This window comes from Indicator indicator, chromosome 6 (assembly GCF_027791375.1).
Source record: "Indicator indicator isolate 239-I01 chromosome 6, UM_Iind_1.1, whole genome shotgun sequence".
Classification (NCBI taxonomy): Eukaryota; Metazoa; Chordata; class Aves; order Piciformes; family Indicatoridae; genus Indicator; species Indicator indicator.
The window spans coordinates 9,139,905-9,284,083 of record NC_072015.1 but is presented as its reverse complement, the minus strand read 5'-3'; the positions used below and the strand labels follow the sequence as shown (position 1 = coordinate 9,284,083).

Genomic DNA, 144,179 nt, shown 5'->3' with positions numbered 1-144,179 from the left:
CTGTTGTTATTTCTCCCCAGAAATAACACACACACATATATATAAAAATTCCTCCAAGCCTCATTTGCCTAACAGCACAGAAGCTGCCAGCATTTTAAGAACTGCTATCAGATAACTTGAAATGACATTAGACAGACCATGCACAGCAAGCAGGCTCTGGTGATTACATTCTTGAATCTGATGCTATGAGGTGCAACATGGGTTTAATACATGTGGACTTTAAGACAGTGAGACACGACCTGAGTCCCTAAACTTTTGTGGTAAGAGAAGTTACGCAGCATATTGCAAAGATGGAGCTCTGAGAAATTTAATGTGACAAGGACTGATTTGACAGTCAAATTTATACCCTTGCCACTACAGGGGGTTGTTTTTCCCTGCTTCCATCATCTTGTGCTTCGTTTTCAGTTCTCAATCAGCTAGATGAGAAAGCTGTTGTGTAATACCTGGATTTCACTTGTAGGCTTGGTCTGCTGACACTTCCAAGGTCTCAGTAGCACAGAGAAACCCTAAGTCAGAACTCCCTGTGCTGCACGCTAATGCAAAGCAGTTAGAGAGAGAGACAGGCAGTATGGATCTGAACCACAGAGATACTCTGAAAGATTGAAAACCTTTATGCACAAACTGAACTCATTATCAGGAACTTCATGATTTCCAAGGGGCATTCTCAGAGGTTTCAGAAGATGCCTGCTAGACAGCACAGACAAAATTATTGAAAACTACCAAAACTTAAACAGGATCCTTTTAGATAATAGGGAAGAGAACAGAACAAACCCCCCAGAACAAACTCTGTACTTCTACCCCACAACCATGCATCCTTTCACAAAGATTTCCTTCCCTTAAACAAGATTTTCCCCCCATCCTCCTGCATATAACATCAAATTTAAATAATTCTTCTTACTTACTGATATTTCACATGAATTTCTAATCTGATTGCACTTAGCTTCTCTACTTTTTTTTCCCCAAGCTAACTGTCTCCCACTCCCATTTTAATAAAACTTGATTAACATGCTTGAGAGTCAAACATGAACAAAAATCTCCTATTCCCTCCAAAGTATGGCATTCATGAAGCTATCATGAATAAATAAACATTCTCCAGTGTTCTGTTTCTTTTGTCTAGCTCGTTGGTGTTGAGAAACCATCTTCTTCATTTATTTATGTTGGTATTTTATTTCCTTACTGAGTTTCAAAGATGAAGAGAGAAAAATAAATACCAAGGAAATAGCTGATAGGCTGAAATGACTGAGAGTTTTCCCAGGGAGGTTAAAAGTATTATGCTTTAATAAAATGGTGGTGTTTTTTTCCTCCTTACTTCATTTAATACACACTGCTTTCAATATGGAATGCCTGGCAGTCTGAGTATGACAGTAGCTGGCAACCCAGTGTGGCAAAATCCTGTTTATCAGCATGCAGGAATCCATTTTCTTCTCATCGTTCTGATTTAATGCTATTGCATTCTAGGCCCCTAAATTACTACTGTACTTTGAAGTGAAGCAACCCTGCCTAGTCCAGGCTTATTTAAATGGCAGAACATGTACAGATCAGACAGCAAGTCAGTTCTGCACAGACCTCACCAAGGTCCCAGACACACTGCAGCAGATCCAGTATTTCTTACTGTATTCCAAATTCCCTAGGGAGATAGTGCACTGCAAGGCACTTCCAGCTCCCAGTGGGAAGGTAATGTGCAAGATATAGGTCAGCAAATAGACTAATTCTTGCTTACCTGACCTTGCTAAACCCCTTAAGAGATCTTTGTAAAATGATCCAATGCCAGAAAAATTATTGCTCAGACTCTACTTGTAAAAAGCAATAGTTGGTAAAAACTTCAGTGAAAATTAATAGACTTTGGTAAATGCTAAAAGGGTAGGCAGGATCCACATATTAGGACTGAAGGGACTAGCTACATTTTGCATCTTAGAAAAACCAATTGCTATACCTAAGCCTTATATAAAATTAACACAAAATTTTATTTCACATTGACTGGATCCATTTTGCAAAGCCATGAGGGTTCTTCATAGAATTAAATTGGATTTTATGCCTGTATGTGGCTATCCAAAGGGCAATGTGATACCTTTTCAGCAGCACTAACTGCTAATATGCTCACAGCTGTAGTGTCTTACCAAAGGTCCTTTCCAGAGGTGAAAATGGAGGCATTAGAGCATGACACGTTTTCTGTGTCCCACTTCATAACCTCACACCTCAGATGAACTGTGAAACTTAAGACTAAGGGACAAATATCACAAACCAGCAACCAGTACTATTTTTATTCTCATTAGAAAGTCAAAAGGAGTTTTTCACTTCTTTGTATCGTGTCTTTTCCAACAGAGAATGCTTAAAGCCCTCACACTACCTTACTGGGTCGCAGCAATGTGTGCATAGATATTGCACTGATGAAACTCCCACTGCTCCAGTAGCAACATGCTCAAATTTCCACTTGCACTACAAAACAAACAAACAAAAACTCTACAGCCTGCTGCCTTGTTTTAATGCTATAGCCCCCAGGTTAGAAGGAATTTTTAACTGAATTTGACTTTCAAATTCATAGGATAGAAAGAGAAAGCAATGGTGATTCATCACAGGCAAAGCTCCTCCCTTCTGAATCACTTCTGTTTAGATATCACAGGAAGATGGAAGAAGTGCTGTACAGCTGCAGGTGTCACCTTACTAAGAGAACACATTACAGAGATCATGACCTTTTGGAGAGGCGTGAAGGAAGCCTCCATGATCTTTCTCAGCTGGAAGTTTGTTTCACTTTAGTGTTCAGGCCAAATTTTAACCTAGTTCTTCTACCTCCAAAAAAAAAAAAAAAAGAGGAAAATATCCCAGCCAGAAAAAAAAAAATCTCTCACAGAAAAGATAATCTGCTCCGACACTCCTTGAAGAAGAGGAAAGTTGTTTGACAGTAGAGGGCTAGCTGTAGCACAGCAGCAGGTGGTGAGATTCAGTACAGGCTAGTAAATCTCTCCAAGAACTTTCTGGAATGAAGGCACCAAAATACTGTCACCTGTTGCCTTTTTTTAACAAATCACACCTAATCCAAAAAATGGAATCACCTTAAAAGCTATTGTTGTCTTAGAGCTATTTTTAGTTGAGGAAACCAAGGCTGCAAAGTAAACTGGATATAAAGAAGCTCAGACTAAAAATACTTGACAGCAACAGCTGATATCTTTAGATAAGAAAACATGACTGAACTATAAACAAGCTACACACTCCTACAACACAACTCACCAGCACATTAAGGGTGACACTGGCAATATACTATCCTGAAAGAGAACAGCATGTAAATGATATGACCTCTGGCTAAGGTCCGTCTTCCCTCCAAAATGCTCTCTTCAGCACTTGCAAAGGAAGCCTCAAACTTTAGTCTGAGTGTCTGAGTCACAACATGAAGAACTCCTCCACAGCCCTAGCAAAGGATGCCGGGTGAAGGAGACAGAGCACAAACTTAATCCATCCTCTCTTCCTCTACATGCCTTCGTGTCCCAGACTCCTTCAAGGGAAAGGAGAGGACAGTTCTGTGGAGCAATTCTCCCTCTACCCCCCTTTCTTCACTATGAAGCATGGTGAGACACTGGAGCAGGCTGCCCAGAAAAGTTACTGATACCCCATCCCTGGAATTGTCCAAGGCTAGGTTGGATGGGGCTTTGAGCAATATGGTCTAGTGGAAGATGCCCTGCTCACTGCAGGGAGGTTAAAACTAGATGGATTTTTAAGGTCCCTTCCAACCCAAACTATTCTATGATTCCATGATGCTATGATTCTCTGCTCATGCTGGGATTAACAGACACATCCCTGGGTGAGGACTGAGGAACACTGAACTCTCCCTTTTTCTCTGAATGAAAAGTAGGCAAGGGAATCTTTTGGACTTTCTTTTAATTGCCTCAGCATTTAGCAGAAAGCCAAGCTGTTCACAAACTCATTTTCTGCAGTGTAAGCAATGCAAGAAGAACTAAGTCCTTTAAAAAAAAAAAAAAAAGCTTTGGGTTGAACTAGGCAAATGAATCAGCCATAAATCAGAACCTTTCAGCCTTCTGACAGCAAAATGCAGGTCACTCCTCTGGAAAGCTGAGAGGCCACAGAGAATGCAATTCCTGAATACAGAGCTGCAGTGCTAGGATATTCATGTGACAGGTAATTAGCTGCTCACTAAAGACTTTCCCCAGTAGTAGTAGCAGTCCTCCAACGTGGCTTAAGAACTGGAGGGCTGATGTGTCTTTGAATGAGTTCCCTGCATTTTTATCCACTTACCCATGTCTTACTTCTTTTCTACTAACCTAATTCTGCTAACAGATGTGCACTGTTCTATGAGGCTGATGTCTAGCGTGCAGCTTGTCAACTGTCAGCTTAATCTCTCGTAATAATAACAGAGTAGGTTTTAGTGGCTTTGTCTTTCACCAACATCTACATATTTTAGTTTCTCTTCTTCCTGCTCATATTTACTGAAGGCCAGATGTAACCTGATGTAATTTGGTTTGGTTTCTTTGCTTTTAGCAGTGATCCACCAATTTAGACAGGCTGAGAATTTCTTCTCAACAATATTCTTTGTACCAGGACTTCTTTTGCATACAAAATACAAGCAAGCAATGAATGATGTGGAATTATGTATAGCAGTCCAGCATATGGCTCAGCAGCATATGGTTCAGCAGGCTCAGCTCAGTATACGGTTAAGCACTAGTTTTCCCATCAGGTATCACAATAGGGGTGGGGATGCAACACTTTAAAGATGCACAGGAAGTGTGCTTAGCATAAAGTCTTCCACCTGTTACACCACACAAGTCAACATCAATGGGATTTTGCAGATTTGTTAGATGTGTGTCTTTTAGTTGTCTGTGACCAGCAGAGGTAAGTATGAGAGCCTGGTGTTTCACACTCCAATTTCTAAGTTTTAGATAATCTGCAAATCCATGTTCATTCCTACCCCTGCACGACTGCCTTGCTTGTTGTCGACATTAAGAATCACTGTTCTCCTGATTCTCAGTGTGTCACATGGTGGGTGTGGGAGCTTTGTGATTTTGCAGGTTCAGATTCTGGTGTCAGCACTCCCTCCATTAAAGCATCATAGGACAACTTTGGACAACTAGCTTCGTTCTACCTTCTGACCTGTTCCAGCACTGGGAAGCACTATTCAATATAGCACTCATGATTTGGTATTCATAAACCCTTTTCCTTTGTATTTTTTTCTACCACTCCTTTACATGTGTTTCCCCCACCAACATCATGTGTTCACTGTAACCTTTATGAATGCATTCAACCTTCTGGGTACACTTGTCATTCACCCTTGCTTCACCTGACATGCCAATTACTTTCCTATATATAGGCACTGTGTCTTGCATCTGCGATTTCACAAGCTTTGAATTTTGTTTGCTGAATCACTCAAAATCTGTGTCACCTCTTCCACTGTCCTTTAAAGGGAAGAATATTCTTATCATATAGAAACTAACTTTGATGGTCTACATATGGTGAAATTGGGAATAAAGAGGTTACAACAGTGGAAGATCATAAGGATTAATGCTCAGATACCACAGCAAAAAGGACTTTGGAACAATAAGATTAACAGATTTTAGGGGAAAAAAATCCTATGATGAAATCTCTTCTAATGGGGGGACACTACTAGCAGATAGGCAGTAGAAGCTTCTCCAAATAGGAAATTTTTAGCAGAAATTGGCAATTCAGGAGCTAACCATAGATAAAGATTGTATGTAAACAAGAGCAGTGAGAAGAGGATGAGGTTTCTGAGTTTCTCACATTGTGGTATGTTTAAGAATGTGAGTGTACTACATACTGCGCTACTTTATGCAACTATTGCCCATGTAACACACACTGAGCAGAGCAGAGGTTGGACATTCTGCTCCTCTCTATACTAGGATATACTTGGTGGAGGTGAACAGATTACCACACAAATCTGTGCCTAATGTTATCAGCTTAATGCTTTCAGGGAGCTATGGCATGATATAACTGTGGCAGAAATATAAAGTTCACTGGCCAAACTGATGGTCTTACCAGGTTAACAGAAAAAATTACTTTCTTTTCAGCCCTGCCTAAAAACCATGGAGTTTTAGGCCCTAGGCATTTTAATGATGGTGTCAGCAAATAAAATGTATGTATATAGAAAAATTCCAACTGCGTTTAATTGATGCTGCACTGAACGTTCCAAAGACCACTGATATTTACTGAAATGAAGCAGTAGCAATAATGAACGCTGTGCAACGTAATCAGGGGGCTTTGTTGTTTTCAGAAAGCTGATGAATGAACACATAACATCCACTGGTTCCCAACAGGACAGGCATATGGTGCTCATAAATAAATAAAAAGCATGATATTACAGTCATGCTGATACCGGTGAGTGGTAACATTTGGTAAGCTGGCAAGTTGTCTGGTCTATCTTACTTTGACAGCAAAAAAACCCCAAAATTTCTGAGTAAAACAAATTAACTGTCACTGGTAGCTTTTGGGGCTTCATCCTGTTAAGTCATGTTACTAGGTTCCAGAAGAATTAGATCACTTCTTAATATATAGCTTCAGTTGTATTTTTAAGACCCATTAAAACTACATAGAAGGTAATTGTCAACTGCAGCAGCCTTCAGCAATAGCGTCCACATACCTGGGAGAGACTCACCATGATAACAAAGAGTGCACAGAACTTAGATGCCTGCATTCTACTTTGATTCAAAACTGAGAACTTGAAAATGTCAAAATAGAATCACAGAATCATAGAACATTAAAGTTTGAAAGGGACCTCCAAAGATTATTGAGTCCAACTCCCCCGCCAAAGCAGGATCACCTAGGGTACTCCGCACAGGAATGCATCCAGATTGGTTTTCAAAGCCTCCAGAGGAGACTCCACAGCCTCTCTGGGCAGTCCACTCCAGTGCTCTGTCACCCTCGCTGTAAAGAAGTTTTTCCTCATGTTGAGGTGAAACAGCTGCTTATGGGACCAGTGTTTTCTGCACATTTTACAGTGGTCTGCTGCTTGTGGTACTTACCAGAATGTGGTGACCTAGGCTCAATTTCCAAATCTTTCTCTGGGTTGAGGAGCCCCAGTTTCACTTCTCTCCCAGGAATGTCCTGCATACCCACCCCTCCTTCTACATGTTCTCTCCGCTTGCCTGAACTGGTTTCACCAGTAACATAACTACTGCAAAATTTGCAGGATACAGCAATCAATTTCTTTCTAGCACGCTTGCATCCCTAAGCCCCACAACCAGACCCCAGGGAGTAAGCCATCCTGCTGACCCATCCCCAAACACAAAATATGTATTATCTCAAGCAACTGGGACACTGACACTGGTGAAATTGCCCACGACCTCACTGCAGCACAACAGATGCATGTCTTTAAATCTTCAAATCTATTAGTCTGACTCCAAACTTAGTCATGACTCCAACACAGCCAGGTAAACACATTCAACCAGCAACTAACTCTAGCCTCATCTCAGAATTCATCCAGTTTCCTGTAATACCTACAGGTTCCACAGATGAACCCTGCTCTTCAAGCGGCACTGCACCCTACCCCTAGAACAAAGACCCAATCGCAAATCAAGGCTAGAACACATCCAAAATGGATGTTACCCGAAAGAACTACCCTCCCAGGCTGTTTGTGGTCACCTCCTCTGGGTTAAGACTAGCCTGAAATTTAGAGCTAACATACAGCTTAAGAGAGAAGCATACAATGAACACTAAAGTCTTCAAATGGCCTTTAATTAATTTCCATGTGATAGAGGTCACTTCTCTTTGAGTAAACCTAGAGTTAAAGTGATTAAGACTGGGAAAGTATTTTTATTTCTGAAGGCTGCTGAGGCTATATATAGAAAGGTGCTGGTAGCACCGAATCAGCCCAAATTTGATAGGAAAGATTATCCATCCAACAGTGAGTGGGAGGCCTGTGTTTATTTTTCAGTGGGTATGCCATGCAAATGGCATGGATTGAACGGCCTAAAGTTAGCTGCAGAATGGCAAAGGGATCTGGGATCTAGGTTAAGATTGCTGGGAAATCCTCAGGCTGGAAAATTGTATCCTAGACTCTGTCAGGACCACTAAAATGGAAAGAGGTCTGATGCTGGAAGGGATGAAAGGTAAAACTGAGTTTTGAGAGGTTACCCTTCAGCATCATGGATTCTCTTCCTGTGATAATCTCAGTGATACAATTGGGTTAGGGGGAAGAACAGGGTGGGGAACTGTATTTATTCTTGAATTTTATTGAGATCACCATCTTAAATTGAAGATGCTAATCCAGTAGTATAATGGTTGTAGCATAGTGTGCAGGATGTATTTTGATCTGTTAATGGCCAGGGTTGCTTCTGGCTTTAGAAAAGAGGATGTGTTAGCCTTCCAGAGTAGTCTAGAAACTGTCCTGTCCGTACTTTAGCTCATAGAAGAAACAATTCTTGCATTAAGGCTCAGTTAGTGTTTAAATTCGGGACAGATCTCAGGTCTGAGAGAGAACTAGAGGAGAATTGTGTCATCATCTTAATGTTCTAGGGAATATCAGACAAGGGGCACAGTACTAGTGAGATTGCACAGGATACTCACAGACAGCAGTGTCACCTCTTTTAGATAGAAGATTCTGATATGGTGTGAGAGAAATGAGATGAGAGAATTGTGGATCCAGGATGATCGAGTTTTGCAATGGCTGTGGTACCGACAACAGTTAAGGGTTCAGCCGAAGGTTAGGAAAAGAAAGGCAAGGAATGCTAACGGTAGATGTCAGATGTGAATCCTGTAGGTGCAGCTGAGATAGGATGAGGTTTGTCCCACAGAAAGATCTAATGGACAACCATTTGGGATGCAGATCTGTTTTCAGTTCTTGTAGGATATGTAGGCCTGTAACATGAAGGTAGTGTTGTAGTGTAAGTTAAGTTTGTTGCTGTGGGCACTGCCTTTAAGGCTACATTTTCTTGGAATCAGGTTTGTGCCTTAAAAGAGAAGGACCAGATAGGGCTTGTTCATTACAGGAACCTGTAAAGGCTGCAAAAAATAGTAAGCAGATTAAGGACCTCTGAGGGAAATAAATTGTGAGACTTTCTTATTAAGAAATACACCCTGGACCTCAAGTTAATGATGGTACTGTGGTTGTGTTTGGATTTGTGACAGAAGGACTCAGACTAGAGCAAGGGCTGCCTGATGAGCTCTACCTAAACACAAGAAGTTTGTCCTTTGTTGGAACACAGATGTGTAAAGTTAAGTTTTGTTTCTGGATCCTGGAAGACCCACTGTTGCTGTTAGACCAAAAAGGTTAGGTTTTAGGTTTGCCACAGTCATCAATCTTAGACTTGGACTGAAAGAGGAAAAATCTTAAGTACATCTGCAATTAGTTCTGGGATAGCCAAGTGTTGCTTTTCTGGCAAGAAATTTTTTAATACAGGAGCTTGTGTAATGACTGCAAAATTAGGCTAATTCACCGTTCCTGCAGTTTCCACAAGACACACAGGAATGCTGGGCACAGCAGAGGAAAGGAAATGGGATGGGCTGTTTGGTTTTAGGTGAAGTTCTTCTCTTAGGCCCACAAGCGGCTAAGAAGTTAAATCTAATCCTAAGTAGTTTGTGTGCTGCAGTGCTTTACTGAACACCAAGACCTTTTTTGGGGTTAGTATTTCAGTTCAGGTCATTAGACCACAGTCTAAGGTTAAGATTAGGCCTTGCAGTAGAAGCAGATGGAGTGGCAGGTTTAACACAATAATCCAGATCAACACAAGAGCCATGCTGGGAGAAATTTTGAGGCAGGGTTAGCTGGCCAAACTGGATTCAGGCCAAGGTTAAGAGCTTGTCATAGCTTGAGCTGAAAAGCTACATTTATATCTGGGTTCTACCAGGGTTGCTAGGCTTCAATCTGAGTTACTCCTAACATATTAAGCCAAATTATTTAAGTCTGAAGAATCAGGTAGGGTTTAGTTACAGCATGGCCTAGTATTGTACAGACCATTAGAACTAGGTCAACAAGTGTTGAAAAACTAAATGGGGCAAGGATAGATATGGACCAGGCAGGGCCTAAGTTTAGGGATAAGTGTTGTTATTATGGCTAACATTTGGTGCTGGAGGGGTTGAAATGCTTTGAGAAAATCCCTCCTGCAACTGATGCATTGCTTTTTCTTCTAAGGGAAAAAAGGACTTCCCAGGAAAAAGTCTAACAGACAGAAGAAAGTAGGAAAAAGAGGAAAGAGAGACAGTAGTACATATAAAGACTTTGGGACCACAAGGGAACAGTTCAGAAGTCTATGCACATGTGTACATCTGGTTTCCCCAATCTTTAACCTTTCTCCCATCCTTCCTGTCTCTGTGAGTCTCCCTTCCCCCCAACTCCCACAGTCCTCTGCCTCTCCATGTCACACAGACGTTCCATTTTGTTCCTCTTCATCCTTCCCATTCCCAGCACTGGGCACAGGCAGCAAGAGAAAAAAACAAGGGAAGCAGCTTCACAATTTTTTTTTCATCCCCTGTCCAAACCAATAACAAGAACCACAACCACCATCACCACTACAATAATAATAATGAAAGTGCTGTGGCACGACAGCTTTCCTAGACCGGGAAGAGAGGTATGTGAGGGTGGCTGAGGTTTCACCACAAGCCTTCGGGGAGGGATTGAAGCATTTGAGGACCGCCAGCTCCCCGTCAGCTCTCTCTCTGCCCACGCCGTGGTGATCCCACAAGACCCTTAGCCTCCCAGCACTTTCTATGTGCACAAACCCGGGTCAAATCTGCGTCGGAGGGCACCGAGCTCCCCGCAAGACTCTTCTGGTAAAGCCCCTTTGCCTGGCGGCTCCAAGGACCAGCTCCCGTCGCACTGGGGAAGGGGGCATCCAGCTGTTGCGAACAGCTGCGTGCCAGCCCCGGCGGTGCCGCGGCCGAGCATGGGGTCCGCCCCACCGCCGTCCCCGCCCCTGTGAGGAGGAGGAGGAGGAACCGCGAGTGCCCGACCCGGTGGCTTTTAGCGGGGGGGAGGCCACTCAGTTGTTAGCGCCCAGGCCCAGCGCTTCTCTTCCAGCTGCTGCATCTGCTCGTTTTTGGCGCTGCGGCCGCCAGGCTGGCTGCTGCCCGGCCTCCCCTCCGCCTTTTGCCGGTACCTACCTCAAAACCTCCCGAGGCTGCGGGGCTCCGCTCTTGAAGGAGGAAACTGGGTTTGCAAAGGCAAAAGGGAATTGCATTGTAACTGGGTGGCGGGGAGGGGGGGAATCTAGGGGGGTGCAGAGAGGAGGGGGAAAAAACTACATAAAAAAGAGCGAGCGAGCAGGGCTGACTCTGGCAGCGGGTCTCGCCGCGCAGGACCCGCACGCCCCAGCGGCCACGCGTGGGTGCAGAGCGCGGCGCGGCGCGCAGGGCCGGGCGGAAGATGCACACGACGCAGAAGGACACGACGTACACCAAGATCTTCGTCGGGGGCTTGCCCTACCACACCACCGACTCCAGCCTGCGCAAGTACTTCGAGGTCTTCGGGGACATCGAGGAGGCGGTGGTCATCACCGATCGGCAGACGGGCAAGTCCCGGGGATACGGCTTTGTAAGTGCCGGGGCGCGGCGGGGGGATGGGGATGTCCGGGACAGGTGGCCTGCGGCGTGGATAGTGCCGAGAAACTTATGCGGAGGTCACTGTGAGGAGCGAGGCAGCCCCGTGGGACAGGAGGTGGTGTCGGACACTTCGGCTTCTTGCTTTTCTCCCTTATAATTTTTTTTCCTCTCCGTTTGGAAAGAGGCGGGAGGGGTGGGGGATGATGACGGTGGGAGGTGGTGGAATTACTGAAAAAGGAGATCGAGGGCGAATTGCTGAATTTCTCGCCGCGCTGCCGGCGCGCCTGTTGCTCCCTGATACGGCCGCGCCGGGGGTTATCTGCCGGCGGTGGAGCTTGCCCCGTGCCCTCCGCCCTCCCCGCTCCCCGGCGCGGCCGCTCCGCTCGGCCCGGCGGGAGGTTGGGGGGTCGGAGCGGAGGCCTCTCACCACCCAGGCTGCACCGTCCGCCAGTGCTGCACGCGTGGTCAGCTTGGGTGGCTGCAGTGGGCGAGAGGCTTCTTCTTCCCCGCGGAAAGGGATCTAACACTCAGCATCGCCCGTTAAGGTCACCATGGCTGACAGAGCTGCTGCTGAAAGGGCTTGTAAGGACCCCAACCCCATCATCGATGGCAGGAAAGCCAACGTGAACCTGGCGTACTTGGGGGCCAAGCCACGGATAATGCAGCCAGGTGAGGAGTGGCCCTGTACGGCTTTTCTCTCTCTGTAAGCTGAACTTTCTGAAGAGAGTAAAACTTTGAAACAGGTAGTGCTGCCCTGCACTTCTCTTGAGTACGCTTACTGTTTGGATATGTTTTCGGTTTGGGTGCTAACTGCATCATGTAGTAACTTTTCTGGCTGTTTTGTACACGTGCCCTACTTAAAAGCCAAAAGGTACAGTATCCGTCGTTCCCCAGAAGACCTCCACAGCTCAGACGCTTCATTGGTTATTCCTGCTGCTGGGAATGTGGTGGCGCTGACCATTTACAGTATCATTGCAAGGAAAGATTGGCCTAGGAATGAATCTCTTCCAGTGTGTGCGGTCTCATTAATACAAACAGTATCTTAATGCAAACGCCTCGGACAGATGGGAGCTATTATGCAGACTTGAAACGGCTCTTCCTAAGACCACATCTGAACCCATCTGATGTCCTAGCCACTTTGCAAACTGCTTCTTGGCAGTAAGACAATAGGAGCACAGTGTGCATGCTTGTGCTCTAAAGGAGGCTGCTCTGAATTCCTTCTTGTTTAACCTGAGGAACACTTGTGCCAGTAATTGTGCCCACCGAGGAAAGAATGGATTTATGCTTGGGTGCTTGAAGAACAGAAGGGAAGTTAGGATTTTGCTTCCTAGCTGTCATTATGAGTAGAAATGGCTTGAATGACTGGAGAAAGTACATGGTTGCACTGATGAGTGGAACGTACCTTCCAATGAGCCCTTCAGAGACTAAAGTTAGGGACCAGAATGGAGCATGAAATAAAACATGAATGAAAACCTTGTATTTGTTGTTTGAAGAAAGTAATTCTTCTAAATATCTCTAGGGAAGCATGTGTTGTACTTTCTCTGTGCACATATATGTGTGTATTGAATATGGATTGATACATTTTGCTTTCTAGTTTTTGTTTCTACAGCCTGTCAGGTATCATCACTGGAGGCTGTTAGTGAGGGTTGTCACTCTGTGTGTGTGCCTGTGTGTATATAGCATAAATAAGCGGCCAAAAGAACACCCATACAGAGCATGCAATGTGTTTCTGTTGTTAGGTTTTGCCTTTGGTGTCCAGCAGCTTCATCCAGCTCTCATACAGAGGCCTTTTGGGTAAGTGTTCAGTGGGACCTCAAACAGGGGAGGAAAAACCTATATATGGTGTTGCTTTTTTGTTTTGGTGTTTTGTTTTTTTTTTTTTTTTTCAAAAAAGGAAAGAAAAATTATGATCTTTGAAGGCCTCTTGCGGTAGCAGCCTTATAAACCTTGCAGCAATGCTGAAGTCATCAGACTTGTAAATATCTACCTGTAAATGCGCTCACCTTGTCGGTCATGTTCTAAATGCCGCAGTTGAGTCAAGTTGTGTGGGACATGTTCTGGCCTCCTAAGCGGTCGAGTCCCGTATGACCCTGTAATAAAACCAGGAGGTATGAGTTGATGCAAAATTGCTGTGCCCCATTTCTCTTTTTTTTTTTTTCAGCTTGACTCAATGTTATTTATCTCTTTCTAATCTGACAGGGATCGTTTACAGTTAAGATAACTGATCAGAAGGATATGATGATAAGAGGTGGAATAGTTCTGTTTGGAATTAAACTCTGTAACCAGTAGACTCAAACACAAACAAGCTAAAATGGTGATTAACGATGCATGTATGTTTTTTTCATATAGTAAATAGACCTCCGTGTGCTTTTCTTTATTTATTGATTTATTACAGTAATGAAGTGGTGTTGATAGCTAAACTGTGTGCTTTTATTTAATTGAAAGAGCTGTAGTGAAAGTTGGTTTTGGGGGTTTTTTTTTGTTTGTTTGGTTTGTTTTTGGTTTTTTTTTTTTTTGGGGGGGGGTGTCTTTTTAATTGTGGTTTTGTTACTGAGGAGTGACTTTGCCATGGGGAGCAAAGGGACTTTTTTTTCCTTGCTTTCAAGCTGTAGCCTGTGACTTTTTTAACCATATTTTGTAGTGAGTGCTAAATTGTGTGACTTCTTGATTTTTAAGTGAATCAACGTATTGCTTGCATGTTCAGTTTTTTGAGGGGAGTGGGATTTGTTCTTGGGAGGGGTGTGGAGCTCCTTATTAACAATGTGCGTCCATTTGGGCTTTCTAATTTGAGATACTTTTTATTTCTTCAGCCTGTCATTAATACGTAGCACATCTTTCCCTTCCTTGAGGACACTGTTCTTAAGAGGATCTAACTCTTGCTTCTTCTAGGTGTATAATCAGGAGGTGAAGTCTGCTTAAACTTTCCATACAGTGTCACTTCACTAATGCACACTGACTGAGAAACTCATTGCAACATAATGCATTTTGCCAATTAAGTTGCATTTTGCTAATGAGTAAGTTAATAAGACAGGGAGAATGTGTCACAAAGGTATTTGGTTTATTTGGCTAGAATAGCTTCATAGTATTGTACCTATCTGTAAGAAGTAACAGCTTCTTGGTAGTTTGATTTACCAAAGTGGAAGGAAACAGTTCCTGCCCTCAAAACTGTAGGATAAAAGCTTTCCTAGAAACTTCATGTACTTTTAAAAGCAAATGCTGATTCTTCAGAGAGTTGTGGGGAGGTTGTGGAAAACTTTTTGTCCTTTTTTCTTCTTATGATTATCCTCTAGTGTATTTTGTTTGACTCCTTTGAAGTGTGAGGAGACGACAGTGTATATGCAGCAGTCAGTATAGGATGCCTGCACTAAGGTAGGCGGGAGGTGGAGCATGTTGTCTGCAGAGCTGTTAAAGCACTCGTTGCAAAGAGGAACCAGTGGACCACCACGGGATCAGCCATGGAGAGACTTAACTTGCTGAGCACCACAGAAAAGGAAAACCTGCAGCAATATGTTGCTAAAAGGGAGGGGTATTTCTTGCTTTCCTTACCCGGAGGCAACAACAGATGATGTAAATTGCGTTCAGGTCAGGGAAATCCTTGCAGCAGGCAGAATAAGGTTTTATTTCTAATGCAATGTACATAAATCCTAAGAAAAGAAATATCAGTCACAGGGTTAGTTATATATGAAATTGGTCATTTTTAATCCTTGGCTGTTGCCTTTCTTTTACTGTGTGACAACAAAGGAGATTACTAATCCTGCTTCCTCCCCAAAATTTCCAATGAGCTGTATCTTTTCTAAAGAACCTGGTTCATATTGAGAAGAACAGCATTTATTGGGATGAATGAATATCCTCACATCCTATATTGCTTGAGAGTAAGAAGAATTGTTTCAGTGCTTATTTGAATTTACTTTTACTGAAGAGTACACTCTCAGAGGATGTTACATGAATTGTGCTGACCTACATGGTCACCTTAAGGCCTCCTGGGCAGTAACACTTTCTAAAAGTGCATTTCTCTGACACGCTGTGTAAAATGGACCATGGTGGTGATTCACTGCAAACACTGCTGAATCATACACCAAGGCTCCAAGATGTGTTGTGTTTTTTCTTTTTTTTCCTACCAGAGTGCAAATTAGTGAGGTGCTGCCATGTTCGGATATGATCAGCAGTGTTTAGATATGGATCCCCACATATCAAACAAGAAACTGAAAATAATTGGATTACATTCCATTACTTTTACTGTGAAGATGCAGAAGGACCATATTCTGAGTTGAGTACAACATTGAGCTGATGTGGGGACTATTTTATAAGGGCAGGTAGCCCTAGGACAGGGAGGAAATGTTTTAAACTAGAGAAGGGTAGATTTAGATTGGACGTTTAGGAAGAAGTGATTTTTTATGAGGGTATGGAACACTGGAAGAGGTTGCCCAGGGTGGTGATGGAGGCCCTGTTCCCGGAGATGTTCAAGGTCAGGCTTGATGGGGCTTTAAGCAACCTGATCGATTTGGGGATGTCCCCTGCTTATGCAGGGGAGTTGGACTAGCTGACCTCTAGAGGTCCCTTCCAACTCCGTGCATTCTATGAGTCTATGATTATTGTGGTGGAGGAAGCCAGAAACTAGATCAGCTTCAATGCATGAAGCAAGTAAAATGCTGGGAATTCTTCTTTATTCAGTGCTACAGAGATCAATTCATCCTCCAAATAACATTCCTCCATGCTCTTTACATTTAGCATCCGACTGTTCGTGTGTTTCATAGAAAGCTGTTGGATCACAGGCCTGGTTATTTATACGTGCTTTCAGGATTGTTTATTAAAATATTATCTCTGAATTCAATAGGAATTTATGGAGGGGGAAGATGACTTTGCCTCCTAAGATAGCTTTTCTCATTTTGAGTATGCAAATTTTACTTTAATGCTGATGTGAAGATACAGGGTTATATAGAGGTACTGGTGTAGGATGTGACTTGTTCTGTTGGGAGAGATTTTTTCCCCTTTATTTTCTGTCTAAAGCTGGTACCCTGATCAAAATGAGAATATTCCCACTGCTTTTATTAAGACCAGAATTAAAATCAAAGGTCATTATCAGTTGCATCTAATGATCTTAAAGGTCTCTTCCAACCAAAACAATTCTATGGTTATCACATAGTTGATAATTCCCTGCTCAGTTTTACCTTCCCAGAGTGAAGCAATTCTGCCTTTCTTAGGAGAGAAGGGAAAGCCCTATGTTGAGTTTACGATCAAAAGACCTGTATAATAACTCCAGACTATGGATAATCTGGAGAGAGGGAATGAAGCTGGAAATTAACCTGCAGAATGCCACATGTCCTCTCAGTGGTGTCAGGCACAGGGAGCATATTAAGGGTCTTGTGTATCTTGATGTTTTCATAACCAATTTCTGCTATGAGGAAGGCTCTACATTGGTGAATACCTACTCTTTAATTGTGCTTACACAACGAGATGATGCTATGCAAAACCTTTTGTTCAAAGTTAAATACCTGCTTTCACAAGAATTGAATGTCAATGACATGCTACTGCTGCTGAATTTCTGCATGATGCAACTCTCTGCATTAGTCTAGAAAATCTTTCCTTTGAGACAATTAGCTTTCACTTTATTACTGCTTACAGGATTATTTTTGAGGTCTTAGTTAAACACAGATCTTCTTTTATAAGAGCAATTAAGGCCTTAAGGCACATGGCAGGAGTGTATTTCATTCAATTTTGAATGTCCCAAAGCTATAGTTGCTGAAGTTAAATGTTAAAGTGTGAAACAGTAAATACAGGTTCCAAAATAAAAACCACTGCCAGAAAGAAAGCTTAAGCATGTATAATTCTCACACTCTTACTCTCAAAAGTGAAGCAGTAGCTTTTGTTTAAAATTAAGGATACTAAGGATATCCAGCGTAACTAGGAATTGCTTTTTCAGCTTTTGACCCGGCAGAGCATTAAAAGCAGTTGGGTTCTGAATGGCTGAGATCTACATGTGCTGGCCTCAGCAGTAGGTAGAAATTTACTTTGGCCATATAAAGCCATTTTACTCGACTCAAAACAGTTGTAGCATGACAGATGATCAAAAATAGCCTTGCTGCAGCTTATGCCGTCAATCATCATGTGTGAAATGGTATGGTGGTGAGGAGCCTGCACAGGGTTTGTGTTTATTGTAGGGTAAGATGTGGCAAACAGATAATGTTTCATAACTTCACCACCTGTTAGTTTCTTGGCTTAAATAAAACAAGTCACAAGAGTTTAAATGGGAGCACATGTATCTTTCTGTCTCGTTTGAGGATATGGCAGTGTCCCCTAGTATCTTCAGAAAATCTTAGTAAAATCAATCCAAGTGAAGTGACATCAGTTCAGGTCAACACTAGTACCTAGACAACCTTGCTTACTGTATCTTCTGTTAGAATTAATTTTTTTCATAAATAGTGCATGTTAAAGATTTCTCTGATGTGATGTTAAACAGACAGGATGCTGAAGAGGCCCTCGGTGACTTCCAATTTGGATTTATACCTCTTTCCTTAGTACTTACAAAAGGTGGTGTTTATATTTACTAGGATGGTATTTGACTGGTGACCCACACAAACTGCTTGTTGATGCTCATCCATTTTGTGTGGAGAGCTCAGGTAATAATGTGTATTTAAATGCACAGAGCCAGCTTAAGTATGCTTCAAATGCACTTCTGGCTAATCACTTCATAAATTCGGTGAGTGTTAAAAACCCAACTGATGGTTTTGGTTTATGTTTTCTTTACCTTCCCAATCCTTACTTGTCATTTCCCCCCCCTCCTCCCTTCACACAGTAGGAAATCAATTTCATTGATATGTTGGGTTTTTGTGATTGTGGTGTTCACATCTTAAACACAGCAGCTGAACATTTTTCTCTGCTAATATTCCTGTTCAAGCAACTGAATTCTCTTTTTCTTACAAACTAGGCTGTCCTAAAGCCTGCCTGTCACTTACTTTAATCTGTTTTGCTGTGAATCTAGTTGACAGTGGCCTTTCTGATTGAAATGTTTCCTTATTGACCACTTAAGTCAATTTGGAAGTTATTTTAAAAATTAAACAAAACAACCCTTTCCATTAAATCCTGAATTCAGAGAAATGAGGACACTTTTTACTGCTGCAATTCATATTCTTGCTCACAGTATGCTAAAAGGTTGGTGCAGTCTTTAGAGCTATCTGGAAAAGTAAAGTTCAGTATGAAATAGTAAATCTGCAGAAGCAGTTTTTCATGGATTTATAACAATTCACTGACTGGAAAGGCATTGAATGTATGAAGGACTTCTCTGAGGAAATCCAGAGGCAAGACAGGGTTACGAATTTAAATGAAAATTATACTAAGTATATTATTTTTTAAAATCATATTATAAGATAAAATACAACTTTGATATGAACTTGTACATACACTTCTGTGCTAAGACAATGATATAATCAACTTGCAAAGCTGATGGGCTAAGTAAACAAGCCAAGGAAGCACATTTTGTGAATTGGAGACAATGGGAAAATGTGTGCACTGATCTGTTTAGAATGGTTATTTCTTAAGCTGTAAATTTGTTTTTTTTGCTTTTGTTAAGCACCAAATCTGTTTAGACTTAATCCTATCCCCACCTCCCAAAAACTCCATGCTGTATGTCTTGCATAGAAATAAACAAGCTGGCACAAAACAGGACATCAGTGGCCTGATAATCAAACAGGTTTGACCCTTGTGTCCTTACAAAGTTTTACAAAAGTGTGATGCACATGTACTTAGGAGTCACTGTTATGGATTTTAATAGCATCTATGTAGCTTCCCCTCAATGGCCTCTTGTGACAGAGTGAGCTGCACTATCGTTCGTTTGGAAAGTGTGATTCTTGCTGTGTTTACCACACTTGTGAACTTTATTTAAACTCCTTTGTCGCCTGTGTTGTTGGTTTTTTTTTCTTATTTTTAATAAGGGTGACTGAGGTTGCAGAGAAATTAATGTGTGCTGAGTCTGCATAGCAACTTGAGTAGGGTTGCCACAATACACTCTGCCCCCACTCCCTGAGAAGACTTTACATAAAGTCAAAGTTCAACTCTTTTGTTGTCTTACTGGCTATTATCAAGCTCCTTATAGTGATGCTGTCAAACTGTTAAGTTACTAATAATAGAAGTATTGCAGGAAATAATTTTACTAAGAGTTGAGTGGTTAAGTGAGAAGCAGGGTAATAAAAATACAGGTGATTTGAGAAATAAATACCACAATTTTCTAGATGGAATAATCAAGCTTACTCTTTCAGAGTTGTCTTAAAACGCACATCAGCAATCCTGGTCCTTCTAAAGATTTTAACAGTATTAAACCTTAAATGCTCCTATTTAACTCAGCTATAATGCTGTGCTTTGGAGCGATGCCTCTCTTCAGGCCAGTGAACTGATAATTGGTCCATTAAGTCTAGTTATTGTGGCAACCCTATGCACATAACAACAACTAAATTGAGTTTGTTTTAGTTCGGAGTCTGGATGTGACACTTTGGTGCTGACTTGCGTACTGACTCTAACTGCCTCTCCCATCTTTCAACAGGATACCTGCTCACTATGTCTATCCACAGGCTTTTGTGCAGCCGGGAGTGGTAATCCCCCACGTCCAGCCCGCGGCAGCCGCCGCTTCCACTACACCCTACATCGATTACACCGGAGCTGCCTACGCCCAGTACTCGGCTGCTGCTGCTGCTGCTGCCGCGGCAGCCTATGAGCAGTACCCATACGCAGCCTCGCCGGCCACTGCTGCCGGGTACGTGGCGGCGGGGGGCTATGGCTATGCGGTGCAGCAGCCCCTCACCGCAGCGGCGCCTGGGACGGCCGCTGCAGCCGCTGCTGCTTTTGGCCAGTACCAGCCCCAACAGCTGCAGACAGACCGTATGCAATAGCAGATGGACTCCTGAGGGAAGCTCGCTCTTTCTCTTCCTCTTTCAGCCTTCCAGTATAAGTAGTTAATCAGAGACAATTGATATTAACTGAGGAGCTTTAAGGAAAGCGAGGCTATGGCAAAACTAAGGATTTTTATTCCACAGTCTTCATACATATGCATCCAAATCATGTTGTTAGAGGGGAGGGGTAGTGCAGCATGTCTAGTTTCAAGTATCAAACCAGAAGAAAATGCGGGAGGAAAAAATACTGTACTGTCATGAAAGAGTGGCAGGAGTAGCAATGGGACTTCATATTTTCAAACAAACAAGAACCAAAAAAAAAGCAAAGATGTACTTTCTACAGTATCAGGGAAGCAAAAACTGCCTTTTACAACTAAGAAAAGGGTATTTGAAAAGTTTGAACCAGGGAAAAGAACTGAGTCAGCAATATGTAACCTTTATCCATTTTAAGAGGAAACAAGCTTAAAGCACTGATTGTTCTTTCTAGCTTTCAGAAGTTGTCTTCGTGAGATAGTACCTTCTCACTGTCTCACTAATGGGCATCGAACAACCCAAGGAAGATGGCCACCTAGTAAGATGGCGGACAGGCACCAAAGTTATTTTCTTCTCTGTCCTCTGGATGAGTGGAACTATGGAGCAAGTGATGTGGAAGTAAGGGGTGCAACAGCTGTAGAGACAATCAATAACACAGACAGTTCTGGACAGAATACATCACTCGTGCTCATGTGATGAGCTTGTCACATCCTAATCCCTCGCCCCATCCTGTTTCACTTTTGGGAAACTTTAACTGCTGGTGTCAGCTATTCTGATTCTAAAATAGGATCAGCCCTTTACTACAACAGCCTTCTCTTTCTATTTATTGCATCTATTCCTAACTTGTGAATAAAGGCAGGAACAAGCTTAATGAACTAAAACCTTTAAGAACTGTTTTAAGGGAATTTTCTTTTCCGAAACCATTTGTACAATTTTAATACCTATTTCAGGATGATATTTAAAATATTTATTAGCCAACATACAGTACACAAGGCGACTTTTGTTACCAAAACTGCAGTTCTTGAAGGGTTAATGGTATGTGATCTATACTGTGCCTTAATTGTTATGCTATTTAAAAAGAAATATTTATTTTGAAAGTTTTACTATGCTGCGCTCTAAAGAAAGCGACTTTAGATGTGACACTGTAAAATTATGTATTCATCTCATGGCATAAATTATTTAGTAGGCTTAGATGTAGCATATTAAATATTAACCTAATTAACTAAGGATGTTGACTTGGATTTATTTAAATTCAGTATGTGCACTGTATGAGGGTATTCTTAAATTAACACTTTTTAGGTTTTTACATAAAATATTGCTAGTTCATTCTGTTTCCTTCTCCTAGGTTTTCATATAGACCTCTCAAATATGTTAGTGCCGTTTTCTCACTCATTTGTATGTAGACTGACTATTTTTCCCTTTGCTAGGAAATGCTGCTTTACATTGTCCTGTGAAACTACAATACTTGCAATTTCTATTCTTGACTGAAATGGAATTTAATATTTTACACTGTATTGGATTTTTTTATACTTGAACAATTTCATACAAGGGAAGACAGGATAGCATTTTTATGGATTTTATCCACTATCACTGGATTTATTTTAACTATTCTGAATACTAGCCAGTGTTACAATGTAGACATGACTCTCCTGTGCATATTATTTATTCAGTATGTATACTGCTTTATGAAATTTCAGATCTCTTCATCTATTCACTCGTATTAAAACAATAAAAAAATGTTGTTGCATTCCGTCTAGTGCTGTTCTTGCTCAAATTGTCTTAGATCTTGTTTAGTTACAACCAGGAGGGCAACCTTCTATGGAATTTTCCTGGTCTGTGGGATGAATAGCAGCATATGCACTGACTTTAAATACATAGACTGATATGACCTGTATTACTTGGAGGAACCCCACAGAGAAGATGCATCCTGAGAGTTGTTATTCAGAGTGGAAGGGACTTTGGGAGGTCCCAGGTTGCTTACAGCTTTGTCAAGTCAGGTCTTAAAATCCTCCATGTGGAGACTGCACAAGCCCTCTGGGTAATCTATTCCACTACTTGATTGTCCCCATGGTGTCAATTTTTTTCCTTTCTATCTAGCCAGAAACTCCCCTGTTAGTTTATGCCCTTCGTCTCATTCTTTGGCAGAAAGCCCAGCCCTATCATCTTGGTTATCTCTTCCTAGGAACTGGAAAGCTGCTGTTCTCTTGTATAGGCTGAACAAACCCCAGTGCCTCAACCTCTCATGCTACAAACTTCAGCCATACTGTTGGCCTTTCAATGGAGTCATTCAAGTTTCATGTACTGGGAGACACAGGCCTGGACCCACTAGTCTAATGAGTCTAATAATTCCCTGGATCTGCCGTCTGTGCTTCTGTTGACTTTTGATGCACTTTCACTGCTGCCAGAGTTTACCCCTCACTCTTGTTCAGCCTGTCCCAAGCCTCCCATGTGCTTTTCAACAGAGCTTCTGCCAAGTCTGTTAGGTCCTGGGGTATGTAGAGAGTTAGTGTGACTGAGATGAAGGACTCTATAGTTGTCCCCAGTGAATTTCATGAGATTCCTGTTGGCTTAGTCCTACTCAAGTGTAAATCCCTCTGAATGGCAGACCTGATCTTGGGCGTATCAACTATACCCTCCATCCAGTGTCATCAGTCCACCGACCTGACAGTGCTCTAACCTGTCTCTTTCTCTAGGTCAGTGATAAAGATATAAGACAGGACAGAACCCCAAGGAACTTCACTGTAACCAGCATGGGCCATTTTGACCAATGATCCAGTCAACTTTTTGCTTAACTAGACTGGACCATGTGAAATTGGATACAAAGATTCTGTGGAAGACTACATGGAAAGCCTTGCTAAACTCAAAGTAGACAACATCTGCTTTCTTGTCATTGATAAATGAAGTCATCTCACCACAGGAGGCAATTAGGTTGGTCTGATATGATTTATCCTTGTAAATCCATGCTGGCAATTCCCAATCACCACCACTTCCTTCACATGTTCAGAAATTACTTCGAGATTGCTCACTCCATGATTGTTCTGTAGTTCCTGGATTGTCCTTTTAGCCCTTTTCAAACATAGGTGCATCCTCTGCCTTTCTGCACTCACAGAAGACCTTCTCAACCTCTGTGACCTTACTAGATGATAGGGAGAAGCCTCACAGTGATAATAGGCAGCTTTCTTGGTACCCTTTGGTGCAGTCCACCTGGTCCTATGGACTTAAATTGAGATTCCTCAAGAGGTCCCTGAATCAATCCCCTTCAATACCTGACAGCTTCGTTTGTCCTTGAATCCTAAAAACCTGAAGGCTAGGCGCCTTTTCATGTATAGTACTTGAACTGAGAAACACAGAACTTGCTGCTGGGATCCAGTTGTTGATGGATTTGTAATCTTTAGGAATACTCAACATTTCAGTATCAGTCTAAGCCACTAATGACCAAAAGCAGTCACTACCTGATGCCTGAAAGAAGCCTGTGTGAAACGTATGACAGTTTTTGACAGTTTTTTGGGGCATAGTGGGGCTGTTCATATAATCTTCATACTGAAATTCATTACTGCAACTGTCACACTTACAGAGACTTCAGCAGAAACCCAGGTTTGACTGCAGAATTTGAGCTATTCTATCCACAGAAGTAGATCTGTGACAGAGCATAGAAGTGAAATTGAAGTACAGAAAATACTTTTCCTGGTCTTCAAGTCCAGAAGTGGTAGACTTGGTAACACCCTGGTGCTGTTGTGTTCTCTTCTCAAGGAGTGCTTTTAACCTGGCTGCTAAGCATTGCAAAACTGCCTTTTTCAACCTGACCTTAACATCTGTGTCCTTGCAGACACAATTTAGCGTTCTTTTTGCTAAGAAGCCTGTAAAAAAACCATCAGGGAAGTGAGGAAGAAACACTTAATAAATTCCACTTTCTACTCTATTCTTCCTGTACTTCTACTCCTACAAGACAGTTTCCAGCAGGAATTACACCCAAAAGTCACTCTGAGTGGAAGGCAGGGGATAGTGCTGGCTCAGGAGACTGCACGGCATGGTAACATATTTGATACAAGAAGAAGAAAACATCTTTGCCCTACTTATGTACACCCCCGAAAATGTCCTCGGGCCTTTCCCTGACTCCATCTGCAGGTGACAGACACGCCAGGGTGAGTCATAAAGGGGGAATGCTTGCCACCTTGGAGGGAGACTGTGTTGCAGTAAGTGACAACAGGAACAGAATAGAAGTTTATGGTTTGGTTTATAAAGGTCAGTTGCATGCTGGCTCTCTAACTTGACGGATTAAATAACCTCTGTAAAAATATAGATGTGCAGGTTCCACTAGCAAACCTAGCTTTTGGCATACGACATGAAAAGTAACTTGGCTTTGGCTAAATGAGTAGCTGAACAAACCTTTGTACATGAAAGACACCTCAGTAACACCTCACATACTCAAAATGCCAATAGTTCATATTACCAGAACCACAATATAATACCTGAGAAATAGCAGCACTTCATTGTGAAATACATGAATACTCAGCAAAATTGTTAGCACTTTGAGAAATGGCATGTATGTGAGCAGTAAGAAATTGCAGACAATACAATTTCCAGATGTTTTTTCCAAAAACTTCCAAAGAGATTTTACACTGAAAAGTGGCCAGTGCTGAGTTCCTTCCAGAGGAAGAGGAGAAGGGAAAAGTTGAAATAGTAACTACTGCTAAGGAATGAGTAGATTGAAAAAGGTTAATACCCTGAGAGGTTATATTGGTTCACAGATTCATAGAATACCAGGTTGGAAGGGACCTCAAGGATCATCTAGTCCAATCGTTCAGGGTAAGAGTACAGTCTAGAGTACAGTACAAGAGATGGCCCAGCACCCTGTCTAGCTGGACCTTGAAACTGTTTAATGTAGGGGAATCTGATGACCTGGCTGCTGGAACAGTTTGTTTTCCTAATACTTGTATTTTGCTATTAACTAGTGAACATAACTTGGCATTACTAGAGTTCATTGTATCTAATTTTAACCGGATTTTTCAAATGCATGAATGGTCTGTATTAGGATTAAAATAATGCTGCAACCATTCAAAGAACCTGTTAGCCTCGTTCATCAGATGTAGAGCCATTCCAAATTGATCCATCCCCTATTATGCTGAAAAAATTGTGAGAAAAAGCATTTGATTCTGAATCTATGTTTCAGTCCCAAAGAGGATGCACCTATGATTTCAATTGTCTTCAGCTCAATTTATTTTCCGTGGTTTCAGTACAAATAAGCATGTAAGCATTGTATTCAGATGGCAAAGTATGTACGTTTTGGTTTGGGATTTCCTGTGTGCTTGAACTTCAAACTATTAGGTTATACTTCCTCAAACTAGCAATAAAATAGGCTATAGGCAAAGTCTAACTGTAAAAATCTTAGGCCTTCAGGAAATTTTCTTCGAAGAATTTATAAGCAAGTAAAAGCTGAGGATTATGATGGAATTTGGCCTTGTAACTATCACCTGAATGCATAATGCTGTGAATGGGATACAGTAGGAAGAATGGGAAAATGGGATAAGGGAAACCATTCAGCTTTACACTACATTTAATATTACCATGTACTGGCTAGCAAGACTATCTCAAAAGATACGTGCTAGACCTTCGCATCCAGTTGTTCTCTGCAGATCCCTGAAAACAATGAGGAAATGCTCTTTTAAGGTCATTTACTACATTCATGCCACCACACTACCGGGCATAAAGATCCCAAGGGGAAGGCTCATTATATAGTTACATGCTGCATTTAGTAAAACCAAGGAAACACCTTACAGTAGCAGCAATTAAAGATTTGTAAGGACTTTGAAAATAGGAGGTTTCTGTCTGAATTTACAGAATGCTTTCTATGACCAATGACTGGGCTTTGGGGATTTATTTCCCAATTTGTTTTTGCCTCCAAAGCCTTGTTTAAAATTATGAGAAAAAATAAACTTGACATAGTGTCAAAGAATAAGGAGCAAACTACATCTATGCCTGTGTTCAAACATGTAGATCTGAACAAAGAACAACTATCAACTTTTCTCAACATAAATCAAATTAGCTCTGGAACTTTTCCCAATTCCAACTTTGCTAAGATCAGCCATGAATGTGGGCTAGATTACACTCTCATTATTTTTTGACCTAAACATTCTGGGACTAGGGAGGAACCCACCAAATTCTGCTTCATCACCAAGCATCTGAAAGTCTAAAGATGCTATCCAAATTAATTGGTAGGAAGTATCTGAGACAAATATAGTCCTTAGCTCGGGACCAGACTTCACTGTGCCTACTGCTTCTTCTTTCCAGATGCAGCTATTGTGGACAACGTGCTCACCAATTCTACACAGAGGCAAGGGCTCTTGTAGGAGACCACCCACTTCCTACTTAAGACTTAAACTGGGTAAAATGTTTCCCTTACATTAAGAAAACCTCACAGCCTTTCACCTCAAACTTTATGAAATCTGGAAATATCTTTACAAGAAAGCTCTTCCTGTCCACAGTTTACTTGCTTCTGAAGTCACTGATCCTATCTGAACCAGAGCAAAAGATGTCAAAATACCCAAACTGATAGAGGCAGATCATAAGCAAAGCTCAGTGAATCCATCATCTGTTGTTCAGCTGCTTTTTGTCACTGAACTTGCAAAGGACATGAATCAACCTTTACCACACACTTGAAGGATAGAACACATATTCATCCAGCACTGCAGGTAAGGGATTTTCGCACCCTGTGAAAACTTCCATAATTTTGTTGGGGGGGGTTTGTTTGTTTGTTTGGGGTTTTTTGGGTGTTGGTTTGGTTTTTGGTTGGTTGGGGTTGTGGGTGGGTTTTTTTGTTTCTTTGTTGGTTTTGTTTGTGGTTTTGTTTGTTTCTTTTTCCTGGATTTGTAATGACAAAAATAAGATGAAGTTAAAAACCCTGCAGTAAAGAAAATTCCTTCCTTCAAGATCAGGCAATTTTAAAGCATTTGTTATTGTTGTTTTCAAACAAAAGTATTAAAAAAGAAATCATAAATTTTTTAAAACAAAAATATTCCTGCACTGAGAAAGTATCAGAGTAGAATGTTCTGATTTTTTTCCTGACAAGAACCACTACAATGGAATCATTTTCAACAGAAGCACATCAGTATCTTCTCCAGCTGTTCCAAATGGAGAACTATTACTTGCTTAAGGCTGTGAATGCCATTCTGTTGCCAAAAATTTGGATTCCCTGGGTCTTTGTTCAAATCACTGGAATTTATCTCCTAATTTGCTCACTAGTAATATTTCTGAATTAAGATAGAAATAATGAAAGTTTAGAGGCAATTCACTGAGGATAATCGGACAGTTTGGGAATTCATTATGCAGGCAAGAAAACATAGGCAAGAGGAAAAACCCAAGCATAGCCAAGCTGAAGCACAAGCCTTTTTTTTCAAGCTATACCCAAAGCTTTTTGAAATGGGGATCAGTCTCAATTGTAATGTAATTTCTTCATCACACTAGCAATGAAGGACCTTAAAAGAGGACTGCTGTCTTTGTCTAGTGTGCTCTCCTCCTAGCCTTTTAAGATGGTAAGTAGCACGTTAGTGCCATAACGGATGTCCACAATTTAATTTTTGGTATCTGCCTATGCAGTAGTCTGCATTCCTTGGCATGGATATATGTTATGAACACTGCTTAAGGAAAATGTGGTCTTCAGAATACAATCCTTAATCACAGCCTTCAAGTTAATGCATTATTCTTTCCTAATTTTCATCAATATTGTATCTTTTCCACTGAAGAACTACTTAACAAGTAAACTTTCTCATTTACTGTGAAGTGCATCCTTTCACTAACCTGAGTGCCATCATAATTCATACTGTTTTTCATGTAAGAGAGACTACAAAGATCTCCAGGCTTTATTCTTCTATAAATGTCACCAGTTCCATGTACGCTACAGTACCTTGAGACTGGTTTTCCTCTGACCTTATCAAGAACAGCAATTTTCCTGTATACTTTAACAGCACCTGGGATCTTGCCAAAAGAAATCAAAATCTAATGCAAGCCTTTGAGAGCAATGGCTGAGTGTGAAAACACAAATGTGCCCATCAGCCTTCAGAGGGCTTATGTCAGAAAGGAGCTGCCCCTGATGTGGCTGCTGTGGCTCAGCTGAGTGAGTGCCTGAGAAGGGCATACCACTGCTTTAGCATAGTAAAACCCAGACACAGGGTAAAGAAAGCAGCACTGTAAGTGACTTTCTGAGGAGGAAAGCCTTGGTGTTCACTGGAATTTCAAAGAATGAAGCTGCCTTCAAAGATACTGCCTCTTGTCTTTCAATATGCAAATCTTATGCAGCACCGTGGTCTGATCTCAACAATGGCAGTGCCGCTTGCCAGCAGTTCTCTAAGAATGCAGGTTGGCAGAGATATAAAACAGAGTGTGTGCAGGAGCCTCAAGAAATCTGTCTTTGCTAAACTCAGGGAATGGAAGTTTTAGGGAAAAGCAAGCACTGTCTCTGTCTTCTATTGCATTTAAGACACGGCCGGTTTGAAATAGGGCTGCTCTGTGATACAGTGTTTCAGCAGGACAGCTTGGCTGCTAACTGCTACAGCCCTTGCTGCAGACAGAAGAGAATAGAAAGCTTTGGGCACAATCAAGATGAGCTTAATACACAGGGAATTGGAGCCAGAGTTCAGACTGGCAACAGAAGATCTGCATGAATATACTCTGAGATAACTGCTGGAGGCCAGAGAGGTTTGCTTTAAAGGGGTCAGAAGTACAGTCTGCTCAGTGGTGGTAGAAGTGCTATTCCTTGCAAACATCAAAAGATTTTCATGGATGCTTGACATAGACTGGGGTATTTAATGTGCTTAGAAAAGTGATTCAACTGTTTGGAGTTTAAAAACTCAAAGTAGATCTTTCGAGTCTTAACTAGCTGAGAAAGAAGGTAGTTATTACCCATTTGGTGACTCCTGAGGACAAAGTAATAAACGTATCAACAGGAAAACATTGTTTCTCAGTGGTATGTTACTAGGCAGCACTACCTGTAAAGTCTCAGGCTCTGTCAGTCATACAGGTAAAAGACTTAAATACATTAGCTGACTTTTAATTCCAAAACCAGCAATGATCTCAAGAAAATAACTGTTTAACTTCACTGTTCACAGATCCTGGTGTTTAGAGGATTAACTTGTGTTTGCAAGATAATTTTGCTACCCTGGGGCACAACTCATGAAGGCCTCACTGTTGAGCAGAGCAAGGTGCATGTAAACCCTCCAAACAGCACTTTGATGTACCAGGCAATGACTTACTCCAAGAACTGTAGTATGGGAACACCAGCACCTGTGTGTTTAGTGGAAGGATAATTCTGCTATGCAATGTGATGTGTTAGAAAGAAGAAAAGAGTAGGTACATGATCATGTTTGTGATAACTTTGGGTCCTCTTCTGAGGAAAGGATGGGAAAAAGAAATACCCAAGTGACACCCAACTAATTCCCCAGGATCTGAAAAAATGTTGAGTGGCAAACTCTCTCATGCTGTTCTTATTCTTGAGCAGTGGTAGAAAGCACCCCACCTTGAGATGGTTTGAGATAAAATAGACAGTAAGATCCCTCAGTGAACAATATGTGGGGGAACTATGTCAGCTACAAACCTGCAGGACTGCAATCTATTTAAATGGAGCCACCAGGACACATCTCTAGTTTGTAGACTTCACAGCAGCTTCTCTAGGGGTTACAGGCACATGATCCTGTTGTAGGAGGTCCTGCAAATTCAGTCTCTCTGCCACTGCCTCATGTTAATTAAAAATATAACTAATCAAGCCATTCTTCCTTCTGCAACTGAAATTGTCCTTCCTTCTCAAAGCTACAGCTACCTGGACAGCCTGCTTGGGGGATATTCTTCAAAGTCACAAGGTGGTGCAAAACCACTAACAAAGGTCTTCTTAATCTACAGGCTGGAAAGCAGGATATGTAGAAGGTAGAGCTATTTCAACTATCAAAGATGATGCATCGAAAATACAGTTGGACAGTGCCTCCCTCATTATTTCTCAAGTCCACTATCTTGCTTCTTTTCAGATAAGTGCACCTGCACTCAATTTGTAAAATACATCTATATTTACTCCAGCATCTACAATAATAAAGTGCTCAGTCTGCTGCTAATCATGGAGAGAATAAGAAAGGGAAGCTGAAGTTTCTTATTTCAAGCAAGAAATTTGTTTAAGCATAAAAAGTGCAACACTAGGTCTTATATGAAGAATTTCTTGTAAGATCATGCTTTTGGTTAATTGTTCCTGTTAGGGGAATATAATGTCAAGGGTTTACAGAGCAAAAGATCTTCTTTGAAAATACATAGCCAGAGGCTTTCAGGTATCTGAAAAGTTAATTGAAATGCTTTCTTTAAAAACAATTAATTTGCACCATGAACATTTCTTCTCACTCACTCCAAGTATTTTGTTCCCCATGCCAGACATGCATAACTTTCCCTGGCAAGTATTCTAGCTCTTTCTCATTTAGCATTTTATCAATTTGGATTGTAAATCTTTTGATCTGACCTTATTGTTTTCTTTATTTAAACTATTTAACATATGCCACATAATGACTTATATTTCAGCTACACTAAGTGGAAAACATTCAGATGTCTTTCATAAAATGTTCAGTGTTACTTCTTTCCCCTTCTCAATTTGCTCAGTTTTTTTACTATTCCATAACTGCTGCTGCTGCTCTTTATCTCAGAATCATAGAATTGTTTTGAGTGGAAAAGACCTCCATGATCATCGAGTCCAACCATTGACCTAACACCACCATGGCCATCAAACCATGTTCCGAAGTGCCATGTTGACACATTTGTTGAACACCTCCAGGGATGGTGACTCCACTACTTTACTGGACAATCTGTTACAGTGCCTCATGCAACAGTGTAGGTGAGGCAGTGTGAAAGGTATCAAAAGTTTGCTGCTTGATTAGGGTTTTGTTGCCTCTGGAAAATAGTTATTGACTACCTCTGTTCTCTGACTTCCTTTGCATCCTTCCCTCTGAATGTTATTTTCTCTCAGGCTTCAAGCTTCAACTACGCTAACATTTTCTAGTTCATTGGAGGTCATTAGCAAACAGCTTCAGAGAAGCTAGACAGCATGTTTGCTCTTTTCATGTTGCTGTATTTCAGTTTTTGATGGGACAGAATCTATTAAGATCTTCTCCTGTACTCTTCATATAAGCTCTTTGAACCTTATGATCTATGAAAAAAACCCAAACCACCACACATTCTGTCTCTTGCTTTCACAGATAAAAACCAGCAAAGCCACCATTTCAACATGCTACTGTATACAGATATCGGCAGATGTCTTTACACCACTGATGCACACAGCCAGACTAGATTAAAATATCTGACCAGGTGCAAGTAAACTATAAGCTGCACGTATAATAAAAGATGTGCAAAAGTGCAGGTGCAATTGTTTACATAAAGCCTTGAAAATTGGCCTCACTGTGCATTTTTATAGTTCACTTTCCAAAGTCACAATGTTCTTACTACAACTTGGTTTAGACACTGGCAGATTCTAGAGGCTGTTCATCAGACCCTGCAAGTCTGCCAGCTCCTCCAGCTAGCCCTCCGGCATACAAAGTCATCTCAATCTTATAGGTCCTACTCAGAACAAGATTTGGAATTACTGAAAACAACTGCTACCAGCACAATTTCTCTGCAGGGTTTTTCACATTTAGGGTGACAAGCAGGTAAAGTCCTGATACGGTCAGAAAATAGTTAAAATACTGGCTTAAGAGACTATTAACTACTGAACAGTATTGTCTGGAAATACCTACTTTCTGTGGAGGAAAGAACCAAAACCCAAAATATCAAGAGGAAGAGGAGGCAGCAGAGAAGTACTCTTGCAGATTCTGCAGAAAGAGATCATTTGTGAAAATAATAGGATTTTATGAAAGCAGAGAGAAACTCCCTGGTAACACATTCACTCATTCAATACTGTTAGCAGAATTTGCATATCCATCCTGTTTCAGAGGCTTTGAAATGTCATTTTTCTCCAGCTGTTTTTCTTATCGTTTTGGCATGTTTTCTCATCACATGCAGCCACTCAGCTCTCAGATGCTCTCACTAACAGACTGCTGGCATCTCTCAGCTGCTCTCAGGCCTTCCCTTTTCAATCTCCCAGCTGCCTCTCTTACCCCTCATAATGTGTCTGGCCAACTTGTCTCATGTATTTTTTCCCAAATCATTTCCAGCTGCCACATTTGGTGCTTTAGATACTTTCAGCTCTCTCCCTGAGAAGATGGTGGAGTGTTTTTGTGGGCTGATGGGATGACAACATATTTCCAAAGCCTCTTGGTGCCCTAACAGGAATTTCATTCAAATCCTTTCAAGACTTTCATGCACCAAACTGAAAATTTCTTATGGCTATCATCAGATGCTGGGAGGCAGTGAGGTGCAAAATCACCAATGTGGTAAAAACATCATGATCCATGATCAGGTAATCAAGTCTCATCTCTTGCTGTTCAACAGATCTTATGTATTTCATTCTCTGTTCTCTAAAGTATGGCCTAGTCTCCCACATTGTATGCAAACCCTCTGAAATTTAGAAGGCATTTCAGCTAATTTCAGCTTGCAATTTGGAATCACTCATTCAATGGTGTCCCCACTCCTTACAGCACTCTTGCAGACTGCAGCCTCTGGAACTGGCCTGGGAAAGGCTCTATGTCTTTTTAACAAATATATGTGAATGTGAATCTTTGGACTTTCATGATCAAAATAAACTTTAGACACAGATTCCTGTTAACTGTGTGACAGTTTAGACACACACCTGGTGGTTATTCTCATGCCCTCTTTTGCACTTTAAGTTTTCACGTTGTATTTGCTTTGTAAAATTTGGTCCCAAACCTGTATGGATACAGGAAAATCTAACAATCATATAATTAAAGGTACTCCAAATGAAATTTCAAACTATTGGCCTACCTTTTTTTCCCGTATTTTGGCAAAAGTAAAATGAAATCTGGCTATGTGAAGCATGTAAAAGTTCTGTATTCCTAACTGGGTCTTCTATAAACTTAGCAATGTCACTTGAACAAACATGGCTAAAGTTTCAGAAATGAACAATCATTTTTAAAACTGCCAAAAATCTTCTCTGCATATCATCTAAATTTCTATCTGATTCACCCAGGGCTGTTTCCTTTTATTCAAGACCTTTTCTTATCCAGACAGAAGCTTAGATTTACCCACTGAAGAGGGCTGGGTGGAGAAACGTACTCTGCAACAGGTGCCCACTGTCTGCAGATAAGCCATGACAGAATGTGTTGGCATCCAGCACTTGCTTTGAAATAGGTCATGAACTCAGAAAATCCATTTATAAATGTCGTGCCAGGCACATGTTTGGAAGTGCCCAAGAAAGGAACCCTCATCTGCCTTTTCCTTTCTGAAACTCCTGGCACTGGGAGAGGAAAAAGGACTTCTGGATCTGCCTGTTCTTAAAGTCAGGACAGCTATGGCATCTTACAGCACATGAGACTGTTACCAGACCTGAGAAAAAAATCCTAGGTTCCTCCCCAGTTTGGTTTCTGGTGCTTGCAAAAAGCTTCTCTGATAAAAAGCAAAAGAATTTGCAAGTTAGGTCATGAAATAAAGGAGAATCCAATTCACAATAAACTAGGCCATCATCTAGTACATGTAATTCCCCATACCTGCCAAGTACTATCAATATCCTAAACCAAACCCTATTAATAAGATATGTTGTTATTTGGAATAGACTGAGCTGGGGTTGCCTGGTTCCAAAGAAACCAAATATGCTGACAGTGACACAGCACTCTGAACTTTCCACGTGAGATCACCAGGTATCTTTGACAGTGAGAAATGAGAGGGGGATTATATATTCAGTACTCAAAACACAGAATCACTTTCTGTATCTAGGGTTGCAGCGAGTTAAATGGCAAAAATCGGTTCAAGTACTTTCTCTCTTAATCAACAATGAATCAGATGAGCACTGAGAATTATCTATCTGGTGTTTTACCAATCCTGAATATTACAATCTAGTGCAAAGCAGAACTTATTTCTAATACAGAAAAGTTATTTCCACAGGCTTAACTTTACTCTAGGAAAACTAATCTCTTAGTCTTGCTCAATGGTCAAGAGACACAGATCCTCTGAATTACTGTCAGAATGAGCCTATTTCTGCTGCCTGTAAAAGGATGCAAGGAGGACTAGATCACCCATTGTAAAGCTCCATCCTGTAGATTCCTCACCCAATTTTCTTCTGCATAAAATGTTTTCTGCTGATTTTTTGTTTTTCAAATAGAAATATAAGACAGGGATTGCCTATCTCTGCCTCTCTGATTAAAAATTACCTAAATCGTGAATGTAGTTCACAGAGACAATCATAAAAACAATATAGCAACACAATGAATTATGAATGTATTGCATCAACTGCAATGATACTCTGCTGCTAAGTCACAGAACAATCACTACCAGTTTGAAAGATATAACATTAACTATGTAATGTTAAAAATTGGCAGTAAACAATAATAGTGAGTGTAACCTGTGCTTAGACAGACCATTTGAATCCATTGGAGGAAAATGTTCATGATATATTTCAACTAGCTTCCACCGCAGAAAAATCAAGATGGTTTTGTGACAATTTGTATTATCAAAATGTCTCCTGGTAAAAGGCGCATGAATCAAAAAATGATTAAGAAGAAATGAAAACTGGAAGGAACATCTTCCACCATATTTTTCATTGCTTCAAACAAAATATTCTCCAGAAAAAAATCATTATACATAATTCTGTAAGTATGTAGTCCATTTAGATGTTCTTTATGAGGGTGAATGGAGGTGCACAAGGACCTCTAAGTGCTTGGAGAGAAGGACTGTATTTTTGGTTTGATTAATTTTCAAGTCTCACCTTCCAATAAATCTAGTGTCACAGAATGGTGGGGGTTGGATCTCTGGCGATTGTCTAGTCCAAACTCCCTGCTAACGCAGGTTCAACCAGAGAAGATTGCCCAGGATTGCAATGTCCAGGCAGGTCTTGAAAGTCTCCAGAGAAGCAGACTCTACAATCTCTCTGGGCAGCCTGGTCCAGTGCTCTGACACCCTCACAGGAAACAAGTTCTTCCTTATGTTTAAGTGGAACTTCCTGTGTTCTAGTTTGGGTCTGTTGCCCCTTGTCCTGTCACTAGGCACCATCAAAGAGTCTGGCTCCATCCTCTTGTCCCCCACCCCATAGATACTGATATGCATTGCTAAGGTCCTCTTTTGGTCTTCCCTTCTGCAAGCTAAACAATCCCAGATATCTCAGCCTTTCCTCATCAGAGACGCGTTCCAATCCCACAGGCATCTTTGTAGCCTCCCCATGGACTCTCTCCAGGACAGTCTGGGGATCTCAGAACTGGACACAATACTCCAGATATGGTCTCATTATGGGAGAGTATAGGGGGAAGAGAACCTCCCTTGACCTGCTGGTCACTCTTCTTCATGTCAGCATCTAGTTAATGGAAGCGCCATAACATGAATGCTGTACACACTTGTGTTACATGCAATACATATTTTGATGTAGCTTTTGCAAACGAACATTTGTAATTCCATAAAAGTCACAGACTATAAGCCAAGAACAGATGTCACAGATTCAAATCCCTATCACTGAACACTAAGGTATGAAAGAATGGGAAGAATTAACCAAATATAGTAAACAATTTCATGTCACTGCAGACTGAATTTTATCTCACATATGCTGTGTAATACAAAGAACATATGTAACACATCCATATTATGCATACAACACAGATTTTTTTGCTTATTGGTTATCTTCTTTTTATCAACAAGTTCTTTTAGTGTCAAGATCAAGTTGCTTGTTTCCACTTACGCCGATGAACACATTTGTCTAAAAGTATTTTCTACATAGCCTTTTCCTCAAATGTTCTACTGTTTCATTGCACAGTGCATCAGTTCTGTTTGACCACTTTAGCTGCAGACCTCAATGCCTCAGGTTGTGCAGGAGAGGAGTTGGAGATAAAGTCAGTATCAGAATCATAGACTTGTAGAATAGTTTGGGTTGAAAGGGATCTTCCAAGGTCTAAACAAACCTTCCTGAAGTGAGCAGGGGCATATTTAACTAGATCATGTTTTTCAGAGCCCCATCCAACCTGACCTGGAATGTTTTCAGGGATGGGAAGTCTACCACTTCTCTGGGCAACCTGCCCAAATGCCTTGCCACCCTCACAGTGAAGAATTTCTTCCTTAGATCTGATCTAAATGTTCCCTCTTTCAATTTAAAACCATCGCCCCTTGTCCTGTCCCTATACTCCCTAACAAAAAGTCATAGAATCATGGAAAGTCTTGGGCTGGGAGAGAGCTTTAAAGTTTTATCCTTCTGTAGCTTTCACTCAGTTTGTCTTATGACATTCTGTTGTGGCTGTTATTTGAAAGAAAAACCTGCTAGGAAAATGCAGACACTTGTTCATATTAAAAAGAGAGAAGATTTTCAGAGTTCTTTCAAAGTACTTAAGCTGGAATTATTGTGGTTTTACTGGCCATTTTACCTGGCCAAGACAGCAAATCAATACAGAATGTTTCTTCAGCCACTTCTTTTCAGACAAAAGAAGGCAGCAAGCCTTTTATGAATGAGTAGTCATAGCAAATCCAGGATGTTTGAAATATGGGTTATTTAAGAAGCTGTGAATGAGTGTAAAAAATCATGGCATCTAATGAAAATGATTGCTAAAAAGCAATTGTTGTATAAATTAGAGCAGTACGTTAGCATCTCTTTTTTGGACAGCACCACAAGTGTATGGCCAGTAGATACAATCCACAATGACAAATGAATGTTTGCATGCAGCTGGTAAAGGGCAATCCCATTTCATTCCACACAGAACCAGCCAAAACAACCAGTGGTGCTGCCTAAGTCAAAATGCTTCAACGTGTCTTTCTGATAATACAAAACACAAGAGTCTCAGAAATTCGGATCTGTCACCCTTCTGAAACAGATGGAACTTGATGGGAGAAGTGTCATAAAACAACTGAAGAGCCAGTTGTGTCATAAAACCTGAGTCAGTTGAACCAACTGACTCATACAACAATTAAACAGCCAACAGATGTATATTTCACTGGGTCTTTTTTTACCATGGATGAGAAAAATCTGTCTTTATTCACTGCATATGTAATTACTGGTATGCAGGTTTGATGAGAAGCACGTAACAAATTCTAGGTGACTGTATTTCAACACTGTGGAGATATCTGCACACAGAACCTGCAGCGTTGAGAGGTATCCCTGGGACTCTCAAGTGCAAGTTATTGTTATAAAGCCCAGTTCAAAGTTCAGCCACTGAGTTTTTCATCCACAGCATTTGTTCTGTGACTCACACAGGAAATTGACATACTCATACCTTACTCTGTACTAAGTACTTTGATTGAAGCTTCTGAGGTTAATAAAAAATTAAGAGTGACATCTTTGACTTGGATCAGTCCAGGATTCACTGATCCCTGTCAGCACAACCTCAGAGCTCCCACTTTCCAATGTCTTTGTCCGGCATCTGAATTCTAGCTCTGTTAGGGAGTCTGTGGGCATGACTGGACAATGATCTGACAATGTTCGCTACAGAAGCCACTGTTGATTGGCACATATCTTTGCTACAGTAGTCACATAAATAAAGTTTTAAATCATCATCGGCATGCACATTCCTAGTTTCATATTATATTTCAGTGCATGATAGCTGCATAAACACTGGGCCAGACATGCAATGGCTATAAATCAGCAGATCTCTGCAACTTTCTGTACAGGTCTGGAGACTAGAAGAACTGAAGATCTGACCTGCAACACGGAATAGGTAAAAATGATTCCTCCAGGTAAGAGTTGACTTCCAAAATATTATCATAAATAGTCACACAATTTTTGTCCAAAGATAACTTAGCTGGTTAATATTACCCAGACAGTTCTTTCCCTAAGGAGGTACCCCAATCTAAGATGCAAAGGAACAGAGATAAAGGAAAAGAGGGGAAAATACGATACTGGTGCGATTTAATACAATAAAATCTTCAGCTTTTGCAGTCTTTTCAGCATTACTGCCTATTTCTCACAAAAAGAGGTTTGAAGGAAGAAGATGACAAGAGCACATTATCTGTTCTGGCCCAGATTTAATCTTCAGTTAAAACCAAAAAGCCCCAAACCGCTGTCACAGCAAAACTGCCACATGAAGCCACCTCCAACAGTCAAAACATTTCTGTGACTATGTTTAAAATAACTGGCAATGGCCTGCCCAGATTTTGTACCCCTAAAATGCTCCCCTAAAATAAAGGAAGCAAGTCCTACTCCCCCTCAGCTTTGAGAGAACAAAAGAAGAAGCCATGAAAATGAGAGAGTGAGATGTGTACAAAACCAAATCCTGTGAATAAATCTAGAAAATCTGCATTAAAATAGAAAAAAATAATAACATTGGGGATAATGTAGAGGGAGCCACAGGATGAATTTTAAGCACTTCCGATGCTGAGTTTACTTCCATTGTACTGAAATTACTCTCCCTTAGTATGAAACTCCATTCAACACATGAACTGTGCCTGAAACAACAACAAGCAGTAGCTTGGCTAAATTTCCTAGCAGATCTGAGGATAAGACCACAAAGCATTAGTCTGCAGGGAAAAGCAGTTGACTTGGCAAGTCTCTCTGTGGCTTGCTGACCTTTTTTCAGAAAAGGTCACCACAGAGTCAGGTTCCTGAACTTCCCAGGGATTCTGCAACTCTAAAGCTAGGAATCTTTTAGACTGTTGCATCACAATAGCCTAAGGCAACATGAGCTAGTAAGCCTTTTTTTTTTTTTTTTTTAATTCCCACAAATTCTTTTCATAAGTCAAGGAGCAATCAGGAGTGGTATCAGTTCAGTTTCTTGGTGATCAGCAACAGCGACCGTCCCTGAACATCTCAGTAAGAGCACATAAAACCAACTGCATGGAGGTGAAAGGTTGAAGGTTTCTGGGTTTATGTGAGGAAGTCTGACTTTCTGCTCTGAGCACAATTCTGGCAGTTTAGCCTACAGAGCTATTGTTGTTACATCCAGCTAACTTGAAAAGAAAAAAAAAAAAGTCAGTGATATTTTTTTCTCAATTATTTTCAGTGGAAGAAAATCACATCACACACCTCAGACTGCAGAAATCAAGTTCTAAACCAGGAAAGATTGTAATAAATTGACCTGCCAAATAAACAGCACTTTGAGCAAGAAAATGCCGGACTGAAACAGGTTTAACACTGATACCAGATTAAATCTCACATCAGGTGTGCAAAGACTTTAGGTTTTTCAGGGTGTGGCTCACACATGGAGTATCATAGAATAACTCAGCGAGTTGTAGATGTTAAAAATCATCACATTGTTATTCATTCCAAAGGAGTGATAGCTGCTTACACTGCTCAACTCTGTGATGATCCTTCAGGACAAAATCATTTTAAATTATCTAAAAAGTGCATTTATTTTATATACTTCATATATATTTGGGGTTTTTCTTGGGGGATTGTGGGGGTTTTGATACAGCATATCAATGGTTTAAATAAGGCAAGAGAAACTGCATTTAAGGATCCCCTTGCTGAAAACGAAAATAATTTGGGGAAAAAAATACATTTAGGGACAGATGGACAAGATGATCTCAAGAGGTCCCTTCCAACATGCACAGCCCTGTGACTCCCTGATAGATATTAATGTATTTATGCATATTATATGCTATATATAACTACCTTATAGTATATACATACACATATATATATATACACACACACACAGATACACATCACAGTCTGTAATTATTATACATGATTTAGTTGATGGCCCTACTTCCTGCAGGGGGTTATATGAGATGACCTTTAAAGGTCCCATCCAACCAAAATCATTCCATTATTCTATGATTTCATACTTATTATACATTGTATTTTATATCTTCTATATATCATGCAAAGAAAATTAAAGAAAAGTGGTTATTTTCTTTAAATAGAATTACAAGCTAAATAGGCATTAGCAAAGAAAAACAGTAAGAGAGTGTGTCGGTGTGAGCTGAAATTCCCCCCCCCACCGACAAAGTTCTGTTCTGAACTTTGCAAGGAAAAATTAAAAAGACAGTTTCAAACCATCACAGAGAGAAAAAAGGATATTTCTGTGTTCCTGACGATGTAATTGAACAGCACACTCTCCAACTCAATGTCCTGAATGGCAACAGAGAAGTACTACTATGACTATTACTATTGCAATTCCATATACAAAATAGATCACTCGTGTATAGACATATAAGCGAGTCATTTGTTCATTTGTTCTTTCCATTCTGCATGCAATCACTCCTTTCCAGCTCTTCTGATGTTAATGAATGCAGCACAAGAAGGGCTGGAGGAGCATTTCTAGCATCCATCCAGCATCTATCTAGCATCTAGTTTTGAAAAAGAGAGACTGTAACTGCATTTTAACCAGGTACTAAGACCAGGCTGAATCTACCACTGCTGTAAAGAAACTGAGTAATCTTGCCCTGTGCAGGTGGAGCGTGGGAGGTGAAATCCACAGCCAGTGAATGAGATTGCCGAGCAAGACACATACACCCCCACCCACACAGCAGCTGCTCCTGCCGCTCCTGTCAATAGCTTCAACATACGAAGGAGACAAGCTGTCTTCAAAGGTGACCTGACTCAGATGCACAAAGGTTTAAGGACATTTCTACTGACATGTTTGCTAATTGTTTGTTGAATTACAGCTATCTCCTATTAAATAAAGGTATTGACCCAGCGGACTTCAGCTGGGCCCCTCCCCTCTCCTCTCCCTCTCCTCTCCCTCTCCTCTCCTCTCCTCTCCTCTCCTCTCCTCTCCTCTCCTCTCCTCTCCTCTCCTCTCCTCCTCTCCTCTCCTCTCCTCTCCTCTCCTCTCCTCTCCTCTCCTCTCCTCTCCTCCTCCCTCCCCTCCCTCCCCTCCCCTCCCCTCCCCTCCCCTCCCTCCCCTCCCCTCCCTCCCCTCCCTCTCCTCTCCTCTCCTCTCCTCTCCTCTCCTCTCCTCTCCTCTCCTCTCCTCTCCTCTCCTCTCCTCTCCCCTCCCCTCCCCTCCCCTCCCTTCCCCTCCCCTCCCCTCCCTCCCCATCCCCTCCCCTCTCCTCTCCTCTCCTCCCTCTCCTCTCCTCTCCTCTCCTCTCCTCTCCTCTCCTCTCCTCTCCTCTCCTCTCCTCTCTCTCCTCTCCTCTCCTCCCCTCCCCTCCCCTCTCCCTCTCCTCCCCTCCCCTCTCCCTCTCCTCCCCTCTCCCCTCCCCTCCCCTTCCCTCCCCATCCCCTCCTCTCCCCCTCCTCCCTCCCTCCCCTCCCCTCCCCTCCCTCCCCTCCCCTCCCTCCTCTCCTCTCCTCTCCTCTCCTCTCCCTCTCCTCTCCCTCTCTTCTCTCTCTCCTCTCCTCTCCCCTCATCCTGTCACTAGGCACCACCCTTGTCACCCACCCTTTAGATATTGATAAGCATTGATAAATGTCCTCTCCACCTTCTCCAGGCTGAACAGCCCCAGATCACTCGACCTTTCCTTGTATGTGAGACACTCCAGTCCCTTCATCACCTTTGTAGCCCTTCACTGGACTCTCTTCAGTAGCTCCATGTCTCCCTTGAACTGGAGGAACCCAGAACATGTACATGGGAGATCACAGAAATCACTTAATGGTGCTGAGGCAACCAAGCCCAGGCAAGGAAAACAGTTTGGTTGATTACTACAGGCTGAATGAAGCTGGTGGCTGGAAGAGGCTGACATTTCAGGGTTGGTCAGCTCAGATACACACAACAATCTTTTATATTTTGTAGCAAAGACATGTGCCTTTAATACTGGTTTGGCTTTGTAAATGTCTGCTTCGTGGCAATGCACAATTATTTTGGTTATTACCATTTAATATTTTATAAACATCACAAGAAACACTGGTGTGAAACAAGACTTTATGCAAGCTGCAATGCTTGAGTCTATCTTATTGTGGAAAAATGAGTTGGGGTCCAAGTCCAAAGACTTGGAGATATCCTAGCTCAGCAGCTGGGCAGATGACCTCCTATAGATTAGATGGACAAAGTGGAGCAGAAACTCACTGGGATGCTGAAAGGTCTCTTGCTGAACTGATGTGTACATCCAGTACTCTAACGAAAGACCTCATAAGTGCTTACGGGCCACAGATTCCCCACGAAGGTGCTTTTGGGTTTCCTTTGCATCTAAAATATTTGTATTTTAACTTAATAGGATACATAGGTTTAAACAATCCTGGATTAAAAGCTCTTTCATAAATTGCTTTGTATTTACTGTTGAATTTAAGTTGTACTCTAATAATTTCTGGTTTCCTTCAAATCCTACATATACAGTCAGCTACATTAGCTCAAGGCTAAATATCAAATTTTCCTCATATTTCTCTCATGCTCTGTTTTTCCATGCTCTGTAATGTCAGCTATGTTAGTGGAAATCTATATACAGCCAATAGTGTTGTTTTCAAGGTAGCAACATAACTGGACTAGAATCTAGACTGAAATTCTTATTTATACCAAGGCTTTATAAATTTTTAATGTTCATGGTCTAATTCATAAATCAGCCTTAGAATGTTGCTTTCCTTTCTTTTCCTTTATGAAGATTCATGAATGGCACATTTGATGGGCGAATAAAAGAGATCTCCAAGATGAATTATTCAGGAGAGCAAACGATATTCTTCTCTAAAGAAAATGATAGCTTTTAGAAATACAGTGCAGTATATACAGAGCATGTATAAATACAGGAAAGCAAGAAAATAATCATATAAACAACTGTTTTCAAAACAAAAAGATTATTTCTGATACCTAAATAATTGGTCAACATTGATTCAAGTGAAATATTAATCCAGAAATGTAGGGCGAAGTGCTGACCCTGTTAGTCAGTGACAAAACACTGACTTGAGGGGAACCAGGATTTGACCCCATCAGTGTGAAATATTTATAGTTCCTTCCAATCATAGAATCATAGAACTGTTTTGATTGGAAAAGATCTTTTAGATCATTGAGTCCAACCATTATCTAACACTACCAAGTCTGGTGCTAAACTGTCTCCTTCAGTACCACAGTGATTCTAAATACCTCTAGGGATGGGGATTCAACCACCTCCCTGGGGAGCCTGTTCCAGTGTTCAACAATCCTTTCAGTGATGAAGTTTCCTCTAATATCCAACCTAATTTCTTCCCCTGGTGCAATTCATTTTAAGCATTATATTTCAATATGCTTTATTCCTTTTCTTTACTCCTTCTTCCCTTTTAGGAAAAAAATTTGAAAGACACAAAGATAAGCTGGCTACAGGGACCAGATGATTGTTGTAGGTCCCTTCCAACTGAAATACTCTAGTCTTTTCCATTCTATTCCATACCGTTCTATTCTACCCCAGTATCTGGCTTAATTTATCCTATTTTTTTTTCTTTATAACCACAAAATTCTAAAAGAACGAACCCTTCTTTACTCAACAGAGGAAATCCTTCTGCCACAGCTGTATAGGAAATACATGTACTGAGACGGAGAGATTTCAGAAAAGAGGACTGGTCTTAAAAGGCTCTCTAAATATTGCAAAATAAAAAGGTGTCACTCCATTTGCCATGGAGAATACAAAGGGTAGAGCAAATGAGTGTGCTAGGCTCTGTGCTGCTGTGCCTGATCAGCTCCTTGTGCCTAATCTAGACAGTCATCATCTGTAAAATAATAATTTCTGCTGGCAAAATTGCATATTAATATGAGCAATGTACTGTACCTAAGGATTTTTTGTCAGCAGTTTCATTTTGCAGGAGGACATAAAACTGAGACATCCTCACTCTTCAAGTCCTCTGTTGAGGGAAAGGCTGAAGGTGCAGAAGCAAGCTGAGTGTGCTGTTGCCAGTGGCATTCAGGTTCTGTAAGGAAAAGCATAAATCGCCTCAGCATCTTTCAAGAACTAAGCAAAATATTTCAGACTCAAATAAAGTCATGGTCTCTTGCCCTCTGTTCTGTATCAGAGTAGTAAGTGTGTTTTACAGAAGACAGCTGTCAGTACCTAAACAGGTCCTTACAGGATGAGCCCAAGCATTGTGAATGTGGCGAGGTAAACGTCTTTATTTTCTGCCTGAGTGCTTATCTCACTTTCCCCTCACCCATCCAGCACAAAGCAACTTGGAGATGGACAAAACCAGCAAGGTATAGCAGTGGCAGAAGAGGGGATTGCAAATGTCACCCAGTAGCTAATTAACTGTTGTGGAAGAACAGAGGAATTCTGTCTCCAAGGGGGTTTCTTTGACTTACTTGGCCTGCAATAACTGCAATCAAGGTTATGCTACTTATGAACTGCCTAAATAGAGGCACAGTGCAGTTAAGTGCTTGGAACAACACGACATATATAACTGTCAGAATACACATTGCTTATCTGCTCACATTGCTAGTGCATTATATCCTACAAAGTGTTCTCTCTGCAAAAAATTACATCACCAAGCTATCAGTTCATGTGATTTTATCACAAATTATGCACAATTTTTTTCCACAAAATTTACATAATTTCCTAGAATCTGGTGATTGTGTAATTATTTCAAACAAAAATTAAGTTTCTAGCCCAGTGGGTTACATGATAAATCTTGCATTCATTACCCGATTACTTCCCAACATCTCAAAAATAGCAACAAAGAATGTCTAAAGTATTTCCAGCATTTTAAGAGGAAAAAAACCCAACATTTTCTGTGTGTCTGGATTTTTCAGTACTTCTGCTGCACCAGCTGTAAGGGCTTTCTTAGGCAACAAGAACACTGATGTCAGGGAACCATCAGTAAATCATCACAGGAAGAATTTTAGAGCTGGCTTTATGCTTTCTACCTCTAGGGGCTGAGAAAGAATATTTGCACTCTGGATTTACTAGGAAAAAAAAAAAAAGTAAACCATGGCAGAACGTCCTCAGCAATAAGCAGAAATGGCTCTTCCTGAACATGAGATAAAGAGATTTTACAGAATTACAGAAGAACTATGGTTGGAAAAGACTTTTAAGATCATCAAGTCCAACCACTGTCTAACTTATCCAGGGCCACTACTACACCATATCCTTGAGTATCACATCTAGAAGGCTTTTAAATACATCCAGGGATGGCAATTCAACCACTTCCCTGGGCAGCCTGTTCAAGTCTTTGAGAACCGTTTCAGTATAGAAGTTTTTTCTAATGTCTAACCTATACCTCCGCTGGCACAACCTGATGCCATTTCTTCTTGTCCCATCAATTGTGACTTGGGACAAGAGTTCAACACCCACAACTCCTTCCAGGCAGTTGTAGAGAGCGATAAGGTCTTGTCCCCTCAGCCTCCTTTTCTTCAAACAACCCCAGCTCCCTCAGCTGCTCCTCATAGGACTCAGTCTCCAGACCCCTCATCAGCTTCATTGCCTGTCTCCAGACAAGCTCCAGCACTTCAATGTCCTTCTTGTAGCAAGGGCCCCAAAACTGAACACAAGGTGTGGCCTCACCAGTGTTGAGGACAGTGGGACAATCACTGTCCTTCTGGTCACATTATTCCTGATACAGAAATACTATGACAAGGTGAAGAGCACAGACTTCTAACCAGATGCAGTTATCTCACTAAGATGCTTCACAGCTCACATCTGGGGCTGGAATAGTGGCCCAGCACCATGGTAAAGATGTCCTGATACTCTGTCAAAGCAGAACTGTATGTTGCACTACTAAGCTTGAAGTAGTACCTCACTACTCTTATGGTATCAATGCATAACCAAGGGACACTGACGGTCTCTTAACAGATCATCTGCAGCCTAGACTGAATGAAAGATGAAAACAGAAATAAGAAGCTCAAAGAGAAATGATAACAATTAGAAAATTAACACCGAACAGTGAGTAAGACCTCATGATTCCTTTTGACAACTGCTTCCACAGGGTTCATACAGAGCAAAAGAGTAGTTTCAGGTGACATGATAACCCTGCACTCACACACTTGAAGGTTTTGCTTTCCTTCCTTTCTCGCTAAAAGTTCCTTGCAAATTTCTGCCTGTAATTAAATGAAATGCATTAAACTTCAATAGAAATTCATATCAAACTGGCTTTATCTCATGACAAAGAAAACAGATAAGGCAATGGAAATACTCAGCAGAACCAAAGATCAAGCCTACAATATTCACTGAGCACCTTTCCCAAAAGAACAGCTCCACAGAACTGAATGAAACCAGGAAACTACCATTACTAGAAGTTGTCACAAGGATTAGTATTTGTGAGATCAGGATATTTTCCCTTTGGATTCAGCAAAGCCCTTAAACATATACTGAATTATAAACAAGTGAGTAATTCCATCCCTATGCGACAAGCTGCTTAAATACAGCTGGCATGCCTAAGTACTCTGCTACACAGGGATGCCATTACTTGCATACTTAATGATAAGCACATACTTATTATTTAACTTTTTATGTTGCCATGACTAAAGAGAAGCATACAACTGATTAACGTACAATTATGAACTGATAGTCCACACCCCCAGAGCTTACTGCATAAAAGAGACTACAGACAAGGGATCAAAAAGCAGTAGAGTGACATTTATGAGACTAAATGTAATTTAAATCTGCATTAATCATATTTTATAGGTGATCAGACTGATGACAGATTCAGCTTTATTTTATGCTGGTTTGAAAGAGGAGAAATAGTCCACTTGTTTTGGCAGACTCTTCCTTGTTTTTTTCTTTCCTGCCTCTTTCGACACTTGATCTGTACAAGATGTCCACAAAGTGCTCTTCACAGATGCATTTAGTTAATTAGCTGTACGTTGGTTTTCAAATTCTGGAGACTAAACAGCAGATTTGGTAAGCAAAAGGCATCTTGACACGTTCTGACTGCACTCCAATATTACTTAAGCAGATCTAACAGGTCACACTCCCCAAGATTTTCACATGATGTTCCGATTTCATAGAATCACAGAACTGTTTTGTTTGGAAAAGACTCTTAAGATCATCAAGTCCAACCATTATGTAAATCTACCAAGTCTGGTAATAAACCATGTTCCATAGCACCACATCTGTGTGTCTTTCAAACACTTCTGTTTAAAGCTGTTTTATTTTCATGTCAATAAATGCTTGTGCAATTTTAATTCATGCTAATATTTTCTACATTGTCCCAGCAAAGATAGACTTCATGGATTTAAGGAAATGAGTGGTGATATTTGTGGGTTTCTCCAAACTGATCTATGAATCATTTAGATGCAACCATAAACAGGGAAATTTCACATTTGTATACATTGAAAGTCCTTTTTCAACAAATACTGGGAAGGAGAATCATTAACATTTTCAACAGTTTCATTCTGTGAAAAAAAATTGTGTGCAAACAAAAGATGCACCAGAGTATTTTCTTCTAAGTAGGTTACAATGCTGTCATTCTATAGAGATTTTGATTGCCTGTCTTAGCAGCCTCTGATGTGCACTTTGGGATCCCTACACAATTTTACAAATGCATTCTTCTATAAAAGGGAATAAAACATGGCAGCCTTGGCACAGATTGTCTGCAGCAGCAAAGACAGAAAGTAAAATGGAAAAAAAAATTCTAAAGTTGTGATGTTTCATGAACTACTACATTTTAATTGTGCAACATCCCACAAGAGGGCTGTTACTGTGCTTCCTGCAGAAGAATAGGTCTTCATTGTTTCAGGAGGACTAGAGCATAGATTAGAATTGTAAAGGGGTTTGAACATTTTGATCCTGAAGGAGGTGATCCTGTCCCTATTAAAAAAAAGTGTACAAATAAAAACTTGTAATGTTGCAATTACTGCCATCAATGTACTTTCTACATGTAAGTCTAAGCCAAATATATGAATGTATTGTTAGACTGAGGACAAAGTACTCATTCCCAAAGCCTGATCTTCCAATCAGAATCACACAATCACAGAATGGTGGGGGTTGGAAGTAACCTCTGGAGATCATACAGTCCAACACCCCCCTGCTAAAGCAGGTTCACCTAGATCAGGTTGCACAGAATCCTGTCCAGGTGGTTTTTGAAAGTCTCCAGAGATGGATACTCCACAAGCTCTCTGGCAAGGCAGAGACAGTTTTTCCTCCTGTTTAAATAGAACTTCCTGTCGTCTATTTTGTGTCCATTGCTCTGTGTTCTATTTTGTGCCCCTTCCTTAGTGCTTTGCTTAATGACATTGGCAAATATTTTCAAAGCATATTTTTTATTGCTGTTCAAGCTTTCTTTTTCCTTTATGTCATCTAGTTAGCATTTTTACACAAACAGTATTTTGCAAAGTCCAAAATTTGCACACTTCTCATTCCTTTCTTCTCTTCACAGAGCTGTTGCTTGGCCTGAGTTAATAGCCACGAATTTCTTTAAGATTACCTGTCTTTTAAGATTACCTTTTTTTTTAATACAGAAACTGCAAGGCTCTTTAATATCATAGCTTTGCTTGTCACTGAGTTTCCTCTCTGTTATGAAGTCACATTACAATTATTGTATCTCCCTTGTTTCCCTGACTATATTTAGTGCATCTTTTTGTTTCCTTTACCTTAGTCTTAGCCTTTTAAGTTTGACAGCATTCTCCTGGGGAAGACAAAAAAGAACTTGTTTGTTTTCTGAAGAAAGCACTAGAAGACAGGCAGGAAGATGTGTTACAGGTAACTTGTTTTAGACATGTATGGCATCTGCCAGTTTGGTAGCCTCAGAAAACTTTCCATGGAAAGGAAATGCCCAAGCATTTCCCCCATTTTTTTACATGCCTGTGATATAAAGGGATGACATGGAGTGCTTGACTGTGCTCTTATAATAAGAGCTTGCAAAACTTTGACTACACTTTTCTTAAATTAAATTGACATTCTACAGAAATTCCATTGTATTTATCATCCTAAACTTTCCACTTACCATGCTGACACTGCACAAGTGTTGGGATTTTTCAATTTTTTTTTTTTTAATTCTATAGCATACGGATCTTGAGCTTTAATCAAAGGGTCCATATTCCACAGTAGTAAATGTAGTAGTTTCACAGTTTCTTAATCCTTTTGGGTTTTCTTTCAGAATGAGATCTCTTGGGCTTGTTTCTTGCTTCACTTAAGTACTTTGTGTTCTGTGCATTTTTGCAATGAGGTCTTTCATGCCATACTACCTTTTACTCTTTTGAAAGGTCTGTCAAGACTCTCTGGTTTAAAACCAATACTGTTCCGTTGATTTCATCTGGCTGTTTATACATGCCAAGGAAAACTAATTCTTTTCACTGTGTAAAGGAATCTGCAACACTCTTTTTCTGCAATTTCTGATGTTACTTATATTGTCTGCACTGGCATGTTTGGATCCCGAGCTGATGCTTGCAGTCAGCTTGCTTTTGCTTAATGCTGTCTTTAGGCACGTGAGGTCTGTGAGCTGTTTCCTTGTTAAAATATGACTTTCCTTATCCCCCATTTAACTGCTGCACAATAAAATTCTTTGTTCCATATTTTGTAATGTTGAGAGATGGACCATCAGAAATGAAATGCAACATTTTCTAAAATGAGCTACATATTTGATAGGTAAAAGCGCTACTCATTTTCTCACAACCACATGCTTGACGTGAAAAATATAGAATAACAGAATTTTGGGGGCTGGAAGGGACCTTAAAGATCATCAAGTTCCAACCCCCATGCCATGGGCAGGGACATGTTCCACTAGACCAGGTTGCTCAGTATATCTCGTCTTTTTTATTATCACTGACTGATGAATTATTTTTCCATTCAAGAGCAAACTGTTCCTTGAAAGCCTGTGAATTCACAGTCTTCTCTCAAGACTTCTGTGCAGAAAGCCAGCTTATGTGATACTTGGAGGTGAAGCAGATTTCACGTGGATGATCAGATGTCCCTTGGGACCACATTCTGATGAGCACTGTGTAATTGCAAAATGCACATGCTCCATTTGGCCAGTGGTACAGGCTAGTGGGAAGCCCACAGCGCCTGAAAAACAAGGCCTCGAAGTTTCCCTACTGGGGGAAGTCCTGGTTTTGTGTCCATGCTGAATGATGGCCATAGCTGCACTGTGGGCCCAGCTATAGGAGTGCTCAGGCTGGTACAGTTTAGTCCAACTTGGAGTAGACAGTGAATTTTATCAGCACATATGAGGCTGCCCACAGCCTCCTCTGTCATGTGAGCGGTCTGTCAGTTCCACCCTGAGTCAGCTCTCCCTTCCCTGTGTGAATCAGGCCTGTGTGGGATAGGGTGGTCACTTCACACTCACCTGTGCCTGATGGGCAGGGGAAGCCGCTACACCATTAACGGAGGACGATCCTTCCCTGAGTGCCTGCGCTCTACCCTGCTCCTCCCTGATGCTCCACCACTGCCATTTTCCTTTCAGGCTCTGAGCTGCCGCACCGCCACCGAGAGATACCTCTCCCTCTCTCTCCATTTTCACACTCCACCCACTTTTTGCTTTCTTTCTCCATCTCCGCCACCGTATCTCTCTCTTTCTGGACTTGTCTTTATTTGGCACTCCCGGAAGCTGCCGGGCATTTCTCTCCCTGCGTGCCCGGGCAGCTGATGTGACTGACTGACACCGGCTCCCGCTGAGAAGGAGGAGGAGAAGAAGAAGGAGGAGGAGGAGGAGGGAGAGCAGCGCCGAAGCGAGGCGAGGCGAGGGAGGGGGGAGCGAGTGACCGGCCACGGATTTTCATTGCAGAGAGGAGGGGAAAAAAAACGCTACACGGGTCATCAAAGCAGGTAACTCAAGAGCAGGCATCGGCGGGAGGGGCGGGATGCGGGGAGCGGCCTGACCTCCCCCGGCCCCGGCCAGGCTGGGGCGGGCCCGGCGCGGACGGGGCTGTGGGTGCCCTCTCGCCGGCGGTGGCGCGGCGGGTCCGCGGCGGCGGAGGCAATAGCGGACATCTTGAGGAGGGGGTATAATGAGGAGGGGACGTCTCCGAGCTCGGGACGGGGGCTGCGGGACGGGGGCGTGGAGCGGGCGGTGCCCTGGGCGCTATCTGGGTCAGGGCCCCACGGGCGCGCCGTGCTGCTGGCCCGGGCTCTGCTCAGCCTCTGAGCTCTCCTCCTGTCACCTGCGCCGGGCTGCGCGCGGAAAGCCTCCCCCAGTCCCCCGGGTGACAAGTGCAAAAAGCTGCGGCAGGGGAGTAATAGAGGGGGGAAATCCGAGCGAAATACCACAGCACATGAGGGATCCTCTTTGGGGCTGAATGCGGACCTCTTCCGCCAAGGCCCTGGTCAGCGCCGTAAAGGGACTCCCGGCGGTGCTTTCAGCCATGCTCCAGCCCCCTCCCTGGATCCCAGCAGCTCAGCTTTCTGACGGGTTATTAAAAATGCCCTCCGCTCGTTTATGCAGACCTGTCTCTGTCAAGCGATGACGATCTTGAACACTGTTAATTAGAGTAAAATGATCTGTTTTTGAGAGAGGCAACTGTACTGCTGGTGGGGAGCTGGGCTCTCAGGCCTTGGGTCCTCCCTTGCCAGGAGCCAGAAGTGGGTATGTGGTGAGAACTGAAGAGCCTTCAGGTTTAGCTCAGAGTAAAGGGTTAAACAGCATCCTAGGGCGGCAGATCCGAAGATGGAATATATACCTTCATACAAAAATACATAAGGAATTCTTCAAAGAGAAGACGATGTTCAGAGGGGCAGGAGGAAGGAAGAAATGAAGAGCTGTGAAGCTGAGAGGCTGCATTTTGCAGTAACTAGACACCTGAAAGGAAAAAGCCCCCCAGAGACACAGCCAGCACCAAAGCTGAGAACTTGTATGACCCCACCTAAAAACGTGAAATCTGTCCTTTGTTTCTGGGATTGCTGTAGAACTGTATCATAGCATTACAAGATCAACAGTGAGGATTTTCATCAAGTAAAATTCAGATACCATAACACATAGGGGCAGTCTTAAAAATGAAGACCATCTGGGGAAGAAAGTTGTCCTTATTTGCATTTATCTAAATGCAGTTATTTTCCAGTGATGGAAAATGCTTTCAGAAAAAATCTACATGGGCCAGTCTGTTAGGAAATAGTCGGAAGAAGTCTGTTTAGTAGTGGGGCTGTGTGAAATCAATAGTGCATATTTTTATTGTTTTATTTCTAAGCCAGGCAAAAGAGGCAATGCTTTATGGACTATTATGTTTAATTGTTCCGTGACACTGCAGTTAAGAAATTAGTCCTACTTCAGAAATGTAACTTTAGAAATCCTTTGGAATAGCAAAGTGATAGAGTTGAAACTCAAGAGTGAATTGGAACTAAGTAGAGTACTCTCAAAGCAGGCCTTCTAAGATACTACTGTGAGCTGGATATCCTAGTTTTATGCAGATTTTATCCTAGCATTTTTTAAAATTACTATGCAAATTATAATAAACTTTTTTCTGATTCTGTACATTTTCAACACAAGAATTTCATAACACTGATTCTATTTTGAGCAGGTTTGCACAAGAACAAAGGCAAAGGCAAGCCACCTTCTGTAGCATAGCCAGACACATACAGCAATAAAGCCCTTTTTGGTCTTTGGCATAATAAAAATGCTAGTCTTCAAAATATTATTATGATTCATTTGTGTCTTCCCCCTCAAATGCATGCTGCTTAACTCCGAATATCATGAATAAAAAATGTTTTCTCAATTAAATAAAAATGAAGAGGATGTGCATTATTTACTATTACAGCAGAACCAACCTGTGACATGTTTTGATAATTGTCAGCTATGGCACAAACTTCAGTGGAGATAAGGGCTTCGTGACATGCCATAAGGAGCAAAGGTACTAAGATGACATATATTAACCCCCCCCCATCATTAGATTTTCTAATCCCATTGTATAATTTTTATTGACCAGGTAAAATACATTTTAGAGCCTAAGTTAGTGAAAAAAAACCAAACCCATAACTAAAGATCCTCCAGGACTAAAATTTGTGGGAATCTGAATTAGCAAGTATTGGAAAAGAAGGAGAGTGCAGCAAGGAATTCTGGAAACTAGATGGATTGTATTCAGTTCCCAGCTGTGTATTCACTTGCAACTAATCTAGAACAAGTCAAATAATCTTTCCATGTTTCAGTCTGGGGCCTGTCAGTGACTTAACGTTTGCAAGTGGTTTGAACTCCGGAGAGAAAAAAGATGAACTGCCAAATGTGTTAAGGAAATACTCTTTGTGGTTCTGCACGGGTTTTAAGATCATGTGCAACAGCAGCAAACTTAGTAGTTGCAGTTGCTGCCTACCAGAACATCTGACCACATGAAAGAGAACATGATTATCATGGTTACTGGGGCAAGAACAAAGAAACACGATAAATGAGGTATAAATTACTGCAGTTATTCAGACAGCTGTTATGAAGTGGTTAAAAGATTTTGCTTGATGAAGCACCTGTAATATATAAAAATAATTTAAACTCCCTTCTCTAAAATTTTAAGTTACTCTTTTGCAATAGGATGAGCAATTGGGAACTTGTAGTTTCCCTGAAGTACAGAATCAGCTCCAGTTGCTTGCATAAAAATGAGCATTTTTGACAGATACAGTTTACTGACTTCTTCAAATAAGAAATTCTTTGAACTCTAAAGGCTCATCTACTTTTTAGAACTATACAAGAATATCAACACCTTTACTAAGCAGTATGTTGGAACTACAGAAGCATACGTAAGCACAGCTACATCTGTGGCAGGTGTTCTGCTGATTGAACTGGTTCAGCAGGGGTATGTATTTGGAGGCTTGTTAAACCCCTGTGATCTCTGTCACCATGTTAGCAAGACTTTATGGCATAGACACTGCTTTAGTCCATACACATACTGGCTGTTTTCTCTGTTTCATTTTGTCTGTGAAGTATTCTGACTCAAATTTCAGGGACTTCTTGTTACTAAGAAAGGTCCCATTGCAACTACTTTCTTGAGTGTATGCTAATGGGAATTGCTCTCTGACACACAGTATTTCAGAGAATAGCAGGCTAAGGAAATTGCTTGTAGAATCCAAAATACCAGTAGTAGTATGCTGGGAATCAAAGGCTTAATGCTTTTATGACATGTATTATAAAAAACAGATAAGTGCTCAATTACATAACTGAATAGTGTTGTGTTTTTCCAGGGAGACATGCTCAGATCCTGTGCATTAAAGTTATGTTTTGTATTAGTTTAAATACTTAATTAATTCCTTTTGGAAGGAATGCAAAGAATGATTTACATTTCCATGTGTAACCTGTCATTGTTTAGAGAGAAGCAGCAGAATAATTCACTTAACAGGTCTGGGTCTTCTAAAGCAACCACTGTAGAAAAGGCTGGCTTTACAAGCATCTAGGATGGATCCAGTTTGGTATTTATGGACTTCACAGTACTTCACACTAAAACAGAGAAGAGATAAACAGCCTAATGTCTCAGATCTCCTAAATGAGCAAAGTTGCATGGACTGTCATGAAAACTCAGTAGTAGTTACCTGTAAGTAGCAACCAGGTTATAGCAGGAAATAGGTCTTTTTCAGTAGCAGGTGGCCCATTTCATACTGAATCAGAAGCAAAGGCACAACTCATTGCAGTGCTACTGGTATTGCAGAATCAGTGGGCTGAATTTTAGAATGAGAGATGGGTGAGGCCTTGAGTTGTGAGCTGCAGAGGAAAGGGAATACTCAAATGGCATAAGTTTGCTTCAGCCCTCCTGGCTGGTGCCGTGCTGGAAGAAGTGCCACAGGCTCTAGGCAGAGTGGCACATCCGTAATGAGCCTGAGACTGTAAGGCACAGTGTTGAGATATTTGCAGCAGGATGTCTTGGTAAGAGCAGGAATGCTAGATAACTTGTCTGAAATCAAACCAACTATTCTGGCTTTGGCATAATATGGATATGCATGAGAAGCAGGGTGTGGCAAACAAAACACATTAGTAACCTTGGTACTGAATAACTCCAGTCTCCTCTTTCTGCAGAAGCTGTTCCATAGTTTGAGTTTTTAGAGCATGCAAACAGTATTTGCTTAGTTTTAAGTTTCCCCCTTTGCTCTTCTCTCTTCACATCCCACTCCATAAGCGTTTGTACTTTGTGGAGCTTGCCCTTGCAGAAAGTGCAAATTAATTTTGGTTGTAAGCGTAGCATAAAGACTCTCAGTTATTGTGAACAGAATTGAATCACTTCACTACTTCAGTACTAAAATCAATGCCTGCATACAGTATTTTCTTGGTTCAGCAAGGCAGCCTGCTTACATACAGTAATTGGACTTGTGACAGGTAATTAAATGGCTTGTAAGGCCTTTAGGATGCTTGATTACACGAAGAGCACCACACTATTACATAGTAAATGAGGTGGCTAAGAACATTGGGTGTCTGTTGATTGGAGAGATAATAAAACTCTTACACTTCATTGGAGGGAGAGAAGCAAACAAAACCAAGACAAAAGACTATGAGCAGTGGTGACATAAAAAGGGAGCATGAAAAGAATAGGAGAATGTACTTAGAAACTGGGTTGCCTTGGTTATTTTAAGTCAATCATGCTTACACAGACTGTCAAGTCTTGACTGCTTCAGTATATCATTAAATAATGAACTTGTTCTTTGTGATCACAAAATTGATAAGACAGGCAAAATTATTCAGCAAGGGATAGAAGCTCTCCACAGAACTTACATATAATTAGGAAGCAGACTGATATTTCAAGAGATACTAAGCACATATATGGACATATTTTAAAGAATCCATATTAAATTATCAGAGGCTTAATCACAGTCCATGCTATTATTACACTGACTTGTACACACACAGCTTGATGTGTGCAGTTGCTCACCCATAATTACGGGACTAAACTGAGATGTGATAAGAAATCTAAAATGCTTCAACAATCTTAGGGGTACTTGTCAAAACAGATATTGCTTTACAAAGCAGGTTTGTAATACTTTTTTAAATAGTGGGAGACAGAAATGCCCCCTGTTCCTTTTCTGCATGGTTTTGTAGACAGCAGCCTCATCACTGGGAGAGGGAGAGAAGCAGAGAAGAGCCAGAAAGCTTTATGGTACCAACAGCATAAATCCAGACAAAGGAAGAAACATAGGTCAAGTGGAAAAGGTTCAACATGAACCTCCTTTTTCCTTTTCTACACAAAAATCTTTTTTGCTTAGGAAAAGGTAACCCTCTAAAAACACAAAGGTTATGCTACAGACAGAAACTCAACAGACAAGGTAATTTATGTAGCACATTTATGCACATTCATAGCATATCAGTGGTTTTAATACATATTGAGCTACATACAGAAGTATTTTATGGTGGATATAATAGAGCCAGCCAAAACTTCAAGCCAACATCTGTTACAAAGGCACAGCTACAAAAGCACAAGTCACACAGACATTTTTGTCTTTTTGCTATTCCAGGTATAACACTTGTTCATTTTGACAGACAGTTGTCAAAATTTTAGTGGTTACATACACAAGACTATATCTTTTACTTGGATAAGAGGTATTTTTCTCTATTTAAAAAAGCATTGCTTCTGAAGAAAGGACAGAACAAGAAAAGAAAGTTGCCAAAGGCTCCTATTTGAACCATGGATCATTCTTCTCACACAGTGCTTTTCTGAGAGGTTTAATCCAACTTGACATGAGTCTGGCAAGCCTCTGTTTACATTCCTCCCATACAGTTAATGGGAAACAAGACACAAACCATACAAGGCAATGTTTCTGTCTGTCTACCAGCACATTCTTCTAACCAATACTCACTTGCCTTGTATTCTCCACCCAAAGTCTTCCATGGTGGTAACCCATGCAGCTTCAGGAGCTCCTCATTAGCCACTCAAGTAGAAACAGGCTGCTTCTGTGTTCTGCCTGGGAATGAGCAACCTGAGGTGTGGGTTTTCATTGTCTAGAACCAAAGGCGTACAACCAGGAATTTTGGTCTAATGCCAAAGGTGGCAAAAAGAATGCCTGCTCCACACAGCTTGGGGTTGGGACGTAGGTTTGAGTGATGGTGTATCAAAGCCAGCCATTTAAGGCTCAAGTTAACAGTGTTCTCTTCAGAAATGAAGTGCCATCAGATGGTTTTGTATATTGAGGGGACATTCAGGAACATTTTCCCTCCCTTGATATATATTGTACAGAAGGAACTCTTGGAGGACACAGTATTTTGGATCTCTAAAATGTTCATGAATGGCTCTGTGATAGCACCAACTGGCTGGCAAGGGGTTTGTATATTTTATTTCATACCTCAGTAGCAATTTATTAAAAGGCTAAGAGAAGGTACACATGCAGGCTGCCATACTTTCAGTAAGACTGTGATTTTCCAAGCAGTGTAGGAATGTTAGTTAGAATTGAAAAGCCAGAGCGATGTCTGTATTCTGTTTTAGGTATCTGCCCTTTTTTTGGCATAGAAAGGAAGATCAAAGTTGAACGTGTAGCATCTCAGATGATGAGCATGAGTAAGACCTGTCTTAACTTTTCGGATGCCAGGTGGATTTGGAAAAACTGGTACGTAGGGGGTAAAAATAATTTAACAAGGTGCTTCTGTTTCTTCTAAATTAAAAAGTAGGAAGTAAAGCAAACCATTATATTATCTCTTGCTGATGTTTGTCAGAACAATATCATACTTTACAGGTTGGCAACATTCCTGTGTTCAGAACTGCCATTCTACATGCCCGATGATTTTTTTCCCCCCCTGTACTACTATTCTGATTTTCCCTGTGGGCTTGTACAGCTCGTTTGTTCTTGAGGTAGAGCAATATGGTCCTCTGTCATAAGCTATGTAGAGTGATAACAGGAAGAGTACCTGTGCATTTTGGCTTCGGGTTTGACTGCTATTTGGGATGAGTATGTCAGGGAATTTTAGTCTACAGACAAGTGTTTTTCCCTTGATAATAGATAAATGATGCTTTGAGACAGCTGTCAAATTGGGGAAAAAAGCAGTGATCTCTCAAAGCCTGTCTATAAAAAGACATCTGCTTTTTGGTTTTCAGCATGCCTTGTTCTACCTGGTTTTGCCTTCACTTCTTTTGGGGAAGAAACAACAGATGGTAGTGTTATCACATGTCTTTAGCACGCTCAAAAAAGATATACCTACCAGTAAACAGGGCAGATCTGTGGATCCTCCCTCTTATATTTTTGTGCACAAGAGACAGTTAACAATGTCAACATTTACTTGATTGTCAGTAGATGTGAGTTAACACCTTTCCTAGCTCTTCCTTGACTTTATTTTCAGTAGGGGACAGTGTACTCCACCAAGAGAGCAACTGGATGTAGGATTACAAGGGAGTTGAAGCACTGTTGCTTTTAACAACTTAAAGTGGTTAGCATCAGCTCCAGGAAAAGATCAAAGTTTTAGTTGAAATTCTAGTAGAAATGAGATAGACAATCTATCTTGATGAAAAAAAATGTGCTTTATGAGAGTGGAAGCATCCCATAGACGTATTGATATCCTCTACTTTTCATTCATCTGCAAAGGTTTTGCTGGCACTGCAAATCTCTGAATGTTGTATCACACAGACAGTATGTTCACAGAGTCAAGCTGTACCATTTGTGTTTTGACTCCTTCTGAACTGCAGCTTTGTGATGTTGCTTTGACCATGCAGAGCACAGCACTGTGGAATAATTAATCAGATGAACACCTGAATATAAGCCAAGAAAATGCTGAAGGTTGTTGTAATATGAGCCAAATCCCTAAATATAGGCAAAGAAGTCAGTTCTCAGTTTGAGAAGTGTTGGAGAGAGTTGTCACAAAATAGCTCCATGGAGTCTTCACCTCAGAACGGTAACATTAATTCCAGTCTTGTTGGTAAGGTAGATACCTAGTCAACTGATGATAAAGTGTAAATATAAGGTTGTTACTGATTTGTTCTTGTAATGTTACATACAGTAATGTCAAAAGTATACCTGCACTTCATTCATGCATGACAGGGATACCTGTGTGTATGCTTATATACACACATATATGCAAGTATAGATACAAATACCATGCGGTCATGATATTTGTTTATCAGGTACATCAAATACAGGTTATTCCTCCCCAGGGAGGAAAATGTCCATAGGGTCATTGAGTTGGGTTATTCCTGAAGCTTCGGACTGCATAATCCATACTCTAAGCATTTTTCAGAGAGCATTTTGTTGTACAGAACATCACAACTCTGTTAATTTATGAGACTTTGTGAGATTCCTTAGAGCTCCATGGGTGCTGTCAAACATGTTGGGTCTGTAGTCAAATAAGCACACAAATAAAATGGTAGGTTCAGTGTAAACATGACTGAGGAGTTCTTAAGTGTATAACTTGCTTTATCAAAACAATAAAAATCTGGTGTCATGGATTGAGTTGAATCTACTGCTGTTATTCATACCATGCTACAGTCATGCCAGCTTAAAAGATGAAAGTGATAACTGGAGCAAAGTATTATGGGGCTCGAGGTTCAGATTGCAACATGGGCGGCTACCTGTTCTGGTTGCTGCTTCTGGGTTTCGGGTTCTTGGGTGTTGGTTCTTTTCTGCAGGCATGACAGCAGAACAGGTAGGAGTTGGGTACCTGTGGGGTTTGGTTTTCTGTTTTATGCTGTTTTTTTTTTTCCCCTGTATTTCACTGTACTTCTTCTGCAAATAGGCTAAGCTAAGGTAATAATGCATTGTATTATTAAATTATTAGCTAAGGTAATTATGCATCGTGATTATGATATATTAGACTCTTATCTCTTTATCTCAGCCCTGAGTTGTCTGTGTTACTTTTCCCCTCACTTTTGTGTTGGGAGAGCAGGCAGGTTAGCCCTTGCACTAAACCATTCCACCTGGCATCTCTAATTTTATGGTAAAAAAGACTATAACAAGATAATGTTTTGTGATTGCCCCACTGCTGTGATACCTGCTTTTGGAAGAGCAGCATTGTAATTCTCTGGGAATAGAATAAAGCTGTGAAGAATATAGTGAGCAAAAGATTATGTTGCTTCTGGAAAGTGCTGCATAAAAATCACAGAATCACAGTATGGTGGGGGTTGGAAGGGACCCCTGGAGATCATGTAGTACAGTCCAACAGAGCAGGTTGCCCAGGATCCTGTCCAGGTGGGTTTTGAATCGCTCCAGAGAAGGAGACACCACAGCCTCCCTGGACAGCCAGGTCAGGTGCTCTGTCATCCTCAAAGGAAAGAAAGAAGTTTTTCCTCAGCTGAGGAAACGCTTGAGCTTCAGACACTGTAATCCATATTCTAAGCATCTTACAGAGAGCACTTTGTTGTATAGAACATTACAAGTCTGATCCACCTCTGTTCATTTGTGAGATTCCTTAGACCTCCGAGAGTACACTGTCAAACAGGTTGGGTTTGTAATGAAATAATCGAGTCCTTCCACAGGCAAAATCAGGCTGAAGAGGCCAAAAAGTAATAGGTCTTCCAAACAAATTTGTACATGTCATCAAGGGAAATTTTAAGGAAGATGGAAAGAACCCAAGCTATCAGACTGTATCTTCAAATAAAGACAAACGGGAGCTCTGCTGAAAACGTACTTTAAAATGCTGATGAAATTAGTCAACAGTTGTTATGATAGACCAGCCTGACTTTAGACTAGTTTAAAACACAGTGTCTAAAACAGACACTATTTTAGGCTATTATGTAGCAAGGTAAAATGTGTAAAGAATGTGCCCATAATATTTTTGAGGATTAACGGTGCATTGTTTTAAGAAAAGGTTTAACCTTCTTGTAAAATTTAGAACATTTCAGAAGCTGTCCTGGTATCTTCATCTCATCCTTGCCAAGATACTTATAACTTTACAAAAAATTAAGGGGCTTTAAAAAATTTACTGATATTTCAAACAGAACAGTGGCATTTTCAGTATAATTAAAAACGCCCCTGTGAATCTTGACATATGCACACTGCCTGGTGTCATCTTTTTTGGGGGGTTTGCTTTTTTATTTAGTGTCATTAGAAAAACCCCATAAATTCTTGCTAAAACTTTATCATGTTAATGGTTCTCCCAAGGATTTCTGACTATGAAATCTTCTGTTTCACTTGTAGGTGAAATCCAGCTGGGGATGCAGGTTTCCCTCTAGCCTCTACGTCTGCACATCCCAGTGCTGGGCAGGGAATGTAGCCCAGAGTGAGAGCTGAGCTGGAACTGTCCACAGCTGTCATGTTAATCAGGAGCCATTGATCATGCCCCCATTTCTGTATGTCACTTAGCAGAATAAACCACTCATAACCTTAAATAAGGAACATGTACATTGAACTTGTTATGTTAAATGATAGAGGATTTTTACAAAGGCATGTAGTACCTAAAACAAGGGATGATGGCTTCAGACTGGAAGAAGCTGGAGTTAGACATTAGGAAGAAATTCTTCCCCATGAGGGCAGTGAAGCTCTGGAACAGGTTGCCCAGAGCAGTTTTGGAGGCTCCAACCCTGGAAGTGTTCAAATCCATGTTGGATGGGGCTTTGAGCAACCTGGTCTAGTAGGAACTGTCCCTGCTCATGGCAGGTGGACTGAACTAGATGATCTTAAAGGTCTCTTCCAACCCAAAACCATTCAATGATTCAATAATTTAAATATTGTTTTGTCTTTGCTTATATAACCATTTCCTCAGCATGAGGTGTATATAGCACTGTGTTTCCTGGCCAGTGTTCAAAAATGTCAATGCCTATACTTCCTGACATGGAAGCAATCAGATGATTATATTCTGGGGTAAGTAATCTGTGAGTTGTTAAAAATTTAACCTAGTTTCTGTTTCATAATAACTCAAAACCATTGTAGCAGTACTGCACAAGCCAGTCCTCTGGATTTGTATTTTTTTTCTTTCCAAAGGTTAATTACTGCTTGATTTAAAAAGCTTTGGAAACACTGATTCACATCAGGTGCTTTTGGAAGAAAAAAATTAAGTGATTAGAAATCATGCCAGAAGAACAAACAAAACCCTTTTTTGACTTCTTGTGTAGGCTTCAATAAAGTGGCTGAGTTGTATTACAAATCATAAAAGACTGAGGCAAAGTTCAGAATGTACTTTTTCAAAAATCAGGAGCTGTAAAGTCTGGCTTTTGGGAAGTATTAATGTGGTCTGTATTTTTGCCTCTGTAAGTGGTTGATGCAAATCACTGTAGGGATAATTTTTTTACCAATTGCATTTATAAGTATTTCAATATCTGATTGAGAGCATATCCATCTATTTGTCATAAATTGTACACATATAGACTGTCCAAAGCCACACTAGCTGTGGTTTGAATCTGCTGTTTACAATGAAAACCCAGGGCTGAGTTCTGTTCACAAAAAAGCAAGTTACTGTGTGTCAGCTGTTTCACTGCAACTGTTTATATGCAGCTCTAGAGCCCTCAGCACAAGGATAACATGGACCTGTTCGAGTGGTTCCAGAGAAAGCCACAAAAGTGATTTGAGGGCTGGAACACCCCTCCTGCAAGGACAGGCTGAGAGAGTTGTTCGGCTCACAGAAGGATGCAGAGAGACCTTATTGCAGACTTTCAGTACTTAAAAGGGGCCTACAGCAAAGATGGGGACAGACGTTTTAGCAGGGCCTGTTGTGACAGGACAAGGGGTGGTTGGTTTAAACTTATAGAGGGGAGATTTAGACTACATACTAGGAAGACTTTTTCACAATGAGGGTGGTGAAACACTGACACAGGTTGCCCAGGAAGATGGTAGATACCACGTCCCTGGAAACATTGAAGGCCAGGTTGGATGGGGCTCTGAGAAATCTATCTAGTTGAAGATGTCCTAGCTTACTGCAGGGAGGTTGAACTAGATGATCTTTAAAGGTCCCTTCCCACTTCAAGTATTCTATGATTGTATGTTACAAAAGACAATACTTTAAAAATACAAGCTTTACCATAAAAGGTGGTCTAAGATAAGCTAAAAGATCAACACAACTGTAAGATGATGCAGAGTGTGGGCTTTACTCGGAGGAGTCTAACACAGTTTCTGTCCTTGATTTTTTTCAGAATGGCAGAGAGTCATGGTTTGATGGAGAGACTGGAGAAAGCAGTGACCCGGCTTGAATCGTTGTTTTCAGATTCACACAGATCTGGTGGAATGGAGTGTGATGCTATCAATGGAGTCAATGGGAGTAAGTCCATTTTTTTGAAGTACTGTCTCTCTGTTACGACAGAGCACATGTTTGTCTTCTGAGGGGGATTGCAATCCCATTCCTTTGAAATCCATACTAAAATAAAGTAGTATTTTAAAAAATTATTTTATAAATGTCATGTGACAAGCTTAATTGTATGCATCAGAGCCTAGAAAAGTCAGGATTTGACTAATCTCTTCAATATCCTGGCCATATTTTAAACTTTATCACTTAGCATTTATATTGTTGTAGGTGATTCACCAGCTGAAAATGTCTGCTCAAGCCCAATTAGCAGAAGAAATGAGACATTCCCAAAATTTACAGCATAAATATTCCTAAAGAAGCCAGTAACACAAATATCAAGAGGTTTTGCCAGGTCTCTGAATTTCACAGTGCAGACCTACTTATTTACTATCTTTATAAGCATTTGCTGGCTAAGGGCTGCCACACATACATGGTCACCTTTTGTTATCTCTAGAGCTCTCCCTTCTCGAGTGGATCTCCAAGGCACAACATTGCAGAATACACCAAAAAAGTGTATCTTCATTTTTTCACATCTTATCACAAAATCATATTTTTTCACTCCATTTTTTTGTTGTTCCTGAAATTTACAGTGTCAATATATAAATGTGTCAGTTCTAATGCTGACTGAAGTGCCCTTTCCTTTCTCCACAGCTTGTTGTATCACCAAGAATCCCAACATAAATCCCTTCATTAGCTTCACATCCTTTGCTTTCTGTATTCCATGGCCCTTTCCAGCATTGTCCAGAGAAAAACACATCCCAGCATGGGCTTAGTTGCTGTAGAGAAGCTGCAGAACAAGCAGAAAGTTGCAGGCAACCTCCCTACTGACACTGAAGCAAGTCAGTGTGCGTCAGGTGCTTTATTGTCCCTGTATGCCAGCTGTTACCCACCAACACATGCAAGGGACCTTCCCCGCAGTCCCCATGTATGTCGTGGGCCTACACACTGGCAGCTGCTGTGGAGCAGCTGATTGAGAGCAACATGTTTCAATGGCAAGAAAGGAGCATCTTCCAGCAGGCTTCCACAGCAGATGAGTTAGGTAGTCACAGTAAGTTTACAGCCCACAGAAAACCTAGACAGCTAGTAAACCATAGCAAAGTCATGGAGAAACATGGCCTGTGTACAAACTGGCAAAGAAATCAATCACTGCTAGGAAATCTACATTTTAAAAATACAGGCTTCAATCCTATGGTGAATCCATTTAAGTGAATCTCTACATTAATCAATCCACAGCTCAGTATTGCAGAACCAGGGCTGCTTTCAGAACAGGAGATGAATGTGAGGTACTTCCATGAAAAGAGTTGTACCTTTGGCCTAACCTAAGAGCTCACTCAAGTGAAAATATTTGCCCCCCAGGGAAGCAGAGCCTGAAAAACCCAATATATCCCTAGAAGTACCCAAATGACAAACCTTGTTGGAGTGAGACTATAAACCACACCTACTAGGAGACTTCAGTAAGAAGTTCAGCTGAGCAGCCCCATGCGACACTTGCCAGCCTGCACCACATCCCCAGGCAGAAGCGTCTCACGTGGGGACTGATGCAGTTAGAAAGACTGTACTGGTTCTTCACTTTGAGAGACTGATACACATACAATGTCACAAACATCATGTTACTGTGCTTCTGCAGAGGTTCACATAACCTCCACAGCAGCTGCAGAGCTGGCAGTCTTACAGAACATGTCTCTTTTTCTCCTTTAAAAGTGACCTTTAAAAGTATGGCCTTTTTTAAGTCTCTAGTGGAAATGGAGATATATTGCTTCCTTCTACCATGATCCCCTCCTCTAAAAGGCCATACCATAAGTAGAATTATTACAAAAAATAACTTTGACTTTTCAATTAATACTTTTTTTTTCAGCAGCAACAAAATAATGAGGAGGATGGGAGAACTGTACCTTTACTGTTTGCCTAAATGGCATTGTAACAGCAGGATCACAAACAAATCATTCAATTGCTTTGCACAGCCCACAGCAAATTCTAGTAAATGCTCCTGGGAGTAAGCTGTATTGAACAGTAAAAAATAGCACAGTTGCTTTCTAGTTTTTCACAGGACAATTGCCATTTGGTGAATTGCTATTTAAAACTCTGCTCTAAAGTAAAAGGTTACAATGACTCTCTTGGAGACATACACGTATTTTTGACAAAGAACATAAATGGGCTTTGGAAAGCATCTCCACAACTAAACCCTTTTGTACACCAGGTCATTTGAAGGGTTTACATGCAAACACTTAATATGGAAGAACGCCCAGAAATTCCTCAAAATTAAAGGTGAGTGACATCAAGAAGACAAAACAAGCCTTGAAATCTCACCTAGCTGACTAACAACTTTTTTTTTCCACACAGGCTATTGCAAATTCCAATTGCCAGAGCCTTTCTTTTTTCTGTCAAGGAGCCAGATGACTCTTGTGGAATAAAGAGGGCTTTCAAGATTATGAATTTGGACACAATTGTCATATAGCATGAAAAGGTTAAAGAAACTCCCTGGGGATAGCCCGGTACCTCTTCAGAGCAGTCTTCAGTCTTCCTTAATGAGGGAAAGAGGCTGGGAAGAATTTTAACCTTGGTCTCTCAGATCCTACAGATGCCATAAATACACACATGCGTCACTCATGCTGGACCTGGCAAAGGTTCTGAGACATGAGGATATATGAGGGAGTAAAGGGAGGACTGGAAAGCATCCAAGGAAAGATTACTTTTGCTGTTTTAAAAGATGCTATGCAAAGCCATTTAGAAGCCAAGCACATAAGAAAGGGTCTCATCTTCATTTTCCAGTTGTCCACTCCATCAAGAAACTGCGGTGTATACCATGTAGAAATTAGCATTTTTATTCCCCAGTTAGAGCATCTAGTATATATGTAGTCAATGGGATATGTCATCTAGAAGACTCATTTGGGCCTTCTTTATCCAGTAACAGTTTTACAAGGTCAGATAACAAAATAAGGAGAAACCTACCATTTTAAGACAATCATGTTTATCAGCAACCAAGGCCATGTTGGATGGGGCTTTGAGCAGCCTTGTCTAGTGGAAGGTGTCCTTGTCCATGGCAGGGGGGTGGACTAGGTGATCTTTAAGGTCATTTCCAACCCAAACCATTCTGTGATTTCAGGCCTTTGAAGAACTGAGAAACGCTGATTTTAGCACCTGCTATTTTAAGACAAAAGAGGGTTCCTACTGCGTTACACATATGTCACCATTTAAGGTTTCACGGCAAAACCCCCACATGACAGAATTTGGATTACCCCCTCTTCTGCACCCTCAGGGAAAAGACAGGCAGAGGAAGTAAGGGGTAAACAAAAGGGTTTGCATGGAATTGGAAGTTAGGAAAGTAATTTTAACAGATAATAAAACGTATTAATGGAAAAGGGACATACAGAGAGATTGAGGGAAGGGATATATACAGAGATACACAAAACCTGATCTCGGATGGCAATGGATTCCCCCACAACACGTGGATGCAGGCCTGGCCATGCTGAGGGTTCCAGTAACCAGCTCTCTGCTAGGCAGGAAGGTGAAAACAAGAGAGCGAAGGAACTTCCTATCCCCTTAAACAGAGGATGGGCAGGAAAAGGGAGGGAGTAACATGACCTGGTGACCTCACTGGGGTTCTAGGGTCCACCTGCCCACCTGTTAACCCTTAAACTACAACAACAGTAAATCCTCTTCATGTTCCTACCCCTGTTCTGCCAAGAATAATTTGGTTTTCTTCTTTCTAGTGAGAAGTCATTATGCATGCTTTTCCACTGATTTCACAAATCCATGAGCACAGCAGGAGCTAAGTTACAGCAATTTCCTCTGTTTCTATGGTATTTCTCCTCCATCTGCTACAAATGAATGTCCTATGCATTATGTACTTTATGTACCCATTATAATGCCTTGCTCTTCTTCTGTAGGCATAGCACCATATGTCGAAGCCTTTGATAGGCTGCTGAATGGAAGTGTTGCTGAATTTCTCAGATACAGCAAAATTCTTGAAGGTGATGTGAAGACACATGTAAGTATTTACTCAAATTGTTTCCCTATAATATAAATTGGAATCTGTGTGATCAGCTTTGATTCCTGACTAGAGGAGAATTTTAATAGCAGCACTTTAATCTTAGTTCTTGTAGTGCTAATAACCAGCATAACACACTGGGGACATTTGGTTCAGGAAGGGCAAAATGCTGTATGGATTCATAGGAAGAGACTCTTCCCCTCTACAGCACCAAAGGCTGAAGACCATCATATGCAAGAGATAGAAATATTCTCAGCTGGAATATTTTGTGGCCAGAAAAATAAGCAGTCCTACAAGCTACTGGGATTTACACTGCAAGGCCAGCATAAATAGTGACAGCCAAAGTAACCTGTCTACTCACAGAGCAAGAGCTCTGGGATTATTCTGTGAACTCTTTTCTTTGTGGTGCTACATGTTCTTGTTGGTAGGGTAGAGTTTCTGACCTAGTTAGGCCTAGAAAATTGGAGGGAGGAAGGAGATAAGGGAGTTCTAAAGGATCTTTGTGTTTCTAAGGAAGTGCTGCGCTGCCTTTTTATTTGAAAAAGCCTTTTCACCTTAACAGTTATACTGTAAGATTCAATATATGTACTTTGTTCTTGAAAAAAAATGAGGAAAAATTAACACACCAGGGGTGGGGGAGAATTATCAACCTAACTGAGCAGAGAATTGCTTCCTGGAAAGGATTGGTTCTAGCTTTGGTCATTACATTCATTAGACACCATTATTTTGCAGCTGATTTCTCAATAGTCTAGATCTGAGAGAATCAGAAATAGCTTTAGTACCAACACTAAGCATGGAAAAAAATTGCATTTAACATTCTAACTGACTAAAACCTTTTTAGTGTACACTATCTGTAGATGTTGCAATCAGTAAGTATATTACTATATGCATTTGCCACTATTTGATACTCATAATTGACTCCATGTAAAAGATTATCAATAATTTATCTGCTGAGTTTGTGGATAATCCCTAGCATATTGTTGATGATAGTGTAATGCAAACCATGATAAGGAGTATTTGTTTGGACTGTGTGATTAGACAAGCAACTTTCCCTTACATAAAGAAATGAGTACTTCTGATAGCAGCCTACTAAATACTCTGAAATCTTAGATTCTGAATTTACAACATGAAGCAGACTGTGGTTGCCTTATGCTTATGCTTATCACTGAAGCAACATCTGTGCTTTACCTTAACAAGTGGAACAAGGAGTATTTTTCTTCTGGGTGTCTTATAGGCCATGTGTCCTCTGCATTATACTTGCAGCTGCTGTCTCTTTCACATAATGAGCTGAAGGGGAGGTTGTATTTTATTTCAAAAAACACCTGTTGCCTAGAAAAACCTCACATACCTGACTGACCAGAATGGTAATATGAGAGAAAGAAAGACTTCATATTATGGTAAAGAAATGAGGCATTTAACATGATGGTTTCTGTGCTGATTGTTGTAAGGGTTGTGTGGGTTTTATTTCTGGCAAAAGGAAGAACACGGCCATAAGTAGTATCTGCTGGGGAGCCCCGGTCGTGTTTTGTCAGCATGATGGCCTCTTAAATACTCTATTGAAAGAGAAGGAAATAAAAAAAGAGAACTAACTGCTAGCTGCTGGCTCTGTTAAACATAGCAGCATGGTGGATTTAACAAAGATGAGTTTATCAAGGAAGAGTTCTGCTTAGACTCAATCTTGAGAGCAGCTTGTTTCTCATTCAAATTACAGAACATGCAGAGGTGAATCTCTGATGTCAACTACATTAAAGAAATGCTCTTTTAAAAGACAGAGAGAAGGGTTTGGTTTCTACTTTGTTTAAAACAAAAGATCATAAATGGCTAAGACAAGATCATTTTCCTGTTGCTGTAGAATAAAGCTCCAGTGATTATATGGATATTTGCATGAAATATAAAGTTCCCTGCAGTCACAGATTTTGTGAAACCACTTTCTGCTGTCCATGACATAACTTTATAACATGTGGTGTCAGTGAAAATGTGAGTATGGCCAGGACTGCTGCCAACCACTCTCTTTGGCCTGACATACCAGTGTCTTGGAGGCTGTCACCAACTTTTACAGGTTATAACAGACCTGTAGCTGATTCACCATGTGTGCCAACACTGAGTCATTCTTATGTCAGAATGAGAGACCTTCAAAAGTAGTATAAAACAGACCGTGGGTTAAGTGTAGACAGATCTCTTATGCCCAGCAGACAGGATAGCACTGGCTGATAGCAGACCACAGAGACATAAGTCCCATCACTTTGCCCTACAGAAAACGTGTTGTGGATGACAAAGAACTGCCTGTGGAAGACATGGTCTGCCTTCAGATTGTGTCCCAGTGAGGAAGCTGGTCAAGCAAATTTGATATGCTTCTCGCCCTGTCAAAGCAAAGCCAAGCCAGCCAAAGCAAAGGCCGAGAAGCAGGTTTTTGTGATGTGTTTATTATGAACTTCTTCATGTTGTTTATGTTTATGTGATATCCCAAGTGGCAGAACACTATGGCTTGAGTTTGAGTGATGTACCTGATGAGACATAATGATAAGAAGAGAATGTACTAGTTCTACAAGAGAAGAACAGATAACATAAATTTTCCATATTGTGGTATTTTAAGTGGTACACAGCAGAGCAGAATCACAACCTTCCTGTCAAATACATTAAGCAATACTTGCCTCTTTTTTTACTGTTTATTTGAAAAAGTCTTTTAATCGCTCAACCCCACTAGCTGAAAGAACAGGTTGTCTTGAATGATTCAGTTATGTTCCCTCTTCTCTCATCCAAGCTTTTTAGGTTGGAAAGGAAAACTAGAAATATGGATGCCTTTTTCTTCCTCACTTCCATCAACTTCCAACTGCTGAAATGCAGAGCTCAGACACAAAACTGATTACGCTTTGGGTTTGGAGCATTCAGAAATACAAAGGCTGTTGGTTAACCTTTTACCTACTGGGGGAGAGTTTAGATAAAAATCATTACTACTCAAACAAGATGGCAGGAAGCAGCAATTCACAGCATGCTACCCAGTCTGCAGAGGCTCTCTGTGTGCATACACTCGTTTGTTATCATCATGAGCAGGGGAAACCATGTTCACCCCACAAACATTGTTCAAGTACACATATCCACAAAGTTTCTTTTCTTTATCTGTTACATGAAAGCAAAGACATTCTCCTCTCCTCCTTCCAAGCATACTCCATGTAAATACAGACAGATAACTGAAAGCAGTTAAGAGATATGCATACATTTTGCAAAGTGCAGCTCCAGTTTGGTCTATGAATGAAGTTAAAAAATCCCAGCTTCATCATTTTTGCCAAAGAGTAGTTATCACACTTCAAATAGCTGTATCTTGTATTGTCTTGTGAGACTTGTTGAATTAATCAATGACTTTCATAGCCTTGAACTTTGAACAGGTTGTGTTGCTGTCTGTGATATACCAAAACCCACTCTTGCACTTTATTTTACCTAATCTAAACACAGGCTATCAAAGCCATTATTTGACTGATTCCTCATTAACAAGGCAATTTGCTTACCGGGCAACAGAATGCACAAGTGTACACTCGTGTTCATCTTTTGTGCCCAGGGGCTGTGCAGTTTTAGGCATTGTGTTGAAAGTTGAATTAGAGCTCAGAGAGGAGGATGATGTCAGCATGCCCAAAGAGAAGCTTGTTGTCAGCCTGCCTTTGCATTTCTGTTATAGATATTTTCTGCCACATGAAGTAAACACCAAACCAAGTAGCTACCACAGAACTGGGAATACCAGAATACATTAAAAAGAATAAAAAGACAATTTCTTTTCAGAGCATACACAATGTGCTCAGCTGAAAGAGACCAAATGTAGAAAACAGTATTACTATCCACTAAAAGTGAAAAAAAAATAAAATCATCAGTGAGTCAAAAATAACTATGGCTATCTATCAATATTAAAGTTACTTTTGTAATGCTAATCCAGCTCTATTTCTCACCTCGTATGTGTGCTGCAAGGTACTGAATAACATAAGTAATAAAGAATTTTCACTTCAATATGCCAGGAAAGACAGAAAAGCAATATACACCATGTAGCAAAGTGGCCAATCCAAAACCAGTGCCAATTTCAGGAGCTTTACAGTTTTTGATTGCTCTGTTCCAAAGGACAACTTCACTTGTGTCCTAGGGATTGGCTCTGTCTTTCAAAACAAGCAGGATTTATTGTGGCAGGTTGCAGTGATATGCAGACATGGTTGCATCTGACACCTGGTTGGGAATAAAGATGGCTCCTGAGCATGAAGAACCTGTCCTTTGTAAGCCAAGACCCACAGCCTCTGAAAGTGTGGGAGTTTTTCCATTACTTTTGATGGGAGGTGGATCAGGCTGCTTGTTCATTGACACTGGCAGTGCAGTAAATACCATTTGCTTTTCTTCTTATTTAAAAAGGCAAGGAAGCGACAAAAGTCAAACTCTATTGAAAAATTGATGCCATGGTAGGCAATAGTGGGCATTTAGTTGTGTACCACTGGCATGGGAAACATGCACTTGCCAATATAGGGTGGTAGGAATACATAATGAGAATGTTTCATATGGTATTGCCTCAGTCAGAAACATAAGAAACAGAAGCACAACATAAGAAACAGAAGCACAACATAAGAAACAGAAGTCATCAACCTGGACATGTTTTCATGGCATTTCTTTGCATGTAGAGTAGTTTCTAACTAAAGCCAGAAATAGATCTGTTGATTTCAAAGTAGTACAGTGGATCAGGCACCATTTTTTGGGTAAGTTCCCTAAAAACAGGGACTACATCTGTAATGCGGTTACCCAGTACAATGGGATTTTCTGATTGCCAAAGAAAAAGGAATCAGTGGGAAACTGTCCTGGGTTAACACAGCCTACACAGACAGGAGGGACACAAACCCACCAAACCAAAAAACCCAAACCCTCTGGGTTGAGATAGAAAGTTTACTGAGATCATACACTATACAGTTACCTGAGCAAAAACAGAAGCATCAGCAGAAGCCAGCGATAAAACGGTTCCCCCCTCCCAAGCACTCAGCAGCCAGCAAAGCAGAAAACCAACATCCCAAACCCAGAAAACAATCTGCAACCAGAACAGGAAGCCTCTCATGTTACAATCTGAACTTCAAGCCCCATGGTACTTTGCTCCAGCCAGCACTTTGATTTTGAAGCTGGCATGACAGCAGGGTGGGATCGAATATACCCATCAGCAGATTCAACTCAACACATGACAGAAACCTTATATGCAATGGCAAATCAAGGAAAACTCTGCCATGTTTGCCCAAGAAAATGTTAGAAGATAACTTACTCATGTAAAAAACTTCCAGTAGTGAAGGGGTCTTTAATTGACCAGATGAATTCAGGATAATATGCAGTGTTCAAACTAGATTTAAGGTCCATGTTTTATCAATTAATTTAATTTCCTTTAATTAATGATTGGAGCAATTAATCGAGGTATGCGTTATATTTCACTTATTTGAAGTCTAGCTAAGTTTGCTGTCCTCCAAACAATTTTCATTGAAGCCATTTTAGAGTAAATTTGAGTCTACTTTCAGGAAAACTGGTTTTCAGCAGGGGGTTCCAGAAGTAGTGTATAGACCTAGAAGCATTAAGTGTCTCACAGGCTGAAAACCACTGCATCCAGCTGAGCAAAAATCCTAAGGTGAAAAACTATTGTGGTTAAATTATCCAGCTAAATGACAGGTAGCTTCAGTGTATGGACCAGCTGCACTCACAGCCACCAATACAGTGTGAGAGGGTCTCAGTGAGCCTGTTGCACAGTCATGGTGCAGGACACTTGTGAGCGTAAAGTGAAGAGAGGCTTATTAGGGAGAATTGGAGACATGGAGTTGGCACAGATACAAGTTCCATGAGGAAGCCTTGAAAGAGTAATCAGACTTAGAATCACACTTGGAGTTGGAAGAGACCTTCAAGTTCCAACCCCCTTCCATGGGCAGGGACATCTCCTACTAGACCAGGCTGCTCAAGGTTCCATCCACCTTGGCTTTGAACACTTCTAGGGCTGGAGCCTTCAAAGCTTCTCTGGGCAACCTTATGGTAAAGAATTTCTTTCCTAATGTCTAATCTAAATCTAACTTCTTCTAGTTTGAAGTCAGTACTCATTGTCCTGTCACAATGTGCCTTTGTGAAAAGTCCCTCTCCAGCAATCCTGTAGGTCCCCTTCAAATTCTGGAAGGTTTCTATAAGGTCTCCCTGGAGCCTTCTCCAGGCTGAACAAACCCAACTCTCTCAGCCTGTATTCATAGAAATTTATGTTCTCTCTGATTCAAAGCAGTCCAGGACTAGAAGAGCATTCATAGGTGGTAGTCAGCTCAGGAACTCAGCCTTGGGACAGTGCGGTCTGTGGATCACTGGCAAATTAAACTCTCAGGAAAACCAAGAGAGAGGAATGGAGAGACAGTATCCCTGCTTTTGTCATCACTATGAACCTCCTGTGATGGAAAACTCTTTACCAGCATCCAGTGCTCATGGTTCTTATTTCTCTGGAAAAGAATTATGATTTTTCAAGTTAGAGTAGTAACGTTATTTAGGCCCATTTATTTCAAGATGAGAAGTACACATCCATGAATGTCCAGGTTTGGGGTTTTGTGTTTGTGGGGTTTTATGTTTGTTGGTGGGGTTTCTTGTTTGTTTGGTTTTTTGTTGTGGTTGTGGTTGGTTTGTTTTGGTTTTTGGGGGGGGAGGGTGTTACTTTTTTTTTGTTTTGTTTTGGGACACATCTCTGATGTGTGGTTGATATAATTGGTTGCTGCTGGTTACAAGCAAGTCTTTTATTAATTTCTAGCATGTGCACACTCTTTTCACTGAGCCTGCTTCCCCATCCCTGAGCTGCTTTTATCTTGCTAGTTGGTGGTTACAACTGTTTTGAGTGTATAGAAATGCTAGGCTTAGAAACTGAGAAGGCTGTTCGTTGTAGTCAGCAAAAAAAACAAACAATGAGCTCAGAATCTGGCTCTTCAGTCAGTTTCTAGTAAAAAGGCGTTCAATGAATAATGAGAATTAAGCCACAAGGGAAACCAATGTGCAGTTTGAATGTTGTTTTAAATAAGCTGGGAGTGCTGTCAGGAGTGATGAGGATAGAATGTGGCCACAAATGTGCATTGCCTCTTTTTATCCAGTATGAATGGCATGATCGATATGGCCAGGTTTCTGAATACTGAAGAGTCCATTAGGATAGATTAAACCATGTCACTGTCACTGATACCTTCTGTTAGTCTACTAATACCCATAAACTGAACTACGTATTTCCATAACTAATCTCAACTGTAAAGCAATTCAGTTTTTGCTGTTTTCTTCAGAAGTTTCATAATATGTTTTATTCTAAATCCCGGAGCTGTAATAAAAAATATTGGTTTTGGATCCTGAAGTAGATCTTTGAGGCTGAAATACTTCTTTTTTGTTGCTTTAATACATGTGCTGTTTAAGAGACCACATTACTGTGCACGTGGACAAACTACCTCACCTTTCAGACAGCCTTAGACTTCCTTTCCAAGTAAATATAGGCTTTTGGTATTTAGCACCTCTGAACAGGAAAGCATCATTCAGGTGGGAAGAAACCTTAAATACCATTACATTGTCACCTTTAAGCTTTCACTTCCTTCCACATTAGCACATTTTGGTTGAGATCTGGGATTCTTCCGAGGTGATAGAAGTGGAAGTTACAAGGAGGCAGATGCTGGCACTTTTAGCCTTTAAGCTGCTTCCACGGAGCTCAGTGGGACTACTTGCAGAATGAGGTGGGCAATGTCACCAGTTGTCCTGAAGCATGTGAGAGAACATACACAAAACCATTCAATAGGAGAGCCTGTTTATCCAGGCTTTCTCAAGATAGTGCAGCTTCTTAGAAATGAGCGGTTCCCCAGTTTTTATATCAGGGATTTTGATATTTCTCAGATACAGAAAGTCAAGAAATCAGCTCCTCAGTTAAAGTACTGCAACCTCTTTAATGTGTAGAGATATGCATCTGAAACTTCCTAAAACTTGTATTTGTTTAATCAGGGATACATGAACGACATCCTAAAGCCTATGAACTCTTAAAGCCTTTTCTGGTATTTTCTTAATATGGATTTGGACCTTCACTGAAAAGGGCTTCTGAGAGGATAGCTGGGGATAGAAAGTGAGACTGCTTAGCAGCAGGCCTCAGGGGCAGAAAAGCCCATCAAATAACTGTAGTGCCTGCAGCCAGTGCAGGCAAAAACATGTTTACACAGTTGATAATGAGAGCCTCAGGTCACTGAGATCTCGGGGGTTGCCTGATGTGCTGGTTTACAGCATTTGTTCCATGTAGGAAATGTAGGTTTGTCATTCCTCAGGGAAATGAGGTCTCTCCACAAATAAGTCTGACACAGACAACTGCAGTCTCCAAAGAATCAAGCTCGGATGTCCATGGGGAAAAAAATTGAGTCTTAAAAATGGTTAATCTTGATAACAGCCAAAGTTTGGGTTTTATCTATTGAATACATTTTATATGGTTGCTATTTAAGGACTAATGCATACATGGTGTAGCTCCATGCAATAGTCAAAACTGGAAGCTTTGGAAGTCTGTGACATTTCAGTGTACCACAATTTCTGCTCCTGATTGAAATCCTGAAGAGGCTTTCCTTTCATATTTCTCTGAGAAACTTGCTTGCTTTTGCAGGCAAGTGGGGATGAAGAGCTCCCTCAGGAAGGTTGAGGCTAACTTCCGTAAATGGCTGTGCATGCCTATCTACTCTCCCTAATACTGATTCCCCCAAAATTACAACTCTCATGGCATAACCTTTGACATGTGATACAAATTGTATTCCTGTAATGTCACTAGTTAAGTTTATTTTCCCTGGAAAATTGCATACTTTTCTGAGCTGTCATTCTTTTACAGTGTTTCAGGAGTCCTGGGGACAAAACTGGAGGCAGGTCAAAAGCAACTGATCACCATTTGCTGTTACTCAGACCCTAAAGCTTATAAAATACACTATGACAGACTGGTTATTAGAAGCTCCAGCCAACAGTGGTGGCCTAGTGTAGATTTCAGAGATGCATCCTCTGCACTGTAAAGAAGCCATTTGTTCTTACCATGTTTTTAGGTTTGTTCTTAAAATGTTTGGTTGTTTCAATCAGCAGTTTGTTTCTATCATTATCACTAATTATACATGATAAAGGCAGAACATAACAGCACAAATTCTGCAGAGGTGAACACCCAGTTTGTCCTGGTTTTGCTGTGACAGAATTATTGGCCCACCATGGGCTGCGTGCTGCTAGAAATTTTGAGTTAGCCAGGGCAGCTGACCTGTGTTGGCTACAGGTGAATCCCAGACCAGAAATGTCATGATGAGTATTAAGAAGAAAGTTTGCTGAGGAGAGGAGAGCCTGTTGCTGGAGCTTCCTGCTCACTGTCCTCCTTACCCTCATTATTCTGCTCCTCACTCTCCTCCTCTTCACCTTAGTACTCTTCCTTCTCTTGCTCTTGAGGACTGCTTTCTTGTTTAATGTGACTGTCCTAACTTTGCCTATATAGAGTATAACTTTATATACTCTATATAGGCATTGATGTCAATTATCTTGCTTCACTAAATCTATTTTAATTTCAACCCACAGGTTTTCTCTCCTATTCCTGATCCCCCTTCTCTGTTGGGGTCATCAAGTGACAGAGCAACTGCTTGAGTTTAGCCCCAGATATGGGCTAAATGTAGACCGATATCCAGTCCACAGATAAGCACTAGGGACTAGAAAATTAGGTGTTGCAATGTACCAATAGCATCTTTCATTTCTACTGATGTGGAGGCCTATAAATGTAAATCCAAGACTGTATGCTGTGCAACGAGACAGCTTTGAAATCTCCAGCAGGTGATACTCTTTGCAGAAGCCAACACACTACAATGTAAATGGAAAACTTGAATTCTTGAACAAGTTTAAAAAATTGTTCAAAAAAGAAGGGTATTGAAAACGAAACCCTCTTTAGTCTGTAAATAGAACACAGTAATGTGTGGACTATTTATTTTTGCACACAATTGTCAGTATTTTTCTATGTGGATCTTTTGGAATCCCTAACTGTCAATACACTACCTCTGGTTTTAGAACTTGCCATGTGGAAATTGAAATGAACGGAGTTGCAGATACCTGGCTGTTGTAAAAGATTCATAAAGAATTTGTGAATCTGGAAGACAAAAGCAGCCTGAGCTTTAGGGGAGCATCAGCTAGTCAAGAGCTTTTGTCTGGGCTTACTCTTCTTTTCTAGGGGGTTATTAGAGATGTTTTGGGAGAAGATGATCTACTGCATCATTTGGCATAATCAGTAACTGCAGTGGCCCTGTAGCCAAAAGCTTATAGCTCTTTGAAACAGTGACAAACAAAATAACTGACTGCTTCTGCTACCAAATTTTATAATTTATTATTTATCAAAGTTGACATTTAAATAGTGTTCATTAGGTTTTAAAGTTAACAATTTTTTGAGATCAATCAGCACAATTCATGTCACTTAGAACTAAGAGAGTTTAGAGGAAATTCTGGAACACTGGGACAAATTTTATTGGTGCAGAAGACGCAGGACCTGTATATTCTTTATCCAACGTGATCTTTTTGTAATTAATGTAAAAACAATTGTCCCCCTTTACTCTAGTACATCTGTACAGGCTGTGTTTCAGACAGCAGCAATGATTTACCCCAAACAATTTTATCCTTCTGTCTTATGTTGTTAACACTGAAAGGTCTTTAAGACTGATATTGTTTGAGCTCCATCAGAGGTAAGAGCTCGGAGTGATTTAAGTAACAGTCAAGCCTGCTAAAAGATAATGAACCTGGATACAGATGGTACTCTGAAACCACAAATAAGCCCAGCACTGTGCACAGTTACATGGCACAGAGTTTCATACATTAGCAGATATAAACAGCTGGAGAGACCAGCACTGATACAATCTTACATCAGTACTGAAGAGGCAGTAGCAAAGCTGAGAAATTTTAGCAAAAATTCCCTAATATAGACATAGCCATGGAGACTGAAAAACACTAAAAGAGGAAAAAAAAAAAAACAAAACACTAACAGAGGACACCTGATTTGTGGTAGTCAAATGGATCTGCTTGAAAATAGAAGAGCAAATATCTGGGGCAGTGTCTGACTCTATCAAAATCCATGGCAAATCTCCTATTTACTTCAGTTTTTAATAGAATTTCAACCCTGTTTTCTGCATGGATCAGTAAGAGGAAGATGACAATTTTTAAATTCCTTTCATTTTCCAGTATAAAAAGAGCTCTGTTTAGAGAACTGCCCCTAAATCTCCAGCATTTGGCCCAGTTTAAAAAAACCTCTATCAGCCAATTAGCTGTATAAAACAAATCCTGTCTCTTTAGCTGATCTGGATAGTTTCTATGGCAGCCTCATACTTAATCTAAACTTCTCTTTTTTTTTTTTTCCCCCATTTCCTACTTTTTCCTTCAAGCCACCAGCCACTTAACCACTTCACTTTGAAGAGGGTCTTGAAAGCAGAATGTAAAAGACAAACTGTTTCTTTTACTCCTACAGTACTGCCCCTTTTAGAGAGAGACTGGAGTCTTTACTCAGGATAGTGAAGCTCCATTGGTAGTTATTTGCTGTCAGTCCCTGTGTCTTTTGTTAGACCCAAAGGACCCAGAATTATTTCTACAGAAACTACAATTAGAACTCTGGACCATTAAACCCCAATTCCTTTCCTTCATGTCTTCTTTACTATTTTGTTTCAGAATAAAGTCATTAAGTATATTTTAGAAATCCCAAATGTATGTAGATCTGTATTTTGACTTGCAAATGCTCACTGTTAATGTTAGCATATCTCTATATGAAGATTGTTTCCAACAACACAAGTTCAGTGGATTCTGATATTCACATTATGCTATGACTTGAGGAAATATATTATTAAATTCAAGAAATTTAATATAATCAAGTCTATAGGGTACTCTGCTTGACTAAATTTCATTAGGAAATATTTTGTTTGTTTCTCTTGTATTTAGTTCTATTATTTTCTTTTCAAAGACTGAATTTACTTGTAACTTGAGATCTGAATGCATCTGCCCATTTCTTGTAGTTTGCCAAACTTGTCACATAAATAATAGTTATAGTATTTATATTTATTTATTAGTGCTTAGATACCAGAGTGATGGGCATCTTAGACTGAATAAAACATTTAAACTCACAGAATCACAGAATCACAGAATGTGAAGGGCTGGAAGGGGCCTTGAAAGATCATCTAGTCCAAACCCTCTGCCAGATTAGGGTCACCTAGAGCAGATCACATAAGAACGCATCCAAGTGGATTTTGAATACCTTCAGAGAGGGAGACTCCAAAACCCCCCTGGGCAGCCTTCTCCAGTGTTCTGTCACCCTCAAAATGAAAAAAAAATTTCCTTGTGTTTCCATGGAACTTCCTATGCCTCAACTTCCACCCATTGCCCCTTGTCCTGTCATTGGGCATCATCAAGAAGAGCCTGGCTCCATCCTCTTGGCACTCACCCTTTACATATTTATAAACATGAATGAGGTTACCCTTCAGTCTCCTCCTCTCCAAACTAAAGAGACCCAGCTCCCTCAGTCTCTCCTCGTAAGGAAGATGAGAATGAGGAAGATTCTAAAATCAAATCTGCTCTGTAGCAATTAAATATGCCAAAGCAAACTGGTAATTTAAGCTTCCGATTCAGTGCATCAGTGGCTGCTTGGTCTGAAACAATGCAAATTTGGGTGGCATCCGTGCTTACACTACTTCAGATAGGTCAGAAGCATTGTCACCACTGGAAGACACCTATCACAGAACCTCTGGCTATTTTTCAAGAAGTAGCTTCTGAGAAATACCAAAAGTTGACATTTTATTGTGACAGAGAAGGTTAAACCAGTTGCTATTAAAAGGATGATCTCTACATACCTATGATTCTTCCATTAACTTCTGCAGGCTTGACTGTAAAGAAGCCTTTCCACACAGAGATCACACACTGTAGTCAAGCCACAAGTTTGAGCAGGCGTGAAAACATGTCAGACACTGCAAACATGTCAGATTTGGGCTCTTCCAACCATATCCATCACCTAAGTTAGCTATGAAACACACCTGAGATAAAGGATTAAGACACCTTGTTTCACACTTCACTGATGGGAAACCTTAGAGAGTAAATGGAATGACACGGTCTTGGCATTCAGGTCCACAGTCACACCTGTCTCCTCCAGCCTCTACAACAAACTGCCAAAAGCAAAGTAGGAACCTCCTTGAGAAACTTACTTCTTTCAAAATACAGACCTCATCTGAGGAATCTGGTAATTGCTGTGTCTATGCATAATGCCAAGAATGCCAAAAGGATGTCCAGAGAAGGGCCACCAGGATGATCAGAGGGCAGGAGCACCTCTCCTATGGGGATAGACTGAAAGAGTTGGGGCTGTTCAGTCTGGAGAAGAGAAGGCTCCAAGGTGACCTTATTGTGGCTTTTCAATATCTGAAGGGGGCCTAAGAAAGCTGGGGAGGGACTTTTTAGTCCCTCAGGTAGTGATAGGACTAGGGGGAATGGAATAAAGCTGGAAGTGGGGAGATTCAGGCTGGAAGTGAGGAAGAAGTTCTTCACCATGAGAGTGGTGAAACCCTGGAATGGGTTGTCCAGGGAGGTGGTTGGGGCCCCATCCCTGGAGGTGTTTAAGGCCAGGCTGGATGAGGCTCTGGCCAGCCTGCTCTAGTGTGAGGTGTCCCTGCCCATGGCAGGGGGGTTGGAACTGGATGATCCTTGTGGTCCCTTCCAACCCTGACTGATTCTATGATTCTGTGATTACCCAGAGTTTTTAGATGTCTGTTCTCTTTGCTCCAAAATGTGCTCATTTCTGTCTGCAGATGTGTGCAAGTTTGTGTTCTAGTCTACTCTGATCAATCTACTTATGATTCCCATGCATTTTTGACACTCAGGCTTCATTACTGTCATCCATTATAACTGAGTTTCAGCTGATTTGTTCTGTGGCAATCTTTTGGCTGAGCCACAGAAGTTACTGAGAAAAATCCCTCCCCCTCGGCCCACTTTCACTCATTAGTCTTCACTGGATACAGGAGTCTAATGAAATAGTCATCTCCCTGTAAAAAATAGTGCTGTCTGCTTAGTTACCCAGGGTGATTGCTAAAGAGAAGGAGGTAGCAATGAAGTGTCACATTTCAAAGACTACAAGAAAGAATTGGAATGGTGACAGACTAAAAACGAATGCATTCTTAATGACAAGAAGCTCTTCTACTGCTTTGATGGGATGCATAGGAAGAGGTACTGCATGCTCAGAGACAGTAAAACTCAGAAAGCCATTTTTAATGCTGTTGAAGAAAGAAAGAGGTAGCTGTGGCAGAAGTCTTGTAAAATTCTACTTGTGAAATGCAAAACCTGTGTTAGCATGATCCTTTGGTTAAGATATAAATTCAAAGGTAGGGATGTGAGTGCTCTGGTCCCTACACAACTAAAAGGTTTTGGGGATAGACAAATTCTGGGCATACAGCACAAGCCTCACTATCAATACCTAGTCCACTGTCCAATGAATGTTTCTGAGATGCTACAATAAATTTTGGATAATAAGAAAATGCAAAAAGCCACATATTTACTGAATTTTTGATCCTTTTCTAAGAAACTGAAAAGTCTAAACAATGCCCCAAAGTAGTTATTTTGAGCACAGATAATCCAGTTGTAGTTTCTTCCATTCTGAATTTTCATACGTGTTTTTAATCACTCAATTCAAACTTGTTCTAAAGTGCACAGCACCGAAGTCAAACTAACAGCCATGAAATCACTTGACATACTCCTTCCTCCCCTATTCTTGGGCATATTTGCCCAGTTCATCATCCATACTTCTGTTATCCAATAATATATCTAAATCATATATATTTAAAACATTTTCTACTTGTTCTTCCATCTATCAGTGTCTTCAGTACTCTAGGACAAAGATAATATGGATCAAGCAATTCTGTCACACTAAGCTACATAAATTTGACTTCCTTTTCAACTGATGTGATTCCTATTGATTTATTATCACTCTCTTTAACTATCCTTTTAATGTCTTCATGTACATCATCTTTATATTCAACAATAGCTATGCATCAAGAATAATGTGGGCGTGCCCAACTTACCCTTCAGGTCATCACAGTCTCACAGTATATCAGAGGTTGGAAGGGACCTCAGGAGATCATCAGGTCCAACCCCCCTGCCAGAGCAGGATCACCTAGGATAGTCCGCACAGGAATGCATCCAGGTGGGTTTTGAAACTCTCTAGAGAAGGAGACTCCACAACCTCCTTGGGCAGCCTGTTCCAGTGCTCTGTCACCCTCACTGTAAAGAAGTTTCTCCTCATGTTGAGATGAAATCTTCTATGTTCTAGTTTGAACCCATTGTTCCTTGTCCTATCACTGTAAACCACACTAAACCACTGTAAGCCTGGCCCCCTCCTCCTGACACCCACCCCTCAGATATTGATAGACATTGATCAGATCCCCTCTCAGTCTTCTCTTCTCCAGACTAAACAGCCCCAGGGATCTCAGTCTCTCTTCATAGGGGAGATGCTCAAGTCCCCTAATCATCCTCATAGCTCTCCATTGGATTCTCTCCAACAACTCTGTCTCTCTTGAACTGGGGAGCCCAAAACTGGACACGGTATTCCAGGTGTGGCTCACCAGGGCAGAGTAGGTAGAAGAACTTCCCTAGACCTGCTGGACACACCTTTCTTTCCCAGGATCCCATTGGCTCTCTTGGCCACAAGGGCACGTTGTTGTTCCATGGAGAACTTGCTGTCCACCAGCACTCCAAGGTCTTTCTCCATGGAGCTGCTTTCCAGCAGGGCAGCCCCTAACCTGTCCTGGTGCCTGTTGTTGTTTCTTCCCAGATGTAGGACCCTGCACTTGTCCTTAAGAACTTCATGAGGTTTGCCTGCACCCAGCTCTCCATCCTGTCCAGGACATGCTGGATGGCTGCATAGCCTGACAAGTGTCACCCAGGCCCCCCAGTTTTGTACCATCAGTGAACTTGCTGAGGGTACTCTCAAGGCCCTCATCCAGGTCGTTGATAAAGACATTGAACAAAACTGCACCGATCCATGGGGAACACCACTGGCCACAGGCCTCCAAGTCGACTCTGTGCCATTGCTGACGACCCTCTGAACTCTGTTGTGGAGCCAGTTTGCAATCCACCTCACTGACCAGCCATCTATGCCACATCTCCTGAGCTTTTCTATGAGGATGTTATTGCCATGACCTCACTTCATTTTTTTAATTCATTGTTCCAGTAGCTACAAAAGTACAGCTTTGTTTTACTTCTGTGCAAGGTGAAGTTCAACAAGGCCTTTATCCATCATTCGTTTGCCTCTTTATTTTATAATGCCTGAAATAAAAAGTTCTTGATAATCACGGCCTCTTCTCACTCTGGGGGTTTCGTACCTATTCTTAGTATCTTTCTGTAGTTATTTATTTATTCAGGGATGCTAGGCCCTTCCTACAGTTTTTCCCTCCTGCCCAGCATGAATAGATTTTTCTATTCTTAATGTAAATTTATCCTTTCCTGCTTTCAAGTCATTAGGGTCCTCAGGCCAGTCATTTTCATTCACTGATTTTTCTCTTTTTCTAAAGGATTGCCATTCTAAAAGACCAGACTTTAGCTGTAGATTTATTTTTGTCCTTCTTACAATTTTAGAAGAACCAAATCCATTCATAATCACGTTAGGATTTGGTCAGCTGTTCTGCAGGATCCTCCTCACACACACAAAAAAACCCCAAACCAAAACCCAAAGCTGAAAATAGCACACCTTTTGTTGTTTTATGGATTTCTGTATCAAAAAGCCAGTCTTCTGAAAGGTCTAATAATATCTACACCTTCTGTTATTGATGGTATTTATGTCTATGACTGGAAAATTCAAGTCTCCTATGCTCATAGAGTTTCCCTTATTATGTATTTCTTTATCTATTTATAGAGATGATTACCCTATCCCAAATCTGAGCCTGTCAGGCCATAATACCTCCTTCTCCCCAAGTGCTGTCCAAGTTGGGCCTCTTTTACCATCTTCCTTCCAGTGATTTTCATTTTGACAGGTTATGTTTTATTCATGCCATCACATTTTAAGATGAATAAACACAATTTGGCTGGTTTACTTTGCTACAACTTCCAATTGCCTGACTTTTAGGTATTTTAAGTTGGATACATGTAGGCCTGTATATAAAATTTCCCTGTTTTCTTTTTAGATTGAAGAAACCCTAAGGAAAAACAGCACAAGCTTCCCCACCCTTTCACAAAGTGATTATAAATGCACCTATTCATACTGGATTAACTTAACAGCATTTGCTTTGGGTTTTATTTAGCAATATACACTAGTTATAAATAGTTCTTTTCTATACCAGTAGTGTTTTCTCCTAAGTCAGTGCTCATCCACTTGAATGAGGTATAAGTGATGCTGAAATAGCAATTTGATTCTAATCAATGTACAACATTCAGAAAATGTGTAGTGTTCAACAAACCCAAAAAAGACCAGAAATGTGAACAGTAGGAAGCACTGAGAAGTGTAGAGCTTTACATTCCATCCACACTGTCAGCATGCAAACTGTCAGATGTAGTTTTAAGCCAAATTCTAGACTTCTGTGGAGCAAAATTGCCCAAAAGTCTTCAGCCAGCATCTCTCACAGCCATTGATCTTGAGGTGTGCTCAGAGAGGACAGGCAAGGAATGACTTACAGCATAGTCCCTCAGCAAATATGCCAAGCCTTAAACATCACTGCAGGCTAAGTTACAGTTCGGCAGAATTTTGCAGATTGCTGTTCTCAGCAATAGTAGGCTATGATGCACTCAAGTATAAACCTCCCCATTAAAATGCCTAGATATTCTCTGAAGTGTTAAAATTAAGTGCTCCTATGACTAATCTTACAAATGATAACCAGAAGACTTTATATCAACTCATTTTGTTTTCTATCTGAAGAAGACAGGGAACTTAACCATAGATTTCAAAACAAGTTATAGCTAAGCCAGTACTGTAAGAGATTTCTTCCAGTTAGCATTGCTGTGATTTAGAAGAGAAGCAGCTAGAAAGATATGAGTTGTCACACTTGACTTTGAGCTGCCAAGAAGAGGTATTAGAGGTTACAGTCTAAGGTTTAATTTCTATTCCTCCTTTTGTTACAGGCAGAGATGGTACGTGCTGCTTTCCAAGCACAAAGATCCTTCCTGGTGTTAGCATCCCAATGTCAAGAGCCTCAAGAGGTAAGAAAAGTGACCTAGAGTTTCAAGAGGCAGTGTATGAAAAAGGCTGTGTTCCCCTATGCTTAATGTCAATCCCTGCATTTTCTTCCATTTGTTACTTTATTTATATAGTGCACTTAAGGGGCTTGCTTTCAGCATGATGAGCATGGTGCTGTAATCACCAGAAAGAGTTAAGAACCTTTTTTCTACCAATACATAAAAGATCATTGAAAAAAAACAAAAGATGTTTATGGCTGTAAGCAGGATCAGTGTTTTTCTAGAAAGCTGTATATGCCATGAAATAGAATGGCTTCTTCCAAGTCACACAGGGGTGCTATATGACAGAGTTTGAAGTCAGAAGATAAGCTACAGTGAGAAAAATCAATACTGGACCCTAAATTCAGTATTCTACAACTGAGGTGTTGGGTGAGTCCAATTCTGGAAGGAAGGCAATGCATTTTGTCAAGAAAATGAAAAACCTGTGTAAATCAAGTTGATTTATATACTTATTTTAGTGGCAACTGTTTAAATTCTCTGGAGAAAAGGAGGCTCAGGGGAGACCTTCCTGCTCTCTACAACTACCTAAAAGGAGGTTGTATCAAGGTGGGCATCGATCCCTTCTCCCAGGTAGAGGAAATGGCCTCAAGTTGCACCAGGGGATGTTTAGATTGGATATTAGATGAAACTTCTTCACTGAAAGGGTTCTCAAATACTAGAGTAGGGTCCCCAGGGATGTGGCTGAATCCCCATCCCTAGAGGTTTTTAAATGATGCATAGATGTGGTGCTAAGGGAGACAGTTTAGCACCAGGCTTGTTAGAGTTAGATAATGGTTGAACATGATGGTCTTAATGGTCTTTTCCAGCTGAAATGATCCTGTGATTCTAAATCCTTCCCTCACAACTAGAAAGCTCAAGGAAGCTGTGGAGTTGTTATGAAGTCTCATTTGTAGTTTCTAGAGAGCACAATGTTTGCATAAATAGCACTCTGTCAATCCTGGGAACAGCAATTGTGTAACCCTCAAACCTTCATTCTTGGAGGATGCAAAGAATGATGACTTCACTTGCAGTGTCTCTTAGCAGCCTTCTATTGTGGCTTTTTCCACTACCTACCTGCTTAATAGTTCATTAAACTCCTTATTTTAAAATCAGAACTTTCTGCACCTGATATAAATTACTGAAATTTTGCTGTCACTGTTCTTAGAGACACAAATTGAAAGTTTTTCTAATAAGGAAGTTTGAATGACAAGGGTACTCAAGGAAAAATAAAAAAAAATAAAAAAAAAATAAAAAAACCCAGAGATATTCCAGGTGAGGCTTTAGATTTATCGAGTTCCAAGCGAGAAGGGATCAGTTGCTTTTCCAGCTGTCCCTGATCTCATGGAGTAAAAGTGGGTCGTGACTCACGGTGAACAGGCAGAATTCCCTCTGGTTCAGGCCTCAAGCAGTCATTTATATTGGCTGTGAACACGATTGCACCCAGTGGCCCACAAAACTTCTCATGCTCATAGGTAAAATATTCCCCAATGAACACTTTCTGATGGCCCATGACGTAATGCAATGTTCTGAAGGCTTGTTCTTGTCCCAGCTCGCTTTGGAGCTTCCTGTTCTGATGTACATCAGTATGATTTTCTCTGCTTTTCCAGTGAAAATGGCAATGGCTTCACCCCATTTTTTCCCTTAAAACTTTCTTATGTCAAGTCAGAGCTTTGAGATTTTTTTCAACTGTAATGACAACAGAGCAAGCAAAAAAACCCCACAAACCAAGATGAAGTGCAAAAAGATTTTCCAGCAATCCAGAACGACACATACAGAAGAATAACGAAAAGCATCAAATAATAAAATCCTTCCTATAAAGTCCACCAAACCTGACCATATGTATCCATATATCTTAGGTGCACATTATTAGGCTTATGTAGATTTGTGCAACTTCTTCAAGGCAAGAAGGTATCCTTTTATCCTTTTATCCTTTAACTATCTTTTAACACCAAGGAAATGCCACATAATATGTGTGTACACATCATTCCAAAGTTAAAATACCAGGAATACTGCAGATTAAAGCTCTTTTCTCTATAAGAAAAAAAAAAAGACAACAAAACAGTCCAGTTACTTACATTTTTTTAACATAGAGACTGTTAGGTACACATTTTTATAGGCATCCAAACACATGTTGTTGCTTATTCTTTTTCTCTTTTTTGCATATATCTTTTGCACTAATACATTCAACTATGCTATAGACAGACCTGAAAATAATCAAAAGCTGCCTATTCTGTGCAGCTTGAACAGTGTTTGCTACTGCAGAGAGTGGCAGTTCCAGGAATTAGGCTTTTTATATCTCCATCTTAATGAGGAAAAAAATCCTCTTGTAAAGCCACAATGGTTAATAATTTTTAAAAAGGTGGTTATCACCAGCTAACCTAGAAGGAAAGAAGCAGTTCTGCCCTGCACCCCCAACAACCTTATTGATGTGATGTCATCTGGGCTCTGGTTGTATTTATAGCTTAGAGCCACGGAGTCAGTGTGGAATCCAAACAGGAAAGCTAATCATTAGCGTATCAGAATGCACAGAGTAGAGAAAAGCAAATGAAGATGACAGCATATCTATAAATGCAAGAGAAAAGAGAGTAATTCTGTCATTCAGCTGTCTAGACTGTTTGCTTTATAATGTAAAGCTGTGAATGAGCCAGCGTGTTGCGATTATGGCATAGGAGCTTTGTAGACATTCAGAGACAGTGGTGTGGAGACTGAGGGGATTTACTGAGTTCCTGTCGTGTTGGGATGTCATACATGGAGCCTTTTTAAAAAAAAGGGGGGGGAGGGGAGAATGCTCTGGTAAAATAAATTAGCTCAGCTCTTGCAGCTTACAAACTAATGAAGAAGGAATCCAAACAAAAAGAGAGCTCCTATATGTATAACAATCCTGCACTGTTTTGTGCTCAGCAAAGAGAGAAATGTATATCATACAAAAAGTAGTGTTTTTTCCCCTCTATGAAATTGTCAAAGTCTTAGTATTCATTTAGCTCTTTTAACTCCTGCTATGAGTCACGAGCAAACATTTGCAAACAGTTTGGCTCGTGGAAGCTGCTTTTGCAGAGGTTGCTTCTTGTTAATAATGTTGATGTGTTTTCGTTTGGAATCTGTTGCAGTGCGCAGCCTTTATTATCTGTGTGTGTGAAAATAGTAGGAGCTGAGAAGGTAATTCCAGCTGGCATTCCAGTCTAGCATCAACTGCAATAAATTACTTCACAGAGAGCATGTTCTCTTACTTTTTATGGTCATGTTCTATATTTGTATGCACAGTGGAAGAGATCACATGATAAAGCCACCAGTTGATATTCCAGTTTGTGTATGTCCCAGCTAATGGCTGTGGGTTCAGGCTCATTCAGCAAGATGGGATTCTTCACGTCATCCATTTCTAAGAAATTATTTTCTGATGCCAAACTTCAAACTTGAAAGCAAAAAATTATAATTATAAACTGTTTACTATATATAGTAAAGAGATAGTAAAGAGACAATGGAAGAGGGAAAATAAATTAAAATATTGCTGTATTCTGTGAGAAGTTGTTTTAAAAGGTATTTTGAGAGCACATGTTTATATGTTGCTTGTGCAATTCAAATGATCTATTTTAACATAGTCCTTTGCAGAACATTATGAAATAGCTTGGATCTGAATTTTCTATTCTACACATTCTAAGCCAAATACAAATGTGACAGAAACATGATTATTTTGTGGTATGGTAGTTTTAAAGGTTCTTAATGTTCCTGAGCAAGTTTATCTGTTTAAAGTTCTTTTAATTTATGATAATGAATTTAGAGATCACTGATCAAAGTCGTGGCACTGAATTCTTTGTGAGTGGCAACTTAATACTCTCTTCTCTTTCTGAGTTGTTTCATTTCACTTTCAGAGGACATGAATAATCCATTGTTCCCATACCAGGAGCTAGTTAATGAGAGATGCTTTTCTGTGAATCATTATAAATATGTGCAGGATGAGCACAGTCATGGTAAGAAGTACTACAAACAGATTCAAATGACAGATGCAGTGCAGACTATAAATGATTATGTAATTTCTCATTAAAAAAATAATGCTGAGTTCATATGACTGCCAGAGCTCATGGATTTAATTACTAGCATTGTGCAGGGAAACATTCCAGTTAAATACCTAGCTTAAAGATCCAGATTCTACACACAGGTGGGAGGACAGGAATGGAAGAGAAATGGAGAGGTAAAGGAATGTTTTCTGTTTTTCTTCAGGAAAAGGGGAAAAAAACCCTGAAACCAAAACCCCTGCATTTGTAGTTAGAGTTAGAGCCATGAGAACAAATCCTGAGGTGTTTGTTTTTTTTATAGTCAAGCAAAAAAAAATCTGTTGTAGGAACAGAATAGTTTTGGCAATCTCTTTGAATAAAGGACTCATTCTCAGAATTTTTAGGTAGAAATCAAAAATGGAGATTTACAGTTCCTTACTCTCTGTCAGTGTAGGACTGCTCATTTTTTTCCTCTCTTCTATTTTTAAACTACATCAATAACAGGACTCCTGGGACTTCTTATTCTGCATCCTAGCAGGAGTTATTTTCTAATTACATTGACTTGCTCATGTCATTCCATTTTCCAATACTGTTCCTCATACTTACTGGGATCACCCTTAGAGTTTTCCAAAAACATGAAGAGCAGGATACTCCTTACCTCATTAATTTATTATTTATTTGGGCAAAACACTTTGAGCCAAGTTTTGCTGCCGTTCTACTCAGTTGACTACTGCAAACCTGCACCTCTGTATCTAGAAATAGCTTAAGGAGGAATTTGGTTCAGTCCTTTTATGGTCCTCAGGTTGCAAACTTACAGAAGGTGCCAACAGTGACATGGACAGAGCCTGAGAGTTCTGAGCTCCAAAGGGAACCCCTCCCCCATCCTGTTCCCTGAAATCTTGCCAAACTGTTGACATATTTCTGTTATCAGCAGGCCTACAACTGGATGGGACATGTGGCAGTAGTCACAGTGATGGACCAACTGACAGTTTTCAACCATTAGCATGCTCCTTCACACTGGTTACAGACTTGGTTTTGGATATGGTTGCAAATTCTTACTGAGTTTCAGGTAGACTTTAATCCTTGATTATTGCTTCATTGTAAATATATTGCCGGTCTCCAGATACCCCCCTGACACCTGTTATAAGTTTGTCTCAAAGGTGCTTGACTGCATTTAACCAGCCTTCAACTAATTATATTTTCTAATCATAGAATCATTTAGGTTGAAAAATACCTTTAAGATCATTGAGATCAACTGTTAACCCAGCACTGAAAAGTCCACCACTAAACCATGTCCCTCAGCAACACATCCACACATCTTTTAAGTCTCTCCAGGATAGTGACTCCACTACCTCCCTGGGCAGCCTGGCTCACAACACCATGAGACATGAAGCACAGACCCTCCAGCAGTTCATGTTCTGTGCAAGAACCAGGCTTCAGAAAGCAAAGGCTCCTTGTGCTTGTTTGGTACAATAAATCTGTACTTGGGCTAAGAACAGCATCACTCCGTAAGAAGGACAATATCAAAAGTGATGTTCAATATCTTGTTTAGCTCCTCATCTCACATACCTTCTAAGTGATTCTGGGGATCCTACAGACAATTACTGGAATTCTGCTGTGTCCCAAAATCACCAGGCTAGTTTTCAGTCCCTGTATCAAAGTTTATCTTGAGATTGTGCCATGTAAGATCCCACTGAGCTATGTTGGTAGCACATTCCCTTTCCCATTAAGTATCATATTCTTTATTTGTGACAAACATCAGTCCAAACCAGTATAGTCTTTCCTCTGTCTTACACGATTGGTGCCCAGGATTTCTGGACTGAGCATGATCTTCTAATAAGGAAAGCCCTGGGGATACAGCTGACTAAAACTGAGAGCTTTTTGGCTCAGGAGTTATTTGGAGTGGGTCCAGAGGAGGCCACAAAAATTATCTGAAGACTGGAACACCTATCCTACAAGGACAGCTTGAGAAAGTTGGAGTTGTTCAGTCTGGAGAAGAGAAGGCTCTGAGAGATCTTATTGCAGGCTTTCAGTACTTAAAGGGGGCCTAGAAGAAAGATGGGCACAGACTTTTTATCAGGTCCTGTTGTGACAGAACAAGAGATGATGGTTTTAAACTAAAAGAAGGAGGATTTAGACTAATAAATGAAAGAGCTTTTTTTTACACTGAGGGTGGTGAAACACTGGCACACATTGCCCAGAGAGCTGGTAGAAGCCCCATCTCTGGAAACATTTAAGGGCAGGTTGGCTGGGGCTCTGAGCAACTTGGTGTCGTTGAAGATGACCCTGCTCACTGCAGGGAGGTTGGACGAGATGACCTTTAAAGACCCCTTCCAATCTAAAGTATTTTATGATTCTACATAATGTTGTTTCCTTATTTTACTTTGGTCTAAATCAGGCCAGAAACAACAAATTTTGAATTCTGAAAGATACACAGACTCTAGTTCTGCTTATTGAACCTGGCAGCCTTACAGTTTGTCTCTGGGAAAATCTCAGGTGAACCACGTGAATGTCCAAGGCTAGAAGCCTGCCCCAACTAATATCACTATGTTGGGACTTCCCCTGTGTGAAACCTAATTTGCCGTAGCGAAGACTTGTCAAATCTCCTGTGTTGTGAATAGAAAAACTGTGGCTCAACCAAATACTATTTTCTTACAGAACTTTGCTACCTGGAATGCCCTGAGCCTCACTGACATAGACCATGATCACAGTAGCGAGGATGAAGAGTAGTAAATCAAAAAGTTGGAAACAGTTCATTAGTGTAATTGTTGTTGTTGATTAGATGTGGAATGTTGTCTGTGTGCCTAAAGCAGCAGAAGACTTCCTTGTTGAATATACTGCCCAGGGAGAGCTGTAGTGGACAGGAAAACAATCTATAGAGCAGTCAAATCCATGTGAAAACCAGCCAGAGCCCTGGCCAAAAGCACTGGGGAGTGACTCGGCACTGCTGTAAACTGATGTGTGCAGTTAGTACCAAGCCTGGGATTTCTCCACTGGTTAGAAGCTGTTTGTCTTTCATTTTCTTCTCTGTCTGCCCTCCCTCAGAGTTTACATTTCAAAATAGCCCCACAAATGACTAATCTAGTAATTTGTCATGTGGAATTATGGTTTGGTCTTCCCTGTTTTCTGCCCCAAAGCACAGAACTGCTACAGCTAATATTGGCTGTTAGATGGAGAATTTATGTGCTATCTAAGAGGAATAAATGCCAAATACCAATTAAGTCGCTTTGGAAGCACACAAATGTGTCTAAGCTCCTGTGCTGATGAAGCTGACCAGACATTTCTGCAGATTCGTCTCTGTCACAGTCCTCCTGTTCCACAGCAGTGAGTTGAAGTGGCAAAACCTGTACTATTGACAAACAAAACTTGTTACACCACTATACTGAAGATTTACAGTCTAAGAAAATGAAACCAGGATAAATTACTGTCTCTCTGTAGTGAGTTAGGAGACCTTTGAACCCTCAAAATAACTGAGTATGAGAGGGACATGAATGTAGTAATCATAGAGAAAGATCTCAGTGATGGTCTCTACTGCCAGTCAATAAATGCTTGCAGAGAAAGCATTGGGTTAAGGTGCAGTAGGTTGTACTGCAATTTTAAGAGCAAACCTGTGGTAGCAAATGTGAAGTACTTTCTGCAAGGAGAGATGGAGATAGGCAGTGCTAAAAGGACAGTTTGACAGTTGCCAAAAAAAAAAAAATCTGGTAGCATTTCACTACAGAAGTAATTATGAAAAGAAAAAAAAAAAAGGCATTTGAAGAATCTGGATGCCGCATTGGGAGGCTCAAAGTTACCAACTAGCTTAAATTCACCTCTGGAAAAAAAAAAACCCAACGTTTTCTATCTACTGAATGAAAGAGGTTATTCCTCAGCCTAATCTGAACACTGATTCCATTTTGACTGTTGCTATGCAGCTACAGCAATAAAGACAGACCTTTCTTAAACTACATATATACAAAAAAAGGAATAGCTTAAATTTTAAAGTCTTCCTTACAGATTGCCTTTTAGAAAACACAAAACAGGGGAGATAACAACTACAACTATTTTAGTTCTAGAAGCACAGCCACTCATAGCAGAAATGCATCTCACTGGTGCTCACTGAAGCTACCAGTGTCTTAGAGTCACAGAATCATAGAGTCGTTTTGCTTGGAAAAGACTGTTAAGATGATCAAGTCCAATCATTGTCTAACAAGTCTGGGGCTAAACCACATCCCTTAGCACCACGTCTCTGCATATTTTAAACAACTCCCGGGATGGGGATTCAACCACCTCCCTCGAGAGCCTGTTCCAGTGTTTGAGAACCCTTTCAGTGAAGAAGTTTCTTCTAATATCCAGTCTAAACCTCCCCAGGTGCAGCGTGAGGCAATTTCCTCTCAGCCTATCACCTGTTATTTGGGAGAAGAGATTGATACCCACCTTGCTACAACCTCCTTTCAGGTAGTTGTAGAGAGCAAGAGGGTCTTCCCTGAGCCTCCTTTTCTCTAGGCTTAAACAATCCAAGTTCCTTAGCTGCTCAACAGCCCTCTTCTCTAGACCCTTATTTCTATAGACAGAGGATACAATTCTGCTCTTCAGCTTTAACTGTCAAGATAGTCATGTTGTGTGATTCTAGGCTGTCTTTACAGTAAATGGCAGCACCTCTAGAACGCATTATTCACATCTATTAATGTCTTCCAATATACAGTCTTCTAACATCTATTAATAGGCAGGAAGAATTCCTCAGGGTCACCTCTTTTTTCACTTACAATAGAATCAAATGTCAGTTGAGAGGAGATCTCACCTTTTACATTGCTAGAACTGAGCGTGGCAGATGCTGTCCATGACATCTTTCACCCTTTGAAAGGATGAAATAAGGGATGGGACTGTACTAGGCTGTTCGCAGAGGTAATGGCTGTGTCTGTATTGAAGTTTCAGTTCAAAGTGGGACTATATTTTTCCTCAAATCAGCCCCATTTACTGTGTTGCGATTCACACTGTCGAGCAGTCTTCCTGTTTACAAAATGGGGATCTTTCTGATGAAGTTAAACGAAAGATACACTCCCAGACAGCACCTAAACCACAATTTACAGCTAGTCCAAAATACCACCCCCCACACTCCAAACACGTGTAGTATGAAAGTCATGTCCTCCGCACCAACTGTTTTGCTCTGCCAAGCCATTGTTAGGCTGCACTAATTTGCCAACATATGCAAAGAAAGCTGATTCAAATCAACTCTGTGTTTCAAACTTGCCTGTGAAAAATACATTGTAAATATGATGGAGATTTGGAACGGACAGAAGAAAATAACAAAACTGTAGACCATGGAATAAAGGTCGTGGTCATGCTGTTCTGCTTGCAGCTGAGTAAAATCAAGGAGCTGCTGATTCCAAATGCTCTGTTTTCTTTTACTGCTCCTACGCCAAAAGTTGCCACCCCCTCAGTTAGCATAACTTAAAAGAGCATTTGTTCCCTCACCATGATTTTTTTCATAATAGGTCACATTGATTTAAAGTCTGTAATAGTGAGGTCTGAATTGTGTTGCCACCCATCAACATAAAAATTCTTCACTAAACAATCTCACTTCCCAAAATCATGTAAGATTAGCTTAAAAATACAGAAGATCTTTAAAAACTGTGGGTTTGTTTACCTGCTGGGTTTTGTGCCTTTGTGATTCATGCTGGCAAGTTTTTGGACAACAATGGTGTGGTGGGTTGAAATTACCCCCAAAATAAAATTCCCAGACCAGCTCAGATGGAAAGCAAATGAAGCTTCATTTACAATCACACTGCAATCTAGAAATAGGAAATGCAATGAATATGTACAAAATATACAATATTTACATGTATTTACAATTTATAAACATCACAAGAACCCCCCTGGGTAAAACCAGGGGGTTACCAACAGCTTCCCTCTCTTCCCCCACCCTGGACAAGGGAAAAAGAAAGAGGAGAAAAGCAGAGGGTAGCTCATTAGTACTTAGCCACAACAAGAATGCAGCCAAGGTCAGCAACAGCCAAGCAGAAGCACCAGCTTAGTATCTGCTAGAGCAAAGAAGCCGAAAAGAGTTTATACAACTAACTAACTTTACGTTAGTTATCAGACCAGTGGGATTATTTAGATCTTATCATTATTTTCCCTTTTACATCCAATGGTAGTTTGTTTACACTCTACCACTCTTCTGCTCAATCTCTGGGAAATTTTCCTAGGCACAGCTTAAAACTACCACAAATGGTCCGGTGAAAATACTTGTTTTCTCAAATTAAAGCTGAGATTTTTTCAAGTAATGACTGGTTCAAGCAGCCAAAGTTTAAGCAAGCCACTTAGTTTACTGTGACTTCACAGGCAGATCACAAACCCACAAGTTTGTCTGTTCTCCTAAATGAAGTACACGTGCTGCAGTCCTATTTAAACCAAATCATATGGGGAACTTCTTCTGGGGGTATTGCAAAAATGTGAAGCAGAAAATATGTTTGGTGCAGTCTTTTGGAATGTTGCTGTGCCAGGCCATTTTATGAGACTGGGCTGAGACTCTTCAAGTCTCTGAATCCTAAGACAGTTGTTGGCATGCTGAAACTTTTTTGGAGGGTTTTGACCAATCGCTGCAGTTGTCTTTCTACTCCTCATTTTCTAGTAAGAATTCTAAGATGTGGATCAAAGCTGGCTGGTTATTTAGGTATTAATATTTTAAAGGCTCATCCGGTTTAAATAATTGTTAAAAAAGGGCACAGGCATGATAGGAATTACTTTTGCTGTTTCTGGGTTGTGCCACTGTTGCATTTTTAAACATTTCAGCAAAACTGATACTCTAATAGGAGTGGTGTTTGTACAAAGACCATTAAATTTCTATTAAACAACTGTGCTGTCTTAAATGACAGGAAATTTTATCTAGCAAATGCCAAAAGCATGCTGAAGATTTTTCCAACAGCTCTGATTCATCTCTTTGAATTCATATTTTCTTAGAAATACAGTATAGACATTTTATTAACAACCAGCTGTTCTAATATTCATTGCAAACTATTATTCTTCTAGAACCCTCAGCACAACTGGTTCTGCATTGTAGAGCCAAACAAGACTGATTACTGCCAGAATTAATGAGCCTTTCAATACCCATATGCCATATACACTATAATTCATCTGCAGTTTAATCACTAACTACAAGTTTAGAGCTGACTGTGGAGAGACAGGACTCGAGAGAATCCTTGCAGGCCAGTATTCGTTTGACCAGAAGGAGTACAGAGTGAAGGGGAGGCAGGATGCTCTGCTTTCCTGTACATCTTACATGGGACAGATCTGAGCAAAGCTTCAGGCCCTTTGTGGCTCTTTCTGGTGTCAGTACAGTGCCAAGACAATGATTACACTGAGCAGTTTTCCTTAGCAATATATACTTCACCTTTAAAACTCCCACAGGGCACTTTTCTGTTTTTCCTGTGAAACTACATTGCATTTTTATAAACAGTTGATCCATTGGACAGGTTAAGTCCTGTGTGCTGAGGGAGAGAAATTCTGTGTGTACCACTGATGGAAAACCCCCACAAAAGTGGCTGGGAGTTTTTCTAAAAGGAAGCATAGATCTAATGGTACCATTCAGGAAAATATTTGGCCGTAATTTTGCCTTCTTATCTGTAGATACCAATATGTTCTACAGAATAAGCCAGCTATATTAGCATAATTTCATATCTAGGAAGTTGAAGCACAGGAAGATAAGACAGCTTTGGTGAAACCTGACAGTAATTCGGTGGGAGAGCTGCAAAGAGAGCCCCCATTTATGGACTTCCACTCCTGCGTCCTATCCACAGAAACGTGCTGCCTCCCGGTGCTGTCTAGATATACCAGGCATCTGTGGAGCTGTATTTTTAGTCCTGATACTCTTTTTTTGGCTGGAGCTGGGCCATGAAGATTCACAGTAAGCTAAGGACTGTAAATATCCCTTAGACTGTATGTGAGAAAAGCTGGCATACAATCAAAGCAGAACAAGCATTTTCTTAAATTTCAGTTTTGTTAACTCTGTCATATTTGAAAGATTTCCTTGCAAAATAAGGAAGAACCAACCAGCTGCAGCATGTTGTAAACAAGCAAAAATTAGAAAGAAGAATTCCTGCAGACTTCATAGTGTTACGGCAACAAAATCAATTTTTAAGAAGTACAAATCACAGAGGTTTCACAGCTTTTCCAGACTTAATGTCTTATGCCGGTCATTAAGCCATCAACAAAAAAATCTTTTAATCTCTGTAAATATTAACTTTCTCCCAACCCACTTTGTTGTAGAAGACCAGTTATCCCCATGCATTTCAGATGCACAGGCTTTTCTCAATATTACATTACCACTAAAACATTAAAAGCTTCATAGCTGGATCAAAAACTTTTTTAAAAATGTAGAATCTCTTTTTGTCATGCTTTTCAAGTGTCTTTGACCTCTGTTGATCCATAGCAGATATGCTTATTTTAAGGTGACTTCAAATTCTACAATGCTTGTGGAAGGGTGAAAAGAAAGATACTATAGATGACAGAGACAAGTAGCACATAAGCACACAACATCTTGTGTGTGTCATGACAGCATTAGTCCTTAAGAACATTAGGATTAGTTGTCTCAAACAAGCACTTAATTCCATTAAACAAGTAGTCCTGAGAAAAGGTGAGAAGCAGCACAGATTTCTGCTACCTCCTGAATGATACAACCCCATGTATCAGCATAGGTTGGGGACTGACCTGCTGGAGAGCAGTGAAGGGGAAAAGGACCTGGGGGTCCTAGCGGATGGAAGGGTGACCATGAGGCAGCAATGTGCTCTTGTGGCCAAGAAGGCCAACACCATTCTGTGGTGGATTAGAAGGGGTGTCATCAGTAGGTCGAGAGAGGTTCTCCTCCCCCTCTACTCTGCCTTGGTGAGGACACATCTGGAATATTGTGTCCAGTTCTGGGCCCCTCAGTTCAGGGACAGGAACCCGCAAAGGAGGGGAACTTCTCCCTTGTGAGGAGAGACTGACGGAGCTGGGTCTCTATAGTTTGGAGAAGAGGAGACTGAGGGGTGACCTCATTTGTGTTTATAAATATGTAAAGGGTGAGTGCCAAGAGGATGGAGCCAGGCTCTGCTCGGTGATGCCCAATGACAGGACAAGGGGCAGTGGGTGGAAGGTGAGGCATAGGAAGTTCCATGGATACATGAGGAAAATTTTTTTCACTGTGAGGGTGATGGAGGACTGGAACAGGCTGCCCATAGGGGTTGTGGAGTATCTCTGGAGATATTCAAAACCCACCTGGATGCGTTCCTCTGTGATCTAGTATAGGTGATCCTGCTCTGGCAAGGGCAGTTGGACTAGATCTTTTGAGATCCCTTCCAACCCCTAACGTTCTATGATTTCTAAGTGGAGGGCAAGGGAAAAGCAGACTGGTGCATTCTCTTTGGTGGGACACAATATGGGTTCTTCAAGCAGACTTTTGCACTAAAGAATTGGCCTGGTTTTATAGAAACATTCTGTAGGGTTGCAAGATGCAGCAACCTCTGCATCTCCTTGTCCCTCAATGTGTTTTTTCTGAGTGGAAGAATTTTTCCCTGGGAGTCAGAGCTCAAAGTTAGTTTCTCTGAGACACTGGGCCAGCATGATTAGCATTCACTTTGCACAAGAAAGAGCCTGGATAGCTTCCACATTCATTCCACTTTTCTCTGCACTCCAGACACTATTCCTTCCGATCAGCAGTCATTCTGCTGGATACCATTTGTTTCTGATCAATGCAGGAGAATCTCCCCAAACCATGGCTTGCAGGCAGTATGTTTCCCATTAAATCCTCCCACATTACTTGCAGCCAAAGGAAATGAAACCATTGCAACTTACAAATAGTGAAAGCTCAAGTGGATATTGCCTTCAGTGTATTAGTTTCTCAATCTTGTTTCCTGAGGGCATTCAGATAATAAAAGGCCACTAACCTAACAGTTTCTGTTTCTTACAGAAACAACAACTTGGCTACTAACTTGGAAAACTCAAGTCAGTGTAAAGACTCTCAAAAAATTCCAGGGATATCAGAGAATAAGTAGAAGCATTCTGCTAACTCTAAGCTATGGGGTCTCTGTGGGTCTTAAACTGGGCAGCAGGCAGTAAAAAATTCTGCTAGTGCCAAGAACAATTTTTGCTGCAACATTCTTAATACTTAGGTCTGTGAATTTTGTTGCTGCAACCAGAGAAGGGTAATTAAATTGTTACTTTAATGTAGAGAATATGCTGAGCAACCTTTCCAACAGTTAGATCAGGATGGGAGGACAGTGCTAAACCACAGGTTGATTTTGGACCACCCTGTGTAGCAGCAGTGTCATCTTGTCTTTTTTTTTTTCCCCCAGAATGAAGTGGCAATGCTTCTCAAGCCAATATCAGAGAAGATTCAGGAAATTCAGAATTTCAGAGAAAGGAACAGAGGAAGTAAAATGTTCAACCACCTCTCAGCTGTCAGTGAAAGCATACCTGCCCTTGGGTGGATAGCAGTGGTGAGTGACACATAAGGTGGCAGGGAGGGCTGTACATGTGTTGCTGGATGGTGTGGGCCAGAATAATTCATGAGGAACTCTGCAGTCTTGTCTGGATAGTTCTTCAGTCTGCTACACCACAGAATTATTTTGTAACATACCTAATACCTCAGGTATATAATACAGGTGTGCAAGTGTACCTAATACAAGGTGTCTGACTGATGTTTTACTTCCTTTCTCCCACTGTTTCCTGCTACCATGGATTGATGGTCTTAGTCTCCTAAACCAGGCCCTTATGTCAAGGAGATGAATGATGCTGCTACCTTTTATACTAACAGGGTATTAAAGGACTACAAGAACAGGTATGTTGCCAAGCCCCAGTATCTACTAAGCCAGAGAACAGAGTGTTAACCATGCCAGTTGGGTTCACAATACCATCACAGAAAGCATTTTGTAAACTGAAAAGTGTTTGGTAATATCTGCTTCCTTGTTATATTTTCCCCTCCTCATCTTTGACCTGCAGCATGTTGCAGAGATACTGGCAGCAACACAAGCAGTGCTTGTTTTCATGTTCTGCAAATTATAGGATTATATTGAATTTCTGATATCCCAGATTCATAATCTTATATGCAAATGCATATTTACTCATCAATGTGTGGCTAGCTAGCTGCTACGTGTCCTTGTCTTGTTTGTGTACTCATACTGTTGATGTTCTTGCTCCTCATTTGAAAACCTGCATTTAGGTGGTAGATGTATGTCACTGAGCATCTAAGTTCATCACTCCCCATTTGTTGTTTTATTTTGGTTTTTTTTTCTGTACTACTACATCATTCTTAAAGAGCCCAAGGAATATGCAAAAGGTTCCATGAAAGAGATCTGTGATCTAACAGAGAAAAAGGAAAAATACATGTCCTTCCTATGCCTTCTTTAAAAAGTCATGTATAAATTCTGTTGACTTGATATTTCAGGAGGCCATAATTTGGCTCTCTATTTTTATATCCCAGTGAAGACAGTATTTGCTATGGAGTTTTTCCTCTTTGGTGAGGAGAACTTTATATATATATATATGAAAAACCTTTTTGTATATATTTCTATGTATTGTATCTAGAATCACGGAATCATTAAGGTTGGAGAGGACCTTTAAGATGATTGAATACAACTATTAGCACTGCCAAGTTACCACTAAACCATGTCCCTAAGTGCCACATGTACTAGTTTTTTTAACACTTCCAGGGATGATGATCCCACTGCTTCCTTGAGCATCCTGTCCCAGGGCCTAAGCACTCTTGCAGTAAAGAAATTTTTCCTAATAACCACTCTAAACCTCCCCTTGCATGATTTGAGACCATTTCCTCTTGTCCTGTCAGTTCCACTTGGGAGAAAAGGGCAATCCCCACCTTGCTACAGCTTCCTTTCAGGTAGTTGTAGAGAAAGACAAGATCTGTACAAATATATTATATACATAATATTTTGTATTATATATAATATACCTAATACTTCATATAATATATATGAAATATTATTCTTGAAGCCTTTGTTTACCTGCTGAAGATAGTTCTACTGGAGGAACTGAAGAATTTTTACAGTACTATTCTGCAAAAAGATCTAAAGAGGGTACATTATTGAAGTATTTAGTTCATTCCCCTAATAACAATTTCTTTTCCTGTTTTTCACTGAATCATATCACAATGACTTCCAAAGTAGTGAAAGGCTCTCCCTTGACCTCAGTAGGTTTTGGATTAAATCTGTTAACCCAAGATCGTCGGCAGTATTAAGCATCAAACTCCAAAAGAAATAAATGGAAGGTAGACACCCAAGCCCTTGCAAGCATCACTATAGCTGTCACTATCCAGAGATTACCCTTCCTAATGAAGGACTCCATCTTACAAGCAGTTTCTCTCTCTCTCCACATTTCTTGTTTTCACTTACTGTCTCACTGGAAGACTAAGCCTTCCAGATAACAATTCCAGAGCCAACTTGCAACTTGAACTTTAAAAATTGTTGATGTATAAATATTTTTGTCTGATGACTATAACATGATTCAGTATTACCCTGGCTACATTTGAACTTGGAAGCTCAAGTATCTTACACAACCCACAGATACTTAGTTTTCTACAATTCATCACCTGACTCTGCTGCACAACTCCATATACCCTTAATGCTTCTTCAGCTGACTTTGAGTCTAAACAGAACAATGGCACACCTTCCAGCAGAACCACTCTCTCCTAGAGACAGGATTTGCCCTTGTGTGTCCTGTCCTTTGGAAGGATCTAAAAGCTTTCCAGTGTTGTAGGCCTCAGTATTTTCAGGACTGGGCTGGCTGCCTGTCTGCAAACTGATTTGTTTATGGCTTTAAGGCAGACACTGGATTTTACCTGCTTTAAGCAAGAGTAGCAATGCTTTCTGGGTTTAAGTACATTCACACATATAAATATTGTCTCTGTTTTAACAGTGACACACGCCATGTTGATTGGGTGAAGTCATATCTGAACATCTGGTCTGAACTTCAAGCTTATATCAAAGAGCATCATACCACAGGTCTCACCTGGAGTAAAACTGTAAGTAACCTTCTTCACGAAGAACCATAAAATACCAGTAACCAGTCTGACTTTCAATGATGGCAGCTAGCTCAGGAAAAATACATATCCAGGCCAGGAACAGAAGTCACGGTCCATGAACTTCTCAATGAAGACAATAAAAGTTTGAAAAACAGGTAGAGGTGTGCCATGTCATTGTGGTACAGGTTTGGAGTAAGAGGGAAGAATTATTTAGGATGATTATAGCCATAATTCCCAGCTGCAGATCATGAGGACTGGCAGACACAATTCTCCAGGCCTGCTACAGTAGAAGGTAGGAACAAAAACAAACCCCAAAAATTTGGAGGACATGTCAGGCTATGCTGAAAACTGGGGGAAGGTGGCATTGAAAAGAGAAGAATGGTGAAAAGAATCTGAAAAAAAGAGATACATTTCATAAAAGAGGAAAGAAACAGAAGGGATACATTCCAATTTATTACTTCATAGGCAGATAACTTATTTTATATATACAGAAATAATTTCTGAAATGCATATATAAGAGAGCAAATATAACTGTATTCCTAACTGTGCTCTCTCTCTATATTTATATAGACATCTTCTGTGTTACATCTGAGATGATACATAGAAGGATGAAGGCAGGGAATATTGTTCTCTAAGAGAGATATCAGCATGGAGAGTTAATTTTCTGTTGGATATAAATGTAAGAGTTTATGTCCACTGTCACATTGATGCAGTGTTCTATGTTATTCTAATAATGTGCTCATGTTTATTATCAGGTTAGCAGAATTACTGAATTCAGCAATATATCATCAGCCAGCTGTTTGCTGTTATCACCTTCTAAAATTACCAGTGCACTCTCATACTTGCACATGCAGTCTTTCACGTGCACGTAGAGGATTTTTTTTTTTTTTTGGGTAAACTGAATGACTATTCAGAGGACTGGTGCAGGCCACCAGATCATTTAATCCCAAGACCAAACCATTGTAAGAACTCAGGAATGTAGGGAAGTAGAACTTTGGGATGGAGTGTATTTTCACATGGAATAAAGACTGGAGCACCCTTCCTATGAAGAAAGGCTGAAAGTTAGGTTGATTCAGTCTGGAGAAGAGGAGGCTCCTGGGAGACCTTACTGCACAATTTCAACATATAAAGGGGGCTTATAAGAAAGATGAAGATTTTACCATAATTTTTTCATGATGAGGGTGGTGAAGCATTGGCACAAGTTGTCAGTTGAAGTGGTAGATGCCCCATACCTGGAAATATTCCAGGTCAGGTTATATGGGGCTCTGAACAACCTGATCTAGTTGAAGATGTCCCTGCCCATGACAGAGGGTTGGACTAGGTGATCTTTAAAGGTTCCTTCCAACTGAAATAATTTTGTTAATCAATGGTACCTGGAAAAGTTATTTTATGTCCCCCTGTTTAGAGGAGTTACCCAGGTAAGAGAATGTACATTACTTGAGCTCAGCAACAGACTGTACAACTTTCCCTTCACACCCTTCACTGGGCATTGTACAAGGCCATACAGTACTCAAGTATTCAAGTGCAAGTTCAAACACAGGAGAGACCATGATCTATGTGTACTTCTACTTACTGAAGCCATGTAAAAATGTTTAAACATGATGAATTAGAAGATGGAAATTATCTGCTGATTTGTAGGTTTCTGTCATAAAAATTTAAAATATTAAACATGATTCTCTTCCTTAATTTAGTATAACATTTCACCCTTGATACATCCTGCTCTATTCTAATCAGTGAATTTGAGAAGAGGTAATAATTTTTAATGACTATTAGTTAAGAAAAAGAAATTGTAGTACCCTGTTAGCTGAATTAGCTTGAGAATTTGCGATAAATTTTGTTAATACAGAGAAAGAGTCATTTTCACCTCTAATGGGAATTTACAAGTATGGAAATAGTGTTGTAAAATAAAGATTTTTTTTTTAGACAGGAGGAACTCTCAGTGCTGTTCAGTACAGGTAATCTCATTCAGAAGTGTAGCTGTTGCAGATTATATTTTACTGGTCTTAAAACCATCATCTCAGCCATGACATCTTTTTATTTCCTCTCTTCCATTACTGAACACAACTCTAGGTGCAACTTGTTTATTCATATTAAGCAGAGTTTCCTGCCAGCAGTGCTCATTCCATCATGAGTAATGATCCCATTACTGCTTACTCAGTACTGATTTCACTCACTTTGGATATCACTCAGATCTGAAAGTCGTCTTAGAAGTATGGCTCATTTAAATTATCACTCATGGAATGGGTGTCAAAAAGATGAAAATACAAACATGTTTCTATGGATGTGAATGTAAGGAAATTAGAATCCAGTAAGTCTAAAGAGCTTGTTGTTTAAATGTTGTTTAAACATTTCTGTGAAGCTTGGTAACAAACACATTCGAGAAAGCAATGAGTTGCTCAAGTGATAATTTCAGTTTTGTTACACACTTTGAAGGGAGAATTAAAGTCTCAGATGCATGCTGTGTGAAGTTAAGCATAAAGGTTCTGCAGAATCAGGGCAGAGATAGAAACATGACGTATATAAAAGCTACAGATAGATTCCAGACACAGTTGTTAATCATTGCACACAGCAGGTTCCACTTACATTTATAAAAGAAAAAAGGAAAAAGCAGGCATTTGGCCAGGCATTAAGAAAGTGGCATATTTATGAAAGAGAGACCTTGATGCAGAAAAGCCATTTTATTTTAGAGAAAAAAAGGAAGCTTTTGGCCTGTATAAGTACAGATTTCAAAGTACATTTTACTGATAATTTACCCTTCATATCTGCAGAAGTCAACAAAGCAATACTTGAAGCTTTATATAAAAAGATTTAAGTAACATACTCGAGCATTTCTAAAGAGTCTGAGGAGTCAGGGAGAACATTAACTACTGCTTCTCTCAGAGCTGTATTCTCACAACTTGAGCTGCAACAGAACCCCCAAAACATCAACCTACTAGACCAGACTGTGCCTGGGTTTCCAAAAAAGAAGGGTACAGGATTTTTCAGTGAGTACTTGGCTCCTTTGCCTATAGATGCTGTATACTGTGGTGTGCACATTTCTGGCCATGTTCCATGGCAATGTCCCAAAGTTATGCCAGTTCAAACCCCCTTTACCCTTCCATTAAGCTGCACAGGGCAGCTGCAGCAAGCTTTGGAACAGATCACTAGTGCATGCAGTAGAGTTCCTGTCTCTGGCAGTAAGCATGCAGGCAGATTCTTTCAGAGAAAGAAAAATAAACGTTTTAATAAGTTACAAAACAGACATTGAAACAGGTGCAAAAAGTTGAAATAATGGCTAAGCAGTCAGTTCTGACAGTAGCAGTTGTCTCCGTCAGCTTTAGAATAAATTTGTGATAAAAACAAATGCTTACAAATTTTTTGATCTAATACAATTCTCTCTCCTTATTCACTTTGGCTCTGGTTCTGCCAGATGTGTGACAATATTTTCCTCTTTGAGGGCATTGTATTGAAATGTATGAGACTGTGTCAGGAGAAAGCCAAGAAATCAGTGGAGATAAACACCTTGAGATCTTCGTGTCTCTGAGCCTGTTTTGCTACCCATGTGGAATGGTGGTGCAAAACTGGACCCTAAGTAAACTGTTGGTATTTCAAGACATGATGGATGTGATTGGGATATTTGTTGGTACTGTGATCTCAGAAGAATACTGCATATTTCAAGCATGTATGCTTGTGAGCAGGACTGTCCCAGAAAGTAAAATGTTCCATTCTTCTATTTTCACCATAAACTGAAGTATTAATTTTCGTTAATTGATTGTGCATGTGTCATAGAAAACATGCTTATTGGTGAAAGACAGATAGTTCTGCAGTATCTCCTTAAAAGTGTAGTTTTTGTAGTTCATTATTTTCACTGTAAAGTGTGAGCCTTCATCTGCCACACACCCCCTGAGGTGAGTAGCAATTCACTAGCCTCACTACATCTCAATTTAGCATCTTGACAACGGGAACAAATAGCAATTACCAACCTAATGGAGATCTGCACCAGATCTTAACGGAGATTTGCTACCAGATATGACACTCTCAGATGTCAGTGAGTCTTATGCAAAAGCTGTTACCACAATTAAATGTTTGAAATGCCCAGTGCAGTATTTTACCTGTGCAGCCACTGTCATTCTTGGTTGCTACAACTTTCTGACTTTCACATGAAATCTACAGCTGTAACAATAAGTGATGTCTTTTTTCAGCTCTTACTGACAAAGAGCCCTTTTCCCCTCTTTTTTTTTTTTTTTTGGCCTAAAGAAGGGATTCCGTTGAAGCATGGCTCTTCCCTCTCTGCTGTATTTTCAGGGTGCAAAGAAATGAAGCTAATGAGAATACGTAATCAAAGTTTTTTGCTACAAAGACTTCATGAGTAAGCTGGAGGAAGTGAAACCTCTGCACATGTTTCCGCAGGTTAACCTTGCAGCAAGGAAACAACCATAATAATGACAGATTGGTATAGTTTCCTGTGCATCAAATAAGAGTTTAGAAACAAAACTTGATCAATGATAATTGTCAGTTTGTGGTCTCTGTATATACAATACTCATTTAGGACAAAATTTGCCAGCAGGATTATTTACAGACAGGAAAAATTTACAAACTAGCAGTGAATTTCATTACAGTGTTTAGCTGCTAATACAGAATTTCACTCAGGTGAGGAACATTCCCCTGACCTTTACAAATCAACCCAAATTCTTAGGAGGAAACCTGCATCTTTACAAGCAGTTGAGATTTAGTTATATCCTATTCCCATTGGAACCAATACATTATGTTCAAGTCTTTTTATTTTTCCTAAAATATAATTAAAAAAAACATTTATAACTCATTAGCTAGTAGTCTAAAAATGCTCTTTAAAAAGCTGAAATACTTCACAGGCTCCAACACCAAGAAGAGCCATTGTAATCTCTGTATTAGCCTGATTAGGTACAATGATACCAGTCTCAGCACAGACTTTGGCCATTTCATCCTTGTCTAAAATAATCACCTCCAGACATTTGCTTATAAAATGCCCCTACCTCCCTTCTGTACTATCAAAACAGTTTCCTCTAGTGTACTGTCTCTCTGCATATTGAGGTGAACAAGCTGCACAAACCCAACTTTTGCAGCCAAAAGCCTCCTACTGTCCTTCAAATATCTCTTTTATGCTGTGTTTAGTTTGACCCACTAATCAAAAAGCCATCGTAAGAGCCACTTCACTAAGGCTGAAAGGTCAAAACCATAGTGCCAAATTCCAGCCACAACCGCAGTCCCAGAGGCCTCACTCAGATAGAAGTAAGGGCAGCACAGACATACTGATTTAAATGCATGCATCCTGGATAAGTTGTAGACATTCTCAGAGTGCTCAATTTGTCTTAGTCATGGCCTTTCCTCTCCTTTCCTGCCCCACTTTGACCTCTTTATCTTCCCTTCCCTGTCCCTATTTCCTTATATTTCTTTCTTGGAAAAACTACATCCTTTAATCTCAACTGTTTCTTTCTCAGAGAACAAGCAATGTTTAGTTTAGAAACAAGCAATGGTCAGTTTAGAAACTGGCCATCCTGGCAACTCTACAGTAGTTGCCTCTTTTGTGGAGACTGCTTCAATTACATCCACATCCCTCTGAAAGAAAGTAGTTTTACTCCCTTATTCCAACAATGGCTGAGAATATTTGTCTTTCCTGTTCTTTTAACATCAGTGACCAAACACCATTCAGACAGATTGGAGAGGCTGGTTTGACAACAGCTGTCAAATATAGCGTGACCTGTAACATAATGCAACCTACTCCCAGTGGAAAAGGGATTGGAAAAAAAAAAAGTGAAAGTATGTAAAGTGGAGAGAAAAGGAAAAGGTACATCTATTAAAACTTTATTGCATGGCTAAAGGGATTGCTCTTCTTTTTAACTGAATATTTATATAAGTAAAAGATGGTTTATTGTGCCTCTGGGAGCACATTACTTGTTGATAATTACATTAGCATACAGTTCTCAAATGATTTAAGACCTTGTCTGCATAAAACATTTCAGGTTGGCTAATGTAGAAGATGTAAGCACCATTTTAAATCCTGAACAGGCAGAAGTCTATTAAAAGAGGCTTCAAAGTCTGCAGACTCAAAGATAAATAATCTGCTGAGACCCAGTAACAAGAAAAGGGGCTGGCCTGGTTTCTGCTGGTTTGTGTTTAAACTCACACAGACCACAGGCCCTGTAAGTCAGCTGTTTCATCTAGTAAATTGCAGATCTCAGGGCAGCAGAACCCCTTTCAGACAGGTGGCTCAAATGGGGTAGGTAATAGAACTGTTGTGCTAAGCTACTTTTACACACACACACACAAAAAAACACCTTAAGGAGAGTTCTGTGCCCCTGAGTCATAGAGGTTGATACATGATATTCTGAGCTCCATGATTCTTGTCTTTGGCTGTGCATATATGGAAAGAACAATGCAGAATGCTGTCATCATTTTAGGCGTGAAACTAGGATTATTATAAAGGAGGAAAGGGAGAAAACAGGGAAACTGGGTTTTTTTCCTGAGATACCTTTTTTTTTTATAATAATGTTGTCCCCATTAGGATTCCTGTTTCTCTGCTGTCATGAAAAGAAAGTTCTTTTCATTAAATTAAGGAAGGGATTTTATGCCTCTGTCTAAGCCGCCTGTTACCTCAGCCACAAACATACTTAGAATCATAGAGTGGTTTGGGTTGGAACAGACCTCCAAAGTTTATATAGTCTAACTCCCCTGCAGTGAACAGGGACATCCTCCACTAGATCAGGTTGCTCAGACCCTTGTCAAGCCTGACCTTGAATAGCTGCAGGCACAGGGCCTCAACTACCTCCCTGGGCAACCTGTTCCAGTGTTCCACCACACTCATGGTACAGAACTTGTTCCTAGCATGCAACCCACATCTACTCTTCTCTAATTTCAAATCGTTGCCCCTTGTCTTACAGGCCTTTGTAAACAGTCTCTCTCCAGCCTTCTTGTAGGCTGTCTTTAGGTACTGGAAGGCCACTATTAGGTCTCCCTGGAGCCTTCTCTTCTCCAAGGTGAAAACCCCAGCTCTGTCAGCTGTCTTCATACAAGAGGTGTTCCAGCCCCCTGATTGTTTTTGTGGCCCTCCTCTGGTCCCTTAATTGGAGTGACAAATGAAATAGGTACTATACATTATACACATGCATATGTAACTTATCTACAAGCATTATATAGATGTCTGTAATCTGTTCTGAGTAAAAATTACCACTGCAGCTACAAGAAATGTATGTTCATTCACATGCTCCACAGCAGGTTACCACCACAAGAACTTTGTTCCCTGCTGTTTCCATGCTGCCCTGTGTCAGCCTAAAGCTGGATAAACACAGAATAGGGTGAGTGTTTTTACAGGGCCTGGCACATAAGCCCCTCATATCCCCTGAGATACAAGCCTCTGACTAGGGCTCCTTGCTGCTACAAATATAGTAATAGTGACACAGAAGTCTAACTCAGGGGATTGTTCATAAAGAATGGCTCAGGAAATAGTAACATCTGTGATAAGACATAAAAAGAAATTCTTACTGTCTCTAAGTGATTGGGATTGGGTTTACACCTAAAGACATGTCAAGCTGCATATGACCACCAGAAGTTACTGACCCAGAGCACTTGTCTTAGGTACCAACAGCATTTTATTTCTCTAACAAGACTGGCAGTTGCCCTTTGCTTCAGGGGGAGCCTCTAGGATAAATGTGCTATAACAAGACCCAGCTTCTCAGAGGCAAAAGGTACATTTGTCTCTACTATAATTTCAAGGGAATTAAATGAGATTCAACATAGATTAATTTTAACCAGCCAGCTGCCTCAGCATGGATAGTCATTTCTTTCTTCCAGTGAGCCAGCAAAAAGAAAGAGTACCTCACCCTTCTGTCAATCATACAAGATAAAGGTAGAACCACAACATACGTTGAGGCTGCACTGCAATCCTGCAAACCCTTGCACAGTAATAATATGCATTTATCGGACCTGGCTCTATGAGCAGCTTCAGGCACTGTCAGTAGAGGAAGCTACTGAGTCACAGCCAATGGGAGGCCTTTGGTGTCTCTGCAGATGGCTCTGGGCTATCTAGCAAGGGGCAAACCTGGACTGGTTCCTGTCACCTCATTCACAGCATGGTTTAGTTGGAGGTTGAAGACAATTTTTTCCCTGGGAGGAAGTTTACGAAGTGTTCCATCACCTACAGAGCTGTTACTACCTGGCTGCAGGTTCTGCATCTCCTGTTCTTGATAGGACCTTACTCAGAAAATTGTGTTTCCCCCCATTTCAGAAAGCTCCAGGAGCAAGACTTAAAGCACCTCAAGTTCACTGTGATACAAAGCTAGAGCAGGGTAAAAGTTGATGGCTTCTTTGCATGTTCATTTTCACAAAGCACAGCCAAAGCTACCTGTCCCTCAGATAATTCTTACAAGGGATGTATTTGCAAATGGTGGAAAAGTGACCACACCAAGACGTTAATGGGAGCACTCAGCTATCAGCATAAATTGATGTGATATCTATAGACACCACGACACTGAGAACAGCAGCTGTTACCGAGGCAAACAGCTGAAATAAAAGAGGAAGAAAGACAGCTTGCAAATAACCGCCCCTGCTAGTCCAAATAGCTCTCAGTAGTCTTTGTGTAAAGATACGTTGTTGTTGTTAACATCTGCTTCAAGTTATTCTGAAGAGTTGTTTGCAAATAGCAAAGCTGGTAAACACCTGCTGCTTTAGGATAGATGAACTTTTGTGGGCATATAACATGCTATTTTATTCCCAGCAGCTCTCACAAACACCACCCTATACAGAAGAGAAATGAATGGACTTTGTGAAGGGCACTTTGGCTGAAATTAGATAGGACTATCCCACAAGTACTGCCAGATACCAGAACAGTTTAAGGATTTCCTTCAGAAATATTCTAGAGCCTGAGGATCTAAATGGTCTTAGAAGAGTGACTAAGGAAAGCAAACCAATTGCCAGTGATTTAGGTTGGTAACTTAGGAGTTACTAATACAATTATATATTAATAGATGTCAAAACTAAGCAATAAAGAAAGCTCCTGGAACCACTTCACTAGGCTGCTTGTGTAAGCATGTTGGACTGCAGGGAACACACAAAGTGCAACGTGTTTTCTTCGTTTACAGTTCACTTTTGTGTTTTCTCTTCCCATGTTAGAATTTCCCTGAGCCACTCTTCCCACAAAGAATTTCACCTCACTTGAGAGTTTGATTTCAGTCAAATAAAGCAAAATGGCAAAGAAAAGATAAAACCCAGAATGAGGCTGAAACCCTCTTTACAGCAAGTCTCTGTATGCCTCCTCTGGGAGACTGCTCTGTCTTTTCCATGCTGTTCTACTTCAATGGGAGGTTATCCTACTGGATGTGTCCATGGTGTAAGATGATAGATATACAGGGGAGCAGTTAGTCCTTCCCTGTACTTTAGCAACGGGTTTTTTTTTCCTTAGATTTGTCCTTCAATTTCGTCTGGCCTAATCTGTGATTGAATTCATTTGCAGTTTTCAGAATGGCTATAGATAGAATCATAGAATAGAATCAAAGCATCATCAAGGTTGGAAAAGACCTCTAAGATCATCAAGTCAAATTGTCAGCCCAAAACCACCATGCTCACTAAACCATGTCCCACGGTGCCATGTCTACACGGTTTTTGAACAGCTCCAGGGATGGCAACTCCACCACCTCCCTGGGCAGCCCGTTCCAATGCTTGACCACTCTTTCAGTACAAAAATTTTTCCTAATATGCAACCTAAACCTCACAGGGTGTAACTTGAGGCCATTTCTTCTTGTCCTATATATTCAGACATAACTGAAAATATCATGATGCAACTTCTGTTAGCTTGTGTAGCTGTAGCTTGGGTCACAAACTAGGCAAGAATTTGTCATGCATGTTAACAACAAAGGTTCAGTCCACCTCTTATTTCTGTGACTGCACAAAATTAAGAGGAAAAATGGGTTGGGTGACTGAATTCCAGGTGTCTTCTGAGACCTTGTGACAGCACCTGTGTTCTTAATTAGATGTAACTCAAAAACTTTTGAGCTCAGTAGAGGTAGCCACAGACTTTGGTGGAGGGACCAGGCTTGTAAAGAGAAGAGCAGGCAGATGGGCAGCATGAATGCAAGGGATTAAATATTTTTTTCTGCTCTTGAAACCCACTCAAAGGACTAGAATGTCTTCACTCTTTGGGTCAAAGATTGATATTTTTGACCAAACTTGTCTTTTTATCAGTACTGCTGTAGAGGGCAAGGACATTCCTAGTTTCCCAGATTTTTTTCTACCTCTGCTAGCTCTTGAAAAGTAAGACATTCTGCAGTCATACAAAATCACATCCAAACGTGAGTGAGATATTTAAAAGCCTTTCTTTTTGTCTGTACTTTCACAAGATAGTTCTTTCAGGGGTCTGGGTGAGAGATCATCCATGTCCACAGACAAGTCCCTCTGAGTTTTGCTTCCATCTTGGTCACATAGACAGTCCCATTCTTTTGTTGTGTCCTGTTTTTGCTGAGATAGAATCATAGAACCAGTTTTCTATTTGGGAAATCTGTGTTTCTGAGAAGATTGCAGCACCCAGTTTGGGGAGAGCAAAGTTGGTAAGACACTGTTTTTACTGGTAGCCAGCCACTGTATGCAGATCTTCATAGTGAGCAAGGTCTTTAACAGTTTTGAGTGAGGCAGGTGATAAAGCCAGAAGAAGCGGAAGCCACAGCAGCTGACCCAAGCTGGCCACAAAAGTATTCCATAACAGAAATGTCATGCTTACTGTAAATTAGAAAGTTTACTGGGAATGGTCTCCTGATGGCCACCATCCCTAGAGGGTCTCTTCCATCATTCTGCTCCAGAAGCCAACTCTCTCATGAGCTGTGACCACTGTGATTTGACTGGAGCTGTGGTGCTCACAGCACTGAACACCCAGCATTCACTGCTGGGAGTGTACAGCTTGTGATCACTACATAGGCTGAGTATAACTGTGTACTTTCTATTAATATTAATATTAGGGGGGGTGTATTTTTTTTTTATTTTGTTAAGTCTGTTTCCATTTCAACTCATGGGTTTCCTTTCCTTTTCCCAATTCTTTCCCCAATGGGGAGGGACTTTTTAGAATATCAGGTAGTGATAGGACTAGGGGGAATGGAATAAAGCTGGAAGTGGGGAGATTCAGGCTGGACGTGAGGAAGAAGCTCTTCACCATGAGAGTGGTGAGAGCCTGGAATGGGTTGTCCAGGGAGGTGGTTGGGGCCCCATCCCTGGAGGTGTTTAAGGCCAGGCTGGATGAGGCTCTGGCCAGCCTGATCTAGTGTGAGGTGTCCCTGCCCATGGCAGGGGGGTTGGAACTGGATGATCCTTGTGGTCCCTTCCAACCCTGACTGATTCTATGATTCTCCTTCCCAGAGAGGGACAGTCATTGAGGGACAGAACAACTGTCTAAATGAAGAAAGGTTGCCTTTTGGAGATCTGCATTCAATGCACTACTCAGCAGCATCATTTCACCTGGCAGGCTCCTGTGTGATCTGTGATGGCCTTCACTCTGGCACTTTAAACAAAGAGATTGGCAGAGTGACCCACCACTCTGTGTTGTATGCAGCATATCCAGATGCAAACTTTGATATCTTTATTTCTCCAATGCGTCTTTGCAGCCTTGACAGAACTTATTTGGTGTTAATGCCTAATGAATATTTGAGTGAGTATCACACACACAAGTTTCTGGAAAACCACAGGACTATATTTATGCAGGTGGCAGTAATAAGGAATGTTTGGGAAATCAAATTTTTATCTCAGACTACAAGTTATTAACCACTAGCACTGCTACTACTAATCTCCTCTCATAAAGTATCCATATAATTCAGATCTGCATGTTCAGTGCCATTTCTGGCTGAGTATTTTTAAAAGCCCTGCAAATGCAATGTTCATAATTCTAGATAACCAGGACACAGTTGCCATGGTTGCAGGCAACAGATAGGGAAGATGTCTGTTGTACCTCAGGCAGCAACTAAATTGTTGCCACTAAATCCATTTACATTCTTCTTTTTTTTTATTATTACAATAATTGACAGTTATGCTGACTTTGCTGGTAACATCACTGGCATCAGCAGAAGCAGGAAGACAAGCATGGTAAATTGAGGGCCCAGTAAAGTTGTCCCCAGCCTAAAACAACAACCTAGAACTACTAAGTATGTAAGCAGAAATGCTCTGAGTGAAATGTATCCACATGATGAAATATCTCTAAAAGGAGAGCACATCACTTCCAGTATATCATGACAAGAAATAGTAACCAATTCCAAAAGTGGTCCCTTCTCATTTGTTTACATCTGATCAAAAAGATTTAACAGCATAGAAGAGAGCTCATTCCCTTAAGAGATCTTGGATCATTTCAGAAACAAACTGTAGCACTACCTCAGTTTTATTACTCATCCAAGTATCAGGGATTCAACATTTTTTTGCTCAATGCAGTTTTAATGTCACAGATGTGACAAAGAATCTTGCTGCCCGTTGGTCACTAACATATTACAGGCACCAGTACAGGTTAGGGGCTGCCCTGCTGGAAAGCAACTCCACAGAGAAAGACCTTGGAGTCCTAGTGGACAGCAAGTTCCCCATGGGACAACAACGTGCCCTTGTGGTCAAGAGAGCCAATGGGATCCTGGGGTGCATCAAGAAATGTGTGTCTAGCAGGTCTAGTCAGGTTCTTCTCCCCCTTGACTCTGCCTTGGTGAGACCCCACCTGGAATACTGTGTCCAGTTTTGGGCTCCCCAGTTCAAGAGAGACAGAGACCTGCTGGAGAGAATCCAATGGAGAGCCATGAGGATGATTAGGGGACTTGAGCAGCTGCCCAATGAAGAGAGACTGAAAGACCTGGGTTTAGTATTGAGAAGAGAAGACAGAGAGGATCTCATCAACGTATATAAATATCTGAGAGGTGGATGTCAAGTGAAGGGGGCCAGTCTCTTTTGGGTGCTAGTCCGAGACAAGAAACAACAGGTACAAGCTTGAACATACAATGTTTCACCTCAGCATGAGGAGAAACTTGTTTACAGTGAGGGTGATGGAGCACTGGAACAGGCTGCCCAGAGAGGTTGTGGAGTCTGCTTCTCCTGAGATTTTTAAAACCCACCTGGGTGCATTCCTGTGCGGACTACCCTAAGTGATCCTGCTTTGGTGGGGGGGTGGACCCGATGATCTCTTGAGGTCCCTTCCAACCTCTAATGTACTGTGATACTGTGATACTGTGATCAGTTTGGGATTACAGCCCAGAAGAAGTTTACTTCTTAAGAAATAGCTACAGTTTTCATTCATGTGAGATGCATGAACCAGATGGACACTTGGCTGTTTCAGTTTAGGGGCAAGCAGAAAGGAATGACATTGTAAATGGTTAAAGATATCCTCTGAGTCCAGTTAAGCAATATCTGTTTCCAGTATTGTTTTACAGGGATGCACTTTTAATAACCTATATCTCTTAACAAATATAGACAGTTAGAGGAGCTGTGACTCTAAATCCCTGTCACTTTCCCATTAATAAATACGTTCTGGTGCGATGCACAATGTCTGTAGAGCTGGCTAAATTCATCAGAACCAACCCAATTTTTCCATAACTGTTCTTTCAAAACCATCTCTGCTCTGCTGTAGAGAGGTGGGATCAGAGTGACACTCAGTGGCAAGACAGAAAAAGTGATTCTCAGTTTCTGTCTGAGAATTCTGTCTGCTCTGGTGAGACCTTACCTTGATTACTGTGTCCTGCTCTGGAGTGGTCAGCACAAGGACATTAACCTGTTGGAGCAGGTCCAGAGGAGGCCACAAAAATGATCTGAAGACTGGAACACGTATCTTACAAGAACAGGCTGAGAGAATTGTGCTTCTTCAGCCTGGGGAAGAGAAGGGTGTGGAGAGATCTTACTGCAGCCTTTCAGTACTTAAAGGGGGCCTAGAAGAAAGATGGGCACAGACTTTTTATCAGGTCCTGTTGTGACAGAACAAGAGATGATGGTTTTAAACTAAAAGAAGGAGGATTTAGACTAATAAATGAAAGAGGTTTTTTTTACACTGAGGGTGGTGAAACACTGGCACACATTGCCCGGAGAGGTGGTAGAAGCCCCATCTCTGGAAACATTTAAGGGCAGGTTGGCTGGGGCTCTGAGCAACTTGGTGTAGTTGAAGATGCTGTGGACTGACAGTGTTTCCAGCCTTGCCTGCTTTGATGCAGGGAGTCTTAGTACTACATTTGATTGCGGTGCCAAACATTCTTCTGAGCCTGCAACTGCCTAGACTCAAACTCACACCATTCAAAGATGTTAATAAATAAGAGTTATCATAATACAATGTTCCTTCAAACACTGTATGTAAACTGATTTCCACCTCTCCCAAACAGGGTCCTGTTGCTTCGCCCATGTCTATGCGATCTGTTCTAACGAGTGGATCGTGCCTGTCTCCGCCGCCACCACCACCACCACCTGGACCTCCTCCCATCTTTGATACAGAAACTGTAAAGGATGAAGGAACTGCGTCTCGCTCAGCCCTGTTTGCACAGCTTAATCAGGGAGAGGCAATTACCAAAGGTCAGGAGAAGAGAAAGCAAATGTTGGTCCATGAGTCAAACTACATCAAGAGCTGCTCTATGTATTAACCCCAACTCCACTGCAGTTTTAAGTTACATTTAAGCAAGTCACATCCTTCTGAGGCCTGCACTGATGGATTAGACTGCATACCAAAACCTCCATTAGAAGCAACAACACCAAAATATGTTCAACATACTTGAAATTCACACCATTTATTTAGAGACATACTTTTATATTTAAAGCATCCAAACATGACATCTTCAGTCCTCAGAAGCTGGTGAAGCTTTAAGTCGCAATTGAAATAAACATTTATCCCCCTAACACGCATTCAGTGTGTCAACCTGTGTCAAAATTGTCAGGTGGAAAGGTATGGCTAACAGCTCAGTGTGGAGCACAGTAATGAAGTTTTTTATATTAATACTTGGCATTTGCAATTAAAGTGGATGTTTGTGAGTTGAAATATATACAATTGATAGATCTGCCTTTAATGCTGCAGTGATAAGTCAAATATCATAAATTAGAAAAATAATCTCATTTTTGTGGATGGAAAAATGTGATATAACAAGCTCTTAGCACTCACTGCACATAGAAAGGGACTAGAAGACATTGAGGCATTTCCTGCTGAAGGTACTAAGACAGTTCATCCACAGTAAAAGAGGTTTTACACGAACTGCTAAAAATGTCGGCAGTTACACTTTAAGCCATTGGCCAGGCAGAGCATGAGGAAATGAAAAAATAAATTCATATAATAATTTAACACAATTACAAATGATCCTTTTCAGCTTAAATATGAACACCGTTAGGACTGGAAATCAGACTCTCTTAAAAACTCTTTCTATTTCTAGGGCTTCGACATGTCTCCGATGACCAGAAGACTCACAAGAATCCCAGCCTACGTGCCCAAGGTCCGTCTGTTCGTTCTCCCACAAAAAGCCAAACTCCGAGTCCCACCTCTCCTAAGAATTCCCCACAGCAGAGCCATGCCCCTGTCTTGGAGCTAGAGGGAAAGAAGTGGAGAGTGGTGAGTTCCAGTCACACCTCTGAATGGGCTGAGACTTGTGTTGCTCTGCCTTGACACAGTTTAGCTGTTACTGTTCTGTAGCATCTGAAATTAATGCATTTAGCTCTGAGAATCATGCACTAACTCATGTGAACCAGTGACTGTCAGAACCAACATATAACTTCCTCAAATAATCAGTCCCCCAGAAATAAGGCCAGTGGAGAACTCTAGTTAAAATCCCTTCTTGTAGGCCATTGTGCAAGTGAGAGCTAACAGTGTTATCACAGAATGCTCTCTCCAGCTTTGTTAACCAGCAGAATGACACATTTAATTTTCATCCTCCATTACATGCAAGCATTTTTTCCATGCTTAAAAGTAGACAAGTGTTTTCCTTTTACTCGGTCTACAGATAGAAAAGATAATATTTGCATAAAGTTTGGGAGTTAATTTCTGTAGGCATACACCAAAGACTACATGAGTAAAAATTCATGTGGCTGTTGGTTAAAAGAGGGAGGAAACAATGTGCACTTTAGTCATGCAGAAGGGTCATTAGTGTGGAGTTAAGTTTGTATAAGGTGCAGTCACATTTTGCCTGTGTTATATCACCTTAAGGTTATAGTACCTGGAACTTTTCTTGCGGAGCTCTGGCCTTTCCTGGACATCCACAGAGTGTAAATGTTATTTCACACCTCATAATGAAAGGAAATTTCTTCACCTATTACTCCTTATTGTACATGGTAATGCCTGCACCTGTTCTTAACACATTTCATAGACCATTATTGAGCATTTGTGGCCAACACCACCAACAGCATCCCAGCCTGTATCAGGAATAGTGTGACCAGCAGGACTAGGGAAGTGATTGTGTGCCTGTACTCAGCACCAGTGAGGCCACACCTTGAATACTGTGCTCAGTTTTGGGGCTATCACTACAAGAAAGATACTGAGGTGCTGGAGAGGATCCAGAGAAGGGCAATGAAGTTGGTGAAGGGTCTGGAGAACAAGTCTTATGAGGAGTAGCTGAGGGAACTGGAGTTTTTTAGCCTGGAGAAAAGGACACTCTGGGAGACCTTGCTCTACAACTATGTGAAAGGAGGTTGGAATGAGGTGGGTATCAGTCTCATCTCCCTAGTAACAAGTGACAGGATGAGAGGGAATGGCCTCAGGTTGCACCAGAGGAGCTTTCGGTTGGATATTAGAAGAAACTTCTTCACTGAAAGGGTTCTCAAACATTGGAATAGGCTCCCCAGAGAGGTGGTGGAATCCCCATCCCTGGAGGAGTTTAAAGGACACATAGATGTGGTGCTAAGGGACCAGACTTGGAACAGTTACACAACGATTGAACTCAATCTTAAAGGTCTTTTCCAACCTAAACAATTTGGGGGAGCAAAAGGGTTCTTCGGGGTGCTGGTCTAAACTGGATGGGAGCCAAGCAACGGTTTTGTGAGGGCATTTTTAATTTGAAAGCATAATATCTCTGCTACAAAATTGTCACGGTTTTGTCAAGATCTGTGCTAAGTTCTTTGGTTCTGCAGCTCTAAAATATACAAGTGTCATCGAAGAGTGAACAAGATAAAATATCTGATCACCAGGCAGATGAGATTCTTAAGTCCCAGGAAGGATATTGCTCTGTTGTAGCTAAAGATGCAGTGACTTGAGGATAAGTTGTACTAAACTCTCTCTTACTGTTAGCTGGTTAAAGACAACAAATTAAATAAACTTTCTTTTGAAATAGGAATATCAAGAGGATAAGAATGACCTGGTTATTAACAACACTGAACTCAAGCAAGTGGCCTACATTTTTAAGTGTAACAAATCTATGCTTCAGATAAAAGGAAAAGTCAATTCCATTACTATTGGTGAGTAGATAGCTCAGCTGGACTTTAAATGCCAATCCTAAAAACCATTACTTATTTGACTAATAATGCATCTGAATCATTGCATTCCCTGTAACGGACTGATGATGTGAATGAAGTCACTCAGCTGTGCAGTGCAAGACCAGGAATTTTTGTAGTCAATGTAGCAGGTCTGCATATATCTGCTTTTGTCTTGCCTTTCTTATTTATCATTGCTTCTGTTTTAGACAACTGTAAAAAGTTTGGCCTTGTGTTTGACAACGTCGTGGGAATTGTGGAAGTGATCAATTCCAGGGATATTCAGATTCAGGTAAAAGTCTATTTGGAAAACAAAGACTGAAAGAGGAAAATCATGGAACATAAAAGCCCAGCATGTAGCTACAAGAGATTTCAAAACTCACAGGAATGCAATAGAAATAAGAGAGTAATGCACTGAATTCTACTGATGTATTTAGAAGATGCCTATGAAAACTGTTGGCCATCAATAAACAAACCTTGCTTAGTCCAGTCCCTTCTGGTTCCAGTGAAGCTGAGAGACGTGTACCCTCTAAGAACTCTTACTTGTAGCCCTGATTTTCTTGCTGTCATGCTAAGCACATCCCAGCACTTGGAAGATCAGTGGTTCTTATGGGACAAATTCTGGCACTTAGCTAATTGATTTATAAGCCCAGAAGATGGCATTCCTTTTTCCCTTTTCTCTCAATGGAAATATTCTAACAGACTGTCAAAGGACAACAAAATGACACAAAGGGAAAGTAGATGCCAGCATTTTGCAAACCTTACATGAATAAGTAGTCACTTGTCCAGAAATGGGCTATGAGCCTCTACTGGTTTTGTCTTTGATAACCAGTAAACAAAGCTTCATCAGAGATCATCTTCCTTCTTGTTCCCATGAAAAGAAAATATACATATCTTAAATCCATACATTGCCCTCTCTATCTGGGAAATTTGCCCTGTTCAAAGCAGTCCACCTGACATTTGCAGTACTTCATTCTTCCCATTCCAAAGAGGTCCAACTCTATGTGCTCTGTTGTGGGTTGTGTCCAACAGACATGACCTAGTCTGGGGAAGGGACATTAGGATGCACTATTTAAAGTGAGAAAGAATTTAAATGTTAATAAAACTCTATTGAACTGCCACTCTGCAAAGTGAGCTACTTAGTTTTTAAGGTTGTACCTGCTGTATGACATTAAATATAGATAGTTCTGCTCCAAGTTTCAGAAGTCCCCTCCCTGAAGGTGTTCAAAGCCAAGTTGGATGAGGCCGTGAGCAATCTGGTCTAGCAAAGGGTGTCCCTGCCAATGCCAGGGGGGTAGGAACTAGATCATCTCCAAGGTCCCTTCCAACCCAACCCATTCTATGAATATGAAATACTGGTCACAGCCACCACAGGGAATGAGAGCAAGATGGTGTTTTATATTCTGAACCTCAGGCAAGTGACTGACACTGCTGCCAGTTGTGCAACATCTTCTGAACTGTCACAAGCAGTTTTATTCATCATCACTGCATGTCATCTTATGGCAGAGGCAGTAACAGATCCCAGGCATTTATTTGGTTTTTTTTTAAAATATTATATTATTTTTATTGTTAGCTCTAGAACCATTCATGAAAGCTGAAAAATTCCTCTCTAATGAATAGCAAAAACACAGCTTGTTAATACTCTCATAAGGGGAAATATCTTTTCTAAGAATTAAAATTCTTTTGATTAAGCAGGCTCTATGAATATTGCATAAGGCTTTTGTGCCATGCAACAGAGCAGAGTTCCACTTCAGACAGCAGAGTCTGGCTATATGCTGCTCAAATCAGGCAGCTTCTGCAAGGTTTGAGTGTGCCAAGTGCTTAGCACCTCAATTGTCTCAATACTTTGAAGACCTGAGCTTATAATTTCCAAATATATAATATGTTAATGCAACAAATTCATCCTACAGATTTTGCTATGAATAGCTGCTTCAGTGCCATAATGCCTGGTTCTCTTTTCCCTCAGTGGTATATTTTTCCTTGCCAGATGTTTACAGAATTTATTAAGCATACCCTCCTTCTGTTCTTCATTACATGAGAACCCATCAAAGAAAAGAAAGTTTAAGATGCAGAGAGATCAGACTTCAGGACCAAGGTGGGATGCAAGAGAACAGGCCACCTGTTCTTTGTTGCTTTCACATTTAAGGAACGGAAACTGAAAATATATTTTTCATTTGAATTATGGGAGACATGCTTTCATTGCAGGTTGTAGTGAAATGGGAGTTGGTCTGTTCTCCCAAGTAGCAAATCACATGATGAAAGGAAATACCCTCAAGTTGAGTCAGGGGAAAAAATTTCTTCACTGAAATGGTTGTCAAGCCCTAGAAAGGCTGCTCAGGGAAGTGGTTGAATCGCCATCCCTGAAATTATTTAAAAGATGTGGGAACATGGTGCTAAGGGACATGTTTTAGCAGTAGACTTGGTAGTCTTGTGTGTATGGTTGAACTCGATGATCCTAAAGGTCTTTTCCAGCCCAAACAATTCTGGATTCTGTGATTAACAAGTACATAACTATCACATGCTGTTACTTTTTTTATGGCTTGGAATAACCTCTGCTTTTCTGATGCACTGTCCACACTACATATTGCTGTCCCTGCTAGAGAGGGCAGGAGGAGGAAGAGAAGAAGGAATTTTTGCTGACAACCAGCCAGTTAGTCATGAAGAAATCTTTTAATCTGTAAAACTGTAAACAAGTAATTATTGTGCTTGCTTTTAAAGTGACATAGGAAATAACTTTAGAGATTTAATTACATTATCTCAGTACTTTTTTAGAACTGTACCTTGCCTGAAGGGGATAAAAACCTTTTCTATTATGTATTGTAAAACCAGGAAGACCTTCAGAAGGTGTTACACATCACTTGTTGAGTACCATTGTATGCTGGGATCTTGCATTTGCCCTTACTGGGCTACGGTTGACATATTTGATTTCTTAATCAGTTCTCACTGATGGACAGTGTGAACATTGCCTAAATGTCAGCACAGAAGCATCACTGGAATTATAGAGAATCAGGGAAGCACTTTCATCAGATTGTGGGACAGAGAAAAGAATCAAGAAATAAAAACTCATGGGTTGAGAAAAGAAGAGTTTCATAACTAAAATAAAATTAAATATTGTAATAGCAATAATCAATAATAAAGTAATAGTAATGAAAAGGAATATAACAAAGAGATAGAAAAATAAAATCCAAGAAAAGACAAGTGATGCATAATGCAGTTGCTCACCACTTGTTGACTGATACCTGAGCATCAATCTTCACCCCTGCAGTGAACTGCCCCCATTTTATATACTAAGAATGACATTCTGTGGTATGGAATATCCCTTTGGCTAGTTGGATCAGCTGTCCTGGCCATGCTCCCTGCCATCTTCTTTTGCTCCTGCACACTAGCAAAACCTGGGGAGCTGGAAAGGATTCCTTAGCAACAACTGAAAACATCAGTATATTATCAGCATTCTTCTCATACCAGTCCCCATACTGAATCCAAAATACAGCACTATTCTGGCTGCTAAGTAGGAAAATTAGCTCTACCCAGCTGAAGCCAGGACAATATTTTTAGTTTTCTGCTGTGTGTAGATCTTTGTTACCACTGCCAAGAATTTTCACAAACAAATCAAATATAAGCATTATGCAGGCAGTTGACACACAGAATCACATGCTGGTGGCCAAAATTAGATCTGGCATGCAATAATATTTTATTAACAATATCTTTGTGTGCACTTTAAGATTTGATAGTAAGCAGATTTTATTTTGCAGGTGATGGGGAAGGTGCCAACCATTTCTATTAACAAAACAGAAGGCTGCCACATCTACCTCAGTGAGGAATCACTAGATTGTGAGATTGTGAGTGCCAAGTCATCCGAGATGAACATCCTCATCCCCCAAGATGGTGATTATGTGAGTCTGATATTTTTTAAGCTTTCTTACCCCTTCCACACTAGTCTTGGTAGTTAATAACACTTAAACTGCTAGGAAAGAAACTTAACAAGCCACACATATTACATCACCAAATAATGATCCAAACCAATTGAATATCTATGTACCAATATTTCAGCTATCAGTGCAGTAAGAACTCCTTATTTGCTGGGGCACAAAGTAATTTCAAAGACCAGACATGACCTTATTTCTTTCCATTTTGAGAGACAATGGCTCCATCTTCTGCCCATTTAATTTTTTTTTTTTTGGTATATCTAAACATAATCTCTGGAAGAAATTAACTTCACACAAGAGCACTCAAGCCTGAAGATGGTGATGCTGAAACTTAAATAAACACAACACTACTACAAATGAAATAAAACAGTATAATATATTTCTTTTTTCTAAAGCTATTGAGACATGGGTAGTACCTGTAGTACTTTCTAGCATTTTCACCCTAAGTCCTTAAAAGCCATTTATAGAGGTGCATTTTCCTAGCTGCTTTTCTGCCCTAGTAAGATTTTCTTACTAAGCCCACTGGATTTTCTAGTACACTTCGCACACTAGCAAGGGGTCACACAGGCAAAACATACCCATAATAGTTTCCTCAGTAGAGCAGTGTTGAAATTGCGCTGAATGGCCATAGACAGAACTGCAATTCCTCATTAATCTTTTGAGCTGAAATTCTGTCTGGTAGAGGGGTTTAGGCTTTGTAAAACAAAATACTCAACAAGAGAATTCTCATTCTCTCCAAAATGACTGCTGGATGCCCAGCCTCAGAGAACTAAAAAGGGAACGATTTTCAGTGGGTGTATTTTCACTCGTTTCTTTATAAAATGGTCCTTTTGATCAGTCTCGCATCAGATCACTGTATCACCTGAAATTGCTGGTTATCAGAACATCTATTTGGGGTCTGAATGAAAAAACCCTTCTCTTCACATTGCTTTTTGTTTAGTGGGAACAGAGAAAGACCCAACAACATCTTCCATCCTTTCACCAAATACGTGGAGTGGAAGGATACCCTACAAAGGATGCCAATTCCTTCGAAGTGTTTCACACTTAAAATGAAAGGATGTTTTTTATTTTATATGATTCTTTCCTATTATAATATTGCTTTTGTCCTTAAAAGTAGACTACTTGCTAAATTCCCACATGCAAGTCCTTTCTACTGTCTTCCAACCCAGACACTGATGGAATCTAAAATAATTTCTGACATGAGGCTTATTTACTTAGTTGCTCCAAATAATGGTGTGAGAGAAATTATTGCAAAATAGTATCATACCAAGGCTATTTGAAACTGGGTAGCAATAAGGCTTTTTCCTGTGTGGCATTGTAAAATAGCATCCTGGAGTAATGAAGAAGGCTTCTCTCTAATCCTGTAATGTCTGAGCTATCAATGCTTTCTCAGTCATGTAGCACTAATAGTATTCCACTAGTTTTCATGAGATATCCACTGTTTATTTAACCATTGTTGTTGCTTTTGTTTCTTACCAGAAAGAATTTCCGGTTCCTGAACAGTTCAAGACAGCATGGGATGGATCTAAGCTGGTCACTGAACCCGCAGAGATTGTGGGTTAACTTCCTGATGCCATACAGCACTTGCCTACCATGACCAGACCACAGCCAGCACAAACAAGGCAGTAATGTAAAGAACTAGAAGTAGCAGTAGCTCATACTGCTGTGATAGGCCTTCAAAGTATTAGCTCTGCATGCTCAAAACAGTAACACATCTGGCACCCTTCTGTTAGGCATCCCAGTACTTTTCACCTTTCCACACAGTTTGCCTTCACATACAATTTTAATTCTAAATGATTTCATGTGAATGTAACAGATTAAACCCCCTCACCCTTCAGTCACCTCATTGGTTTGACATACTTATGTATACATACTGCATGGTACACTTTGTCACCATCTCGCTTCAGTGCATTCCCGTTTATGTTTCTGCTAATCAAAAACAGCACTGAGACTTTGTTTATTTTTACCTGTTAAGCAATTCCTGTATGATGCAGTAAGAATGTATCCCTAAAGAGCACGCAGTTCCTGGTAGTTCTGTGGCAGTCTCAATGGGATTTGGTTTAAACAAGCAAAAAAGGACAACTTTCAGCAATACATTTTGGTAAGGAAGATAAAAAATATCTAATATTTTAATAAAACACTTTTATAATATGTATATTAAGAAAATCCCTGGGTTTTCCATGAGGTAAGATTTTTATCATGGTTTATAACCTTGCTGTTGCCCTCTCCTTTCTTGAAAATTAGTAATTCTTTCTAAGCTAAAGCCTCATCTAAACTAAAACCTTGCAGCAAACCTCTTGGGTTTTACTGCTCCTTGGATTACTTTTTTTTTTTTTTAATTCCTTTTGTGAGACAATCTCTCATTCTTTAAAATTCCACATTGTACTTTGCATCCTGTTCAGAAAACTGAGGGAGGCGTATGTCAGATGCCAGGCAGTTTCTGTACTAATAACAACCCTTTAAAATATTTCTATTGTAGCTCATAGCCATTAAAAATAACTTCCCATTTCTTCCCCATATTTGTAGGACTTACTCAGTTTCAAGTATGTCCAGAAAGCAAAGCCATAAATATGTCATACTCATCCTGAGCCCAAATAAAGGGGTAATTTCCTGTCTAGCCCTTTGACTCTAATTTATAGTCCCTACTGTAGATGCTTTTTTAACACAGGTGGAGTGTTGATTTGTACTATTTCAGCACATAGTACAAATAAAATTTTAGAGATTTAAGAAGTCAGCTTCTGGTTTTGATCACATGTAATACTTTGTAATAGTGAAATCACAGTGAGATGCTTGCAGAGCTAGTTATAAGCTACATTTTGTGCCTAATTTACCTTGAAAGTACATCAATTCTTGAGGGTTTTTAAGTATATCTTTGATTGTAAACCTATACAACGCAACAAGTAGTGCTCATTCCGTAAGGTTTTGCTATCTGATGGTTAATCTATGTGTATAATGCGTTTGCTTTAATATATACCATTTTTTTTCAACAGGAAACTTCTTAAGAAATAAAAGGAAAATGTTTAAATACAAATGTATGCAGAGCTTGGTCTGTAACAGTGTTTGTTCTACATGCTTTCCCCTTCTTAAATGCTGTTTTAAAAGCTTGAGAAAAAGTAGTTGTTCCTCCTCCCATTTCATGCAACATTCTCACTTTTGCTGCTGTAATGCCCCTGGACAGCAGGGATTCTGCCTGATAGCAGATACACATGAAGTTTCAAGCAAATAACTTTGGTGACAGCCAAAGAACTAGTCTTTTCTTGATTCTCATTTCTAGACACACCTGTATCTTCCAGAGATTATGTCTAGGGAGGTGACCATGACCTGCTGCAAGTTTATAAAGTTTGCCTTCTGCTTTAAGCTTTTCCCATTATTTCCCTCAATGGCCACTCCATATTTCACTTGGGTGCGCTCTGAAAATGAGCATCACATACTTGTCATGATAAAAAGACTACTGAAGTGTTAGGGCTGTTTAATCCCTAAACCATAATTTGTTCCATAAAATAATATCATTCTGGAGCACCCTGACCTGAAACGCTGATTCTTGCTTTCATCCAGGGATCAAGTCATTATGCAGCAACAGGAAGCCACTTAATCCTTTGGAGGTGTGATACAAAACAACTAACAAATGTTTAATAATAACCAGAAAGCAGCAAGACAGCTCTGAATATCTACACAGGCAAATTTTTTTAGTTCCTGCTAGGAATTTAACTCCCCCCTATAAAACAAACCATGTGAAGGCTGGTCTGATTCTTCTTTTAATACTCAAAAATGCTCATGTTCCTGAAATAAGACCCAACTACATTTAAAAAAAAAAAAATTAACAGAACAAAGTCTTCTGCAGTAAGAGTGTGTGCCTGACAGTCTGAACACACCCAAGAACTTTGTCAGAGGGCAGAGGAGTAAATGATAAGGGAAAAGGCTCTGCATAGACAGACCCAAGGCGACTGCTTCAGCTGGAGAAAAGGCTAACAAGTCCAAGTATTACTGGACACCAGGAAAATAGGAGAGAGACATGCAGATAGCTTTTATCCAGTACTCTTAATCTGCCCCATAACACCGAAAAAACTATCACCAGTTTTTGGTAGTTCTGATCCTCATAAAAAATAGCAGTAGTTTGAACTGTTCCTTCCCTGCAACCTGTCTTTAACTTCAAAAATACATAAACAAAATAAATCCAAGGTTCTGATTCTACCCTACCTAAATTTGTGTACAAATTCATGTTAAAACTCTGAATTTTCTGAAAAATCAAGGGTACCTTGTCATAAAAATAGTCAACAAGATGCAGAATGATGATTTGATGAATCATCCCAACCACAATCATTGTGTCCACCAAGTGTTCACCAGCAAACTTGGCCTGTGTTTAATGGTTGACTCCAGCAAGGAAGGAACTGCTAAATATTGAGCATCACTAAGAGCCTATTGGCAATTTATTTTTACTGTGTGCTGTCACAGAAGAAATGTCCCTTGATGCCCAATACTAACATAGTGGCTGTGCCCTGAATCAGTGCAACTGGTGCATATATTGATATGGAACAAATATGTGTGGAGTAATTAGCCAGGTCACATCTATAAATCTGCATGAGTCAAATACTCACTGGTGCAGATACTGTCAGTCAGTGAGTAAAATCAATGTTAAAGAAAAGAAGATTTTTTGCTAAATGTCAAAATGGCCTGCGAAAATCTTCAAGGGATCTCATACTCTCTTAAATAGAACATCTGTAAAAGTACTTATGAAATACTCTCTATAACTCTCTATAACTACCTCATGAAGTTCAACAAGGGGAGGTGCAAAGCATTCCACCTGGGTAATAACCAGCCCATGCACCAGTATATGCAGGAGGCTGCCCCCCTGGTGAGCAGCTTGGCAGAAAAGGACCTGGGAGTCCTGGTGAACACCCAGTTGAACGTGAGCCAGTGAAGTGCCCCTGCGGCACTGTTCTGGGTCACAAAAGGAGGAGCTCTACCAGCAGGTTGAGGTAGGTCATCCTTTCCCTCTACTTGGCACTGGTGAGGCCATCTGGAGTGCTGTGTCCAGTTCTGGGCTCCCCAGTAAAAGAGAGACATGGAACCACTGGTGAAGGGACTCGAGCATCTCTCCTATGAGAAAAGGGTGGCAGAGCTGGGGCTGTTCAGCCTGGAGAAGAAAGAGCTCAGGGGAGATCTGTTAATATATATGATTACCTGAAGAGAGAGTGCAAGGAGGACAGAGCCAGGCTGTCCTCCATGGTACCCAGTGACAAGACAGGAGGCAATGGGCACAATCTGGAACACAGGAGATTCCTTCTAAACAGCAGGAAACACTTTTTCACTGTGCAAGTGACTGACCACTGGCACTGGTTGCCTAGAATGGTGGTGGAGTCTCCCTCCTTGGTGATACTCAAAAGCCACATAGAAAATGGTCCCAGGTGACCATTTTCAGGTGGCCCTGCTTGAACAGTTGGTTGGACCAGATGAACTCCAGATGTCCCCACCAATCTCAGCCCTTCTGTGATTCCATGACACTTGCTTAGTTATTTAGGATATTGGTTACCAAGAATTAGAGGAAATCAGAAGTACTGAGGTAGTGACTCCATGTACCCAGCAGATGGCAGAACCCAGCTGAGGCCCAGGCCCTAGCAGGCTCTGAGAGTCCAAAAGGCTGGACTACAGCATTTGCACAAGATCTGGACACTGTCGAAAGAACTGGGAAACTCTACTCTCTGAAAGTCACTGTGAGACGATTTCAAGACTACTTTGATTTTGAAATTATCATCTTGGTAAAAGGAGAAAGTTTGACTGGCATGAAAGAAGAAGAAAAAACAACTACTTGTTACCAATAATTAATTGGATCTTTTGGTTCTCTGACCACTGCTCAGTATATCTCCATTTAAAGAGCATCTAAGAAAAAAGTATCTGATTAAACTTAAGTAATATCAAACAGAGCTATAGATAAAGGAGTAAGAAATTTTGAGTCTGCCTTTGAAAACCAGAAATCTATTCAATGCCCTAGGGAATTAGGCACTTGCTAAGGCTTCCCAGTGCCATAGGTGTTATCCAGAGAAACCATTTCTGAATGAACCCTCATTGTATCTGGAGCTGCATGAGATCCATCAATGTTTCTGTACTATATGCGTATTCGTAACCCCCTGCATCACACTTCTTACCCAGAGATTAAATGTTTGTCCATTTCAAATCCTTCAGGGACTCAACATGCATCCTTAGAGCACTCTCCTGATATGCTCTCCAACTGGGCTTCCTCTGAAATGTGGAAGCAGCTATGTCCAGACAAATGGAGGTGATGTTCACTCAATTACATGACAGGCCAGCAAGCAGAGCTGTTATCAAGAGCCAACAAGACAGATTCAGCTCCCCTGCCAGAAGAGATCTGAGCACCCTGCTGTGAAAATAATGCCCAGAAGTACCTGCTTCCCTCAGAAGGTCCCCATAAACTGGCCTCTGACATATAAAACAATCATTAGATAAAAATCATAAATAACACTTACCAAGGAACATTATGACTATGAGAAAACAAGGTCCTGCTCCCTCTTACGGTAGAAATAATCTGGAAAAAGAATTTATTCAGTGTCACATTTTTATCGAACAGAAAACACTCCCTACACCAACACCTAAAACCCAGTGGTGATCTTCTGGGCTTAACCTGTCTTTCTGCCTGCCAAATACCCCAACTGATCACCACTGACCACCAAAGACTCTTTGTCTCCAAACCCACAGTTCCAGTGCTGCTTCAGCAGAAGCACACTCATTTCCTCTCTGGGAACACTGAAGAATTTGATAGGGAATTGGGTAACTAGTAAGGCTTCGAAGTGCCACACTCCTGAGTAAAACTGTTTTCCGGTTACTCTTCATTCAAACTGAGCCAAGGTAAAAAGAAAAAGGAAAATAAAAGTGTTTACATACAACTTCCAAAACAGTTTTGGGAAAAGTTGTTTTTTCTCTAGCTCATTTGCTATGGCCTTTTTATCAACTGTGGCCATGAAGATTCTGTTTTCTGTCTGTATTACACCTGAAGTTGCATGTATAGAAAGGAAATGCCTCTCAGTGGACCATGGTAGCTTTTAGAGCAAATCTCCCACAGAATCACAGAATACCAGCATGGTTGGAATTAGAAGGGACCTCTGGAGATGATCTGGTCCAACCATCCCTGCTAAGGCAGAATCACTCACAGCAGGTTGATCAAGAGTGTGTCCAGGTGAGTTCTGAAAGTCTGCAGAGAAGGAGACTCCACAAGCCCTCCAGGCAGCCTGTTCTAGTGCAGTCACTCTCACTTTTCCTTATGTTTAGGTGGAACTTCCTGTGCTCCTGTTTGTGCCCATTGCCCCTTGCCCAAAATCCTCAGATGGATGAGTCAGATGAGTTTCAGAGTGAAAGACTAAATTGACTTAATCTGGGAGACAGTTGTGGCAATTTCTACACTGAAACATAGAGTGTTTTAATTGATATTTATGTAAACGCATATATTTGGGGTTTGGCTCAAATTTCATGTTCTCTACCTGTCTGTTTGCCCCAACAAGGGGTAAAGTTCTCATTCTTTGGTGACTCTGCATGTTTCAAGGATTAGAATCTTTTTAACCAAGATTTGCATTAATTTGACTTTGTACATGGACATACATACTTGACATAAATGTCTAAATATCATGAATATAAGTAGCCTACTCGGCACAACAATAATTAACCACTTTGGAATGACAGGAAGTTGCTGTTGATTAACGTCCAACAACTCTCATCCAAGCACTCTTCAAAAGCATGCCTCTTATTAGAACACTTCAATAGGATCCAGATGTCATTTGCATCCCCCAAGCAAACAGAAGAAATTAAACTTCAGTTTCTTCCATCCAGATGCATTCATGCCTTGGTTTTAGAGATTGTTTAAAATTCTGCCTTGAACACAAGACACTAGAATGCCTATCAAAAATGAGCAAAGATACATCTCTGTACCTTGGAACAGCAGCTAGATTTGCAGCAGACTAATGTTCTACTACTTCCTATTCCTATACCTTTTCAACATTACCTACACTTGAAGAGCTTAAGATGGGATTCCAGATTTCCCTTAAGCTTTAATTATTGCAATATCAGCTTTAAGGTGCTTGCCTCCTTCTTTTGATCTATTTCAAAACATTACCTCTTGACTAAATCTCATTTCTAGAGAAAAGAATATTTAACTGCCAAGGCACTGAGCCACTTTTTTTCATCAACCAATACAATGAGATACCCAAGATTATCTCCTGTCTGACTCTGCTCTCAAGAGAAAGCAAAGTAGGGAGTAGGGACTGCAGAAGATTCTAAATACTCCCATAGTAAGCGTGTCAACCTGACACAGCAATGAAACACAACTCTGCCACCAAAAGCCTAACCTGTGAGTTTCACACCACTGGTAAGCACTTTTTAAACAGCCTTTCTTTATCACATGAATCCCAGAATAGAATAATCTCAATACTTGCAAAATTTGTGGGTCTTCATAAACTAGATTGTAGCTGATGAAAAAAGATTGAAATATTACAAATTAAGAAGATCTGTTATGGTACTTTACTGTCAGTTTTCCAAGCTAGCTTTTCTATTGCAAGTCAATAGCTGGTTAAAGATGATGTTTTTCTTTTACGCAACTGTCTGTCTTCCTTCCCTTTCTTTCTTTGATTCTTCATTGTTCTTTCTGATCATGGTAAAAATTGCTGAGATTCCCAAATCATTTACCCATGTTGATTTCACCCAGGTGTGGGCTACAAAATACAAGCCAGTGTAACCAGAACCATACCTACATAACAAATGCCAGCACCTAACTTAACTGCAGTTAAGGTGCTTTGGATTATTTGCTAAGCATTTTGTCAGTTCACCTCAGCTTGTCTATGAGAGACTCACACCACAAAAATTACTTCATTTTTAAAATGAGTTAGAGTTACATGAAAGAATAATGTATTTTGTTTAGTCTTAACAAAGAAAAGGAGAAACTTGGTTTTTTTTCAGCTTTACTATTTGCTTTGTTAAAATGGGACAGTGCATGTTTACTGTATATATCACTAGCTCATTCAGCATGGAGCTATGTTAACATCTGTGTTTTATGAACTTGTGGTATGGTTGAGATGCTTAGTAATACCTTAAATATTACCTTTAATAGAACATTGAAGTTTAATTTGAGGAACTCTGTTTAACCTTGCTGTAAGGCTGCTGGTTCTCTGTTCGGTGTTTTTGCACAGGAAGACCAGGATGTGACAGGGAAAAAGATGAAAAAGGGGAGATGAAAAGAAGGCAACATTTAGACAAAACCAAACTGCAGAAGTACAGAAGCGCAGTGTAACACCTTTTCCCTCTCAGAGGAATTTAAACTCCCATAGCAAGGAGAAAGTTGCTAGAGGTCAGGATCAAAAGCTGTAATCAGAGGTGGCAGTGAGTGGAAGGACAGAGAAGTTTGTCCAGCTGCACCAGCTAAGAAGCAAGGCAGTGCCTTATTCACAGAATCAGAGAATGGTAAGTGCTGAAAGGGACCTCTGGAGATCAATGTCATGGATTGAGTTGAATCTTCTGCTGATAATACCATGCTGCTGTCATGCTAGCTTCAAAATGAAAGTTTTGGCTGGAGCAAAGTGTCATGGGGCCTGAAGTTCGGATTGTAACATGAGAGGCTTCCCAGTCTAGTTGCTGCTTTAGGTTTTGGGGTGTTGGTCTTTTCTGCTGGACGAGATGCCGTTTGGGGGCAGGGGGTTGGAGCTAGGTCGTTGGCTTCTGGTGCTGCTTCTGCATTTTGGAGCGCTTTTCTGAAAACAGGTTGTGTACTGTATCATCTCCAGTCAAACTATTCATCTCAGCCTAGAGGGTTTTTTTGTGTTACTTTTCCTCCCCTCTGTATAGGGCAGTTGGGATAGCAGGCTGTGTTGACCCAGGACAATCATCTAGTCCAGCCTCCATGCGCAGAGCAGGTGATCTGGGAAGCCAGCCGGAAGAACAGAAAGTCTGAGAGCCATAAATCCACTCCCTGGCCCCTCAGCGTGCACATTCGGAGTAGGGTGAGCGTTATGGAAACAGAGACCCGCGCAGAAGTTGGGAGGCTCGTCCTCCACACTTAGAACACCGTACTACAGCTGATAACCCCACCATCCGAGGTCAGCTTTCACAGTTGCTGTTCGGTTTCGAAACCAGGGCTTAGGCTTCGGCTGAGAAGGAGCGACTTGCTGCCAGGGAGCGGCCACGAGGGGCGCGGGCCTGGGCCTAGGGCTGCTACCGCTTCCCTCCGTGAGGGGATAGCAGTCTCCCGCGCTGCCTCCGGGGACCCGCGACTGCAGGAGGAACCGGCGGGGACCGGGACGCTCGTGTTTGTACTAAAGACAAAACTACGCGCCCACTCCGCGGAGTCAGCTGCCGGGAGCCCTCTTAGGAGAGCGGACAGCACGGCGAACAAGGCGCGGAGAGAGCGAGCTCCGCCCTGGCAGACCGCGTCCCCGCCTCAGCGCTCGGCGATACCAATTCACCATGGGGGGAAGAAGCTGGTTCCCTGTCACACTGGCAGAAGCGAGTTTGCCGGAGAGTGGTACGCTCCTCGTCAAACTGCGTGCCTAGGGCTCGTCCTCTTCCCCTGTTACCCCCCTCCTCCGCTGCGAGTGGGAGAGGCGAGGCGTCTTCTCAGCACAGGCGCACTGAGCGCAGACGACCAGTGTCACAGCGTATGGAGGAGATGCCGGAGCCGGGCGCGGGCCGGGCCGGCGCTGGGGCGGCAGCGATGGCGGAGGGCGATAGCGAGAAGAGCGACAGCCTCGCTAGAGGGGAGGCCGCGGCGGCGTCACCGCCCTGCTCCCCTCCGGCGGCCGCTGTGGGTGAGGGCGGCGGGGCGAAGCCCCTGAGCGCCTCGGAGTACGCGCGGCGGGTACATCAGTGGCTCTGGGACTCGTACTGCGGGTATCTCAGCTGGCAGAGCTGCCTTCCCGCCCTCCTCGCCGCCTCCGCCGCGCCCGCCTACGCCAACGGCCCCCCTCGTGTCGCCGCGCCGCCGCCGGGGGTGGCCGCCGCCGCTGCTTACTACAGCCCGTTCTACCTCTTCGCTCCGGCGCCGACCCCTACGGCCACCGCCGGGCCGGGGCCCCGCGCCGCAGCCTCCGCCGCCACCCCCGCTTGGCCGGGAGCGGCGGGAAGGTTGGCCCCTCTGCCCAGAACGGCCTCCAGCAGTCCCGCCGGCACCAGCGGCAGCGGCGCCCCCAGGGAGACGGGGCGGCCGGCAGGTAACGGCGAGCGGGCGGGCCCCGCGGGTCGGTCTGGGTCTCTTCCCTTCGAGTGGGTAGAAAGGAGGCGGGGCGGCCTGGCTGTTGGGAACCGTGGGAAGGCGGCTGGCAGCGCCTGAGCCCCCGGTATGGGCTGGGCAGGGGGCTGGGGCGGAGCCGTCTCCCCCCCAGGTGCCCGTTGACTTCCCGGCCGCAGTGCCTTCGGCCCCTGAGGAAGCGGAATCTCGAGAAAGAAGGCGGAGGGTTGGCAATGGGGGGGGTGGCTGCGCTTATGTGAGCTGCAAACCTGGGCATGTAGCTGTACCTTGTAAAAGGTGACAGCGCAGATAGCGAGTTTGTAAATCTAGAGATTAATCCATAAGCATGTTTGAGAGGGTTGACTTGTGTGCACTGCCTGTAACGTTAGTGCTTGTAAGATACTTTCATGGATATGGAATAAGTTTCCCAGTGAAAATTATTCTTGCAGTCGCAGGTTTATTATGCATCTAGTAGCCTGTTGGGATAACAACATCTAAACTAACTGTCTGTTTTAGTGGGCTGTTGGTGTTTGGATAAAGTAACTGTATTTCTCTGCTTCAATTTCATTAAAACATGCTTACGTTTCACAAGCTAGCAGCAGGACCCGAGATAAACAGAAATATGTTACGCCATAAATACGAGGACTGTACAGAACAGTGCTTCTGTTTGTATTTGTTTGAGTGCAAGTCAAATTTACTCTGATCACATCAGAGATAAAACCTGGAGCCCAAACATTTCTTTACAAGCTGAGGAGCACTTAGGTGACATTGTCAGGATGTTTGGTAGTACCTTGAGTAAAGGTGGAAAACCACAGAGCAGAAAAGACTGCTGAAGGACTTTGGAGGCAAGCCAGATCTTTCTTCAGGGCGAAGTACAGCGTTACAGATCTGTAACAGCAGCTGGATGTAAGGGGAGAATGTTGAGTTGCTTTTTGTTTCTTTAGAAGGGAATCTATATTCTGTTCTTGCTTCTTTCATGTAGTTCTTAGCAGATGTTGCTTAAACAAGATTTTAACCCCAAGGACTATTTTCTTCAGTTGTGCCCTGATTCTGACTTTATAGAGTGCTTATAAAGAGGCATTGAGAAGAAGGATAGGGACAAAGGTTAGACTGAGATATCTGATTCTTATGTTTTTTATCTAGCTTTTGGTGAACTAATTTTGTATGTTAAAGGTAATTTAGGGCGTGAATAGCATTTCATGCTGCTGAGTATGGTTATTCTGAATGCTAAATACTGTTGCAGTGCCTGGCCTTCTTCAGGGAGCTCTGTGTGTAGTATAGTGTGATACGGTACAATTCTAAACAAAGACTGTTGTGCCAGTACTTTGGCTCCAGATTGCAGATGGATCTCTCTGGAACAGCTAAAGCGATTACAGCTCCTTCCTTTCTGCCGCAGATTATTGCCCACACAGCAGGCTTGGTGGGGCAGGTCATACATCTGTCCCTATGCCACTGCAGTTTACAGCCCAGTGTGCTTACGTAAGCTGAAATAAGTGACAGTTAATGTTGCCGATTTCAAACTGGGATGTCAAAAGGTGGAATTGGTAACTGCCTCTTCCCGTTCAGTCTGCCTGCAAAGTGCCAGAGCACCCGTACTAGCAGCACTCCTGTGCGTGGTCCTCATGGCTTAACACTTTTCCTTGTCTTGCCCCTCCCTGCCTTATTGCAGAAGATTGCTGCTCTTCTGCAGGCAACAGCAGGGCGAAAAGTGCATCTGAGCTTCAGCTGCCCTGTGGTGACTGCTGGAAATTTGTCTTTATTACTGATTTGGTATACAATCCTAGGAGCTGAGATGGATGCATGGTGTGTTTGGCTCCCTGATGTTGAAGTAGTAACTTCTGGAAAAAGAATGAGTTCCCGATATGAGGAAAATCTCATATTGGTGCAATGGCAATCTGTCAGAGTCTGAGGGTTTGGCATAATTTGAGTACTTAATATTTTAGCCCCACTTAGCTTCACCCGTGTTTAGTCATTGAATAGTATGTATTCAAACTAAAACAATGCCCCTAACTTCAGCAAACATGCTCCTTTGAACAGAGCAAATGAACACTTTTATCTGGTGCTGTTTGCTTAAGCCAGGGCTGGGAGACTGACTGTGCTCCCTTCTGCCATAGGTAAAAAAAATCAGTTAGATTTTAACTGACAAGTTGGATGTACTTTGACAAAACTTGATCCATTTTAGTGATATAGATGTATGCCATTCTACTTGATAATGTTGATGCAGTGATCGATAAAACAGATGTGAAACAAAGATACATAAAGCAAGGTATGTTAAATAAGAACTTGCTATTACCTAATCACTGCTTGATTATAAAAAGTATCCAGGTGCCATGGGCTTTTGGCTTGCACAGCTTGTGAGGCCAGGGATGGTAGTGTCAGTCCCAGCAGCTGAACTGTGAAGGCTTAATTCAAAGTGACATCTGAGGATGTTTTTTGGAATCAGAGAAAGAAATTCTTTTCATCCCTCTTTCCTTCTCTCCTTTCTGTGTGTGGGTGGACATTCTCAGAGACACTAACAACTCCAGTTACTATTCCCCACAAGATACATCTAAGAGTGTTTGGACTAGATGATCTTGAAGGTCTTTTCCAACCAAAACAATTCTAAATGATTCTACTTGGCAGTTTCTAGATGAAGTTTTGATGTAAGGCCTTTCTGGTTTCATGCCAGAGTCATGTTTATGCTTTGGGGCAAACATGGGTGGATGAGTCCATCTGAAATTGTTTTGCAACATTATTTCTTGGAAACTTTCAAAGGTACTTTTTAATTTTATTTTTTTTTTTGCTTTAATCGTCTGAGGTAGCATTAGCAACAAAAGCTTGTAACTGTGACTACTTTTTTTTTGCCCCCGTTTGCACTTGGTTAATTAAATAGGACAAATGTGTTACGTTTTCTGGCTCATGCTAGGGCAGCAGGCTGTGTTGTATTATATTAACTAAGTCTATAGGAATGATTATGTCAAGTATGACTAATATTTTCATCTTCCTCTGTATCTGGGTCTGACTGGAAAAAAAACAAGCTGTGTTTTACTTGCAGAAAGCTGGTGCTTGGTAGATAGGGAAGCCTTGCTGCTGAGTGATAGAAAAGTTGGGGTAGATCTAAGATCTAATTTTTCTTTTATCTGAGGTCTCAGATTTACTGAAATCTGTTCTCTATGAGGTTTTTCTAAACAAAAGCATTCAAAAAATGTTGTGTCTTTCATGTTCTTCAGTTCTTTTGCAGGGTAGGATTTTGCCTGCAATCCTAATTATGAGGGGACTCAGTTCTCAAAGAGTTGGGTTTCATTTAAGAAGGTTCTTAGGACTCAATTTAAACAATTCAGATGACTTTTTATTCACACATTTTTAGAAGTTTTCTTGAATATGTAAGTGGAAATCAAGATCTTGATTATGTTCTTGCAGTGAAGTTAATATGAAATGTTCCTTAGGTGACAGTGTGAACTTTGTGTTAGTGCAGGAACATCTGGGTAATGTTCACTATTTCTGTTGCAGGTCGGGAGTTCATGATCCCTTCACTGGCACACAGGTTCATAGCAGAGATGGTGGATTTTTTTATTCTTTTCTTTATAAAGGCAGCCATTGTTTTAAGTATTATGCACCTCAGTGGAATAAAGTAAGTTGAACAATTTAAAGTTTTGCTATACACTGCTTCAAGCTCTTGATGCTCTTTGAGGTGTGGTGATGTATATGTGGTGTTCTTAAAATATATGATGGTACTTAATAGCTCTCAAAAGCTGAGGAGGAAGCACCAATAGGTTCACCTCCTTTCAAATACTTCTTGATTCAGAGTCAGCTGATGGAAACAAAGAATTTGTACAGGTGTCTTCATAGGCTTACAAACCCCTTACTAAGAGTAGATTAGATTCGCACTCTTATTTGGGTGGCAGTTGCAAGATGTTTAAGAAGTTCTTTAAAAAAAAAAACAAAAAAACACACCACTGACAAATTAACCTGGGAGGTTTAAAACAGCCTTTAAAAATACACTGGATCTGGCTGGGATGGTGTTAACTTTCTTCATAGCATCTCCTGTGGTGCTGTGTGTTAAATTTGTGACCGAAACAATGGTAACCCACAACAAAACCAAAGATCCTGCATGGCAGATAAGATTCTACCTTTGAAATATGTCTGGGAATGCTGCTGTGCTGCAGTCTTTAATGAGCAGAAGGTTGGTTTCTTAAAGTATCATTAAGTATCATAACAATTTTATCCTAGACCGAAAGTCTTCATTTCACTTTTTATACTTGAATCTAGTAATTAATTTCAAAGACTGTTTCTTGGAGGTTTTTGCCACCTTTTATGATTCTATGAACTGGGGATGCACGTATCTATGCAAGTAGTCTTACTTAGGTCCATGAGTGAAAAGTCCTTGCATAAATACCTGTTCCAAATTTGTCCATTCTGGGTATCAGATGAGAATGTTAAATCTCTTGCATGCCAGGGTGCTTGCCTCTGGAGGAGTGTGATGGTTTGAAACTGTCTTTTTAATTTTTCCTTGCAAAGTTCAGAACAGAGAAAGTGAAAGAATGTAAATAAGTCACTATTGGCTGTAAGAAAGCAAAATACTGATTGTTCTAAACACTTCCATTGGATAGATAGAAATGTTTAAGAACTATTACCCAAAACAAAGTGGGGCACTCTGCACATTCTGCATTCTGCAGTGGGGGCAGTTGCTGGGCTGTCTGGCTGCTGTTTCTTCTTCTCTTCTGGCTGAAGATAACACACTGACCTTGGCAGCTAAGTTAACAACTTTCTGCTTAACTAACTCTGCTTCTCTGTCCAGGGGGGTCTGGGGGGAAGCTCCTGGGAGAGAGAGAGGCCCCTTTGGGAGGGTCCCCTTGGGGGGAAGCAAAGGGAGATCGGTTGTGCTTTTTCTGTTGATTGTATATATTTGTGAATGTTGTGAATTTTGTATATTTGTACATATTCATTGCATTTCATTGTAGATTTTAGACTCTGCTTGTAAATACAGCTTTTCATTTGCTTCCAGACTGAGCTAGCCTGGTTATTGTCGGTGGGGGGGGAATTTCAGCTCACACCGACACAAGGAGTATGGTGAACAGTAGTCTACAGAGAATAAGGATCCCTGATCATGCAGAGGGAGGTTTGTTCTCCCTTGCTTGCTTAGGAAGACGTGCAACTTCTTGCTTGCATTTCTGGAGAAGAGTGCTGCCATTTCTTTATCGTGGAGAGTTCCTTTTAAGAAACAGATTTAGGCAATCACAGGTAGAATCCTGTTTGTCTCCCAGGTAGTGTGAGAATTTTTACAGCACTTCTGCAGCTCACTACCCAGGAATACTGTTGTGTACAAGTGGTAATAAAGAATGATCTTTGCTTAATGGAAAGGATAAAAACTAGGCAACAACGCAGGAGACCTAGTGTTCTGAATTTTAATGGCTTGTTTATTATCAGAGAGGCCAAGGAGCTTTTGTTCTTTTACTAATACCAGAACTGAATGAGTGAATTGTAGCATTAAAGGGGTAATACTGGTGCAGGGAGAAGGATAGTTTTAAAGGCTGTTCCTATTTTGTACAGGGACATCTCTAAATTTGCCATGCATTACATCATAGAAGAAATTGATGAAGATACATCCATGGAAGATTTGCAGAAAATGATGGTAGTAGCTCTCATCTACAGGTTGTTAGTCTGCTTCTATGAGGTAATTACTCAAACATTAATTCTTTAATTGTCAGTTATGATTGACATTTATTCAACAGTTGGCCTATAAAGTAAATCCTCTTTTCAGTAGTTTGGAGGAAAACCATGTTACCCAGAGACCAGTCAACAATGTGGTGGCATGTGGAAGGAATTGAAATAACTTTTCTTTTCCAGATAATCTGTATCTGGGGTGCAGGAGGAGCAACCCCAGGGAAATTTCTGCTTGGACTGCGTGTTGTGACGTGTGATACGTCAGTGCTTATTGCGCCCAGCCGTGTGTTAGTCATTCCATCCTCCAATGTCAGCATGACAACGTAAGTGCTCTTAGCTTGGCCACCTTGCATTCCGACTAGCAGTGTGGGAAGTGTGTGACTGGGAAGGAATTAAACCATTGCTTCGTTATTGGCCTTTGCAATAGTGAGATTGCAAGCGCTATTGTTAGACTCTGTGATCAAAGAGTAAAATAATTATTCAATTGTGAAGGTTTTTCAGGTTGGGTAGTAAAATAATCTCTGGAGATCGTGATTAACATCTAATATAAGCAGGCACTGAATGCTTTCCTCTCATTCCAGGTCCACAATACGAGCTTTGATCAAGAATTTTTCTATTGCTTCATTTTTTCCTGCATTCATTACACTGCTGTTTTTCCAGCATAACAGAACAGCCTATGACATTGCAGCAGGGACTATTGTGGTGAGAAGAAACGGAGTCAGATGATACCAAAAGCTGAGATTTTTCAGACTGATTTTGAGCATTCCCTCCCACCCCTGGCAAAACTGAAATCGAGGTGTCTATCAGAATCTTTTGCCCAAATTAAATGGGAACTGATTTCAGAAGCTAAAGAAAACATTTTGCTGTGGTATGATGCCAGCAGCTACCTTTAAAGTATTTGGAGTTTTCAAAAATGCCAAAGAAGTTTGGGAGAAATAATACCTGTTATTTCTGGAAGTGTTAACTTTTTGCCTCTGAGGCAAAAGCAAGTAGCTGTATTACCTGTATTCTGTTCGTCAGTTCGTGGAAAGCAGATGTCCAGAGATCCTCCACCTTAAAAGAAGTGTTGCTCCTGCAGTTTGGGATATTGGCAGGTAACTAGAAAATCATGCTGGTTTCCACTCAGTTGCTGAAGTCATAACCATAAACTCTGAGGGGAGGAGAACTGCAGTATTAAGCAGCGAGGCAAGTCAAAGCTGCCATGCATATGTAGAAAGAGATGAGCAGTGTTTTACCATGTCCCTTATTATTGCTTCACTGATCATATTCCTTCACCACTTTTAAGTATTTTACTAGGAAGTGGATGTGAAGTTTCTTGCATGATTTTTCTCAAGCATTGTCACTTATTTCACATGTCAAGAGCTCATAAAGAGGTGAAATCAGAGCTGCTTTCTCTCTGGGAAGGGTGCATTATGGTGCAGGGCTAGTGAAATCAGCGTAAATAACTGTGGAGCCGTGAACAACACAGGCCATGCTAATGAAAGGTAACAGTTTTGCTTCTGTTGGGAATGAAAGCACTTGACTGTTCTTGTGTGTAACACCAAGCCAAACGATAGGAAGTGTTTTGGAAGCATGCAGAAAACACGAACCGAAAGGTGTTATAGGTGTAAATCTTCTGAAGTACAAATACTGGTTATTTCCACTTTATGACTCTGCCTAATTGTTTGTATATTCAGAATAACTTAAACACTGAATAAAGAAGCCTGGTATTTTGCATGACTACATAGCTTTGATTGTTTGTTCTCATGTTATTAGTATCTTGGGAAAGGAATATAAATGATGATATTAAAGTTTTATTAAAATCTGTGTAAGAGCTTGGAATTTTTCCAGAGCCCAGTTTAGCATTTCTTCCTTTTGCGTAACTTGCCCCATAGTGGCACTTCTCTCCCTACCTTCAGTTTTGGACAGTGGCTGGGTTGCTAATGGAAACATTGAGAGCTTTGGTTCTCTCTTGTATGCATGTGAAATAACTTCACCTGTAACATGTTAATATTCTGCAGTGTGACAAGTGTTTTCCTATGTTCTGATCTTCATGTACAATCATGTTTTGGGACCAGACCCCCTGCTTAATAGTGGGATAATGACATATTCCCATCAGCTACCTCTCCAGAATGAAGCCACTACCTTTCTCGATAGTAACTTTTTAGATATTTCTGAAGTAAAAAGTAAATCATCTGGGCTAGAAACCCTGTTCTGAAGGCCTTGCATAATCAGCAAGTGTATCTGGACCAAAATACCTCCTTATTTTGAGGGTTACCATTGTTTTACACTAATAAATATTACCCAAGACTTTGTCAACTTTGTAATCTTACATGAACCACTAGCACTAGAGCAACATTCCTGATGCACATCACTGAGGTAAAAATGTCTAATAGCAGTAACAAGGCCTGAATAAAGCACCCTTTTGAGGCTGTCACATTTGAAGTGTTTAGCTGAAGCAGAACTTCAAATACCACTTAACTTTCTTTCAAAGAACTGCATTGTTGACTTAAGCACTGAAGGTGAACGTTCAGGCGGAACAATCAGCCTAAAGCTGCCAGAACTCACTGAAGTCCCTTCTAGGCTGAGTGGTACCTACTTACGTTTCCTGTAGCAGTGACCTAGAAACTAGGATTCAATATGGAGGGGGTGGGGGGGAAGGGAAAGGCAAATGCAACACCATTCACTGAAATTTGATACTACTTCAGGCACAAGGGAAGGTAGAAAAATACCACCACTTCCACAGCAGCTAAAGCAAAAACCTGCAATTCAAGGACATGGAACCTGTCCATGGAAACGTGTAGGTTTGTCTCTTGTGGAAGGTACATCAAAGATGCAGCTGCTTTATGGGTAGAATGGGTAATCAGCAAGTGATAAGCAGTAGGAAGAAAAAAAAAAATGTGGCATTTTTCAGATTTAGAAATAGATCATTCCATAATCTTTCCACTGCCCCAGTGGCAGGATGTGACTGACTAAGTAGCAGCTTAGGCATGTGGCTTTAGAGTCTAGTTGATGAATATAGAGTGATTGGAGCTCTACCTGTGTAAAACAGGAGTTAGCCTTTGTCCTGCCATCAGGCCTGGTTCATGGTTTAAACCAAGTATCTCGTTTCATAGCACCAGCACCAGTAACTGTACCAGTGCTGAGCAGCACTGGGGTGGATGGCAGAAATACTAGCAGTGACTAAGCCACAGCATTAAGTTTAAATTCATCTGTGGTCCCCAGACCAAAAATAGCATTTCCTCTCTTCTTACTAGTTCTAGTCTGTTCTCCAAAAGTTCCTCCAATCACATTTGGAAACCCCTCAAACTACTCATTTACAATTTGGTGTACTTTTTTCCTCTGCTGTTAGAAGGGGTGGTGTGAACATCTGTGACATTTAGTTCCTTGCTGCTTTTTTAATAGCTCTATAAAAATTAACTGCAGCCAGGCAGCTGATACTGACATAGGGCTCCAAGATTAAGTCTACACTAAAACTCTCCTTCCTAACAGGGAACCTCTATCCCATGACAGAAAAGCCTCTATGATCATGCCACTGTTAAAAACGAGAGGTTGGAGCAAATATGTGCCATCATCACTCAGGCTGAGGTCTAGTCTCAGTCACACAGCTGCAGCTGCCTTCATGGAGACTTAAAAACGCCAGACAGTATTTCATAGTTTT

At 40.9% G+C, this 144,179-nt stretch overlaps 3 protein-coding genes across 3 annotated transcripts; all 3 read left to right on the top strand.

The window, feature by feature from the left end:
• Positions 1-11,317: 11,317 nt before the first annotated feature.
• Positions 11,318-22,133, top strand: RBM24 (RNA binding motif protein 24). The gene is made up of 4 exons (XM_054381542.1): positions 11,318-11,485; positions 12,039-12,162; positions 13,233-13,287; positions 20,027-22,133. The coding sequence occupies exons 1-4, from the start codon at positions 11,318-11,320 to the stop codon at positions 20,370-20,372; spliced, it is 693 nt and encodes a 230-aa protein (XP_054237517.1). The 3' UTR covers positions 20,373-22,133.
• A 28,814-nt stretch (positions 22,134-50,947) lies between these two features.
• On the top strand, positions 50,948-125,268 carry CAP2 (cyclase associated actin cytoskeleton regulatory protein 2). Its single transcript, XM_054381558.1, has 13 exons — positions 50,948-50,972; positions 63,080-63,204; positions 67,116-67,216; positions 85,301-85,378; positions 99,690-99,833; positions 100,089-100,174; positions 102,265-102,370; positions 116,695-116,881; positions 117,727-117,902; positions 119,614-119,737; positions 119,962-120,044; positions 123,505-123,645; positions 125,158-125,268. The coding sequence occupies exons 2-13, from the start codon at positions 63,081-63,083 to the stop codon at positions 125,239-125,241; spliced, it is 1,434 nt and encodes a 477-aa protein (XP_054237533.1). The 5' UTR covers positions 50,948-50,972; position 63,080; the 3' UTR covers positions 125,242-125,268.
• An 8,082-nt stretch (positions 125,269-133,350) lies between these two features.
• FAM8A1 (family with sequence similarity 8 member A1) lies at positions 133,351-142,190 on the top strand. The gene is made up of 7 exons (XM_054381959.1): positions 133,351-133,355; positions 133,814-134,194; positions 134,266-134,879; positions 138,386-138,506; positions 140,426-140,549; positions 140,723-140,862; positions 141,121-142,190. Exons 1-7 carry the CDS (start codon positions 133,351-133,353, stop codon positions 141,263-141,265), a joined length of 1,530 nt encoding a protein of 509 aa, XP_054237934.1. The 3' UTR covers positions 141,266-142,190.
• Positions 142,191-144,179: the final 1,989 nt, after the last annotated feature.

Bases quoted from the DNA above. Each gene is read 5' to 3' on its own strand.
- FAM8A1 (XM_054381959.1), top strand. The intron at 138,507-140,425 runs GTAAGTTGAACA...TATTTTGTACAG, and splicing joins ATGCACCTCAGTGGAATAAA to GGACATCTCTAAATTTGCCA. The intron at 140,550-140,722 runs GTAATTACTCAA...TTTCTTTTCCAG, and splicing joins TGTTAGTCTGCTTCTATGAG to ATAATCTGTATCTGGGGTGC.
- CAP2 (XM_054381558.1), top strand. From the start codon at position 63,081: ATGGCAGAGAGTCATGGTTTGATGGAGAGACTGGAGAAAGCAGTGACC. The intron at 100,175-102,264 runs GTATGTTGCCAA...CTGTTTTAACAG, and splicing joins TTAAAGGACTACAAGAACAG to TGACACACGCCATGTTGATT. The intron at 117,903-119,613 runs GTGAGTTCCAGT...CTTTTGAAATAG, and splicing joins AGGGAAAGAAGTGGAGAGTG to GAATATCAAGAGGATAAGAA.
- RBM24 (XM_054381542.1), top strand. From the start codon at position 11,318: ATGCACACGACGCAGAAGGACACGACGTACACCAAGATCTTCGTCGGG. The intron at 11,486-12,038 runs GTAAGTGCCGGG...TCGCCCGTTAAG, and splicing joins AGTCCCGGGGATACGGCTTT to GTCACCATGGCTGACAGAGC. The intron at 13,288-20,026 runs GTAAGTGTTCAG...ATCTTTCAACAG, and splicing joins CTCATACAGAGGCCTTTTGG to GATACCTGCTCACTATGTCT.